The sequence below is a fragment of the Pholis gunnellus genome, assembly GCF_910591455.1.
Source record: "Pholis gunnellus genome assembly, chromosome: 12".
Taxonomy (NCBI): Eukaryota; Metazoa; Chordata; class Actinopteri; order Perciformes; family Pholidae; genus Pholis; species Pholis gunnellus.
Genome location: NC_136539.1, coordinates 6,477,885 through 6,622,063, shown reverse-complemented (window position 1 = coordinate 6,622,063; position 144,179 = coordinate 6,477,885). Strand labels below are relative to the sequence as shown.

The 144,179-nt window shown below is 43.8% G+C and overlaps 2 protein-coding genes across 4 annotated transcripts in view; one reads left to right on the top strand and one right to left on the bottom strand.

The window, feature by feature from the left end:
- LOC306703750 (lactase/phlorizin hydrolase-like) overlaps window positions 1–7,619 on the bottom strand; it is a 9,461-nt gene extending 1,842 nt beyond the window's left edge. The window contains exons 1-14 of the mRNA XM_079169815.1: window positions 7,610–7,619; window positions 6,838–6,915; window positions 6,659–6,752; window positions 5,610–5,694; window positions 4,835–5,513; window positions 4,096–4,744; window positions 2,332–3,885; window positions 1,958–2,226; window positions 1,560–1,850; window positions 1,272–1,470; window positions 829–1,031; window positions 600–706; window positions 370–501; window positions 17–240 (exon numbers count right to left, since the gene is read on the bottom strand). Coding sequence (XP_079025941.1) covers window positions 17–240; window positions 370–501; window positions 600–706; window positions 829–1,031; window positions 1,272–1,470; window positions 1,560–1,850; window positions 1,958–2,226; window positions 2,332–3,885; window positions 4,096–4,744; window positions 4,835–5,513; window positions 5,610–5,694; window positions 6,659–6,752; window positions 6,838–6,915 — 4,564 coding nt within the window. The 5' untranslated portion in view covers window positions 7,610–7,619. The remainder of the gene's footprint in view (window positions 1–16; window positions 241–369; window positions 502–599; window positions 707–828; window positions 1,032–1,271; window positions 1,471–1,559; window positions 1,851–1,957; window positions 2,227–2,331; window positions 3,886–4,095; window positions 4,745–4,834; window positions 5,514–5,609; window positions 5,695–6,658; window positions 6,753–6,837; window positions 6,916–7,609) is intronic.
- A 26,003-nt stretch (window positions 7,620–33,622) lies between these two features.
- Window positions 33,623–142,108, top strand: hdac4 (histone deacetylase 4). Of its 3 annotated transcripts, none has more exons than XM_079169897.1 (28): window positions 33,623–33,710; window positions 45,043–45,239; window positions 72,532–72,594; window positions 90,543–90,758; window positions 90,913–91,058; window positions 91,568–91,739; window positions 94,162–94,282; window positions 95,638–95,756; window positions 100,966–101,094; window positions 101,408–101,514; window positions 101,806–101,925; window positions 102,196–102,403; window positions 103,180–103,391; window positions 107,892–108,149; window positions 109,585–109,768; window positions 110,258–110,391; window positions 111,161–111,263; window positions 112,791–112,837; window positions 115,648–115,755; window positions 117,787–117,842; window positions 118,167–118,254; window positions 119,065–119,184; window positions 119,284–119,381; window positions 126,295–126,413; window positions 127,158–127,291; window positions 136,284–136,368; window positions 136,615–136,756; window positions 137,115–142,108. In XM_079169897.1, the coding sequence occupies exons 2-28, from the start codon at window positions 45,218–45,220 to the stop codon at window positions 137,152–137,154; spliced, it is 3,351 nt and encodes a 1,116-aa protein (XP_079026023.1). In that variant the 5' UTR covers window positions 33,623–33,710; window positions 45,043–45,217; the 3' UTR covers window positions 137,155–142,108. The 3 variants fall into 3 exon arrangements, with proteins under 3 accessions (XP_079026023.1, XP_079026022.1, XP_079026024.1); XM_079169896.1 differs by having other exon boundaries at window positions 109,582–109,768; XM_079169898.1 differs by lacking the exons at window positions 33,623–33,710; window positions 45,043–45,239; window positions 72,532–72,594 and adding an exon at window positions 84,222–84,335 and having other exon boundaries at window positions 109,582–109,768.
- The last annotated feature ends 2,071 nt before the right edge of the window (window positions 142,109–144,179 follow it).

The window sequence follows — 144,179 nt, the reverse complement described above, 5'->3', positions numbered from 1 at the left end:
AGTTGTGATTTGATACCTTTCAGCAACTGGTTGATGTACTTTTCATAGTAGTAGCTCCTATGAATATCGTTTAGGTCAATCGGCCCTCGCTCTGACATGCCATTTTCTGTGATGATAATAGGTGGATTTCCATACTCCTCCTTAATGAAGTTCAATATCCTGCGGAATCCAAACGGTGAGACCTTCAGCCAAGATGAGCCTGAATCCAGCCAGGTACGATCAGCAATCGTTCCTGCACCCCTGGGAACATTAATCAGTTAAATGGTTTTATTTCACAAAAATTAAGGTCCATCTTTAGCTCATCACCATGTGATTGTGTTAACTTGCTTCTCCGACTTGGTTCCTGTAGGTATGTTTGTACTTGCTTACCTATCGGCATCATAGTGCTGAAGGTTTCTGTAGTTCACAGGGAACGCCAGGACAGTGGTGTAATGGTTGAACCCAAAATAATCATAGGTACCCTTAATCCTCTTAATCTCCTCAGGAGTGAACTCAGGCAGCCTGGAGAGATTAAATCAAACTAATTAAATGTACCTGATGAATGTAAAACAATTTTCCATTAGTTCTCTTTCTTGCTCTAATGTTGTTTTTTACAATACCGAGACTTTAGCAGACCAGCAGCTAGGCTTCGCTCTCGAACAATTGTCTTCATCATGTTGCTGTAGTCTCCGTTAAATACGGGATGTGCAAACCAGCCAATGTAGAACTGCACAAGGAGACACACAACAGACCTTAACTGCAACTTTCATGTCTATTGTAAAATGTTAAAGAAATGTGCATGCAAAAAAAAGAGTCTGCAAACAGTAACAACAGTAAGTATTTCAGCACCTGCACCACACGTCTTGCAGCATCAATGTCCTCCTGCTTATAGGGATTTCTGGGCTCTGACCAGTCAGAGTTGATGGTGATGGAGATAATTCCTTTCTGTTTGGCCCGGTACTTGTCATTGTAGAGATGCCAGGCCTCAGCATGTGCTTTAAGCAGGCTGTGACCCACAATGTAGGGTAGAGTGCCTGGTCGGAAACTGATCCCTGGACACATACACAAGGAGCAACAGATACATGTTCTAGTTTCTTTAGCTATATAGTATATGCTTCTCACTGTCATTGTTGTTTAGAAAGGTCAAAACTAAGAATTGCTTTCCAGAAAAAACACTCCATGACCATGCAATACTGTTTTGATAAATTGTCACTTTTCAACCTGTATTTCACACCAATGAAGTGAGCATATGATGTAGAGTGTCAGATGAAGAGCAGTACGGAAAAGCATACCTGGAGCAGCCGCCCCATAGCCATGGCCCACATTGGCTATATTGTACGGTTCATTAATGGTGATCCAAAATTTCACTTTGTGGCCAAGACGGCTAAAGATGAGGTCAGCGTAATCCCTGAATTTGACAATAATAGTCTCATTCTCCCAGCCCCCAATGTCCTGCAGAGCTTGTGGAAGGTCCCAGTGGTAAAGAGTAATCTGACAACAAAGGGAAAGCCAGGTTTACAAAGTTAACCAACCCTCCATTGCAAATGCATCATTTCCTGAGAAGCAAGAATTACACATACATGAGGTTGGATGTTTGCAGCAAGCAGTGCATCCACCAGTTTGTGGTAGTAGTTTAGTCCAGCCTCATTGATGTGCTTGGTGGTGCCATCAGGAAGTACCCTCGGCCAGGATATGGAGAAACGATAATGGGTCACCTTAAGTTGCTTCAATATAGCAACATCCTCTTCTACTTTATTGTAACTGTTGCAGGCTATATCGCCATTGTCATCATTGAACACTCGAAGAGGAGTGTGAGCAAACTTGTCCCAGATGCTGAGACCTTTTCCATCCGCTCTCCATCCCCCTTCAATCTTGAGATAAGAAATGCAAAACAGAGTTTTAATTAGGAAAGAGCAGTGTAAGGAATATGCAAATCCCTGATCCAGCATTAATGAAAGGGGCTTCATCAAAAACGTACCTGGTATGATGCCGTTGCAGTACTCCAAATAAAATCTTTGCGGAAATGTCCATGAATAAGCTTCTCATCATCTGGTGTAGGGAAACCATTGTCCTTTATAACTTGGTAGTAGAAATGGGCTGAGTACTTGGGTGTTCTTGGCCGGTTTGGGTTAGTGAAGTCCACATGGTGCAGCCCAAATCCAACTTTGTACCCATTAAGCCACTCAAAAGAGTCCATGAGCGATGTTGCTATGTATCCTTTCACCTTCACCCCATCAAGGTCATAGGCTGTTATTAAAACATACACACACAAATAAATGATCAAGACTAAAAATCTGAACAGTCGTGATAATCATATAATTTATCTTCACAAATGTATTTACATCGGTGTACCTTTCAGAGCCTCGTCAATGTAGGTCTTGTAATAAAACACTCTGGCAGAGTCATCCCAAGTTGTCTTTGATTCTGTAGCTACTCCATTCTCAGTAATGTAAACCTCTGGTTCTCCATACTCCTCTTTGATCCAGTTGAGGAGTCTTCTCAAGCCCCATGCTACAGCTCTCTGGTTACTGATGGCAGTAGTTGGTGAATCATTTTCCTCTGCTTCTGACAAGTCCCGGTCATATTCATAGGATTGAGGGGAAAGCCTCAAAGTAGCATGGCGTGCAATCTTTGTAGTGTAATGATTTACACAGAACATGTCAGCAGTTCCTTTGATGAGGGTCTTTTCTTCTTCAGTGAAGGAAGGTAGTCTTGTCTCTGAAAGGCCTTGGAGTTCACTCTTGTTTCCAACTTGCCACTTCATTGCATCTGGATAGTCGCCATTCTTGAAAATGGGGTGTGCAAACCAACCTAGTTGGAACTGCAGAGCGCGGTCAGCAGCCACCACCTCACGAGGAACATTAACATCTTTAGGTTCGATCCAATCAGCATTGAGGACTATGGATACTCGACCACTTTGGGATTTGCGATGCTTATCGTCATATGTGTGGTAAGCCTTGGCGTGTGCCTTTATAAGGTTGTGTGCAACTGTGTATGGTGCAATTCCTGGATTCTTAACATTTGGTGGGATCTGTCCAAGGCCATATCCTAACCACGCAATTGTGTGAGGCTGGTTAAAGGTCATCCAAAATTTCACTCTGTCTCCAAAGGTGGCAAAGCAGAAGTCACAAAAGTCATCAAAAATGTTAATCATCTCTACATTTTCCCAGCCACCAAGGTCTTGCAAAGCTTGAGGAAGGTCCCAGTGGTAGAGAGTCACCATGGGAGTGATGTTATATGCTAAGAGACCATCAATTAGTCTATTGTAGTAGTCAACACCTTTCTGGTTTTGGGAGGTAAGCCGACCATCGGGAAAGATCCTGGACCAGGACAAAGAGAATCTGTATGAATTCACCCTTAGAGCTCGCAGCATGTAGAAGTCTTCTTCAAGTCTGTGGTAGCTGTCACAAGCCACATCCCCATTTGCATTTGCAGGAATACTGCCAGGTTTGTGGGTGAATGCATCCCAGACGCTGGGCCCCTTCCCATCAGCATTCCAGCCACCTTCAATCTGGTAAGATGAAGATGATACTCCCCAACTGAAGCCTTGTGGGAAAGTGCCATAGTGGTAGAGTTTTCTCTGAAAATTGGTTTGGTTGGAGAATTTCCTCCAAACTTTCCTGGCTTGGGATGGGACGGTTGAAGGCGGGATAGGGGAATTTTTATTCGACTCTTTGTTTTTCAGTTCCGGTACATTAAAGAAGAGTTTGTTGGGAGCAAAACCGTTTTTCTCAATAACTTTGGAGTAAAAGTAGGCTGACTGCTTTGGAGTCCTGGGCCTGTCAGGCAGGTCAAAGTTGACATGGTGTAGTCCAAAACGTTCACTGAAGCCTTGTGGACCTTCAAAGCCATCCATGAGTGACTGGACCGTAAACTGCTGCACATTTACTGCATCCAAATGTATAGCTGTTGAGAGAATAATGACTCTCAGTGACTAAAACACTTTTATGTCAAGTTCGAAAAAGTTAAGACTAGAAAAGAAATGCATAACCAAGTATTTAAAAAGTTTAAGCCACAACAACATACACAAGTTAACAAATAATGGCTGAAGGAATATTACCAATGTTTGGGGGAAAATATGTAATTACAAATGTGCAACTATTTTCAACAACCTACCCTTCAGGGCTTCGTTGATGTAACTCTTCATGTACTCTATTCTACCGGTGTCATTGAGAGTGTCCCCAGAGTGCTCAGTAGGCATACCATTCCCAGTTATGTGGATAGGCACTTTGGTAACATTCAAATATTCTATGGAAATGTAGTTAAGAAGTCTTCTGAGACCCCAAGGTGTAGAATAGATCCATTCAGAAGCTGTAGAAGACCATGAAGGGTCCACATGTGCCTGGAAGTTACCCACCCCCTCAGGACCAGGGGTACAGCCACCAACACTGTTGTTGACCAACCGGGAGGTATAGTGGTTTAATCCCAAGAAGTCAGCTGTTCCATGTATCCTCTGGCTCTCTTCAACAGTGAAAACTGGAAGTCTTGCAGGCTCAGATAGGGGACACTCATTTCTTTTCTGTTCAATCTGAGTCTTGAGTGTTGGAGGATAATCTCCATTTACAAATATAGGATGTGCAAACCAGCCTAGCATGAACTGCAGGTAGCGATCTGCAGCTGCTATTTCTTCAGGTCTGGAGGGGTCCATGGGCTCAGCCCAGTCAGAGTTCAATGCAATGCCCACTTTCCCTCCTTGTGCCTTCCTGTACTTGTCATTGTAGACATGCCAAGCCTCAGCATGAGACTTGAGCATATTGTGAGTGGCCTGTGAAGGCAAAATAAATAGTGATGTAAATGTATAAGAATACAAATTAATTTGTGAATATTTATATTATCATTAGACCATTGCCCTCACCTGATAGGAGGCAACCACATAGTCTTTGACTGCAGGGGGATGCTCACCAGTGCCATACCCAGCATGGCTCACCACCCAGGGGCTACTGAATGTGTTCCATGTCTTGACCCTGTCTCCAAACCTGGAGAAGCAGAAGTCTGCGTAGTCCTTGAAGGCTTCAACAATGGAAGCGTTGGTCCATCCACCATAGTCCTGGAGTGTCTGGGGCAGATCCCAGTGGTAGAGAGTGACAACAGGTTGTATGCCAGACTCAATGAGAGCGTTAATCAGCTTGTCATAGTAGAGAGCCCCTTTCTCAAATCGGCTTCCCCGGTGGCCTGAGGGGAAAATACGTGCCCAGGAGATGGAAAACTGGTAGGTGTTGACATGAAGACCTCGCAGGAGGTAGACATCATAATCCACCTTGTGGTAACTGTCACTAGCTAGATCAGCTGTCTGATTGGCAAATGCTAGGCCGTCATGACCAAAACGGTCCCAAATGGTCTCTCCCTTCCCACCTTCTGACCAGCCTCCCTCAACCTTGAAGGACTCACTGGAAGTAGCCCATTGGAAGCCTGACGGGAATGATTCATTGAGGAAAAGGTCTCGTTCTCTTATGGTCTGGGCCCCAAACTTATTCCACACATTCTGATAACTGTTATTAAATATTTTAATTCTATTGTAGTACGAAATACCATGACTGTTGGAAAAGAGGACATAAAACAGTGTAAACATATGAGAAACAGGTTTTGTCAGTATATATGAAACTGTATATATCACCAAGAAAAACTGTTACCTGGTTGGGACGTCCTCCATGTCCAGCTTACCCAACATATCCATCATGTCACATCCCACAATATTCAGGTTATTGTTCAATAAGGCTGTGATGAATGCAAGACAAAGTTACTAACAGTTATATGATCAACATTAATAAAATATGTAGAATTACAGCTAATTAGCTAAACTCAAAGTACAGCTGAGGCTGCAGGGAATGTCATTAGCTTGGCAGGTATTTGGTTTTAAGTCAAAGTATTGGAAAAAGTGATATTCCTACTTGAAGATAAAAAGTTAGAGAATCACTTTTTTAAAAGATTTTATCCTGAGGGGGAAATGCATGTCTGTACCAAATGTAATTTAGGCATCTGCTTTAAACTCTGCATCAAACCAATTTAGTTGCCACATTACAGTGGGAAACAATAGGTATTGCCTGCTAAACACATTGTGTTGTGTTTTATGCATTAACTTATAAAGAGCAAAGGAAGTCCTCCGGCTGTGCTCCACCATGAATGTGATTTTCCTTGTAAAACTTTACCGGACCATAACAAGAAGAATTTACACTCGTCAATGACATATGATAACACTCCCATGTTTATTGTATTGTAAAAGTTAATGATAATGCAATTTACAACAGGCTAGCCTTGATCTGTTTGATCAGTAAAAACAGATTATGTTGATTATTATGCTACAAATTTTCAACTTTATGCACAATGCACTTACTGTAGCCAGAACTCAACACAAAATAACAGAACACGAAGGTAACATAATATTGATTCATATTTGAACAGCGCTGCCTAGTTTGATCTGAGTTCCCAACCTATGTGAGCAGTGATTGGCAGCTGCGTCAGAGACTTCTCGACTCTGATTGTTTGTTTTCCTTGGTTGATTCTTGCAAATTGCAAAAATCACTAAGAGGACGCAAAGGAACCTGATTGTTTTACAGATTATCCATCTCATGTACTAAGGAAATAGTGACAGGTTCAGCAAATATGACAAAAATAACCTTTACGGTTATATGAACAATACTGTATAACAGAATCATATTAAGTAAGCTATAATGAAATTTACCTTGCAAGAAATTGCCAAGAAGCTGGTATTGACTGTCGGGACAACCATGAAGAGTCACCTCGTATATCAGGATAGGCAGGTCCCCGCTTGACATCTACAACATAACATGCATGTGGCTGCAGTGTGAAACAAAATATGAAATGCAATGTGAAAAGAAACACCTTTTATTGTTTTCTTACCTGTAAACTGCTCAGCTCTTTTGCAAAGTTTGATGCAGAGGCACAGTTGTATTCAATGTGCACTGACAAGAAATCCATCTGTTCAAAATAGCAGACGCAGCACTGTATGTTATCCCACTCATGTATGTTAATGAAAAAAAGGTGCTTGTTTAATTTGTATTGCCATGAGTTCCGCTTTGACATACCATTGCATAAGACACCAGCCGGCCAATTTGTGAAATAGCTGTATACCAGTTATTTTGCGATGAATGTGTGTAAGAGTGCAGATACAAGCATGGGCAACAAGTTGCTGACACGGAATCTTTGAGCATTAATTACCAAAGAGTTAAGATAAGAAGAGATATAAAAAACAAGTTGAAATGCTCATAATACACTTTGGAATATGCTGAAACAAATACAGAAAATAAGACACGAACAAGACCATACCAAGATGATACCATCACTTCTTGATGGAGGAAGAGTGACAGGAAAGATACAAGAAGGTCGAAATAACTGTAAGTCTTTTGTTGCAGTCCGTCCCTTTCATACACACAACCACTAATATACTCGTTTTTACATTTTAGGTTCACAGGGAGATGTGACAAAATGTAAGCTTCAAATAAATGAGCAAACATAATATTAAGGTGAATATGACGAACCACTTCTTTTGATATTGATTTACTATTCTCAAATGGTTTTCATTTAGAGCCTTATAGCAATAGCACTTGAAGTAAATTATATAGAGAAAGAATATGTTTAAAAGATACATAAGAGAACAAACAATGCATCTTACTGGAGATGAACCTTTGATCTGGGGAAGAATTGGAGCATCACTAGCTCTCAGTCCGATTGACAGACGTCTCCCTGTAAAAATTGAAGCATAAAGGCACTCTGAACACAATGTATTCCAAGGACCCTCGGCCCTCTTTCAATGAGGATATTTTGACAAAGCACAAATACATTTCACAGCTGTGCAGTGAAATGCATGCTTAGATTATTGTATTGATCTCACCTGCATTGAGATATGCATGGCAATCTACACATATAATCTGTGTCATAAATAATGGGGTAAAGTGTAAGGATTATCAGTTTGTCGTAAAGTACTCCTTTTTACATTTCTCAAAACCCATTGAAAAGACAATACCTCATAATATATTAGTGATTACATTATATATGAAATTGTTATGCTTGACAAAAAATAATTCATGCTCTTGTTTTGTATCAAAAGATTGTAACAAATAACCAATCCTGTAAAAAAGGACATAAATAAATCAACCAAATCTCTCCTCCTTCTCTATTACCTTTGTCAGGAAACTGTTGATGGTAGATCTGGTAAATGTTCTTGTTGAGCTGGAGGATATTTTGCAGAGCAGGCTGCCCGTCATGCCAAACATCACCCAAGTCACTCAGTGTCACCCATGAGTGTGCTAGTGCTCCAAACTCCCCAAAGGCAAACTCTGCATACCGCTGAAACATCTCTACCAGCTCCTGGCTCTCCCAGCCTCCATACCTTGATCTAAGAGTGTCTGGCACTGTGGATCCATGAAGGACGACCAGAGGCTGAAGGCCCACCTCCAGCAGCTGTTTCAGCAGGGTCTGGTAACAGGTAACCACAACCTGCTGCGGTTGGCTGGGAAGGCCGGTAGGTAGGAGTTGAGCCCATGACAGAGGCACTTTGAAGTGGGTCACCCCTCTGTTCTTGAGGTACTCAAAGTTCTGTTTAAAGCCTGGAGGTATGGGATGACTGCAGTCAAACGCATCCTTCCCCGTATTGCCTGAGCTTCTCACCAGCTGCTTTGCCAGAGGGCCTGCAACAAGCAGGAAGTCCTCTTGTCCAGTCTCCTCACTGCTCCGGCAACCATACAGACAAAAAACGAACAGAAATGCAACCCTCAATAGGTACTTCATTCTGGCTTCAAAAGGATGGACTCATATTATCCACTGATTTCCAAGTGCTTTAAAGCTATTCTGTTAACTTCTTATTGCATTGTTACACAATTAAGAGATGGATATCACAGCCAAGTGGTGCATATTACGGTGTTTTATTGCAGCACTGTGATACGGTCAGGAAGACTCTGGACTCGCACATGTCAAGTGATAAGTGCATCCCTCTCTTGTGCTCATGTTTGAGGACCGTGAAATATGTTGTAACAACATGCTTTGTGAAAATGTAAATTTCTATGCCAGCATGCAGAGTCTGAGAGAGAACATAACATATTTTAGATTGGAACCGACATAAGTAGGAAATACATCTTGGGAGCCAAAATAAAGGAACCTACATTTGCAATGGAATCTGTCACACCAGCTAATCGTGTTAGTTATAGACCAACTCAAACATGTGACAGCTATTACAGTATCCATCATAAACTCTTATCAGCAATGTTTTTGCTGATAAGAAAAAGTGTTAAATAATCTGAGAACACGTACTAGACTCCATATCATTTTGATAGAATAACACAAATGCACAGAAGGCCATCATGCCTTTTCATATGCTGTTTGAGTCTTGCGTGATTCCAAACCACTTTGGAAATGTAAAGCACATCTGCACAAACTATACATGGATCACTGTGGTCGACTGAAAGGGGAACAATGACCCCCATAGAGCAGTGAGTTTTCTCTCTGTTTTGATGTAATTCTGCAATATGATATTAATTACATTGTAATTATGTGTTTTCCTTGATGCCCTCTGTATTTTTCAGAAAATTAATTGGATGTTACAAATGATGCACTGATGTTTTTTAATGCTGTTGTGAAACACTTTGTAACATTGTTAAGAAAAGTGATATCCAAATAAACAAAATAAATATTATATATTAACATTATATTTTATTATTATATTAATGTCTGTATTGAATCCATAAAATCTTACAGTGATAAAAACACTTTTTTTAATCCATAATATATTGAATTTGATGGCCATGAAAGTTCAAAATTCCAGCAATATTCTAGCAATATGAAAATGAGTTGGTTAATTGTGACAAAAATAAAAAGGGATATTATACCACACTGTTTGACATCATAATACAAGTCAAAAACACAACAAGTGATGCACACAAACGCAATTAAAATGCACAATACGTAGTTTAACGGACAGCAGTGGTTTAGCAAATTTACAACAATTAAAATTGAACACATATATTACATACTATAAACAGTCTCTCTATAGACATTTAAAGGTGCAATGTGTAGTACCTGGCCACCTGCTCCAAACAAATCTGCTCAGAAATTCACCTCTACTACTGCTGAAACTCCAAGAGCCAGTCAAAATAACACCGCTATCTCATGTGTATCATATCTTCATGTGTGGCGTCGGCATATAGTTTACGTCAGCCATCTAAGTATACTGTCCCCTTGTCCTTGGGTTTGCACTGGCTGAATTCAAGCTTTATCTTTTTCGGGAATTTCATCCTTGACCTCTACACATTTTCTTCTGTTTTTTTTTTAAACCTTTTATCAAAGATCTCTTCTGCCTCTTGTTTGACCCTTTGTTTTATTTATCAGGATCATTCAAGGCTGTGACCACTCTTACCAAACACGTCATAAAGTATCACAGCAGTTTGGACCCCTGCATACAGTAGTGTCAATGAGGAAACTCTGGTCTGACTGAAAGTTCAAGCTCGTAAACAGCGGCGCTATAAAGGTTTAGCCATCCAATGGTTCATTCAGTCCCCATGCACTCAGACAATATGGTGTCACTGGGGAAACTTCTCTCCCTGTTTGTGATCACTGTGTATGGCTGCATGTGCCATAAACATGATCAGCATCACCAGGCCATGTTTCTTGCAGGTCCTGTGACCGATGAACAGATGAGGGGCCTGTATGACTGCAGTCATCCCATACCTCCAGGCTCTAAACAGAACATTGAGCACCTCCAGAACAGAGGGGTGACCCACTTCAAAGTGCTGCTTTCATGGGCTTACCTCCTACCTACAGGCTTCCCCAACCGACCGCAGCAGGCTGTGGTTACCTCTTACAAGACACTGCTGAAACAGCTGCTGGAGGTGGGCCTTCAGCCTCTGATCGTCCTTCATGGATCCACAGGACCAGACACTCTTAGATCAAGGTATGGAGGCTGGGAGAGCCAGGAGCTGGTAGAGATGTTTCAGCTGTATGCAGAGTTTGCGTTTGGAGAGTTTGGGGGGATGGCAGACTCCTGGGTGACACTGAGCAGCTTGGAAGAGCTGAGGGGTGTTGAGCTGCAAAATGCTCTTGATGCACACACCGCAGCCTACCGCCGTTACCACCAACTGTTTCCTGGCAGAGGTAGGAGATCAATTGTATTGCATAATGCATCGAGCTTGGATAATATAAGTGGAGAGCTGAAGATTGTTGTGTAAAGTATTACGTTTTTAGAAAAATTTAGAAATATCTGGTCAATCATTTTGCATGTATGGTATTATCTTTTATTTTTCCTTACAAGTTTCCCAATTAAGTAGCCTGAAGTAAGAAAAGATAATCCACACTGTATGATGCACATGTTTTCTCCATAAAATTATTGAAGCTTTACAAATGCTGCACCAGAACATCAAATAGAGATGTCTTGCACAAGATTTTATACACATTTACTTGATGTATTTGTAGTTCTTTAAAACATATACACCAATAATGTCCTGTCAGTTTCCTTTGTGTAATTTATTACAGTATGTACAATATAATCATCATGACCAAGTAGAGTTACTTTGGCATGTCATCTTATTTTGGAAGTGTTTTATCTTATCTTCTGTTGTAGATGGCAGAGCTTGATATGATAATGCTTTCCATATCTGTTCACCACACCAAAGGTCATGATAAGGAAATGGATTAAAACTTAACTAACTTGTCATGTGTTTCAGATGGAGGAGTATCAGTTGGGGTAAAGGCCAGTGAAGTCTCAATCCTCAGTGACACTCAACGACTGGTGAGATCACATTGTCAAACAGAACATAGGCACATTATTTAAAGAATAAATGCAATGCAATATGTTAGTATAACTATGACATAACTTCTATAATTACATAAAGCTGTACGACAACATTCATTTCATTGTAATGTCTTTTTTTTACATCCAGCCCCACTTAAACATGTGTTTGTGTGTCAGCAATATTCAGATTTCCTTTCTATCAAAATTCAATATGACTGCACTGCTGGACAAAACCTGACTGAGGAACTGAAACGTGTTTTGGTAGGTACAGTCTTCAGCTGTATAGATAACAAATTGCAACCCTTATACTATCATATTCTGGGAATTCTGTTACATGCTCTTGTGTTGAACATCAAAGTTTTCTTGTAGGGAAGGTTTGGAGACAAACCCATTCGTCAACTGTTCTCATCTGTTCCTGTCCCAAATCTTTAAAAAGACAAGTGAGATACTTATGCCTTTCCTGTCAAAAATACAATTGATTAATTTGTGATCACAGTAATGTTGTCACATTGAGTCCTTTATGTATATGCTTTATATGATAAATTACATTTATGATACATTGTTATAATTTTACAGTGCTGAGCCATGAAGAGCAAAATAATGGTTCCTATGTAGTGCTGTATTTGAAAATGTGGGACATTGATAGCTTCTAGTTGTAGTATCAAATTCATCAAGAAAAGATATTTTCACCATGACTATACAATTTGCCCCCAAATGGTAAAAAAAATCACCTGTCGGAAATATATGTTGAACAAATTTCCTCTCCTCGGTTTCTCAGGTGATCCTGTACCACTGGGACCTCCCCCTCGCTCTACATAAAGAAGGAGGTTGGGAGAATGAAACAATTGTCCAGAAATTCAGAGGTTATGCTGATGTTTTATTCAGCCGACTTGGAAGCAGGGTGAAGTTCTGGATCACTCTAAATGAACCCTACATTGTAGCCAACCTTGGCTATGGATATGGTACCTTTGCTCCAGGTAATCAAGCAAGTTTCTCTTGAGATACGTTCAATATTAACACACTTTTATATAAATCCGCACTGCTGATGTTTTTAAATCTATAGAAATGACATACATTCCCATTTTTGAGTCATATCATTTGTAACTCATCATTGCATGTGAGAAACATTTACAAAGATAACCAAAGATCTCATTTTAAACCATAAAAAAAAAAAAACATTGGTTACTAATGGTTTTAAATGTCCTTTATTGGAAATCTTTACAATGTACAATGACGAATTACTTGAATCTTAATAAAGTCTCAAATGTTTCAGGCATTGTAGTAAGCAGTATATTGCAGCTCACAACCTGATCAAAGCCCATGCTGAGGCCTGGCACCTCTACAATGACAAGTACCGCTCACAACAGGGTGGCATCATCTCCATCACCATCAATTCTGATTGGGTGGAGCCAAAGAACCCATATAAGCAGGAGGATGTGGATGCAGCCGAGCGCTACTTGCAGGTAGACGAACAAATGTTGACACCAGAACTGGGTCATCCACTTTATACAGGTTTTCCCACCCTAATGCACCTCATTAATCACATATCATGTCTGATATATTATCTCTGCAGTTCTTCATTGGCTGGTTTGCCCATCCAATCTTCAATGGCGATTATCCTGACTTAATGAAAGCAATCGTTCGGAAAAGAAGCCTTGCTGCAGGTCTCCCTAAATCACGGTAAATTATAAATATTGACTACATAACTGGGGTCGAAGCCTACATCAATAAATGCATTCTGTCATACTCAATCTCCATTTCAACCACTAATTTTCTTTATTTGTTTGAGAAATTGCTTTAAAAAGTATGCACTCTACGTAACAGATGGATATTAGAGTAAACCTTTAATGTTTATGGAGAAATGCTTGATTGGGTTTTGAAAAGATTCTTGTTTCAATTAAGGCTTCCTGAGTTCACGCCTGACGAAATCAAGAGGATCAAAGGGACCCACGATTACTTTGGCTTCAACCACTACACCACAGTTCTTTCATACCCAGTTGATTTGGGAAATCAACAGGATTATGAAGGTGATCGGTGGGTTGGAATTTTAAATATGACTTTCTTTGTACCTCACAGTACCTGAGCAGAAGATTGGTGACACACGAGCAGTACATTCCATACTCAGTTTAGCTGCTTGTATAAATGAGAACACAAAGTAATAATGTCCATTCCATTATCCAGGGGTACGGGAACCACCCATGACCGCACCTGGATTGACTCTGGCTCCTTCTGGCTAAAGATCACTCCACTTGGATTTAGGAAAATACTCAAGTTCATCAAGGATGAGTATGGAAACCCACCTGTCTATGTCACAGAGAATGGGATCTCAGAACGAGGAGAAGTGAACTTGAATGACATCCACAGAAAGCACTACTACGAAAAATACATTAACCAGGCCCTGAAAGGTACCACGTATTTGATGGATTTATGGGAATTTCATCAATCAACTTATTTTGCATACCTTACGTTCAAATCGTATGTGTTTAAAGTCTATAAGAGATCTTATTTAGCCATTTTTAAAAGTTTATGTACGCATTTTAAACCTAGCCATTACTGTTGATCTTTCAGCCCATGTTCTGGATGGAGTTGACCTGAGAGGCTATACAGCCTGGTCATTAATGGACAACTTTGAGTGGGCCGCTGGCTATTCCGAGCGATTTGGGCTTTTCTACGTGAACCGCTCTGACCCCACCTTTCCTCGCTTCCCTAAAAACTCTGCTTCTCGCTACGCCTCCATCATCACCTGCAATGGCTTCCCAGACCCGGCCCATGAGTGTCTGAACCCTGAACCTGAAGGTAACGTGATTCTAAGTTCACAGATTCAAAAACAATGGAATCGTTGTTTCTTTCCGTAGATTGTGGACACACTCAAGCATGGAAAATATTAGATTACATGAATAAATCATTACATTTCCCTTGTGCCCCCACTGCGACCACACACAAGAACACTGTACAGACAACTGTCCCTATTCTCCCCCTGGACATGGTGGATTTCTTGGGTCTGGAGCTTTCCCCTCATGATGCTGAAGTTGCACTTTATGTCACCTTTGTAATTCTTCTTGTAAGTGTACTTGGTGTCATCTTTATCGTACATGGTCTCCTGAAAACAAGAAGGAAGTTGAAGAGAGCAGCGGTGGAATCCGTTAAGATGGAGAGAATGTGAGGAGAGTTTTGGAAAGAAGGTAAAAATCTCCTTAAACAGGCACATTTTTTTTGGCAGCTTTTCTGGGTCCAGATTATGCACAACTGGCTTGTTGATACATGAATGAACTATTTTGGTGCTGGATGAATGAAACTCAATATATTTTCTTTTCCGATTCTTACAATCAATCTACCGCTATTTTAATAGTATTTATCTTATTGGTACACCTTAAGATAATGGCATCATTTTAAGAGTATACAAAAATGTGTAAATAAATATACCCCAAAAGATTTTAAGTTAGTGAAATAAAACAACTTAAAGGCCGTGGACTCTAATTTAATAGACAAAATCAAGCAGATCGGTGCCTTTACTTCTTGCCATACAAAAATAATTTTGGATTATGGGGTATGTCACCTAGTTTTTCAATGTAATGTTGTAATCATTGCTGCTTTTGTGTTTCCAATATTTGTCAATATAAATAAAGACTATACCTGTGAGGTTTGCGTCACTGTCAATGAATGACCTCTGGGTGGCGCCAGTAAATCATTTTCTATGTGGACACTTGACTTGACGCTGCTGGTGCTAAAATACAGTTTAATATTTGTAAAATGTATATTTAACTGACGCTAAGCCTAAATAAGGGTATGAATTAAAGAAGGTAAACTAAGAAAATAAATGTCATGCTATTTAGCAGGGTGTACATTCACTATGAGCAACTTATTCTGTTGTATTTTGCATACATACATTTTGTTCTTTTTCTGGATCAAAGTACAGTGTTTTAGATCCTGATAAAGGATGCATTTAATTGGAGGGTTTGCTGAGCTCTGAAACTATAACCTGCCTGATGCAATGCTTGCACAATTTCCCAATGGGACTAATAAAGCACTTAATTGATCTATTTCATAGCTTGCGTGTTCATCCTGAGCCCTAAACTGCTGTGCAATCAGTAGCTCCAAGTGCCTTGCTCGAGGGCACCTCAATGGGAGTTCTTAAAGAGGAGGTATTTTCTTTTGTTAACTTAAACTTTTGTGCCCTATCTCATCTGGGGATTTGAGCCATCAACTCCCAGAACACAAGCCCGTACCTCAGGGCTTTTGGTTCCCACTGTGCCACCAATAGCCTCTGGTTGGAAAACCTTCGCAACCTGGCGTAGACAGTCAGACATGCTCCTGGCTTCTTCCACTCAATAACATGATCCACACAAACAATTCCTCCCTGACAAGAGGCTCGCAGGGTGATTACGCATCTTCTCTGCACTCCTGCTAGGGTACCTACGTCTGGTCTCCAGGGCGACCCGTCTTCTCAACAGGATGTACGCATTAGAGCGCGGTGGGTGTCTGTTCTGCGCGCTCTGCCCTGCTTGCGCCTCAACAGCTCCGATCAACAAGGGGTCTGTCCAATATCTGAAACCCCAGAGTCTGTCAGGATGGGGGGATGAGTCAGACTGGAGGAAAACATATTGGCTCTTAGTTTCATGAAATGTTTTTTAGGCCAAGTTGATTAATTTGCATAAAAGTTTGATGACTTGCACATGTATGAGGGCCTGCTGATCTGTGCGTTAGACACACCTGTAAAAGATACTGTGAAGCATAAGTGAGAGTGACCGTAATGAAAAATCATGACGAAATGGTGCCACTTGTTACTCGTGTTGTTGAAGAGGCCGTTGGCTATAGACCTCGAGCCCTCCTCGGTTCCTGGAGATGTGTGTTTAGTTTTCTGTGAACGAAAAAGCTGTGGCCAAAACCGCATCATTTGGTCTGGGTGAGTGTTGTGGCGCACTTCCACTAAAACACGTTTGTCAAAAATATGTAGAGCGATTCAAAAATAGAAATAAATGGCCACACTTATTGCTGAAAATTTGAATAACTACCAGGCATTTTCTTAAACAGTCTTTCAGTTCTTTTTTACGTAATGTGTCAGCTACATTTTTAAATGTGCCATTGAAATGGAAGCAAGGCAAAATACCTTTTCCAACTAGAAAGGTGCACTCAGTAGAGTGCAGCCAGGTGTGTGATAAAACACAGTTCAACTCAAAAACAAGTGACGAGGTATGCAGACAATCAGCTTTACAGCCGTCATGTAAGACATATCTTACAATCTTGACAAAAACAAAATCAAACTCAGCAAGCTGTCTGCCTGCATAGCAGCGGCTGAGTGGCGACAACGTGCTCAGCAAGTTCCCTTAGCTGCTAGCTGTTCGCCAAACACATCGTCTCAAACAATAAAAGTGAGCCGCAGAGCAGCGACTTAAAGATAATCAGCAGTTTGTGTACTGGTAGTTCCGTTGGCTGGTAGCTGTTAGTGGCTAGGGGTCGGCAATGCAGTCATAATTCGTGATGAATTGCTTTCATTATTGAAAACTTGAAAAGTCAGAGTCAACCATGGTGTGGAAAATACCTAAGAGCTGAACACATTACATTACATTACGGTCATTTAGCAGACACTTTTATCCAGAGCGACTTACAATTCAGATTCTATCACACCCCCAGAGTCAAGCTCATATGTTTTCAATCTGCTCAAATACATCTGACAAAAGACACAGTACAACATATTATTAAATGTATTAAATATACGTGTAGAGACAGCATATTGTTATTGTGTCTTAATGTGAATGATAACCATCGTCATTTTTAAGTATAGTTTCTCTGTCCTTCGTGATTTTTCGCGAAAACACTCCTAGCTTCCCTCCGAAAACAACTTATTTTCGTTACAATTACATCTTATATCACAATGGAAGTGACATTATATCCATTGGCCCCTCAAGACACTTGGTCGTCATCTGTGTCCATGACAACCTCATGCTGCGCAGACTAACAAACATAAGCGGTATTCTGCACATCTGCTGCCTCTCCGAGCGTGGCATTGGCACAAAGATGAGACTTGATGTTCTGTTGTGGTTTTAATCAACTGCTTGCTGCGTGGAAGTCTCCCCTTTGTGTCATGGAGGCAGAGTGATGATGATTGCAAACTGCTGGATGCCCTAGTAGGCCCTGATGGAACAGTTATTCTAGTCGAGTTTTGTTAAAGCAAAAAAAAGAAACGTAGAACTTTGCTCTAAAGGGACAGTTTATTATTGCAACACATTCTGGCTGTAGATGACACGTGCTTAAAGTTTACATTTTGATTTTGAGCTTTTTTCTGATATTCTAATCCAGTCTGACATACGATGAGTGCTTAAATTACACTTTACAAAAGCGTAAGCTTTTACTTTTCTTTTTACAAAGAGGAAATGTTTTCCACTCTTGCTCTCTTTCCAGGAAAGAGGCTGAAATCTTCCGTGTTGAAATGCTAGACCAGGAAAACATTATTGTTAAAGAATCGTGTGGGATGGGACGCGGAATTGGAGCCTACCAAAATGGAGGGGAACTATTTTCATTCCAGTAATAGCAATGTGATACTTTAAGAATGTTTCCAACTGAGCCAAGGCTTTTGGAGCCAGCACAGCAGATTTTAAGGGTATACCAGGTGTCAATCTTTTCAAGTACATTTACAGTAAAACGCAGCGATGTTAAACAATCAGAAACGTTCAACTATTGTACGTCACACAAAAAAGCTCCGTTAATTCTACCTGCGCTTCTGTGAATCAAAACATAAACCAAGTCTGTCCGATACGCGCGATTTACTGCTTCGCACCAAGGTGTCACTGTGAGTATGTCTCCAATCACTGCATTGCATTGCATAATTTCAGTTGTGACAAAGAGTCCAAACATCTGTTAAGGATTAGAGCTATAAATGGGTGTTGGGTGTTGTTGTGTCTGCTTCCCGTGGCAACCTTAGAAGTGGAAATCCAGGTTGGTGAACATTGCTGTGTGTTACATTTATGAGTCCAATTAGTGAAACACATGCTCTCTCTCTCTCTCTCTCTCTCTCTCTCTCTCTCACACACACACACATGAGCACACCGCCTAATAGTAAAAGACGTTTCGGCCTTGTGTGTTGTCTTTTTTTAAAAATTGTATCACTAATTCGGCCGACCTAATAAAGTGGCTGATATCAGCTTATCACAAGAACTGTATATTTTAACCTGCATTAACTAACCATTTGTTGTCCAGTTAGGGGCAGTGGAAACAAATGTTGAACATAACATTGACATTTCATCAACTTTGAAGTTAATATGGCGAGCTTGTTCGCTAACGGTTGCCTGTTTACACATCCAGCAGTTACAAAGGAGCATTAGAATTCATTTGGAGTCGTGTTTCTGGCCACCTGATGAATGTACGTCCAATGTGGAATCTCCTTTTAGCTCTGCTTTTGGTCTCCACCATCTTCTGAAGGAAATATCTGGATATCTAGCTCTGTAGCTGCTAAATGCTCCATGATGTTCACCAGCTAGACGCTAAATGTGTCTGTCTGCTGTTTGGTGCTGAGCAGGTAGTGAACAGTGGGTTTATCAGAGCCATTTCTCAGGAAACAGCTGCCGTCTAACAGACATGTTCAAGGCCTCGCTGACAGTACAGACACAAATCATTAGATACAGCCTAAGAAAACGAAATACAATCAATTTAAGGCGCAAATACATCTGCCACCCACATGAGAATTTCTTGGCTGTTAAATTGCTAAAAAGTATGTCCTTCAACTCTACTTAACTCAGGCCTGATGTCAAACTACTAAAGACAATCTTTTAGTTTGGATAAGGAAATAAAATACACATCAGGTAACACGCTGGTATTAAGTTTAAAGTGTACAGCGCTTGTTTTAAAGCCAGTTAGAGACCACTGCTGTGTTAGGGGTAAGAACTCCTGAGGGAATCCTGCTAACCCTGTTTGAAATCACCCTATGCTATTATTGAGATCATTATCACAAATATTGCCTCTGACAGAATCAATTTCCCTGTTTTGTGCTCCGTGGTGCTATATCGCTAAATGTTGCATTCTTCCTTTCGCGATTCCCACTTCACAGGTCCCCGCACGAAATAAAGCAGGAATGGAAACTGGAGCAGGAAATTGAAAAGAGGGGTCCTGTTGTGGAGACCGCTGTGCCTACTGCTATTTCCTCTGAACATGCCAGTCTCATACACTCACCAGATGCACGTGTGCCCTGTTGAATAATCCTCGCAGTCGTTGAGGGGAAAATTCTATCCATAACACTGTCTCAAAGATAGATCAGTTTCTATTGCTAGGGCACTGACATGGCGGTAGTATGCTATCTGGCATCCTCGGCCCGCCTTGGCTCATTCTTCATGCAGCCTGGTTGGCTGTGGCACTTCAAAGGACATGCGGCGGGATGGCACACAACAGCTGGCATACAGCTTGGCGTGTCTCTGCGGTTTACAGGCTGCTCACCAACATTTACTGACTGCCAAAGTCGGTTTAGAATCCCTGCAGATTATAAGACTTCATTTTCAGAGGTGAAAAGAGAAATAGGAGAAACCGCAGTCTGATTTTAATACTACCTCTTTTTCTGTATGCAGAGGATGACAGACATAATGTGAGGACAGGCCAGACGAGACACTAACAAGTCACACATTTTCACTCCCGACTCCTCCAAACCGACGCCTGGTCAGTGGATACGCTCTGGATACCCCACTAGTGGCAGTTTTGTAATAGCATGTTTGTTGTCTGTATGATTTGATTTGTTGGCTAATGAGTTTCCTTACTTGGGATTAATAAAGCTTTTTAATCTAATCTCATCTATTTAGGATCCGCATGTCAGTTTCCACTCGTTACATGCTTAGTATTTTTTCAAAATAAATTTCTGTCTTCACAGGAAGTTAGTTTTAGGCAACAAAACCACTTATTTGGGTTTAGGAAAAGGGCGTGGTTGACGTAAACTTGACTGACTGGTGACTCACGTCACAATCATGTCTCTAGCAATCTCAACCATTACTTTTAGTTTCGCACGAGAAACAAACTGCGGCCAAAAATCCACCTTCCCTCCCATCCCTTTGTGGACTATCTTGCACTTCCTAACACATCAGATCCTCTGAGCATCTATTATCGATGCGGGTGGGTTTACATTTGAGTAAGTTGAAAACCACAGTGTGTATCAGACCCCGAGGGGCACTGACTAACCGTTGGTATTCCAAGAAAACAAACACTTTCTTTAAAGTTTGTTATGTCTCATCTAAAGCTCAAAAACTGAACACGACAACAAATTCTGTTTCAACAGCCCAGGCTTCACTGTGAGGCCATTGTGTAACAGTATGTGACATTTATTCGTGCATGACTGTACAGTCCTCACAAGATCATTGCAAAGTCATCGCGTGCATCCGCTCACAGAATGGCTTCGAACAACCTCGTCTGGCAGGTTGGATTGTTTGAAACCCCTAATTAGGTCTGGCTGTCTGGTGTGCTACCGGTCTCTGGGAAACAATTAGCAAACAGCCCCACCGTGACAGGATGGAGTCCGCCATTCCTCTGCTGGGCTCGCTCACCCCGCTGAGTGGAACCAACCTGTGCTACTGACTCCTCACTGGAAAACAAACAAACAAACAAACAAACAGTGAGGAACTCTTCAGGATCATCAGCTAGAGGAGTGGTTTAATTAGTTCAACGAGACTGTGGTGACTGTGGAGAAGTGGATAGCAGGGCCGTCCTTCAATCAGAGCAGCGGCGGTTTGATCCCTGACTCAGGCTCCACTAGTTGCATGATGATGTGTCCAAGACACTTAACCCCAACAATTGCTCCTATGGTGGAGAATTGTCCCTTTAGATAAAAGCATCTGCTAAATGACTGTAATGTCATGAAGGCATGTGCTGTTGCAAATCCTGTGTGTTTATTTTATCGTCTAATCTGAAAATGGATCTTGGAAAATACTGGTTTAGTCAAACAAACATGTAGATAATACAGTATTTTGTTGTTTTTATCATAATTTTGTTTTTTTAATACTCTTTATTTGTTGAAATGTGACCCCTTAAAGTAGTTACACACAAAGAAAAAGATCAGTATCACACAATACATACTGCATATCCCTCCCACCCTATCTCAAGAAAGAAATCAAATAAAAAGGTAATGATAATACAAAAAGAAAATAAAAAGGTACAAATCAGTATATTTAAGATATAACGTATGAACAACAATTGCTTGTGTATAAGTGCATTTAGAATTTGACTGTTTTTCAGTCAGAGACACTCATCACGTATAGTGACATGGTCAAACAGGACTAACCAGAATGATTTGACAGAAACGGTTTGGCTCTTTGCTCTCAAATATTCTGCCAGGAAAACTAATCCCCCATAATATACAAATACTGTACAAGGACATCTTAGCAGAGTTAACAAAAGCTTAACACAAAAGGTAGGAGATTGGGAGGGAACTGTGGCAGCACACGGTGTTGATATGGCAGTATGTGTCCAGTTATAAGGCTTTGTACACCTCTATCAACACGATTTGGACGTCAGCTGCTTGCCCAACAGCTTTTGAATAATGCCTTAATGATTATGTAAAAAGTCCACTATAGATGTGATTGTCAAGTTGTCTCATCAGCGCTTCTTTCTGATTCTTCTGCATTGGGCACTGTCACATACACATTAAACCACATCTAAGCTGGTGACCTTTGTCACATGCATTCTCCCTTTGTCTCTCTCTCTCTCCCTCTCTCTCTCCTTCACTCTCGCTCTCTCTCCCTCACTCTCTCTCTCTGCATTTTTCCTTTACTCTTTCACTAAAAATGGAATAAGTGAAACAACATTTCAGTTTTTGTTTTTTTGTTTTTTTAAAAAGGAAAAAAAAAAAAACAACAGTTGAATCCAAATGAGTCACTGTATGACTCATATGCCATTCACAGCCTCCACTGCTGCACCTGAGTGAGACAGAGTCAAATGGAGTTAAACTGATTTAACTGCTGGATTCAAACACAATACAGGACGGGTTTACATTTTGAATATTGAAACCTGGGTATTTCCCTGAACTTTACCCAAGGTGGTGCATAGCCCAATCCCATGTGGGACACTGTACACGACATGTGCTTAAAGTTTACGTTCTGATTTTGATTCTGATGTTCGAATCCAGTCTGACATACAAATGACACTTTACAAAAGCGAAAGCCGTTTCTGTTTTTCTTTCTGGATAAACGGTAGTCAAAGAAAATAGGTTTTTGATTTTGTTTTAAATTCGTGCCCTAAATTAGAAAAATTGTCAATTTAGAAGATAATTTAAAAGTAGCATTTTGTCATAAAACTGTTGAAGTATAAGATTGAAAAAACGTAATTAGAAAGAGTAGAAGCGACGATGCCTGTGGGTTTTGTACCAGCATGTACGCACACAAATAACGGGTCTTATTTGTTCTTTCGCTTACTGGCTGAGAAAAAAATGTTGCTGGATAAAACACATCAGGTAAGATAATGTTACATTTGTGAGTGGAACATAGCAAAGTCACTTAGCTATAGCCAGCAAGCCAAGGTAACGACCGTGTTGGTGTCGCTGATGAACGTTGGCCGAGACAAGAGATGTCGTTCACTGAGCGGTTTCACACTAAAACTAAATAGTACTATGGCAAAATGTGACTTTCTTGACTTGCTAAATTATAACATCCGGGACTTTGCTCTGCATCGCAGTGCCCGAGTACAGTCTCACGAAGTTGCTACCATGGCTGTAGACCCGTAGTCGTGTTTCTACGGTGAGCAATAGGAAACATCGTGATGGTTCCAACGCATGGTTCCGTGAGCAGCAGGATTGACGGTGAACTAGCCCCTCAGCTGTGGTAATGATACCACAGTGCTAACTAGATCAGCAGCACGTGTCTGGCAAACAGATGGCTGAAATGAAACTTCCTGTTGTAGCATGGGGTTCAACCCCGCTGTCAATACCACTTCTCCACTTAATTGCTATAGTCTTGATTTGAAAACACAGTCAAAATGTTTCAAGGCGCTCTACATTAAAAGTGCTATCAGGGAAGAAAAGGAACAAAATGAGTTTAAATTTCACTGGGACCATCGGAGTTAGGAGTGAGGGGTACACTGTTGACTGGAGTGCTCGGTAAAATTCTCTATAGGTGTTGGCTGTTTGGCTCCATCTGTATACTGAGGTGAGCACAACATGGTTCATAAACAAGTCCTATATGATTACGTCTGTAAATATTGCCCATGTGCATTTTATGTAAAGATTAACTTCATTCAATTCCTAGCATCTTTGTATCCGATGAGAGTTCCTTTCCAACACACATGCTTTGTCAACAGACTATATAGTGGCACTTGCATTGAGCTAGTGTAACTGTAATGATGTTTCTCCTTTGTGTGTATAGGGGAGCATAAATACCTGTACTTATGTGTGTTAAACGTGTGCCCGAGTTTATTTGCGATCGTCTTATGTGATTAGCTGTGGAGGTGAAGCATGCAGGCCATATAGCTTTTGATTACATGAGTGGCTCTTAAATGCAAATGTCACCCTCTGAGACAATCAGGCACTGATTTACAGTAACAGGGTGAAGGCGTTGCCGGTTTTGACTTTTATGAAACAGTTCTAGCTTCACAATTAGAGAACACTCTGAACATTCCTGTTTGTACTAATGTGACTACATCTGCGACAGCATACGAAGAAACTCAGTTTCTAGTTCTGTATAGTGCAGTAATAAGAAAAAAAAGTATTCCTCATTGCGAGAGGTTACTTAAGAAACATCGTAAATAAATGAAGACTGTATATATATTCTGAATATTTGAGGATCCATGTACTGTTTAAGTAGCAAGACAATGCAAATGTTTTTCCTTTTTTTTATACCACTCTTGTCTTTCAAGGGTTAAGGCTACATGGTTAATGACATGATGCCATCAGAGACGCTTTATTTTGACTGTATTTTATTTTGAAGGATCTGTCTAAATAGTTATTAGGATAAGATGAGATAAGCCTTTATTAATCTTAATTAATTATTAATAAAGTGTCTTAAAACTTGATTTATTCCCTCAGTAAACATTGTAAACATGAGTTTATGGTCTCAATCTCCAGTTTCAAGTCTTCTTCAATACAGCATGATGTTCATTTAGTAAATTATGGCTTTAGGGCGGGCTTACTGTGATTGACAGGTCGCTGCCGCCACCAGTCTCTACATCTACGTCTCTACGTCAGTCGTCCGCATTCCAAACATGGTAACATTCGTTCACTGGTTGCAAAAAGTCAAGATGGCGACGGACAAATCGTCGAACTTGAGGCTTCATAACGGCAGTCCAGAAACCAATAGGTGACGTCACGATGACTACCTGCACTTCTTATACACAGTCTATGATCAATCTACAGTAGGGAGATTGGGCACAAAGACAGAGAAAAGTACAGAGAAGTAGAAAAGTTAAAAGGAATTAATGACAAAGTTACGAGGTAACGTAAATACATGGATCATTGCAGTTGAAAAAAATCAGTGAAGGCACAACAAGTGTGTGTATTAGCTACAAATATTCACTAATGGCTTTGTTATTCAAATGATCTATCAGCGTAATGTAGCAGAAACTGTGCTGCCTATAAGCCAGCAACATAACCAGCACAATGTGACTCCTTATCCAGTGGTTTTAAGTGCACAGCCCCAGTTAAGAAACGGATGCGCTGCTCCCAACTGGCATTGCGATTGCACTCTGGGGAAAGTCAGAACCAAAGCGCCTTCCCCACCTTGCTCTCCTTCCTCAAGAAGAAACAGATCCCGTGCACTAATGTGTTGGTGGATTACCGCTGCATGTTCATCACACTGACAGAGGACTGTGACTCCACTGGAAGTGTTCTCCACACCTCTTAGTCCCCTTCCGGCATTATTGTGCACGCAGTCTGGAACATATTCTGTGCGACTGCATCACTTGTTTCAGGTCCTGCGTAGGTTTTCAGAACCCGCTGTGACAAAACAAGGGATTTCTTTGACTCCAGAAACAAGTAATCCACTGAAATAACACATTTTGTCTTCTCGTGTTGAACTCTTAAGCCAATTCTAATGAAAAACACAGGATAAAGAACTGAGTGAAAAGGGAGAAGCTAACTGTTCCGGCTTTTGCTGAAGGATTATTTTTGCTACATGGACGTGCTATGAATACAGCATCTGTGTGGCCGGCAAAGGCAGGATGGAAGTAATAGTCCAGTGAGTGATGTATCATTATCACAGGGGCGGGGGATGGGGGGGGGGCAGCAGCATTAGTGGTCTGGAAGAGGGATCGGGTATGACTTGGGATTGTAGGATGGACTGCTTTGCGAAGCTTGCACACATGACTAAAGACTAAACTGTTATAATTTGGCTGAAATGATTCAAGTGCATCTTAGTTAGTCACCAAATGCATCCAGACACATGAAATGGCATATCCAAAGAAAAACAGATAACGGAGGACTGTTGGTGTAGAAACAAAGCACGAAGAAAAAGAAAGACATAAAATACGTACGTGCCCACGGTCCTGCCAATGTATCCTCGTCAACTTCACTGAAAAAAAATTGAAACAGAGAGAAAGACAAAGTCAAAGAATGAAAAGGCAGAGAGAGAAACACACGGGGGAACATGCACTGGGGAGACGGAGCGTACGCAGGCAGGGGCGATAAGAGTCATCTGAGGGATCGTCAGTGTCAGGAGACCCACGAGGGATCGCCGAAGCCATACACATCTGAACTGAAGCCACCACGCCTGGCTTGGCTTAACAGGATTGGCTGCTGTGTTGTGGCTTGGATACATTAATCCCCCTTATCCACTTGCTGCACCTTAAACTGTGGAGGAAGGATACATAGACTGCTGTTGCTATCTCCTGTTGGTTATCCCCTCTTTACACCTGCGGCACAGGAAAACCTTCATGCTCTTCAAAACCACTTATGTGTGGCCTTGTAGGGTTTTGAATGACATGCCATTGCTCTTTGTCATTTATTTTTTTGCATTGCATTCTATTCTATTCTGTTTTAATCCTGCATTGTAACAATTTATTATGTCAAAATATGGAAATGCAAGCGGCTCTTAAAGGAGCCACTAGTTTACTTCCGCAGTTAATAACGGAAAGAAGACATCCTGTGTGTCTCGGGAGTGTATAGTATTAATACATCATGTGTTTAGGTCCTTGTTATATTAATTCCCTGATAGGATGTATTCTGTCTTATTTAAAGGAACTGTGTGTAGGATTTATTTGCGTTTGCATTAGTGTATAATCTGTATCGTTGTGTTTTCTTGACTTTAAAATTATCCGTTTATATATCTTCATAGGGAGCGGGTCCTCTTCACTGAGTCCGCCATGTTGCACCGCCATGTTTGTGGCGAGAGCCCTTTCTCTTTTTTAAGTTACCTGAAGGCAACCGTAGTTTTCTGACATGCTCGGAAAGAAAGAGGTGAGTGGAGGGGGATTCCGTTAGATGCAATGCTGAAACGACAGAATAACAGATTGCAGCCTGCAGGCCTGTTTGCCACTCCCACACTGTCAATTGACTTATAGCATTCATGCAGATCTTGCATACCGTGGCCTCCATCTTCGAGTAAGAAATCTGCCTTTTCACCATCTTGGATGAAAAAAATAAAAAGTAAGTTGTCTTTGTGCTGGACCACTTGGCCAAATCAATGAGCTGAGCATTCATGACAGAAAGGACTAAAACCCTGGGCCTTAATTGAGTTAGCTGGATGCACCAACACACGCCCTGTTAGCCTTTTCCCTTCTTCTGTGGGTGGCTAAAATCTTGAAATTAAATAAGATAATGGAAGAGAGAAACATTATTAGATTACTCCAAAAGGGTTACAAGAAAAACTCTGTTCCTCGCACAGCAGTTTATCACAGTACCAGCAACTTCCCCGGTTTATCGTTCAACATTTGCATCCACCCTCCGCCCCTCCGTCCCACTTTGAATTGCATTAACCTGCAGCGGCGTGCGAATGTGCCAACGTTAGCTTATCTCCTAAAAGATAACGCCGTGCTCTCTGGAGAATGCTCAGCTATCGTGGGGTTCGGTAGGATTGATCTTCCCGTCAAAACGTGCAGGAAATCCATCCACTGCTGTCAAAGCAATATTACAATAAAGGCACGCAGTGTGTATTTCTTGCAGATCTTGGATGACTCGGGAGCTCAGATAGAATTACCAGTCGTGTTTGGAAGAAAAGCAGCGAGATTTGATGAAGCAGGTGTTTGAAAAGGCCCGTATTGGCAATTTTGGAGAGTTGTTTGGGTGTACAAGCTGCTTCTGTTAGTAGAGAGGAATTAGTCATGGCTTATTATAATATTGGTGCAATGAAGACAAAATGCACATAGCTGACAAAACTAGAATTAAGCCATTGGATTTTATTGTATTTAAAAAGGAATTATATTCGGGTCCATCTGCCACAGAATTAAGATCAATCTCTGTGTGGATTACAGTTACTATTATATGCTTCTCAGAGTAATGTTATAACCCTAAAAGTGTGCAGGATCCCTTGTTTAACTCCACAGGTAGAGCACAGCAGAAACACTGACTGGCTATGGGCTAATAAATCACCGAATTATCATTTCATTTTAAATGTCCATGTGCTTCTTTATTCCCTCATAAAACAAGTCTTATGACCCTTTGCTGTGACTCATTTACCATGGCATACAGTAATAGGTACATTCAGTATGGAGGGCTTTGTCTGGGACTTGTTGCCGTGATCTGATGCCATCTGTGCCAACAGTCTTTTTTAATTTACCAGAACACACTGTAATCTTTCAGTATTTTCAAACAATATTTAGAAGTTTTATGCTTAAATTGTAAGTTAACCATTTGCAATATTTTGTTGCTCTCTCCCCTGAAAAACGTTTTAATTAGCCTTTAAGTTTTGGCTGAATTTGACGTCACTCTGCAAATTGTCCCATATTATCAAGTGTGTCTGTTCAGAAACATTGAAGAGTCGAGTCATAAATAGCCTAAAATGCATTAGTTCCTTGTTTTGATGAGGATAACATTCACCATTAGTAACACAATTGCGAAAGCAAAGCCAATAAATATACATGACAGAGTAAGTCATTAAATTGAACCCATCTCAAGCTATTTTCAGAGACATTCTCCTCTCACTATAAACCATCCAGCCACAAGCGTTGAGCTGACAGGTGACTGACAACTTGGAGGGAATCCGTCCTGCTATAGAGTTCATCACAATTTTCTGAGACATGTGAGACACACATTTTGCATTGGCAGTGCTGTGACTCATTGAAATTGATGTCGACATCACTTTGCTGAATTAAAAACGAAATGTCAAACTATACAGCATAGCTGCAGGGTCTCTACCAACGACGGCATTCAGGTTTGTCAGAGTACTTAGGTTTCTCTTTTGTCTCCAATTCCGTGGAGCTGAACTTTCCAATAAAAGACTCTATTTTTGTCGCTCTTTTTTTCCCAAGCCCAGGCGGGTGTCACAGATTCCGACAAGGCTGATGAGACAAGTGTCAACACAGGTGACAAAAGTCTCCCTTGCCACATTTTCTTGTCATTCAAAATATCACTTTCGTTACTTGTCTATGTCAGACGTCGCCACTCTGACACTTTATGAAATGCTTTGTAAAAACCTCGACAAAGGTGTTGAGGTTGGTTTCTTTTTATTCGGACTACAGCCACGCTGTGGCAAGTACATTGTTTACAACCTTCACCATCTTAGTTTAGCATGTGAGCATGCTAGCATTTGATCACGAGCATTAAACGCAAAGGACAACTGTGACTGAAAGGAAGGCCATTTGTTTTGCAGGTAATTGGTCATAAATCAAAGTATTGGATACATTGATATTTTGATCAGATGATGGCACCAAATGGGCGGTCAGGAGGTCAGATTCATTTCATACCGTGGGGATCATGGTTATCGGCACCACATTTCACGGCAATCAAACCAATAGTTAAAATAGGCTACAAATGTGCACCATTGTGTCGCAGAAATCCCTTTTCTTTCCTTTGCAGTCATGTAAATCATCTCTTAATCCCTCACAATTGTCCCACGACTCTTGTGTAACAACATTTCTTATGTGCTAGGGGGTCCTGACCCCCAGTTGGGAACCAAAGTCCATTGGTTTTTACTGCTGAAGCCCTGAATATAAATTTGACACACTTTTCTGTCCGTTATCAGCTGTACCAGTTTAATTTAAAGAACAGATTACTTCTAAACTCAAAGCATACGTTCTGCCAAATGCAATTATCATATCCCTTATCTGGTAAATACATTGTTTTATCATGTTTTGGGGCCTTTTTGCCTTCACGGGATAGACAGATATTAGACAGGAAAGGGTGAGATTGGGGATGACGTGCAGCAAAGGGCAGTATAGGTTGGATTTGAACTCAGCCTGGGGTAGTAGTTATTAGTACTCCAAATGTTTTTAAATCTAAATCTATTTTTTCAATAGTCTCAGGTTATGTATTTACAATGCACTTGTTTAACGTACTGATTGTGTAAATGAATACAATCTGAATTAAGTGTGAATGAAAAGTGAAGTGGAACCCACACATTTTGTTTCAAACACTCAAGCATCCTTCTTTTGTGGCGGCGCTACTTCCCCAACAGAAGCAGCGCTCTGGCGGATTGGTATTTTCTTCACCATGAAATGTGTGTTGCCCTCCGTGAGGTACTCTGGTGCCCAGCGCAGAGCCGCGCAGGTGGGCGGTGAGTGGGAGGTTCATGAGGCAACATGAACAGCAAATTTATGGTATTTTGGTGGGAAATGGTCTTGAAAAAGAGAATAGACGTCTCAGCAGGACATCTGTGTCTGGTGCAAAGTCACTCTGCTGCGGCAAATAGACAAAGTAGTGAAATAAACACCTAAATGTGTATTATGGATGTTTTCTCACCACTAGTCTGAAACAAGACATCTCAAAATTGACCAGTACATGAAAAATACGTTTCGCCTGCAATGTCCCCCATTAATACCTCAATATCTCTTTGACAACTCTATTAATATATTTTCCATTGATTGCAAACGAAGAAGCGCACCGAGAGTTTCATTGTACAGAAAAACATTTTGAATCCTTGTATGTAACACATTAGTAGCATTAGATATCCGTCGTGTGCTGCAGTGGGAACGGTTTGCTGGACAAGAAAATGGCCCTAATAAAATCTTCTGTAGTTGCCCCGGGTGCTGATGGTATATCATATTGCATCGTGTGTGAGCCATATCTGCCTCCATTATAGCAGATAAACTCTGGATGCCTCCCACTTCACGCTGCCACGGACGAGTTTCACAGAACACTTATTATGTTGTCAGTGGTATCCTTTTAGAGGCGAGCGCGGGGCCGGGTTGACTCGTCCCATCTATGTCCAAATCAGCTCGCTGTACTTGCTGCCGCGGACAGGCCCGTTTGAGTGGATACTTATTATGCTGTCAGTGTTTTCTTTGGAGAGCGGCTCCACTGGGTTGAGTTGTTCTGCACTGCTTTTCGGATGAGCCCCCGCTCTTAAAGATAGGGTGCCAGTGTTTACTTTGTTTGTGGAAGCATCAGGTGTCCTTTTCGAGCCCGGCATTAATATAGCCCACTGTTATTGCGGTATTGCATCAGCGCTGTGGATCACTGTGAGCACCTACACTGCTGGGTGTCAGTGGTTTAAGGACACGGTTACCGCATAACTGCAATTCATCCCATTTCTTTGTCACTCTGTGGATATTAGTCCCCATCTTCTCTCCCTTTTGCTTTCGCTCTCTTTTCTTTACAGCTTTTACGAGGAAGATGGCTTCACAGGTTCTGCTTTGATCTGGGGGGAAAAAAAGAAGAAGAAGCATTTACTATCTCCTGTCCAGTCCCCATAATCATCTCCAGAAAGTGTGTAGATGAGAGAGTGTTTCAAACGGAGGAAGAGAAGAAATTCACAACTCGGTTTTTCTATTTCATCCACCTAATTAAAATTGTTTTCCCGGAGCGCATTGTTTGTTTATTTCACTGATATTGTGTCATTTTTATTTTTAAGGCAACGCCTGTCAGTTATGTCTACTCTACTTGTTTAAACTGCAAGATATGCGTTGCCCCTACGCAGGCAGCAGTTTATAAAAAGTTGGGGGAAGACGTGACTCGATGATTAAAGGCAATCCTCAGTGGCGGTACGGTGAAAAAATAATTTTGTTCTAAAACCCACTGTTTTAAAGTTATACATGATTGAGGAAACAAATAATGGTATTTATTTAAATAATAATGTATTGATATTAGATGGAATCTTCAAGTCTGGTTTTGATATACTGCGTACAACTCTATGCTGGTGCCAAGACCCATGATTGTGCTCACAATATAGGCGAAGATTTCTGTTCAGCTTCCAACTCAAACTGTTGAATATTCAACGTAAAAATCAGGAAACAGCAACGTGTGTTTACTTTTCTTTCAGCATCACATAATGAGCTCGAGCCAGCTATTGTGCAATGTGACTGTTGGGAAGGCTTGCCCACATCAAAGACCTGCTCCAGTTTGGTGGAGGAAGTTCACACTTAAGTTTATCTTCTTCGTAAGAATTAAAAAAAAAACGTTTTGGGGTTTGTGTGATTTACAGTGTGCTGAAAACCTGACACAAATATATTCCTCTACAGAGGAAATGTGTGGTAGCGAAAGCAAACAATAAAGGTGATCAAAAGCACCAGCACCAGATAACGCTTCAGTGAAACAAGACAGTTCGAGCCGTATATGAGAAGCTGGTGGCGAAAAATCCTGCATTTCCGTGTGCACTGCACCATTCTTGTATGAAATCTATTATAAAATCAGGTTTTAGAGGAGAGCTCTTTTCCAGTAAGCCTATTGCTGTGACCTGAAACAACAGTGACGCAAAGCATGTTGTGCTTCACATGACAAATGTAAAAAGTTCTTCTCTCAACTGGAAAATCTACTGTTGGTCTGCGTCTACCCACGTAAGTATTAATAAACCAACTGCTGAATACGACAAGTTGACACATGCATGTTGTGGAAAGTCATTCTCGAAAAAGGCTTCCTGGAAATCACCAAGTGAAATAGAAGGTGAGGCAGACTGAGGCTACACAAGGAGGAAAATGACAATATTCACTCACAAGGAGTGCACTGAGCGTTGCAGATTTGGGATGAAAAAGCTCTGGTTTGTATTACAACTTGTGTTGGGTGTGTCAAGCTGAGAGTCTGCCTTGGTCTTTATGCTTGCATAGGTTTAAGGACCTATGCTTTTATGGAATTTATTTAACCCTACATCTACCCTATATATTCAATTAAAGGCACTGGAAACATATGGTCTCAATCAGCTTCTGAGGTAGTGTTGGTTTACCAATATTGCAACAGTTTTGGTTGTTCAAAGGTGCTAAATTAGAAATTCAGAGCACATCGCCTCCACGCGGCTCTCGCAGCTAACAGCGCAAACCGCGCTAACAGTGCCAACGACGGAAAACAAGGGCGAGAGTGCTGGCAGAGCTGTAGTGTCTAGGGGGGAACCGTAAGGGCTTCCACAACAACGCCAACAGTCGGGACAACTTCATTAGCTGTAACTGTTAAAAGATTTAATAAATAATAGCTCAGGGTGTATTTTTCTGAACTTTGATGGTTACTTGAGGAAATTGTAAGATGACAAAGAAATGCAACATAAAGTCATCAGTGATAACAACATAGGTGATAAAATGACGAGTACTGCAGTCCCACAAAACAAGAAAAAAAAGAATGATTGTGGTGAAGCAACATCACATAAACCACAAACACAGACAAACCCACACTGATGAAACATTTCTAAGAGGCTCAGTGTGACCTCATGCTGACCAGGAGGAAGGAGACTGTAGCGACACACACCTGTGTGTCCCATTGCCTGCCTCAACAACATGCAATGCACAAAGACAGACTTCATTCAGGTCTCTCCTCACACTGTCATAATTTTCCTCTTAGCTGTCGGTCATCCCGTCCTGCGGACCCCGCCTCCTACGGAAACACAGGAGGTTGTCCGACACGTGATTAATTCAGTATGGCGGAACTGTTGACCGTGTGAGTTTTTACGGTACCGACGGGTCCTAAAACCCTGCACCGTGGATGCTCCTGGAGACCAGACATTTGCGCCAAAGGGTGCTCTCAACTCAGGTAGCGTTTATTTTCTGTCTTTAAAAAACAAAACACACACACACACACACGCACAAGAACACAGTCGTCTCTTTGGCTCGAACGTGTAGAGAGAACTATGGCTCATAAAGTATGTTTATGTTGTAGGCTAACGTCAGTGGGTCTCTGCGCTTTTCCTCCTCGGAGTCGAGCGGAGTTGCAGTTATTCTGCTACACTTGACTTGTTTTTTTTCCCGTTTGTATCGTATCTGCTGGTCAACGGAAGGAAAGTGAAAGTGTTGCGCAACACATGGTTCAGAATCACCAGTTTGGAGTGGACTTAAAACAAACTGTCGACCATACGTGTTGTGCAACGTTGTTACTGTAGCTGCTCGATATAAGTGGGACTTCTAATGCCTCTGTGAAGCTAGCGACATTGTTTGAAACTGTCTAAAAACAGGCTGTCATGTCGGAAAAGTTACATTTATGGACAGCGCACGAGTAATACTTGCACATTTTCAAACGTATGGTCCTTTATGTGAGTTGTGCTGCAGCACAGCGCCGTGTACGTTTTTTTTCCATCGTGCGTTCCCTCCCAAGTGTGAGGTTAGTGTAAACAGTTAACAGATGTAGCGGAGGATTTGGTCACCTTGTAACAATTGTTTATCAGCACGGTGACCGACGTCACGCGTTAACAGGGAACATTCTAGTGCAGAAGACGTTTGTCTCCTCTCTATGACGATAGCTCTGCTCAAAACTATACTCTGCACACATTTCTATAAATACCACAGGCTGTAGGGTGTGTGTGTGTGTGTGTGTGTGTGTGTGTGTGTGTGTGTGTGTGTGTGTGTGTGTGTGTGTGTGTGTGTGTGTGTGTGTGTGTGTGTGTGTGTGTGTGTGTGTGTGTGTGTTGGAGGTTTCTGCTGAGGTTGAACTGCCGCTGCCACAGCTTTGGGTGTAAACTTGTGTCTTCATGAATTGTAAACACAAGAGAGCAGCAACAGCACGACGACGCTGAAGTTAGTGTCGGCAGTTTAGGGGAAAGCTATTTTTGTTACATATTAATTATTGTCGTGAAAGTTTTCTATGCATCATAGTTAAAGCTGTTTAAAACCTACCGATTTTCTTAATTTTTTTTAAATGTTCTTAATGAAAGCTAAATTAAAAGCTGTCCAGCAGGAAGCGATGGATAGAACCCCCATTCATTTACACTTGTCAAACCTGGACTAGTTAACAAGTAGGTTTCTGTAACCGTTTAAAACAGAAAGCTTTATTTTATCCTATTACATTTGACAAGTCTGAGAAAAAATCTTTTGTTCTAGACCTTGTCTGACTTTTTTTTCACCAATGGAATAAAGTTTCACAAATCAGTTTCTGGAACCTACTTGTTAATGAAGCCCAAGAGTGACAGGTGTATACGTATGTCTTTTTTTAAAGCTAAACCTGATCTATTATTGTCTGGCTCAGGGGTCGGCTGCTGCGGCTCCCTGAGGCTACATCCACACTAATACGTTTAATACGAGTTTTAACAAACAAAAACTATTTCCGTCCACACGGAGTTTCACCATTGTTTTCGAGATCCAGACTAAAACGCGTGAAAACTAATATCACGTGACTATTCACGTGCACTGGGCATGCAGTGGGTGCCGGTGTTACGTCCTACTGGTTTTCAAACCTACTGGTTTCTCTTCCGTGCGTGTGTTGTGTTCGCGTAACAGCAGCAGCTGTTTTCTGCCTCTGTTGCCAGATTCGTCAAACATTCACAAACATATTGCTGGAGATCTAAAAGCCTCATATCTCATATACATTGCGGGGATTACGATTGTATAAGTGAGCACTACATCACAGCCACGTATGAAGAAATACATTGAAGAAAATATATTTATGGAAAGATCGCATCAACCTGGATTCGAACCGTGTCGAGCAAAATGGTAATATATTCAAAAAGGTCCGCGCTACGCGATCCGCCACTTGCATGTTACGTTGTAAGGCGCTTTTCCTTGTATTTGGCTGATCATGACTTGCAGACGTCCGCCCTCGGTAAACTATCACTGGATAATCCAAAAGAAGAAAAGTCACGGAGGAAAATGGAGAGTTTAATTATGCGTGGATGTATTAATTTGCTTTCACTGCCAACGATGCTGGCTTACCTGTATGCTTGATATGTGGCGAGACATTTGACATCAAATAGCTTTTGCGGCTCCAGACGAATTTTATTTGGAGGAAAATAGGGCAAAATGTCTCTTTGGATAGTAAAGGTTGCCGACCCCTGGTCTGGCTGAAGAACAGAAAGTGGAATCAAAATCTTTTGCTTTAAAAAAAACAAACAAAACAAATGTTTTACAAACCTGAAAGCGGGTTTTAAACAGTGTTCTGGCTTTCATTTTGTTTGTCTGACACCCATTCTCTGATTCAACAAGCGTTTAAAAACAACAACTGAGAATCGGTCGCTTGATATTATTCTCTAAACTTTCCCCTTAACATTTACAAACCGGAAGCTAACTCCTGACAGCTGGGGGCTGTGCCTCTGAACCGCTAAGACTCCCTTTAAGCCTCCACTAGTGGAAACCTTTCCCTCAGCGTTACGAGCTCTGGAGGACCGCTGTTTGGCGCTCGTAAACTCCGGGGCCCCACAGGAACACGGTTGCTGCAGCCTTCTGAAAAACATCTTGACTCAGCGTGCTCCTCTTTAAAGGATGACTCTGCTGAGAGCGAGGTCCTGATTGGAGCAGAAGTAAAACAGGATCTTCTTTGTCGCCAGATATTCCTCTTTTCATGTCAGCTGAGCATCTCTTTGCACAAACGACGGTCCATAAGTGGCTGAAGACGTCTATGTTTTAGCCCGTTTTTAAATGGCTGATGATATACCAAGTCAGTGAGTGAGAAGGAGTGGCTAGAAATGTATTCCGACAAATAAGCGCTATACCGAAGGGACTACCACTCGTCCCTGCACAGTATTAAAAATGTTGCGTTGTAAGTACTAAGGGGTGAAAGTATTATACAGTTAAATTCTACAGTGATGTGAAGGATTCAGGATAAATCAGTCCTTTTAAAGTCAAAAGAGCTCTGATTGGTATGTGACTGAAATGTTTCTTTTTACGGTAAATCATCCATAATATTATTTTACATTATTCACCAGTTAGTGGGACAAACCAGTGGGGGGCTTAGTGGCAATCGGAGTCCTCCTACACAAAGAGGAAGCTCTCAAAGCGTGGTGTGTGTGTGATGTTTATTCCAGGAGTTGTTTTGTTATTAATATGTTGTAAATCACCTTTCTGTTGTCTGGCTGGTGATCGTGCTGTGTGTAGAATGTGCAACATGTCTCATGGCTGTACTGCATTGTGGTCTTTTATAGGCTACTGATGGTGGAAAGATAATTACTTCTGCCTGTTTTAATTGATTTCTCTTTGCGTTATTGTTGAGTATTTGTGCAAAATTGATTGTAGAAAGAAGCTCTTCCACTTGGACTGTGAGGAACTGAGAGTAAACACCTGGCATTTAAATTTCATATTTTAAACAGTCGGAAAGATGTCACCCACTCAAACTGCGCACACACACACCTTATTTGTGCTAAAATGACACTGATAAACAACTAAATGGATTTGGGGATCAAAGGTACACAGAGAGTTTTTTTAATCACTGTTAATGCATTTCAGTTAGTGAGTGTCTCCTTCAAAGAAACCCTCTTTGTGAATGAAACACCTGCAGTAAATTGAAGTCACCGCCTCACATTTGAAGTTTGTGTGTGTGCACATTAGTGACACTAAAGTGTCTACTAATTATGTACTGTGGGATTTCTGATGCACAAACGTAAAAGAATACAGTCAATGGATGACTGCAGTGTCTAAAGCCAGTTTCACACAGCCGAGTAGAAAGTTATTCAGAATAAAGGTGATAAGCAGATTCTTTTCGGTCTAAGGAGACTAAGAACATCTTTTCCCTAACATTTTGAAATCTTTAGAAAGCCACTTACATATTGCTATTAATATAATTATTGATTTTTTTCTTTTATTGTGATTTTACTACTTCTTTGCTTATGATATATGATATTCCTTTGGTAAAAAAGCTCATTCTAATTATTTTACTTTCCAGTAATTCCAGCCCATTACTGATCGGCTCATGGGCCAACTTTCACATCCTTACCAACGTTTTGGAGTACTTCATTCTTGTTCTTTACTTGCCCCCTACATTTGCCTCTTGTTCTCTCATTAATAAGGCCATTTAGCGCCATTCCATTGTGCTTCGTCAGGACCCGGACCTGGCTTTCCAGCTTCCTCCCATCAGTTATCTGGCACTGGGGAAGCCTGCTTGTTTGTGGACATTTTGTGGATGTTGTCACGCTAATAGATACTAATGGGATCTATTAATGCCACCGTTGTTCTTGGGGACAGATAAGGTGACAGGACCAGAAATGTGTGCACTGTTGGCAGGGTCTTCCCTTCAGCCCAATTGCCATCCAGCATATTAAAGTGTCTTTGTCCTCGGTCTCTCCATTACATGCATTGTTTGAGATGCCACTAATGAAACTCGAGGGAATCCGTTGTTTCACCACAGTCTTTGAGCAGACACTTTTTTTTTTCACTGCCATTCATCTAAACCCACCGTTTCCACCTTTTTGTATTTATTGTCTTCATTTTTGGAGTAAACAGAAAACACCAAGGTCAATGGAATCAATCATTACACAGTTACTTCATCTTTTCTCATTAGGCTTACTGTTGCGCAACTTAATAAAAGAAAAGGAAGTTGGATATCGGCCAGAGAAGCAGTAAAAGTAGACAAGAGGAAGATTCAAGGCAGTAAAAGGGACACCGAGCGTTTAATGGGCAGCTATACAGAAGCTCTCAGCCTCAACTGATGTGATTTGAGGCTTGATGAATCCTTGTGGTTACCCAATGAGTTCATGGCTGCAAAACATTCTCCCAGATTCAGTCTCTTCCTGCCCTGTTGTGCCTCCCCAATAATACACCCGTTTTTAGCTCCTTTGTGCTCCACTGGGACTTTGTCCTGACTTTGAACCAATCCGAGCTCGGTTAGCAAGTGTTGGAAGGGTTGGCAGTTGGGAAAGGCATCCTTGTTTGTGGACATGTTGTGGATGTCACGCTAATGGTTACTAATTGAGTCTATTAATGGCATCGCGGTGTTTGATACGAGCTTGGTGACGGGATCCTGTGGTGCACAGGCACACTCAAACCAGCAGGACTGTGCAAACTGTCCCACCACCCTGCCCCCTACTCGCATAGTCATCCCACCCAATCAGGGGCCTCAATGAGCCGCTGCCATGTTGCGTTATAATGATCAATATAAAATTAGCCACAGGTTGACAGTTTATCTTTATTTTTGTCTTTCACAGATTTTAACCTGTGTACGTAAGGCCTGCAGGGCAGTTTGTAAATTGCCGATCGATATTGCATACATGTTTTTTTTTAGACTCGGTTATTTGTGATTGTGTACAAACTAGATCCATTTAACTGCAGGCAACTGATTACGTAAAGATAGGGAAGGTGGATTCACTTTTACAGTCCATTTTCTTTTAGGTATTACTTCTTACTGTGAAACTTCTGGATAGGTCTTCCCGACTTGCATGATTCTCCCAGTGATCACAGAACCGCTTGAAAGATGAAGTGATTGGTCGATGTTATACATCTCCGAGACGAACATTGCCAGCAGGAGTTGACATCACAGTTGCTGTTTTTGCTAATCCATCTGGGCAAAGTGATTTTGTTGTTTTTTGATTGCGATACCTGTCGGTCCTAAAAACTGGACGCAAAGTCCCAAAGCAAACGTTGCTTCTCAACCACCTTCTAAAGGAGCTTAAAAACGACAAAAGTCAAGCAGTGCTTTCATCGCCCGGTCAGGCGGTGAGTCCAAATGAGAGGAGCTAAATGGTCAAAGTCAAAGTTCTAAGAATCTGAACTTTGGCTCAGTGCTTTTCTTGAGATGTTGAGTGTGAAGCCATGCAGTTCCTTTGGGTCAGGCTTCAGTGCTCCCCGAGTTAAAAATAAATAAATAAAGGGATTTACTCAGTTGTCTGATCATGTGAAAGCAGCTTCACACATTGGCTCACACTGTGGTTCTACGAAACTCTCTCTCATCCAAAAAAAAGAGTGCAGTAAATGCCTGCTGTCATTTAGAAGAAAAGAAAAATGGGAAAAAATAAGTTCTTAGTGCAGGATCAGAGATTACTAAAGGTTGACGTGGATAATTAATAACGGAGACGCTGAGAGAAAGTTAAATACACGGGCTAAAGAGTGAGAGTGACATTGAGAGAGTGCTAGTAATAAAGAAAGGGAAGTTGAGTGGGCTTTTGCCATTCACAGTTCTTGGCAAGCTGCTCGGAAAGATGCTACTTCCTGCTTTTTATTGGACTCAGAATAGTTGGCCTTTTGTTGCCAGGGTAACAATGCACGGGTGTTTGGTTTTCCATTAACAACATACTTGTGTTTGCGTGTGTATTACCAGCGTGTCCTTGTTATTACCGCGGGGCAGTTGACAGCATGTCAAATGACACGACCGCTCCAATCTAGAACATGCCATACAATCATCTTCACGTTTGTCTGTGTCGCCATGTTGTAAAGTAAGATTCCACAGCTCACATTTATATAACCTCAGACAGGGCTGGTCCATATGCTTCATCGTGATGTGCCGTTATATTTCATGCCAACAATTTTAATCCCCCAACCCAACATTTCTCTCCAGGTTTCACAGGAATTCTCGCTCTCTCACACACACACACACGCACACGCACGCACGCGCACATGCAGGGAAACATGGCACACCAGCATTTTTCCCTAACCTAAAAGTTAAAACATACCTATAGAGTTTCAGCTGTCTGGGTTTGAGCGAGCCAACCTGAAGTTCGCGTGACTCCCCATTGTCTTTTGATTCTCCTCTGATTCTCGTCTACTTGTTTCACTTTGAGATGCAGACAATAGAAGCTGCATTATGTTATTGGTGTGAGGGGTAGTTTTTGGTTAGCCACAGCTACAGTCATTCATTTTAAGAAGGACTTTTGTCTCGTTTTACAAATGAACTCTTAATTCATTTCAGCTTGTCTTCTGCCAGTGACTACAGATGATGCAGAGTACATTTCAGGCATATTGCCAGTGTACAATACATATAATCCATTGTGTATCTACGTAAAGCTTCATTGACATTTAACTGCATTTCACAGTGTTGCCAAACATGAAACAGAGGCTAACCACCCTATTCAGCTTTGAATGTTCACTGGTCGTTGGCTCCCCAAAGCTTTAAAATGCAAAAGAAGCGTTGGGCAGATCCCTGTATTACAAGTGTATTTTAAAGTGACTTCATTTGTAAGAATTTTATTTGGCCTTACAAGCATTTGTGCACAACTCAAGTGACAGGTCATACGTATGGCATAGCCCTCTCATCCTCATGTTTAAATGCTCTAAGTTCTGTCAGTCATCTTGCATATATAAAAAGTTAATTTACAGGAGAATGCAGCACAGCAGAATAGCTCATGTTCAGACAGATTGGAGAGTGATGGTATCAGATGTTCGGGGGGCCTGCAGGTGGATGCTGGCTATGTTGAACGTCTACGTTTGTGATCTAAAAATACGTTCCATAAATATGGTTCATACCAACCTCGTATCATGCTTGTAGAAACAACAACAATGTGAAATGATTGGTTAGGTTTAGGCAACAAAACTACTTTAAAGTTAGAACAAATATCATGTTTTTTTGTCCAAGTAATGATAATAATAACAATATAACGTAACAACATAACTAGTGTAAATAGATAACCGCCCTTTTGAGGACTTTCCTATGTAATGTTAAATGTGACATAACAAGTGTTAAATCACTGTTGGTTTCAGAAGGGACACGAACAGCGGCTTCCTAGGTGAAAGTCTTCTGGTTTAGACTCCTCCCATCAGCCTGTGGTGGACTTTCTTTCTTCTTTATGCTCGTTATTGTACAATGTAGCTTTCAACGACAGTCGCTCGATACACTTCCTACCTTGCTCTTACGCGCTGCTCGTTTTCCCCGCCTTTTGCTGTGACCGAATGCAAAAACGTCCCCATGAAATGTATCTGTGGTTTGCTAAAAAGTCCATACTTTAACTGGCCAGGCTTTCAGAGCCCCGTACCGAGGAAGACGATCCCCTGGTGCTCGTCTTGTCCCCGTTCAGCTGATTGACGTGATGTCCTGCGGTTGTCGCTGGGCCCAGTTCACTTGCAAACACCAACAAGCAGCAGAGAGTGTCACATTACTGCTTCACTGTCACTTTGTCTCCTCAAACGTGTGCTCACTCACTCACTCTCCTCCTCCTCCCCCTGCCCCGCTTCTCCTCCACCTCTTTTTTACTCCCACGTCACCTCGGACTTTAAGCCTCCGTCCTTCTAAAGGACGAAGGGTTGAGTTTGACACAGTCATGCCCTCGATCAAAAACATTCTGACCCTGCCCTGTCAGCAGTGAAATGCAATGATTTAAAAAAAATAATGTTTTAAAGGCTACACTTCCAACTATTTTTGCCGACAACAAAGAAAAATCAGGAACACGTCACTAATAGCATACTGCCGGTGCTGCTAATCTCACTCGTCCGCTGAATTATTCATAGTCAATTAGGGCTGAGAGGCTGAAGCTGTCTTCATGGCTCAAGTGCATTTTCAATGATTCATTTCACGAGCCACGCAAGGGGTCTCTTAATTGTTGTTTACTGCTCGCTATACCCGACCACATGTTATTTTTATGCCGTCGTGATTACTCCCGGCAGCGCTTCGGAGTGCTTGGGAAATGAAGTCCATTACGGTGGGGGGTGGGGTGTGTGTGTGTGTGTGTGTGGGGGGGGGGGGGGGGGGTCCTGAGAGCTGTTTTCCTGTTGAACGCCGTGGAACGTTTTCCAGGGTTCCAAAACTTTTGCTGCACGAGAACAAGAAACCCCCATCCCATGTGGAGCGTCAGTCGGTGGAAACGAGACCCGTGAAGAGATGCCGGCGGTGCATTTTATGGTTCTGCAGTGCCGTAAAAATACCTGCAGCGTTATACACGGATTCATTTTTAATAGGATCCCCGAAGAACAGTTGAAATTGCAGAAAAAGTGAAATCATATGGAAGGAACATTAAAAAAGAAAAAAAAAAAACCTACGGCAAACTACAGTTTGATGGCGTCAGAAAAGGAGCAGGTTTGCTGGCACTATTTTTAGTTTTTTAGTTTTATTTGTTTGCGTGTGAGAGAACTAAATGCCCGAGGTCATAGATGACATAGTATGACAAGCTGTAAAAGCACAGTCTGAATTCTTCTGTGGCAGACATATCTTTGAGGGGAAAAAAAAAGGTGGCTGCCCTCCAGTCGACACCTCACACCTCAGCAAATCCTCTTGTGAGTATTCCTGCTGTCAATCAAAGTATTGTCCACATACTATCAAATCCATCCACAAACACACGTCTAAACCTCTGGTCATTTTGCCCCTGGCCTGAAGGATGAGGTGCTTTTATTTCTTCACATTTAAAGGTGCTGAATTAGTAATTCAAAGCATATCTATTGCCTCCACGCGGCTCTCACAATGGCGACGCTTGATCCGGCGGCTTGCAGCTAACGGTGCTGGAAGCGCTAACTGTGGAAACAGAGCTATACGGTGTTTACCTGAGGGGGAAGCAGCAGGTTGAGCGCTGTACGATTCCTCAGCTGTAGCCGCCGCATGATTCCGGCTGTGACCTAGCAGGTGGGGCGCTCTCACGTGGCTACAATTATCAGACAACCATACGAATGTAATAGAGACCCTTCGATGCTAATGAACGAGCTGTTTTTCTTCTGCGATAGTTCCTGATGAGTGAAGTAAGACCCCGGAGAATCCTGGCAGTAACGTTGTTTCCATGAGATTTTATTTGGCCACGCAGTGCTCGCACCTTCTTTCCACTGAACTCCTTCGTTTGAGAGTAATTCAGGTCAACAGCTTTCGAGTTACGGCAACTCTCTCTCTGTGTGTGTGTGTGTGTGTGTGTGTGTGTGTGTGTGTGTGTGTGTGTGTGTGTGTGTGTGTGTGTGTGTGTGTGTGTGTGTGTGTGTGTGTGTGTGTGTGTGTGTGTGTGTGTGTGTGTGTGTGTGTGTGTCTTTATCTTGGCCTCTGGTATTTGTAGTGACCGACTGCAGCTCTCATCGCCAGTCGTTTGTGTTCTGCTCTGTTGACACCTGATGTGACAGAGGTGAGCGGTAGCTTCTGCCTGTAAGGGTTGAATAGCCAGAGGCTTCCCTGGGTGTGAGTGTGTGTGTGTGTGTGTGTGTGTGTATTTACATGCTCCTTGAAGTTGTGATTGCACAACACACACACACACAGACCAGACGGTATGAGTAGTTTTCTTCCTCTTTCTCTTCCGCTGTTGACTCTTGAGGTAAGTCCAGGTCCTCGTGTTTGCATTGGATTCAGAGGGAGGAGGCTTTCTATCGAGACGCTGACTCCCACAGCTGACCATTGCAAGCTGTGGGAGTGAAGATATAGTCATGTCACATTTTATTAATTGTGTTTGTAGCTTAGCCACAATGAGACTGTTTTCTCAGGAACATTGGCGTACATGTTTGCAGCGTTTTTTTATTTATCTCTGTTAGAAGACATTCGGAAAGCTTCGCCTGGCTGGGTGTGGTGACAGCACTGACAGTGACTTGCTGTTACATTTTAGATTATGTAAACATGCAATTATTTTAGTAAATCCAGATGGTCCAAGTGAAACCATATTTATTTGATAAAAGAAAACCTCACTTGGAGGAAGCCGAGAGCTGTTTTACATCACTTCTTCTTTACTTTTCTCCACAACAACAGAATTTTATGTTTTTAATTCACAACAGAGTTCATATTTGTAATGGTTTATTTGGTCCAGCATCAAACATTGGCCAAGCGTTTTCTTTCCCGAGGAGTTGTTTTAATTCCATTTCTCTTTTATAGCAACAACGAGAACGACTTTCACCGCAGTTAAATTCCCGATTTTCTCCGTCGTTGTTGTTGGCTGTGACTCCTCCGTGGCTGGTAGTCTGACTTTGGCAGCTCACCGCTGACCACGCATATTAAACACTTAACTCACACGGCAAGTGGCATATATGGCACCAATTCCTGAACGTCACTGGAAAAAAAACGGCTTAAAAGGGATATATTATGCGTGTGAGGGTCACTGATCAGGGGCCGCGGGTTTCTTTAGAAAGTTGGTAACCTGCAGGTCTTTGTTCCTCTCTGGCCCGTAGTGGCACCACACGTGACCTCAGGTAAACTCACAGGACTTTTGGCTCAATAAAAAGTGGACAGGACACCTGCTTTGATTTAGAATATGTCCTGCATGTTTGTTTTAAGTTGTTATACGAGCATTTATCTGGAATTCCACATGCATATTAAAGCACTATTTCTCTTTTTGGCGTCCACCTCTCAGAGCCTAACTGGAAGGAATCGTGCCCCGTCTCCACCTGTGGCTCCGGTGTGATGAAGCTTTGAGGAACAACCGCCCTCTGTCCCGTCCTGGGTCCGGCGCCTCCACCCGGCTGGCACCGCCGACTTGGCCGGGGAAAACTCATGGTGCCCGTCAAGTCTGCCTGGCAACGGCAACGATGAGCTCTCACAGTCGCTCAGGTAAGACGTGAAAAAAAGTTTCGAGAAGGATTGCACAAGAGGAGCTCTTGTGCTTATCTTCCCACGTGTGGTGGCTTCTTTTGTGTTGAAAAATGTGTTTATGTTCTGTCCATAGTGTGTTGAGGTGTATTTGAACACTTCTGGATTATTTATTCTCACGGTTGTGCTACATGTTTCATTATTGAAAATGGTCAGAAAACCACTGAGTTACTGAACAACAAAGCACTTTATCAGGCTTATTTTGTGCAAAACAATGTTTGAGGCATTTCGTGTTTGTGGCGTAACTTACATATAATGAACAGTTTCAATCCGAGTACATGTATGTATGCATTTTGAGAACCAGAAGACTTGTAAGGAATGGTAAGTGAAACCCTGCTTGTGACGACATTCTTTTCTTTTGATGAGCTAAGTTGTTACAGGTTAACTAAGAGCTATCGACCTTTTTTGATTTGATTGCACCTTGGCGAATGGACCAAAACCCGTTTTTGATTACTACAAGGGCTCTTCAATTTGGTTGAGTGATTGTTGAGTTGACGACTCCCTCACAGCATGTTGCATTGTTTTAAATCGCAGTTACACAGTGGTGTCTATAGGTGTTCGTCCATTTATGTATTTTGTGATCAAATGTCAAGATGCATCCACTATATTTATTTGAAACAGCCTAGTGTCAGTGCTATTTATAATAGTGGCGTTTAAATGAAATACTACAGATGTATCTGTTAGTTTAGCTCTATAGAACAGTAGTAATATGCTTTTGGTGTCAACAGCCAGGCTACTGCTCGCGCAACGATAGCGCGGCTCTTCCGCGTCCAGTAACCGGCCATCATTCAATCATGGATTATATTTCACAGCAGGTTTCTCTTTGCGTCCTCAAAAATGGATTCCCTGGTCTTTTCTGACCTTGACCAATTTGGCCTACTAACCCCCTCCCCCCCCCCTCTCTTTATTCCCCTTAAATCACAGCCATGGTGCAGATCTGGCTCTTCCTCTTTCCTCAACTGCAGACAAAAGTGGACAAAAGGCCAATTGTGTGTCCTCCCTTTACCCATCACGCTTTGGCTGTCTAGGTCGTATTCAACTTAATGATGTCAGAGCCATTGAGTGATTGTTGCGGTGCTACTGCTCCTGTGTGTGTGGCACCATGTGGGCCGCTGGCATCGGCTTCTTTTCTGCGGAACTGCGAGCAGAGACATGTTGTTGTCCCAGCCAAAAGGGTTTGCGTCAGAATGGATGTTTCAGGCCATCCGGATAGCTGTGAACTCTGGCACAGGCCAAAGATATGTGGGATTTATTTTCTTAAATACATCGTGTTATGTAAGAGGAACCTTGCAGTTGGACACATTTCCTTTCTTTCTTTTCCTCCTACTCAGATCATTTCCATGCTCCTTCAATTCTCAGTCCTCACAAGTTTTGTTTTTCATCAAAACCATCAAATAGTAATACCAGTGTAAAAATGCTTCTTAATTTCCCTTTTCATCATCTGACCTGCTTGTGTTTCTGTGGCCAGTAATCCTCGTTTAGAGCAATTACAAAAAAAAAAAGAAATGGCCCCAACCTGAATCCACAGTTGTCAGTCTGTAATCACAACACATCTCATTTGGACTATTTCAATAAGGAAAGGAGCCTCTTGTATGCATTCACAATGTGCCAGCTGATGGATGAACATAATTCCACTTTTGTAGAAAATGTGTTATGATTCATAACGACGCCAAACTCACAATATACACAAACACCAAAAATAGCCGAGGTGAAGTTCTGTTGAAGTTCTGCACTGAGCCAAAACATTCCAACAGCCAGACTTCTCCCCACCCTGAGGAGCTCCCGATGTTTAGAATGGAGCTTTCCTCCATTTCGCCTCCTGTTAGCGGTTCCTTTCCCCCTTGTCGCCCTCCTGTCTGTGTGCAGCATGGCTAAGCCCTTTTCCATGTATGACAGATCATCGTTTCCCATTCTGAAAAACTGACCATTTCAGAGCACTGAAGGCCCCTTTTGTCCGCCTTTAAACCTGGGTGGCGAAGAGGCTGGCATGTTGACATGCTGCTTGGCATTTTGAAGCTAGGTTTACGGCCTCGGAGCCCGAGCTGGAACACACACACAGACAAACTCTCTCATCCCGGCGAGACCCTCCCCTCCTCCGGCTCTCCGGCGGCAGTAATCGGTGGCAGGTCCTGGCTGGGGGGGGGGGGGGGGGGAGGCTCTTGCGTCAATAAATCGTCACGCGGCTGCAACTCCCCCTGCCTGGAACGCAAACAGAGGCCCGGGGGCCGTCTGCTGCTGGAGGCCTTGTGTAGCTTGTTAAAACCCCCTCTGAGGCCCGGTACAGTCTGACCCAAAAGAAGGCTCATGCTGGGCTCAGTAGTGTTTAGTATTGTTTACCAGTCTCACTTGGCATTTTAACTTCCTGGAGGGATCCCAACCTCTTCTTCCTGTGTTATTCACAACGATGCGGGCTGATGGTGCCGCTTAAGAAGCCTGTAGAGAATCAAGGATCCAACAGAACCAAGAGAGCCGTGAGGGTGTGGACGAAAGGAGACGCGTTACCTTAACACTTCTTTTTAGAGCAGTGTGGGGAGAGGAAGGGAGGGCGGTCGTCTTTTTTTTCGTGTCGGGGTACGGGGGGGGGGGGGGGGGGGGGGGGGGCTGCGAGGAGTTGGTTTTTAAAATAAACACACAGAGTCGCACCTCCTCACTTTTCAGAGTCTTATTCACACCGCTGAGCCACGGCAGATGGTTGTGAATTATTCATGTCAAGTTTTCTTTTGGGACGAGCACGGCCATGCGTAGATTTTTATCCCAGAGATTATTCAGTATCGGAGGGGAGGAGTGATTGAGAGGGCTGACAGCACAATGGGTGCTTTACAAAAGATGGTGGAGTGTAAACAGCTAATGCCAGATAAGACTGTTATTTCCCCCCCCCTCTCTATTGTGATCGATGGAACGCTGCTACGTCATTAAACAGGATTAAAGTCTTCTTTCTTCTTTTACAGCTGTAACAGTCAAAATGTAGTTTTCACAGTTTTGCAGCCGTGTCTTACTGTAGCATCTTTTAGGTGCTTTGAAGATCTAAAAATGCAGGGATGTGATTTTTAAGCTTTTCCGGTGACACTTTCTTCCTGTCTTGGGTCAGGTTTTCCCTTTTTAAAATACATTTTAAACATATTAGTTAGACCCAAGCTGGAGTACTGTACGAGTGTTTGTATTGAGTAACCACATTCCACCTCCAGCATTAAACTCGGAGGTAATCAAAGTCGGCTGCTACTGAAATAGGAGCCGTTTTTTAATTCTCTCAATTGCCCTTCCTTCTCTGCTGTCACTCTAATTTCCTATCTCCCCCCCCCTCCCTCTCTCTCTCTCTCAGTTTTAATCAGTAACTGTAATAAGGGCTCGCAGTGGGAGCTATCAAAAGCCTGCAGTGGTGGATTAGAAGAGAGTGGCTAGTGTCTGGGCCGGGCCACTGGAAAGTGAAGCGTAATCTTCAAAAAGGGAGATTAACCCCCGCTGGCCCACGCCGGCGATTCCCCATTTACAGGAGCCATCGTCACAGGGGAGGAAAAAAAGCTCTTGGGGGGGGTTTAATTGATATGTTTTAGTCCCGAATGTGAAGAAAGTTGCTTTAAAGATGACTGGAGTCAACTGAAGCAGGAGGCAAAGTTAAGTAGGGCTTACTCCTCAGAAGTTCTTTCAGAAGTTTCTTTTAGGGAGTAGCGATGCTGCTCGTCTTCGTGCGCCTGCAGCCGCTTTTCACAGCCGCCGCTGCCGTCTAGTGATTGTCCCAAAGAGCCAACAGGGACACAATAGCGCTCCCCTCCTATCTGCGTTTGATGCATTTGAGTGCTGCAGAACTGTTATTGTTCTCATTTATCCTTGGCTCTGCAAATTTTTTATTTTTTTTTCCTCAATGGAAAGACGGATGGGACTGAGAGTTGAACCAGACTAAACAGAGGCCCTTTTTTAAGAGAACAATGGAAGCTGCTGTGGAGAAATGAGATTACTGCCTCATTATTGTCTTTCTCCACCACAGTTTTCCAGAATATTCCATTCGAGTAATCTCATTGCCGGATGAAACAAGTGTGCAATTTAGCCCTTCGGAAGAATTTATTAAGCGTTCAAAGCTTCGCCTCTGCCGGAAGAGGAGCTCGGAATTGAATTATGTTTTTTGTTCTCAAACTGCTGCGCACTGTTCTTTCAAATAAACAAAGATCTTCCTTTTTTTTGTTCTTTCATTATTGATTATTCAACGACTTCACGGCTGATTTGTTAGCTAAATTAGGCAACTGCCATTGAATTCTTGCGTTTCTTACCTTTTGTGTCAAGTTTCTCTGACTGGCTCTTAGCAGGCATGTCAGTGAAACCAGTTGCCTTGAAGCTGCTTTGCAGGAAAGACATGTAATTACAACTCAGTGGTTTTTTTTACAGCAGGAGGAAAAGTACCATTAGAACTGAGGCCTGAGACACGCAGGTCATAGTATTTGTGTTTGAGCCGACGGCACACAAAGACACGGCCATCGACTGCTGACGGTACGCAGCGCTCAGAATAGCCCAGATGTCCAATCCATGATAGATAAAGAGATTAAGAAGATGCAAGACCTTGACGCTTAACCCGTAAGGATCCACATCTGCTGCTACGGTACGAGTGAAATGCTAGATGTCACATTCACTCTCTATCTTATATTGTCTTGAGTCCTCCCGAGCAGCGAGCCGCTCCGTTCCGCTATAAGACGGAGAATCTGGCCGGGAGGCACGATCCGCCGCATGGGTTCAACAGGGGACAGCCAAGAACCGGGAGGCGGGTCAGGTGGGTCTCTGAGGATGTAATCCTCCTGCTTCTCTGAACAAAACAAAATCAAAAGTTCCCAGCAGTTACACAATCCCTGTTAGGAAGGGCTCAGTGCACCCTGGGTCTCCCAGGGCAGAATGAACTTTTCCAGGCACTAATCCGAGGATAAGCTCCCGATAACAGAGGCCTGCAAACTCCGCCGTGTGCTGCGGTGTTCTGAAAATGCACAAAACGCCCCACGGAGCTGTTGTGTTTCGCTACTATTGGCATCGCCCCGCAGATCCGTACCGACGGTGCTGATGTGGCGATGTAAAGGTTCGGGTCAGGCCTTTCAGGAAAGTTGTTTAAAAACAGAGAAGAAAGTTGTCTTTCAGCTTTAATATTCTCAAAAAAACTGTTGTACACCATTCAAACTTCCTCATAGGATTGGGTGATCGTTTCTATTTTCATGTCATCCAATTGTGGTTATTTAAAATATTTAAACAGACATTTTAAAAGTCTGGGTGTCTGTGCCTGGTGTGACTATATCACAGTGTCGGTGTCCTTTTTAATCTTAAATATCACAGCCAGAACAGTAGCTACTCTAATGGAGCGCAGAGCAACGTGTTGGTGAGTTTTTGTAATGAAGGATTAAAAATTCACTTGTCACTGATTGACGGGGCTCATTGGTCAGACATCTCTAAATGTACAGTAGGACACATTTCTTATTTCTGATATTTGTTAGAATCTCAATAATACCGACGTAGGGGGGAAAATAAATCATGGATCATCCCTTCAAACTACGTTATATGACCTGATCCAGACTCTCCGAGCTCGGTTCTATGCAGGTTGTGTACTGCTGGGATTTCACGAGCAAGCGTTTCAGATAGAGACTGTAGTTAATTGATGTCACTGAAGGTTAAATGGAATTGAACTGACTCATCAATGAGAGCAGAAGTAGAGATAGATAGCGAGAGTAAACATGGTGGGGAGAGAAGAACTTCTGCAAACGTAACTCTGTTGTTGAGAAGTAAAGCTTGTGGATATGCCGCCGCATTCGCAAGTCTTTGACAACAAGAGATGGATTTGTGCGAGCGGTCTCATAGTAACCAATCGGATGCTGCAGGAAGCGCGTCCAGTGGATCGGCCAATGAGCACCTTCGTTATTAGAATTAATGTTCACACAAGGGAATGTGTTTTAGACGTAATTAGCTGTCACAAACTTCTCTTTCTTCATCATCACTCTCAGCAGCATAGTCAAATGAGCTCATTGACTTCTGTAGGACATAATATCAAAGTGTGACATTATGACTAAATATTTCTATATTTCTCATGACAAAGAGCTATTCAGCCGTCAAACATAGGTGACTCACTTTAACACAGGCCTACTCTATGATAAGTGTGCTATGCACTACTAAATGTAGAAAAAGTATAACTTGACTACATTAGTGAGAAAATCGCCAACCATCACTTGTTGTGGTCGACTGCTGTTTATTTGTTTGCATCGTAGTTTATTATTATTGTGTTTACGTGCCATGTGTGGTTTTCAGACAATGTTTTAATGGAGTGCAATACGGTGTTTTTGACCTCAAATGCACTGGATAAAGGATCAAATACCAACTGGTCAAAAGATTGATCCAGCAGGTCAGCTGGAGACATCCAGTCAATACAGTGACTTAAATCAACCCCCAAAGGCCAATTGAATAGTTCCCTGGCATGTGTGTGAAAGAGAATATCTGATGGCCGTGTTGTAGTGGCATCAATGCACCTGGAGCCGTGTCCATCTCCGTTTTCAGCTGCAGGGCTCAGACCCGGTTGGGGCGGCTCACTTCATGCTTTTCCCTCTCATCGTACATTCTGAACTCCTGACAGTTCCTAATGTTCTCAAACTCTGTGAAACCTCAAGAGCTTTCATAGAGGTTTGCTGACATCAGGGTGGCCGTCTGCAGCACTGAGTGACCGTCGTCTTGTTCAAAGACTCGGACCTCCTCTCGTCTCATGACCAGCAGGGTGCTATGGACCGACTCCAGAACGGGTCTCTGATCCTGGGTCACTCAGACCTTGCTATCGTGGACACTGACTTTAACAAATAAACAGAGCTACACCACAAGGTCTGCAAATTCACTGTTGAAATTCAGTCCGTAGCAAGAGACTCGTCCTAATTCGCCCCAAGCGGCGTACAACTAGTTTGCCTCGAGGTGGAGGAAGAGGATTTCAAACCAGGAGTTTTCTGGAGCTATAACTCCGATCAGCTGGGGAAATCAGGGCTGTTAGAGTGAATGTATTATGTTCAGAGCCTTGGACCCAGCAAGCCTTTTGAACTCCTACTGCTCCTCTGGAGCTGCTCCGCTGCCAGCGGTAGACTCCTGCGGTTGCACTTGGCAGCTTGCATGTGCGAATGTGTGTAAATTGAAGGTCTTTCTTTCTTCTTCTTTTTTCAAAATGCATTCCTGCTTAATAAACATCCCTTAGATAAATAGCATCCCTTCTCACAGAATTTCTACCTTTTTTATGGCAATAAAAACCAGCTGTGATCCTCAAAAGTTGTAAAACTATCAAAGATTTTCTTTTTCCAGGTTTCTGTGACTATTATTTTTTTTGTCTACATGTTAGTAAGGACCTACAGTCCACTGAGCCACACTACCGGGACATGATCACGATGTTTTGGCTAAACATGCTTGCTATTTTGGATGTGGAGTAACAGATGACTTGATGATTTGCAAAATGTCAGGTTTATGTTTCAGGTATATTTAGCTTCTCAGAGTGACCTATAAAGACAAAGTCAGATGAAGAAATAAACTCCTCGGGTAGGAGAGAGGCGTTACACTCCTATCTTTTCTGAAAACCCTGTTGCGAAAGAGGGGAAGACGGAGCCGGGGGAGGCGGGGGGGGGGGGGAGCACAGGGGGATAATAAGCTCCGTCCATTTCAGAGCAGGAGATAAAACTGCTCCGCTCTCTTGGGCCGCAGTGGTTCCTTGAAATTAGAATGAAATTAAAGACATCCAGTTTTCTCATATTTGATTGACCACATTTGTTTTTGATTTTACTAAAAAAATAAATTGACATTTTGTCAACTGTAGCTAATTAAGTTTAATTCAGTTGTTCCAGAGGACAGAATGATACTGCTCTCACTCACTCTGGTTCTGGTACTTTTTATAGTTTTATTTATATATATATAAACACATAGTTTTTAGAAACATTCACCACTATCTGATTCTGTCAGTCTGCAGCCAATGACACACAGCTGGTGGATAATGAGCAGTGCTTAGCTGTGAAGCAGCTCTCTCATCTCCAGTGTAGCTGTCATCAACAGTGTCATCAACAGTCTCATATTATGAGGTTCAACATCGTCGGATGTGACCTGCTGATGAATCGTTATCGACTCCATTAGATAAAATGCCACTTTTGAACTTATTGGTGTGAGATGTTCAGTATAGCATTACTGTTAAATAAACTCTCATTTGGTGGCTTTCCAAGTGTGTTTGAAATCTATTTGTTGTATAAATAAATACGGTCTTCATTGACAGTCGTATTGGCTCTTCACAGATTTAATTAAACTCTCACGAATATGGAATGAATCACCCTTTAATATACATATATATACATCATACATTATCATCCAGTATAGCCAGTGTGCCTTAAGAAAGTCTTACTGTTCCACCATCCCCAGCAGTCTGCATGGAGACTCTACAGCGGCGCACCCAGAAATTCCTGCTGTAGGAACCCATGCAAGATCACCGAGTTCAGCGGCGCTCGTCAGTCATCAGTCAAATAGCACGGAACCGAGGTTCCTCGTCCTCCCACATTTGTAATTTACCAGGCTTCCCCCCCCCCCCTACCATTAGCATAACATAGCAAACTCATTACTTCAGCTTTCAGGAGCAGCGGCCTATTAGATGAATGGGACAGCGAGGGTGTGCTGTAGATTTGCCGTTGGCTGGATAAATGAGCTGGTGGGAACGCGCTAGTTGAATAAACGTATCGCTCGCCGTGACCTCTGGTGGTGTTAGTTGTCGGGAGATGTCGGCGTCTCGGTGGCTTTGTTCTTCCTCTCTCTGCGTGATTACTGTTGGTTTTGGTGCCGTGGTAGTGGAGCAGAGGAGATGTCGCGTAAACAGTGTGGAACTGGGCAAAGTTTTGTGAGAAGGTAGATGTTAGAATTACGTGACACATTTCCTTTTCTTTCCTCCTCCTCATGCAGCTCTCTGAAACCTCAGCGGTGGTCATCCGACGTCTGAAACCGCGTCTCCCCTTTTGTCGCCCTGACTCTGATTTTGTCTTTGTGGCCACGTCTGTCAGGCTCACTGTCATTTGCACACGATTGCACCGGGAGCTAACACCCTAATGAGCATCCGTGCGGCGACAGGGCCACAAGGCAAGCGTTTCACTCGCATGGAAAGTCCAAACGGGAGATGCTGACACAACATGGAGCACACGCAAACGCCGGTCCGTCCATGGGAATCTTTATTTGGCTTGAGTACGCTCTCTCGTCGAGGGGTGTGGAGCAATTATATAGTTTGTAGCAAGCACGCTGGGCGCGGAAAGCAACACTTTCTTTTAATGGATGTTATCTAATCACATGAACCAAATGGCCCGTGTTTCTCACGTCTCATGCAGTGAGACTGTTTTTTCTTCTGTTCAAATGATTTCACCTTTATCATATTTTTTTAACACTGTTGGCACTGTTTTTTTTAATTTTTACAGTCAGTTACTGTCTTGTGAACATCTTAGGACTGATTTAAAAATATTATAAAAATAATATAGTGTGAATCAAAGTTAGTAAATGGTGTAGTAGTGAAGAAAACAATAATGCTATAAGTTTATTAATGTGCAAATGTAATCATGGTTTATTTGGTTCGCATCTGACTAGAAATGATTTATTTTTTGTCTTTCTCCATTTCAACTCCGTTGTAGAGTTTTGAATGAATACATAAATCTTTAATTTTTTTTCTGTCTGCTAGTAATATCAACATCTGTCAAGGTATATCAGAACCACATTTTTAGCAGAAATACTGCAATGTTATAAAAGTTTGATGGTAATAGATATTTAGATGATGTGATTCACGTGTCCTTTTGCTGTCATCGATATTGTTCAACTCGTCATCGTTTTGCGCTGTCGGCTGAACACCAACACTCCATTCGAGAGCCATGTGTAGCAGTTGAGCGTGTCAAAATGAGAAGTAAACTGCCTTCATTTTCGACATTTTCACATTTCAGACGCTGTTGTTTTTCTTTTTGTAATGACAAATCGGCAGCGTTTCCACAGAAGCCAGCACACACAAAGGAATCTGTATGGAAGGTAATGCAGTGTGCGGTAAGGGTTGTTAGTGACTGGACAGAGGGAAGGGGAAGATAGCTACGCTTTTTTTGATCTATTTATAGACACTATTAATAGACACAAGTTGTCCACCCCCCTCCCCCCAAATGTTTTCCTCTCACAAATGTATTCACACATTCATATTGAGAACAGAGGGCATTTTGTTGCAAGCACGGATCTAATGGGGCCCCTACCCCCTTTTGTCTGCACCAGACACACAGCAAGCCTCATGCCAAAACACAAACAAACCACATCAGAGGGCGAACTCGGCAGAGAGCACGCTCGTGATGAAGGTTCTCTAGGTATTTAATTGCATTATACTTGCTATATAGGGGATTTTCATGCTTCGAGTAATTTCGTGCTTCAAATGAAAAACAGCAGCGCTCCGGGACGTTTTTGACCGCTGCATAGCAACAAGACCCCCAGGTCATTATTTATGACTATGATTATAGAGGATTTTCTTCTCTTTTTTTTTTTTTACCAGCCTGGACTATTGCTTTAAGCTCCCCATGGACTGTTAGTTTCATCATAGGTCTGCCCAGTGATGTTATGACCGGGGTTTTACATCCACAGAGGATCACAAGCCTGTTACGTGACCCAATGAAGCAAAGACCCTGTAATACGATCGACAGCGATCTAAAAGAGGTCCTCGATCACACTGCCTGGATGATATCATCACCCGGACTTCAGTGCCCTATGTAATGTCACTTAATATGCCGTTCATAATTTTTTACAATTATCCTCCACAGATTAAAAACAGAGCGTCTTGTATAACTGAAGCATGTTTCCATGTTTGTACACACTGCGGTGAAGTGTGACACCAGTGCAGCGTAACAACCTCAGTGGTCGTGTGACAGGCACAGCATCTGATCCCACAGAGCCCATAAACACTGGAGCTCTCAGCGTGGTCCGTGCAGAGCCGTATGTGACAGTGACTTCCTGGTTAAAAATGTCTGTTGTGTGACCAGCTGTATGTTTCTGAAGGAGACAGGAGAGGTAATGATTGGTGATTTGGTGATGCCTGACATCTCGTCTACCGCCATCAGCAACATTATTGAGTGAAAGACCTCCAACTACTTGATGGACTGCAATGAAATGTTACAATTTACATTTGCGTTGCCGGCAGGATGCGCTGTAATAACATTCCAACTGCTGAACAGCAGCATGTGTACATTATAAACTTGAACATGTCTCCATGTAAATATTTACTTATGTTCCTCCGAACAGATTTGCTAGTCCTACTGTAGCCTCTAAGGCCCTGCTAACTGCTTCATTTGAGTAAATCACAAGTAATCACGAGTAAGTAAATTAAACGATTAAAAAACACAAACCGGTTAAAAACAACAGCGCATTTGCAAACGGGAAATGATGTACGTGTTGATTTGCATCTAGAGCGGAGTGAGACCTGAACATAAGTGGTCACTCGGGACGCATGCGGAGATGCATTCTGACATCCTAAGAGCGGTCCACTTGGGACTGGATCACCCCTGACGCGCACGTTCAAGAGCGTGAAATGTCGACATTGCAGGTATTGCGGGGGCACAGCAACCCTTGGGGTGGTGTGGGGGGGTCGCCTATAGAGAGAGCTATTCCCATTACAATTGCCTAAGCAACTCATTTGACTGATAAAAAAAGGCCTATATGTACACTTAATGGTGTGTGTGAGTGTATGTTAATGAGGTCTGAAGAGGGCCTTATTGTTTCCTTGTAAATGCCTGAGCCGGAGAGAAATAAAAATACACACTTATTTGCTTAACGAAACATCAAGCAAAGCAAATGGAAACCATAACGGCTAACAGCCAAGGCATTTCTATTAGCGGGGACGTGTACACAAGTAAATACACTGGTGGGAATGATTTGAAGGCCATCAATAGTTGGATAGGGACACTTTATCGTAGAGGCTTTTAGTGCTGAGTCGGTTAGACATGACATGTTGAGGGGGTCTGCAGTGTGCGTCTGTGAAAGAGGCTTGTTCAGGGCCTGTAGAGGGCACTTCATTTTCATGCTCTGGGGTTTGAACCAAGAACCTTTTAGCTCCTAGATAGCATGCGGAGCCAATCTGCTAATAGTCTGGCCCGGAGAAAGAGACGGGCCTCCGTCTCCACCGGCAAAGGTCAGGCCGGACACAGGCCCCCCTGTTACCGAAGGCCCTTTTGTCAACACCACCACAATAAACAAGTGAGCCATTCTCAGCTCTGCTCTAGTTATGCTGCATGAAAACAAGCGTGACTTTTTTAATTGTAATTAGAGGGAGAAAAAATTGGTGTAGGGACAGAGCCAATCATAGCGAGTGGATGACTGCGTGTGTGTGTGTGTGTGTGTGTGTGTGTGTGTGTGTGTGTGTGTGTGTGTGTGTGTGTGTGTGTGTGTGTGTGTGTGTGTGTGTGTGTGTGTGTGTGTGTGTGTTAGTGGGACGCAGATATGGTCCTTGTATAGCTGTCCGGGGCGAGCACAGGCCCTTATTCATTTCTCCCTTTCATGTGAATAGCGAAGCTGCCACGACTGACACTTCATGAAGTGGCGCTTTTTAAAACGCAGCAGTCAAAGGCCGTAATTGTATCGCGTTTAGTCACACCGTTAATACATCGGTTAGTGGGAGAGCGTTCCAGAGGGGTTCGTTCTACCTTTTATTCAGTCCATGCTTCATTAGTATGACTCACATCCTGACATTTCATTGCCTGTGTGTCATCTCGCTGTCATCTCGGCCACTTAAAAAAAGCTCGGCGAGGCTTTCAGCAGTGTTCGCACCGATGTTTCCTGAGGCCAGCGTGTGAAAACTTTAGGAAACACAACCAATTAGATTGCTCCTCTTACTGCGTTCCCCCCCACCCACAAGAAGTAATCCTGTTAAGTGGTCTGTATTGGTCAAAATGGCAGTGATAGCAGCTGGTGAGATCAGACTGGATGTATTTGGAAGAACTATTTGTGCTGTACTATAATGGACGACAAGAAGTGCACAGAAACAACAATGGAAGTGTGTGCAGGTCAACCAGCACAGCTGATACTGTAAGCTTTGTTTTGGAAAAGGTCAATGAGAGTCTACAGCCACGCTGGAAGCTCTAAGCCGTACTAAATGTCAATGTCAGCATACAAGAGGATGTTTATCAGGTTTAATGTTTCACATTAGCTTAGCATGTTAGCATGCTGACATGATAATGAGCAGTAAACACAAAGTACAACTGCTGATAGGTATTTGGAAATAAGGCAAAGTGTTAGAACATTTTCAGTTATAGATGACAATAAATGTTATCTTTAATGGGCTCTGTGTGTGTATTTGTACCAAACTTAATGTCAATCCACTTAGTAGTTAAGATATTTCAGTCTGGACCAAAGTAGTGGATCGACCAGCTGACATTATGATGATAAACGTAGGTGCAGAAATGGCAACAGACAGTCCAAGTGTGACACGAGCCGTTTTGGAGCCACAGCACAATGTTGAAACACTAGCCGTGCTGTGGATGTGTAATCACATCTTGGGAAATTGTGAGGAATTATAAATAAATATATACTATTGGGCTTGAGGCAATAAAGTAGAAATCCCACATGATAGGCACTTATAAGTTTAACTCGAGGAACGGTGTTCCACAATAATCAAGACACTTTATAGCTGTAAAATAATACTATGATAGATTTATGTTTGAAGTTGGTAAATAGACTAGATTAGAAAATCAATTATGACCCGTTAGACTTCCTAACACTAGCTTATAATACATTATTAAAAGTATTTATGCCAAGTTAAAAAAAAAACAACATTGTTATTATAAATGAAAATACAATCATTTATTTACTTAGGTTTTCTGTAAATAATCTCTATAGATAATAACAAAGATAGCATTTAGAGGGTTTACATTGACTTTGTGATGGACATTTTAGGAAAAACAAATATACCATGATATATACCGTTACGTCTATAATTTAAAACTAGACAGCGGTATAAATTTGAGGCCATACCGCCCAGCCCCACCCCACAATACAAATCTGTCGTTAAGACCTCGAAAGCTTCCAGCTCATGTTTGCGAGGGATGCTGGATTCTCCCCCCACCACAGGCAAAGTCTGATCTTATACCCAACCCCCCCCCACACACACACATTTGCTTCAGTCAAACGATTTATGTCTAATTACCGGTTCTGAGCCCTGCACTTCCTCTGACAGGCTCCATATTAGAAACCAAATCTTATAATTAACCCATCCTCTCACATGAAAGTAATGGCAGTGCTCTGCCTCGTCAGAGGCCCATGTTGACAGTTCTGTCATCTCAGCCCAGCCCCCCCAGCCCCCCCCCCCCCCACTGCCTCTCCAAATATCCCAGCGGTTTAAGGGAAGATGAGCCGGCTAATGGACTGCTTACTAGTGGAGGAGTGAAGAGATTGACCTTGAGGTTTCTGGTTAAGTCGTCTGAACAGAGAAAGCCTCCACCGAACCGGACAGTAAGGGATCGAGTGACAGAACATTTACATTTAGTTTTATAAAGTCAAATAAACCACACACATGGAAGTTATAATGTTGTCTCATAAATGCGTAAAATATTATATTTTATTATTTAATTAGTAGTGTCAATCGGAAGAGATTAATTTTCTAACTGAGGAGCACCAACAGGACTTTACAATTTCAATCAAACTACATTAACAGAAAATCATCAAATATCACAGTTTTGCCAAAAGTGTTCAAATGTTAATCTTGTTGCCATGGATACAGGTATAGGCCAAAATAGGCAGCAGACAGCACAGCATTACTCTTTTGATGCCTGTCAAATATTACCTTTAAAATATTTTTCTGTTTTGCTCAGCTTTGTGTCAGTTTAAAAAGTGACGGGCAGTGCAGTCTGTTAGGCGGCGACATTGTTTTATGAGGTGATTTCTCGCGTTTTTTAAACGCCGCATTTGTGCGAAACTGGGCTCTCCTTCAAATCGCTGCCACTGCTGACTGATCTGGGGGAGTCTTGGGAGTGGATTAGTGTTGCTGAAGGAGCTTGTTGACATCAGATGGCATGGGAACTATGAATCCACACACAGGGCTCAGCGAAGGAGCTCAGGCAAACTTGCAGCGGGCACGCAGACAGGGGGAAAAACAAATAAACTAAGCCCAAAGCAAGTATCCCCACAGTTTGCATGTTCCCATAGACATTTGAGAGAGAGAGAGAGAGGTTGGATGGATACAAGAACATTCTGCTGACCAAAAAAAAAGGACCTATTGGTGTTCTCTCGCAGTCGTTAGTAGCGGTCAAAAATATTCGACGTGTGTCACAGTGTGAATGGTAAGTATGATCACGGCACAACAATATACAAACGATCCCCTGCCTGTCCTTGTTTCAGGTACAAAACGTTGTTTGTGTAATTCCAGTTTAGTGTCCTGTTCCTGTTGTATGCTTGTGCAAACAGGACCCTTGGGTAAAATAAATCTGCAGTATAAATCACAGAGCCCACTATAATGGATAATAATAATAATCACAATGACGGCACAATCCACTCAGCATCAGATTGTTCGTTAATCCCACTGTAAACTCTCGCTAAAACCTGAGTGAGTCAGTATTATTACAGATAATCCCCCTGGTCTGGTTGATGTGACGTGCTGGTGAACGCAGGCCTAAACCACACACACACACACACACACACACACACACACACACACACACACACACACACACACACACACACACACACACACACACACACACACACACACACACACACACACACACACACACACACACACACACACACACACACACACACACACACACACCAAACTGATTGCCTTTCAGCTCTCAGTTTCAGCAGCCGCACGGATCATAGTACAAAGCAGATGGTTGCTGCGTATAATGTCACTAGGAGAGTTTTATCTCATTGATGCAGTGCCTACTGAACGCTGCCAAAGGGCCGTCATCGGCTAAATGTATGGCCCGGTGTTTGCGTGTTTTCTTTTTAAGAACATCAGAATAGAGCTCGTTCAACGTCGAAAGGGGCCAGCTGATGTGGTTTTGGCAACTTGTCAGGATGCCTCCCGGGCGCCACCCTATAGAGGTTTTCCAGACACGTCCAACTGCAGTAGGAGGCCCCGGGGTAGACCCAGAACACCACGAAGGGATTTTACATCTCGTCTGGCCGGGTAACGCCTCGGGGTTCCCCAGGAAGAGCTGCAAAATGTTGCTCCGCTTAGCCCGCTGCCCCTGTGACCCGGCTCCGGATAAGTGGGAGGTACCGATGGGTGGATGAGATGCTAACATGCTTAGCTAAGATGATGAACACAGTCTCAACTCAACACATGTTGGCATTGTAGTTGTCAGTATGCGGACATTAGCGTTTAGCTCATAGCACAGCCTCACATTGCCGCTGGCATGGCGGTAGACTCTTAGTCTACAAAAGTAACAAAAGATGGGCACCAGGGGATTTTGATAGAGATATGACTTTCTTTAGTTTTTCTTAATAAACTTTGATAACGCATTTCACTTCAAAGTACAGTTATTTTTCAAAAACCTGAAAGTTTCTTACTGAGAAAGCAAGATGTTCACCTGAAGTCTACAGACCTGCCCAATGGTCATTGCGGATCACTTTGTTAGCGGATCGCCAACACTGCACTCCACAATGAGTCTCCCTGATTTGTAAGCACTTTAATGTAAATATCTCAAGTGTTTTAAATCCTCTGAGCAGTTGCCAACGCGGTGCAGAATCCCAGAACTTGAACTGAGGTTGCCGTGCTCATCCTTGCTCGCTCTTTAAACAAGCAAAGAACCCCCCCCCCCCCCCCCCCCCCCCCCCCCCCCCCCCCCCCCCCCCCCCCCCCCCCCCCCTAAGCCTCTCCTAGCACCCGAGTCCAGGAGCTTTGCCAAAAGCAGCCTAACGCTAAACATTCACAGCGCCGGGGAAGAGAAAGCAAACTCTGGGAAGGTACAGGATTGACGTCAGAGAGAGCCACATGTAAGACATTCCTTCCTAATTACGGGGGAATGCGCTGGCTGTATTGTATGAAAAAAAAATGCTCTGGTTCATATTCGTTTTTTTAAAGGTGTGTGTTTGTTTTATAGATCGTGCTACCTTTCAGGATTAATTCTCTCTGTTCTTCCACTTTAGCCAGCCCTATTATTTACATCCTACTTATCCTTATTTTTCTTTCTTTTTTTTCACATTGCAGTTCCAATTTCCTCCTCCTCCTCCTCCTCCTCCTCCTCCTCCCTTTCAACCCTCCTTCTTCCTCCTCCTCCTCCTCGGCTTCCTCCCTTCCTCTTCCTCCCCAACTTTGTGGCAGATCATCTAAAATCGCCAACTGACACCTATGCCCAGTCCTGCTGGATGTGTTTCTTGTGTTCAGTAAGGCTGATGTGATGATTTCTGCTGAGCTGTTATTCCTCTTTCCAGGAATGTACGAGCTGTTCCTGACTGGTACACATTGCCTAGTTTTCACAACACTTTTAAACTGGATTTAACTAGTCTTTGTCATTGTGGCTCAACTTTCCCTTTCTTCTTTTTTTTTACATAGGGAGTTTTGCAAAACTGTAATGCTTTATAGTTTCAATGAAATGACTGTTTAATTTCATTCTTTTCTGTTGATCTTCAGGAATCATAGAATCTAACAGAGAAGACAGACTAAGTTTGTCACTAACAATTATATTAGATTGAAGGAAGCAAGGCAGATTTCTCTAAAAATCAATGCTTGTTGTATATTATATATTATTGTTGTATATAATCATGGTGGATTAGGGTTTTACACAAAAAAATGTGAAATTCTTAAAATCAAATCTGCCTTGTTGAAAAATCCAGAATCTACGAATATGTAAATATTGTTCATTTCGGACATTTAACTTCTCTGAAAAGTCCATTCTGAATGTATGTACAGTGGAGGTTTCAAGTCATCACCTCAGTGAGTTTATGGTCTCAATCTCTAGTTTCAAGTCTTCTTCAACACAGCACGATGTTCATTTAGTCAATTATGGTCCATCTAGATTAAAATAAACCATACAGCAGGGTATGCTTCAGGGCGGGGCTGCCTTTTGATTGAGAGTTCGCTATCATGGCGTTGTTCTGTCTGGAAGTTGTCTGTGTTTTCATCTTAGAACTCAGAATCTCAGACCATGAATGTTTATTGCAACATTTTGGTTTCCACAAAACACTGGTTTGAAGTCACAGACGACGTCCACTTCCTATGTAAAGTCTTTGGGTGAGCACATTGAGACATTCCCATGTCAGCAGATGAATATGGAAAACAATTCTTTGGTGTCAAACCAGTCTGCACATGTATAATTCTGCACGGTGGAACTCAAACATCCCAGTGGAGCACACAGTTTGGACTGGAGGGGTACTTTAAATAAGCTGCTGACAACATAGAGATTAGTATGCCGAGATAATACACCTGTGATAAATACCAATTGTGTTCTCAGCGAGATGTGTCATTAGGATGCTTTGATACAGGTGCTGTCTCCCAACATCCACTGTTGTCTGTTTTGAGATTCACGTGTTGGTCTGATATTATTCACTGCCAATATGACAGATTGTCGAATGTGAGATTGTTACTTTGATGAAAATACACCTTTTTAAATTACAAACTGAATAAAATTAAGATGGAATTTAGTGAAAAACACAAATCCTAGAAGTGGATGGTACTGTGTGTATGGAAATCTTTAACCACTGTCTTCCATTAAATCCTAAAACTTTTAAAGATTGCGCAATCCAGTCTCCTAGAAATTTGGGAAAAAATGTTGGGAAGTGACAACTGCTAGCAAAGCTAAAATTAGAACAGGGTGTCTCTGAAACCATTTTTTAAGGTCTTATTTAAAGATATGGTGCTTTAGTGGAAGAGACAGGGGCTGACATTAGTGTGATGGTGAGGTGTGAGGGGGTTTCTCACTCACTCACACACACACACACACACACACACACACACAGAGGGAGTATTTGTGCTGAAAATGGAGACAGGAGGGCACCTGGGGATTTGCTGAGGCTCCCATATCAACTGCAGGAATGCCTTTGAAGCCCTTTCTTCCTCCCTCTGGATGCATTTTATTAGTAGGGGACAGCTACTGATCGGACACATCCCGGCTGATGCGAAGAGAGATGTTGGAAACAAAACAGAGAATGGCAGTCAAGGTGATGGAGGCCATCAGCTGGTGAACTAAAAATGATGTTTTTTAGCTCCATCGCACGGGCGCTCTGCTTCGGCGCCGAATTAGAATCGTCTTCACGGTACGGTTGAGTCTCAGCCGCTCTCATGAACACCACAGAGGCATTCATTTTCATCCGTGGGGGTCTGATGAACCGAATAATGTACAATACCCGTTTAACACCAAACTATAGCAGGACGTTCTTAAACTCCAGACCAGAGATAAGGAGATAACGTTATGATCAAAGAATACATCAGGACTGCATCTGTTCAACATATCCTCATACAACTGTACATATGTCTAGCAACAGTATTGCAATTTTTACACGCATGCAGTCTTTTCAAAATAAACTTCTTTCTTTAAAGGAAACAATTTAGTTAGGTTTAGGTAAAGATCATGGTTTGGCTAAAAATAACTTCTTGGTTAGGTTTAGGCAACAAAGCTACTTGGTTTAGAAAAAAGATTATAGTTTGGGTTAGTGACTTTATTTCAGTGTCGAAGTTAGGTGACAAATAAGTCAACGTTGACTTCTGGTTACACACGGGACACGAACAGCAGTCTCCTGGGTGAAAGTCCTGTCCTTTTGCTTGCTGGTTCACAATTACGTGGATTACATAAAATTGATTTTGTGGGATACATATGAATTACTGTACATTACTTTTCGTAGGTATAGCTACGAACAGTGGAAGAGAAGAGCCTGGTCTGTTGGCTTATTTCGTGGTCATCCTGCCCCTATTGGCCACAAAAGGAATCTCTGCAGCTTTAAATAACGTGAAGAAAATAACGTGAAGAAAATAACGTGACGCTTCTGGAGTAACGCTCTATCACAGCACGACTCCACAAAGAGGCATTGACGTGCTCCAGCTTTTACCTTTTGTCTGTTCACCCACACATGTGCACTCACAAAGACAAACTAATCACAGGCCTCCAACACAAACACGCTGTGATCCTCCAAGCTGGTGGCTGCAACACACACTTAACAGGTTACGACGTGACCGGACACGTTGGGAATCACACCCATATTCCAGGCACCGACGCACGGTGCCAACTTTAGTTTGTTGCATACATTCCGTGGAGCAGCCGTGACGCCGGTGGTACGGCGTGTTCTGGGTTAAATCTGATAGTCACAGATACTTTGCAGATGTGCTCACATCCCAAAGACACTGTACTATGCCCGAGTGACCTTAATGTGAGGTAGACCTGCTGTGCGTGTATATAACAATATTTGTGACCTATTGTGTAACCAGTAAGTGGAATCTTCCATCTGATGTCCACATGTGTAATGCTCTTACAAACAGAAAGGCCCTTCTCTCTATTCAGTGACCCCTCCACTCCTCTACAGATGTCCGTGTTGCTGTTAGTACCCTAACACACACACACACACACACACACACACACACACACACACACACACACACACACACACACACACACACACACACACACACACACACACACACACACACACAGACACACAGACACACACAGACACACACACACACACACACACGCAGAGCACTCGTCTTTGGTATCACAGGGATCTCCTGTCTCTCTATGGACTTAGCTCTTGGTGCCCGCCTGCTGCCGGACCACATGGCCTCTCTTTCTGAAAAGTTTCTTTTCTGTTATGGTGGAGCTCAGTGGGCTGGACCAAATTACCTCAAATTCACATCTAACTTGATAAAAAGTGTAACAATATCAACAATATATTTGTATGTACATCACAAATTGTTATGATTGATGTTTTTTCTCGTTGGCTTACTTCTAATATATAAATCCTTAATTACAGTACTGTGAGCGGATTGGTTAGATGTCACGTAGCTATTCTCAGATGAATTATAATTAATTCAGACACTTAATTAATTTAAATTTAAGAGTACATTTTAAGTTTGTTTTTCCACCCCAAAGGATTGTTCATCTATGATGTTGATGATGTGTGTATGAATGTACCCACCCTAAATGCATACATGATGAACTAGATACAGTCTTTGTCCGCTTCATAACTACTGAGTCATACACACGTACATGAACACACACACACACACACACACACACACACACACACACACACACACACACACACACACACACACACACACACACACACACACACACACACACACACACACACACACACACACACACATTTGTACACACAGACGGGGCGCTCAAACCCAAATTGGTCCAGCAGTAAAAATAAAGTCAAAGGCTGTGGTTCGTCTTGTAGGTTGAAAATGCCCAAAGGAAGTGCTGAGTAGTTGGTAAACATGGCCGCAACACCAACAAGTGGTTTTCAGCAGGGCGGTGGTGAGGAGTTGGACATGGGTTCATTCCTGCACACAGACAAATTCAATTCTAAGTAATGGAATAAGTTAGAAAAGCATCACAGTTGCTGCTCTGTATTTCATTTATTTTACTTTTCAACCATTGTCAACAAATTATTTGTACATAGAACAAAGATAGGATTTTATTTTTATTTTTTATTTTTCATTTTTTTACACAATACGCATTACAAACAATAATCCTTGAAAGTGATCGCTTAGATTTATTTATTTTTACCCCAACAACCGACGATTGCAGATATATTCGTTCAGGTGTGTGCGGTGCTAATAATGGGATAAAAGTTATGCAAAAAATCATTCCAAAACACAAACTGGCAATGTACTCAGCCAATCACTGAAAGCCAATATATTCCAATATATAGGGAGTGGTCCTCTTCTAGAATTGTGTTCTTCAGGTTTTGTCGAGCTCAGAGTTGAGTTGAGTTTATTTTATATGTTGCTTATAAACGGCAATCATCATGTAATTAAATTATTTCAAAAGACCTACTTAGATGACACTTAATAAGTCTCCAAGAGGAATCTGCCAGGTTGAGAGAACGCATCCAATTTTGATAATGCCATAGTGAACTTGCATATTAACACGTAAAAAACAAAAAAGTAGTTAATTCAGCTTTCAATCGCATGACGGATCTCTCATTTTGGAGCGACCCCCCCCTCGTATGGCGGCTCCGCGGCAGGTTGTCTTGCGGTGTAGAGTGACTGGGACAGGTTGGCACGGCTGGCACGCGCTCAGACTGGCTCCGAGTTTGGTTGTAGCAGAAGGGCAATTTTGGTGGAGCCTCGGCAGACAGGATGGCATAGTTGGCAGAGTGGAGGGGTGGCAGAGCTCTGGGGCTGATATCGAGGGGCTCAGAATACACCAGGCTGCAGTTGTAGCGGACCGGACAGGTGGACTGAGGCTGGCGAACTCTTGTGGGGACTGGAAGTCAGACAGCGGTAAAGGTGACTTGGCACCTTCCCGGTCTCCAGGAGGAAAGTTGTGTGCCTGTGCATAAATTCAACAGCTCCATGTGCACAAATGCGTTTTAATGACAATGTTCATGCTCCGTGGGTTTTTTTTTCCTTCTTTCCTTGCATCACGGAGGGATTCTCCTCCTCATTGTGCACCGGGTGTGTATCCACTGAAGCGGGCACTCCTGCTTCCTGCGAGCCTCCGAGCCAACTTGTCCCCGTGCCAGGCGTCGGTAACTTGGCACTCCGTCTCTTCCTTTTCCATGCGGCGATCACGTATGTCTGTCCGCACGGAAGTCTGTCGGCACATCGAGGCCTTTGAAAAAAAAAATCACATCCCTACCTCGGCTTGGAGGCATGCGTGTACTTTTTCCTCGGCGTGTATGTATTTTTACTCTCCACATGTCCGTATATTCCTACACGTCACTGGGGGAGATAGAGTATGCTTAACTGTTGCTGAGGGGCATGCATATGGCACGGGTCACCATAGGTCAATACATTAAAGTATCCGTCAGTGTGCACATGACTCTCGGAGTAACGGTGTCCGGCATTGTGCTGTGCTATACACACTCCTACGCACAGCAATAACACCCGGCAGGACATCGCTTTATTACATAATAAACATATCGCTGCGTGCATGATGCACAACAAATATGTTCTAATCAGTGTAAAAAAATAGAGCTCCTGTTGTGGTTTGATTTCCCGCTTAAAGTGCATGCCATTTCCCGCTTCTAACCAGTCTGCAACAGCAGGAGCACAGCTGAAGGTCGCACCACAGAACAAGCGGTCTCATCTCACTTGAACTTTATCCGTTTGTTGCCGCTGTAACAGCAGATAATGGCTGTGCTGCAGAGAACTATTCAATCCAGCTCTGAGGCAGCAGTGACGTGGTTTAGACAGGATGGATAAGTACCTTGTTTGGACCGGACAAGAGTAATTTGCAGGCAAATGTGAGGCTCCATATACACACTGCGTCTGCTGCAGAGTGGACAGTGCACACAGGCACCCTATCCATCACGGCTGGCCTGGGAAGACCATAAATCAGGAGTGAGGCAGGGGAAACCAGACCAGTGGTTACACGTTACTATCACCAACGTGGTTGTCCAGATGCGTTCCATGGATTAACCAATGAACCTTCGTGGATTTGTATCCATGGCATGGCTCTGGGCATGGCAGTGTTGTTCGGTCAGTCCACCACTTTGGTCCAGACGGAAATATCTTAACAACTGCCGAATGGATCGCCATTTCATTCGCCATACGTTCACACGTCCCAGACGACACCGTGAGGTCAACATTTTAATTTGCCCAGTACTTTGGTTCATGACCAAATATCCACAAAACTAATATCACACAATATTCTTTAAAGAGTAGGGGGGGGGGGGGGGGGCCTTCTCAATAATAAAATAACTGGACATTTTAACCGACCAGATTGAGATACAGAATTACTCAGTGAATTGTCAGAATAATAATCATTTTTAGATTATTTTTAGAAAAATACCCTTGTATCCCCATGTCATGTTTACACTGTTCATATATTAGCTTTTCAACTAGGCTACTGGAGTTGTTCACCAGGGACCCTTCGGCATTCATTTGACTCCTTTCAAGTAGGAAAGTATATGTACAACATTGTACACATGCGGGCTCTTAAGGTGTAGTGCTGGTATTCATAATGGCACCACAAGCTTTAGAAAGGCACTGTTCCTCGCTCTCTTTTTCTCTCTGCATATTTGTTTCTTGTGGTTTCCATGGTGATTTTCCCTAGTCACCACGTGTTAAGGCGGAGAGCTCTTGACCTCTCTTCCTCCCCAGGCGTCAGAGGTCAGCGTCTGCTCAGTCGCTGCTGGACGACCTATAAACCTGCCTGGTTTCCATGCGACACTCTTCCTGTACACATAGAGATACAGTACATATACACCTTTATCACATATACACATCTACAACTTTCCCCTCACGCTTTCTCTCTCTGTTTGTCTGTCGCTCTCTGCATTTATCACGACGCATGCCCTTCCTCGTGGTTTTTAGTGAATGAGACGGTAAGGGTGGAAGCCATTATTAAGTGCGACAGAATGAAGATGCAAAACACTCACTTACACTTTCAACTCTCCCTTCGCCTTGGCCTGTCTCTCGCCCATCGAGCTCTGGTGTCGTCTTTCTGCCATCTGCCACCCTGCAGACACACACACACACACACACACACACACGCATATAGTGAGCCTTCATGTAATACTCGGTCATCACAAAATGATGTTTCCTTTCTTCTAGAGATGTCTTTTACACGGTTAGGTCTCCCCTCGCCGTCCATCAGACATGTTTTGTTAGTTAGCATCTAATATTTGATAATAGCAGATAAATAGAAACAAAAGAAAGCAGGCTTGTTTCCCCCCCAGAACGTGAAACTCCAGAATGCGCGTTTGTGTGTAAGATATGAATATTTAATCCAGCCTCCTCCCTCCGTCATGTATTAATCATGGAGCCAGTCTGCTTGGGCTGAAAATAGCGCCTAGCAACCCAGAAAAACAAAAATTCACAGTGTTGTGGGTATGTCATGCGCTGCTGCTCGTTCATGTGTGACACAGCACATGGTCTGCTCTCACATTTTCCTTTCTGCCACGCTAACCCCCCCCCCCCCCCCCCCCCCCCCCACGTCTGCCAGCACTGGTTCCGGGGCGATGGAGATTTCTCACGTTCGCGCCAGAGAGACACACTCGTGGTCGTTGCTTACTTTTCATTTTGAAAGCGTTGCTGTCTTCCAGAAAGTTGCTTGTCTGCTCCAGACTCTGACAATATTTGCTTGTCTAGCGCACACTCTTTAACTGAAGTCAGCCTGCTGTGTCTGCGCCGACACCCACGTTGGTACAGGCGAAGTTTGAAATATGTGACTGTAAGAAAGTCTGCTTGGTAAACGCAGTGATAATGGCGCGATTACTGACCCCCCCCCACCATCCGTACCAGCTGCCAATCATAAGGATAAACCGGTGTCGGCTGCTGTTACATCATTTCTTTTCCAGCCGAGCTGTTTGCAGGTGTGAGCAGAACTGTGGCAGCGAGTTGGTGTGAGCGGGGCACGAGGACGGTGGCTCGTGAAACCCGAGCCAAAGACCGTCTGCCGCCTGGCAGTGACACACAAAAGCCACAGTTTGCCACATGATGGTATCCTGGGAAACGCTCTCAAATTCATGTAAGCGGGCTGCTCGCAATTCAGACCGACGGGCTAATAATAGTCTGGTCTGTGTGTACAGTGGAGTCAGGGAGTATTAGGACATTGATATGTTTTTCATCGTGTTGGCTGCACTAAAAACGAGAACAATGAGGCGCTGACTTTCAGCTTTGAGCACGTTTTAAAGGTGTCATCGGCCCTCATCTCTCTATTCAATTTGACTTGATTCCTGATGAGTCAGTTTTATTAGATAAATAACACGCTGCTCAGAATTTCTCCTATGAACTTAATTTTCTTCTACGAGCGAGTAACGCTGTAGTTAGATTGTGTAAAGTGCACGTTGAACGCTGAGTTGTAAACACTTTTTCCTGTTTATGAAACTGTGGACAAAGGATTTTGACTAAAACATGAGACATCTATTGTTGTTTTTTCTGCAACGGTTAGAATAATAGAAGTTAGAATAATAGAATAGAAAGAATAATAAAAGACCAGCAACATGCAAGGGCAGTATCTTGTCCCAACTCCCAACACTATCCATCTGATGTGGATAGAAACGCCCTTAGATTAAGTCATTTCATTTTTTCTGTTCAAAATCCAATATGCATGAGTACAGAGCACACACACACACACACACACACACAATAAAAACTGTCCTTACATCTCTGTGACCACATCACTCCCAGGTTAGACCCAGCCATGAATACAGTATATCATAATCATTTGTGTAGAGGAGTGGGGATAGATGAGAAGACAAGACAACATGTAACTGCACTTATTCATAAGAGCAACTATCTTCATTTTTAAGTCGATACGTTTCTGAGACATCTGTTCATCGCTGAAGCCAGATCAGCTTTGTTGGTACATCATTGTAAAAAAACAGAAATGCCTGTGAAATCCACAGTAATCTACTGTGTTTGTGTACATGACAGCGCTGTAAACCATTTCACAGTGGAATACTGTGTATTCTATTGAAAATGACAGTAATCAAGGAGTTACTTTGAGTGCACCGTAAGGAAGTCGCTGCTGTATAAAACGACAGTAACCAACAAGGTATGGCCTGAGGATCACTTTAAGTAAAGTAAATAGTTTTTTACCTCAGATTTTAACATTATGGGAATTGTGTAGTTCATCAGCATCCTGAACGCAAAGACTCACTAATGTGGCGTAACAAAGATGGTTGAAATTGATCTAATCCAATATTGACTATAGACATAACTGAGTGTTTATGAGATGTGTTTCAGTAAGACACTTTTCAAGACTGAAATGATTTCAAACGGAGCCCCCCTGGTTGGATTTGATACCTTGTAATATGTGAGCGCTCGGTCTGCTCTGCTGTTCTCTCTCTCTCTCTCTCTCTGTCTGTCTGTCTGTCTGTCTGTCTGTCTGTCTGTCTGTCTGTCTGTCTGTCTGTCTGTCTCTCTGTCTCTGTCTCACACTACGATGAAGAGATACCTCATAACTGTACACATCTGCCTCCTTCTTGCCACTTTCTATTTCCTTGTTTTCCCTCGTCCCCTTGGCTTCTCCACACCCCCACCCAGTCCTCTTTGCCTCCCTTTGCTGGGAGCCGTGGACAGATGTTGATGGCTTGACTCTACACAGCTGCTGATTTTGTTACCATACTGAGCACCACATCTAAGCCCTCCTGTTTTCCTTTTTTCCCTACTCTCTGACAGGTGGCTTCACCAGCAACGAGCAGCCCGTGGAACTTCTCAAACCAGCTGCACTCAACCATTTCGGTAGGGTGTGTGTGTGTGTGTGTGTGTGTGTGTGTGTGTGTGTGTGTGTGTGTGTGTGTGTGTGTGTGAACTTAATTTGGACTGTGTCAAAGACTTTTCACTTGGAAACAGATTTGGATCAGTTACTTCACTACTCCTACTACTACTTCTTCTTCTGCAGAAATCCACTCACTTAGAGTGGAGTGACTGATGCAGTCATGTCCTTTGGGTTTGCTGTTGTGCGAAGCACCACATGTGATTACAGAGCATCAGCGCTCAGCCGGGGATTTGATGACATCGCGGTGGCCTCGGCTGGCTGATGCACGGCTCAAGAATACACTCCGTCAGTGTCTGTTTCTGAGGGAACTTGTCATTTACTCCCGAGCGCGTAATCCCTTTTCCACCGGCTGACATCATGCGTCGTTTTTAGCACATGGCAGTGTGTTATTCAGCGACGCACACGCGTGCGTGTACGAGAGAGCGCACGAGAAACGAGGACAATTTTGTTGGAACTTCGCGCTCTTGTTGACAGGAACGTGGGGTGATCGCGCCACTCCAGCATGTCATCAGCCTACGAGCGGTATGTCACCGATACGGATGCCAAGCCCCGGAGCCCTTAGCCTGATAATAGCATGTTACGTTGCTTGCAACAGTGACACACGCAACTGCATCAATACAGGCGTACACATGACACTTACAAGCATATAAAGGATGTGTAATGGGCTTTGAAGTATGTGAGCTCTATGTGATTTGTTCAAATTAAATTCTATGCTACTTCATCTTTTTAGGGTTTCATTGTTGTTTAACTTTACACAAATGTGGCGAAAAAGCACAATAACTTAATTTGATGACCACGTTTTTGTAATAACAATAACCTTGAAATTCCTCTCGAAAGCTGTGATACACAGATAGCATAGCATTGTACTGCCGGTTGGGCATTTAAAGAAAACATAATGCACGTACACTCACACTCTTATACCCCATTTAGACCTGTGTTAACAGCGGGGGGGGACGTCTGCCTAGACATCTCATTTAACTGATTCCCTTTTGACAGATGGCGATATATTGAGAATGTGTCAGCGAGTGAAACTGAAACTTAACTGACAGCATGAATGGGACAAATGTGGGTTCAAGGATCATCCAGTAGACCCTCGTCATTCCCACGTCACCTGTATGAAGGGGTCATTTGCATTTCAGAAACACATTTACTAAAGACATAGGACTAGTCAGTGATGTATGCCGTGGTCTGAGGCATTCTGCTTTCAGGGTTCATCCCATTCTCGTCAACACCTAGAGGGAATTTCTTCAAATTTGGTACAAACGTTCACCCAAACTCAAGGATGAACTGGTCAGATTTCGGTGGTCAAAGGTCACTGTGACCTCACAAAACATGTTTTTGGCCATTAGTCAAGAATTGAAATGCTAATTATGACAATTTCGCACCAATGAATTCAGGATAGGATGAAACGAGGACATGATGACATTTTGGACGGACATCTTGACTGGTTGGTTGGACTGAGCTGCTGAATTAAATTAGACTTAAAAAAAAACAATCTGCGTTTGGCACAGCCCTAATAATAACTAAATGTTTAAATGCCTGCCAAAAAAAGGACAACAGCATTTTATTGGAATAAGAACAGTACAATGCTCTATTAGCACGTTGATGAGATGTGTTAGAATTAATTAACTGGGTGCCAAGAGCAACAGTAACACTGTGTGTGTGTGTGTGTGTGTGTGTGTGTGTGTGTGTGTGTGTGTGTGTGTGTGTGTGTGTGTGTGTGTGTGTGTGTGTGTGTGTGTGTGTGTGTGTGTGTGTGTGTGTGTGTGTGTGTCCTATGCTGTGATGTCCATTTCAACACAGAACCTAGTGAGGCAGCAGTCGGCGCTGGTAACCTTAAAGGAATATATTTCACCCTCAAGATTACTATTTGTATGTGAAACCTTTTTTTTCCAATCATGCCTCCACGGTGAGCGGAGTATCCGTAAAAACAGAATAAAGCCTGTAATGAATTGATCGAATATGAGGCCGCGTATAACAACAGCAAACCTATATCAAAACACCCCGTTTACAAACTAGCTCGCAATCCGTGCGGTACAATCCAGGTCTCATTTCCCAAAACGCACGCGTTTTCACCAAAACCTCACGATTAAAACACGTCCTCCACTACCGCCTCGTGCACGGACTCGCAGCGCGCAAGCACGAGACGCTAGTGGCGGGAAGTGTTTACCGCGGAGGTGTGCGAGAAACACTATGTTTTTTTTTGTCCAAGAACTCAAGGTAACACACAAAATGGTCATTATGAAGGTGTGTGTGTGCGTTTTGTGCATTTTTTGTTCCAGATAAATTTGGGATCTAAAGTAAGAACTAGCTGGTCAAAGAGTGACTGACTCATTTGAAAAGATTTGATGATGATGGTGATGGAGACAGCTTTGGGTGCATATCAAGCAGGATGAGTAAATAGTGCCCAGGAGGAGGTACTGGAAGAGGAACAGAAGGCAGCACCTTTCAGAGTCACTTCCACACGTCGACGTCAACGTGGGTTTGAGCATCTGCTTGTATCTGCGAATGCACATGTGACATCGGGGAGAGGGAGAGGAAATCAAAGACGAGACAACCGCGTATTGATTTTTTTTTAAGTGTGTGCGTGCATGCCGCGTCTGTCCGTCCAAACCCGTGCACAAAGCCTAAACTAGGCTCTTTTCTTCCCAAAGCCAAAACAGCTTTCTCCCACTCTGCACAAATTAGCAGCAGCCCACGCTCCACTCACACTTAACTGTCAGAGCACAGACACTGCAGGGAGTGAGGAGGAGGGAGGGGAAGGTGAGAGAAGTGACGAGGAAGAAGAAGGAGGAGGAGGGGGGAGAAATTGGGAAAAGAGGACGGGAAAATAGAGGCTCACAGAAGTGACAGATAATGTAGACCAGAAGTGGTTCTGTAGCTCACAGAAGGGCTTTGGTATGGCTCCTTTCGGTGGGTTGGTAATCATCAAGAAACATGACGGTTGTCTTTTTTTTTTTAGTCTTAATGCTTTGCGCACATGTCCACCACTCTGTCTGCACAACACTGATATTATGGCTTAGCAGAATGTGAGGTGGCGAGGAAGTGTAGGAAGAGGGACAAAGAGCTGTTCGCACAGGAAGTGGCAGACCTGTTGGCCGGCTTCAGTTTTCTGACTGAACAGCGTATCTTTATGAAATGAATGGCTGGTGGTGGGAGGGGGGGGTGAGACGTGAGAGAGACAGACAGACATAGAGAGAGAGAGAGAGAGACATGGGAGCAGAAAAGCAATTTGAGGAGAAGAGAGCCTGGATGAGTAGAAGTAGAGGGATGAGGGAAGGCACATTATGCAAATACCAGCAGACTCATTACCATTTCAAAACTCTGGGAAGGAAGTCGCAAAAAGTGGAGAGCAACATATTTTTGGACGACGCCAAATTCATTCTCACTCCCTGCATCTCCATTTCTCTGACTCTCTTTCTCACTCTTAACACACATCGCCAACCCTCTCAACTCCAGTCTCCTCTCTCCTTTCTCTGCATGTGATTTCTATTTCTGGGCTCGCTTTTTCGAGACCCGGGCCGTACTGCTCGGCCCGCCGGAGGGAAGGGAGGCACCGGAGAACCGGGACCCAGGACTGCGTGGAGCAGACTGTCGGACCCTGTCGCAGTAAAATGAGAGACCATCTAAAGGGACTCTGGTGCTCGGAAACACTACCGCTTTTGTCCACAAGGACTCCCAAAAATAACCATGACATTTCTTTGTAGTAGCTTTAAATTAAGGAGCAGTCGCACCAATGCTGACCCAGAGTCAAAATAATGTAACCTGCACCGTAACCCTACGTCTTCGCTGTCCATCTGCATGTTTGGTATTTTAGGCACTTTTTTTTGTGACTTTCCAAGCAACAAAGTAAGCAGCGTTTTATATCATGACTCCGAGATCTTCATCTTGTGGTTCTGAAGAAAGTGTTTGAACAGTCAACACCTTTTGAGAAGACAGAACTGTGATGACTCTCCCTGATTTACTTCACTTCTATGTCCCATTTGCTTCAGGATCTCCCTCTGTGTTGATTTGGTGAATGAAAAGCATGCATTTGTAGAAAACGGATGGAAATGTACGCGAAGAGAAGGTAGCGGAAAGCGTTGAAAGGGGACAGGCTTAGTAATGAGGGGCCAGAGATGTGTTCCAGAGGACGCCCCGTCTGTAGGTCACCATGACCGCGCAGAGATACTTGTCCACCGGCCAGACCCCCGCTGCCTTCCTCCCCGCTCACTGGAACATGGGGTTTTGCAGGCCTGTGTGTGTTACTGAATGCTTGACCTTAATCCTGACGCTGTAAGTCTGTGTGCTTGCTCTGTTACTGTAAAGTAACATGCCCCTACACAGAGATTTGGGAGTTTTGGCAGCTTGTGATCTGCTTCTCTTCATTTTCTCTTTTTTTTCCGTGCCCAATCTCAACACTGCTAATTTAGCTTTTGCTGCAGCTCAAAATCTCATGGGAAAGAGAGACTCAAGATTCAAATCACTAACCTTGTGTACCTTGTGTACCTTGTACACCCCAACAACAACAACAGCAACAGCAGCAGCAGACACGTTCAGCACCTGCTCAACTTGCCACCTCTCCTAATGGAAGGCAACCTGTTTTATACACGCATGCTCACCAGGGAGCCCACACAGCCCTCAGGCCCTGGTGCCAGTTCCCCCAGATGGGCCCCCAAAGCCCCCCTACCAACACACACACACACACACAGAGACACACACACTCCCTGACCTGGCATGGATTGCCCTGCCCGGTGCCAGTTTGGTGTCGGCAGGAGTCGGTGGGCAGCTGCTTCTTTTCTGCGCAGCCACTATCAGGCTGGTGCGCTAACAACCATGTCAAGCCTTCGCCCGAGGGATGTTTCCAAATGGTTTCCTTGAACTTCTGATGAACTGAAATATAATCTGCAGCACTTTGCTTCATCTCATCTCCTCGTCATATTTAAAAAAAAAAATGTTCCCCTCTTTTTATTTCACCCAACAGTTCCGGAATAATTTACCTCCGTTTCTGAATAAAAATGGAAACTGAAAATCGCCCGACGTACAACGCACTGAAATTGTAGTTTTAAGGCAGCACGCCGAAGCTTTCAGAGAGCAGAGGTGAGATCAGGTTAGATGCTGAGAGAAAGATTGGGGTTGGTTGGAGCACCTAATTATATCTACAGACGTAGCCTGAGGTTGTGGCCTTCATGTCAACCCGGTTAAAGGGAGACACGCACACACACACGCACTCGTATGCACACTCTTCACATCCGCGTTTAAGAAATTACGGCAGAGCGCTCAGAGCCAGACTTGTTTTTGTCTTCCAGCAGAACAGGCAATGCCTTAACCTACTTTGTCTGCATCAGTGCCATTATCCTGACAGCTATAGCTTGTGTGTGTGTGTGTGTGTGTGTGTGTGTGTGTGTGTGTGTGTGTGTGTGTGTGTGTGTGTGTGTGTGTGTGTGTGTGTGTGTGAGAAAGAGTTTATGTGGATGTTGCAGAGGGAAAATATTTTACCATGTTGCCATGTCATGAATTTTGCATACGGCCTGGTGTGTTTTGCTTTGTTGACTGACTGCCTCGTCTTACCAAGACCTAGATGTCTGCAGAGTGAGTGTGTGTCAGTTGAAAAGGATTGTTGTTGGTTTTTTTTACAGGTGGAGAGACAAAGAATGGAGACGGATAAGGAATGAATGCGCTTTACAAACAATGTTGTCATTTGTCTGAATTTGTCTTTGTTCATCCATCTATCAAGCTTCAGCCATTGTTGTCACTCCAAGTAATCGATATGGGTTGAATGTTAGCAATCGTCTGCTGCAGAAACTAGTGGAAAGCAACCCCAAAAATACTACGAATGGTTTAAATATAACACCAAATAGTCCCAGTTTAGTCCCTACGAGCCTGGTCACACATTTATTCTCTCGTTCTCAGGAAATGGGTGGGGCTCAAAGCTTGTTAACATAACACGGTTAATTCAAATGAATGCATTTGTGCTAACCACTCCTGTAACCAATTGGATGGTGCAACACAGTTAATGTGATAGCTTCCTCCATTTTGGACTCTCCGGGTCAAAGGTCACCACCGTCCAGGCGCTTTGCAACTATTGTACATTTGCATAAGTTGAAACGGGAAAGCTCCGCACGGACAAACTTCCCTTTAGCAAGTGGATCAACTGATTGTTTTTATTGCTTAATTTCAGTCGAAGTTTCAGTCCAAAGTGTCCAAACAGTGCTAAAATGAACCAGTTGCCGTAACCAACAAGCGTATTTCTTTAAAGCTAGGTATCCGTAAGTTGTACAATTTGTAAATTCCCAGTGTTGTGTCTGTTTCTGTGCAGATAGTAAAGATAGGACTGATGGATCTTATGTTGATTTGACTCCGGCCACGCTTTTGCCCTTTCACTTCCTCTTAAACGTGCTTGTTAATGCAGAGGTCTGTTTTGTAAAGGCTTTTAAAAGCCCGAGGACCAAATGAATCCAAAGGAGTCCTCTGGAAGCTATCTATTATGGATGACCACTCCGGGGTCCAGACCTTTGGCGTTGCGCTCGCAGGATGGTTTGCTAGCTCCTGGCCAACAACACCACCGTGACCAGAGGTTGGACCTTCCCTGTCCGGGAAGGGGAGTTCATTACAGCCTAATGGCTGCAACATGGCCGTCAGCGATAAGACTGCATTTAAACCACAAACTTGTTTAAGACAAGAAATAGACCTTTGGTTCGTTGTCTGCAGTCGTTTTGACTCGTTTTCTAAGTGGGATGAACTTGCAAGAAGACTTTGAGAAGAGACTTGTGCATTTGCACAACTGGAACCTTAAGTTCAAGAATAGAAAGTTCTCACAATAAACAAGCCTCCACAGGTAGACATGAAACGCAGACCGTTGCCTAATAACATTAATTGGACCGTAATCTTTTTTTCTGTCGTGACTTACACTGAACTCGTCTTTCTCCGTCTGTACCTGAGTGCTTTCCAACCTGCATGCTTCAATCCGCACTGGACATGAGGAGTTTGTGGGTCTATATGCTTTAGTGCACCGGGGCGTTCCTGTGACCCATGTGATTTAAAGTGCACGGGCAGCGGGGCGGGAAGCTGACATCTCTCATAAGTTGAGCTTAGCGCGGCCGACAGCTAATGGCTCTCCGTCTGCTGCAAACTCAGACTGAGAAGGCATTACCATTGAGACGGAAGGAGAGGGCGTAAAATATGAATGAACGGAGCTCCCCGCTGCAGCCACATCTTCTTACCTTGTCTGGCTTTTTGAGCAGCTGTTTTGATGCTTTGATGCTTTGATGTGCTGAGGTCTTTCCTCAGAGCAGCACGGAGCTTTTGTTATGGGTATTATTGTAGCACTTCACCTCAACTAGAGTGGCAGCTTGAGGTAAACTTGATCTGAGGATTGTGTGAAGTCTTTTGTTTGTTTGTTTGTTTGTTTGTTTGTTTGTTTGTGTGTGTGTGTGTGTGCACTTGTAGGTTTGTACAACAGAATTCAGCACCACATAAGCAATATATGCATAAGCAAGATCAGGACGGATGGGGCTTTCTAACCTACACTTTGTTTGTTCTGGTCTGAATCGGGGGATGAGTTGGTAAACTTGTCGTGTCTTCCCTCTTGGTTTGTTTTGTTTACACAAGGACAAAAATTCCAGCGGACAAAAATGCATCACCAAAAGCCAAGTGAGACTGATCACTCTGCTCATTGGTTAGATGTGCATGAGGTGGGCGGGAGAAGGTAAACCGAAGAAGGAGGTCCTGAAGAACAAACAAAGAGTCTACAGCCCAGTGAGATGTCAGTTACGTATTGTAACTCTGGATTCTATGAGTATAGGCGGACTACAACAAGGGCATGCACGGTTGTGAAGATTTTTTTTTAACACCTGTGTTTTCAAAGATTAAAAATAAAAACATAAGTGGTGTGTGCATATGTTTTGCTATGAAGCCCCGATATAAGATCTGGTGCTGTGAGTTCCCTTCACACCGTCACATAATGATAATAACTACAAAACCTGCAAAGAGAGGACCAATACTCCCGACAGGCAAGGAGGACATCAATCGGAGAGCAAAGATAATATAGAGGATATTAAGAGTTCTGCTTTATTACCTATTTATTTTCAATCTGCTCCGCCTGCACTTCTTCTTTTTTTCATTATTTTACTGTTGACATATTGAAAAGGATTTGAAAGCATTTGTTATCAGCGCAAGAAGCAGGCCGATGACAGCTGAAAACAGTGACCGATAGCACGGCTGAAAGCCCAGGAAGCTCTACTTGTGCTGATCCGTTAGGCCTTTTCAAATATTTTTTCACAACCTCCAGTCCGTTGCCATGCGTTTGGCTAACCAAGAGACGTGGCACAATCTGCGAGGGAGAGAGAGTGCAACATTTTGGCACCCGATACTGTAATAGTTCCTTTACACTTCAGCTGTGTTTTCTAGCAGCATCACATGAAGACAGTAAATGAAACGGTGGGCTCTCACATCCTGTGTCAACGGAGCGTGTTCTGATGGTCTTTAGAAATCCGCTGCGTTCCTAAAATCTGTTTTGATTGGACAAAGAATAGGTATTGGAAAAGGATTATTTCAGCAAGAGTAATGAGTACTTTTTAAAATAGATTTCAGATTTAGTGTCTGTATTTTGAGAATCCCAGAGATACTAATGAGTGAGACAGCGAGGCAGAGAGAGAGAGAGAGAGAGAGAGGGGGGGGGGGGGGGGGGTTGCAGAGAGAGTGTGTATTATAAATAACCTAAATCAATAATAAACGACACAGTATCTCACATATTTGGAGTCGGGTCTGGGGTTCTCAGGGGAGACGGATGAAAAAAGCAACCCATAGACGAGCATAAGAGGATACAAAAATAAGAGCTTCTATTTTTTTCCTCTCTCTCCTTAGCGTGAACCAGCTTGTGGTTATGGTGCGTGCGTGTGTGTGTGTGTGTGTGCGTGTGTGCGTGTGTGCGTGTGCGTGTGTGTGTGTGTGTGTGTATGTGTGTGTGTGTGTGTGTGTGTGCGTGCACACGTGTGTACATTACGAGGCGGACGCTGTCCATTACTTATTCATCAGGCCTGTCTGCCTGGCTGCCACAACTGTGTATTTCAGCATGCCTTGCAATCATCGTGCCACATGCATTATTTAACGCGCACGCCCGACTCTGATGCAGATAGCTACACGATGATCTATTTATCACGGGTATGCTCACTTATCGCCTCGTCTGGTTCCCTTCACAGGCCGTAGCAAAATAACTGTACAAGCCCACGTCTTTCCACGTAGACGTCCACTGCCTTATCTGTGTGTCTCGCACACCGCTCCGCCCGCAGCGCTTCATGCACACGCTTCCATTAAATACATGCTGTTTTCATACACGGTGCACACACGCCCTGCTCATTAAGGCCCTTAATACAGTATGCATACGTGGACATTTTGTAAATAAAGACATTCATTACAGAGTACACTATCAGGAGCTTGACATTTTTTTTTTTTTAGGGTCTTTTTTTGTCTCGAAAATATTTTATTTGTTGGAAATGTCAGCGTGGATCACATTCATGCATCTTGCGGCCCACTGTACTTAAAAACTGTGGTTGCTTGCCTAATATGCAGTTCCTATGAACAGGCTCCCGTGCCTATTTCCACTACCAGACTTCAACAAGTTTTTGTTTTTTTGTTTGCCAGGCTGCCAGCTCACCGCCACTGATCTCTGTCCACGTTGCCCTCCATCTAACCTAATGTCCAGGCATTGATTTTTACCACTAAGTTCATGCGGCGTTCTTCTGCTCAGTTTCAGTCTGGTCACTGCCCTCCCTGATATGTGACTCTACCAGTTCTAAAAATGAAATGTTGTTTGTATGCGTGTGTGTGTGTGTGTGTGTGTGTGTGTGTGTGTGTGTGTGTGTGTGTGTGTGTGTGTGTGTGTGTGTGTGTGTGTGTGTGTGTGTGTGTGTGTGTGTGTGTGTGTGTGTGTGTGTGTGTGTGTGTGTGTGTGAGCTGCTGCTCTGGTTTGGGCTGGGTAGCGTTTGCTGTCATCAGTGTCATGGCTGCGTGAAGCTTAGCTAAGCCTTTTGACGTCAGCGGCTACACAACAAGCTGATAACGCACAATGTTATCTCAGCCAGGTGTGTGTGTGTGTGTGTGTGTGTGTGTGTGTGTTGTCTCATCAAACAAAACTAGGCTTTCTGGATTCTACACTGAACTTCCAAAATAGCTCCTGCGAACAGACACGCACCTGCATGCGCACACGAATTAGATGAGATGTGTGCAAAGATCCATGCGTTGACATGAACTTAGATGTTGTGAACATTGCTGGGTTTCTGAAGTTATGTTATTTTAAAAAAAAGGGAAGCCTAACTGTTTCCTCCACATGGCTTTAACGTGGGGATGACTGAGGCGGCGGCTAGAAGCTAAAGTTGCTAACAGTGCAAACAACGGCAACAGTGCTGACGGAGCCAACAGTGTTGACATGGGTGGCTCATAGATTGCCGGTTACATGATTGGGTTGCGTTCCTCCAAAAGTTGATTATTTTTGTCACAGGCTGCTGTTGTGTTGTTGTTGTTGTTTTTACAGCATCCCCTGTGGCTCCCACTGGCAAATTTACTACCCACATTTAAATGAATCGGAGATCTGGCGTTTTCGCGCAACGCTTGATTTGGTGTGAATTCAGCCACTCATTCTGAAGTCTCTTCCCTTTCCTGAGCCTGTAGCTTTTTTTGGTTATGTTCGGTGTTGAGCACACCATTTACATACTCCAATCAGATCGTCTGGGTTCATTCAGACAAATAGCTCGATAAAGTTTTATAGTGGCGAATCAAGGAGATAATTTTTAATTTAATGACTTAATGACTTCATTTTGTTCAGAGCCTCTAGCACAGTGGAGAGGAGTAGAAAACAACTTTCAAGCGCGGTTGGTTGTCACTCCTGCGTTTGAGAGGACTTTTGGGTAAAATGTAACTTGCAACATCAGCCAAACACCATCAAGTCACTTCTCCAGTCCAAAAAATCAAGTTTTGCTTTTATATTTTTGATTTTCTAAATATTAAGTTCCCTAGATATTTATTTTATGATCACGTCATTCCCAGCTTTTTCCCCTCGAGCACGAGCCGTGTCCTCAGTGATCGTAAAGTGTTCCGGTTGCTGTTTCAAGCAGCAGCAGCAGCAGCAGCAGCAGCAGCAGCAGCAGCAGCAGCAGCCATTATCATCAAGTCAACCTGTCTGTTCTGTCGCTGTGTAGGAGGGTTTTACGTGGAGACGATCCAGAAATGTGTGAGAGTGTGAGCAACAAGTGACACACATCGAGAAATGTGAGCAACAACAGCATTGAGCTTCTGTTCAGTTTCATAAAAAGAAAAAAGAAAATGCAGAGGTGGTTCATAAAAGCACAGTTTGTCTAGTCAAATGAGAATGTGATCACAATCTGACGCCCTCTCTCTCTCTCTCTCTCTCTCTCTCTCTCTCCGCTGGTCTATCAGTTTGGCAGAGAGAGAGAGAGAGAGAGAGAGAGACTCTCTCATAAAATGCTCAACATGCCTGAGACTGCCCTCTGATGTCACTGGGAGAGCTAGAGGGGGAGAGAGAGAGTGGGAGGGGACCAGAGGAGCCGAGGGAGGGAGAGAGAGTGAGTGAGAGAGAGAGAGTGGCAGCCGGAGGGCAGAGCGAAGAACATCAGCGAGAGCAAACGCAGAGAAGCGATAGAGTGGGAGACGGAGGGTGTGAACAGACAGGGGAAGGGAGAGAGGTCCGTTCTCGCTACAGAAATTCCAGGTTGGTCTGCTGTATTCTCGCGCTGTTCAGTGGACTTTACTGCTCCGTTCAGAGGAGCCCTTTTGGCTACAAACACACACTTTCTCTCTCTCTCTCTCTCTCTCTCTCTCTCTCTCTCTCTCTCTCTCTCTCTCTCAAAATACTGTACACCACACACACACACACACACCCTCGCACAAACCCACAACAACCGGACAGCACGGCACAACCGATGGGTAAGAGAGCTCTTGTTGTTGTGCATGGGTCACTGTTTGTTTAGGATAGAGTGTGTGGTTCTTTGACATTTAGTTTACTCAGGTTTTTTAATATCAGTGTGTATTTGTTTTTTTGGTGTGTAAAGAGTTTATTTAGTGTTCATGTGGGTGCTGATTAATCGTACATTTACAATTGTTGTATTATGTTTAGTTGGTGTGTGTGTGCCGAGACGTGCATGTGTTTATATAAACTCATTTAGCCCGTGTTGGCGTGCGTGTGTGTGTGTGTGTGTGTGTGTGTGTGTGTGTGTGTGTGTGTGTTTCTCTGTGTCTGTGTGCTCACTTGAGGAGAAGAGCGTATGTCTGTGCGTTGGTTCGCTGCGTGGGCGTGCAGCTTTGAGTAGTGGCAGTGTTTATTGAATGGTAGTGATGTATGGAGAGTCCTGCTCAGCACCACTCAGCGCTGCCTTTAAGTGAATGGAGCAGATGGCGGTGGCTGTTCCTCCCCAAAGCCCATTGTGCACATGCATGTGTTTGTGTTTATGCCTCTGTCTGTCTCTCTGTCTCTCTTTCTCTCTGTCTCTCTTTCCCTCTGTCTCTCTTTCTCTCTGTGGTGTGTGTGTGTGTGTGTGTGTGTGTGTGTGTGTGTGTGTGTGAAATTATGCATGAAAGTTTGTGGTTTGTGGTTCAATACAAAAATCAGTTTTGCGGAACATATTTCATTAGTCTATTGCTCAGCTCTTGGAGGAATGCAAAATGACTTGAAATGATATAAACCAGTTGTATCTTCTGATCAAAAGTGGATTATATTTCCGTGCTGGATTACATTTTCTTTTTCTCGCATCATTTGATAACAAGAGTCTTGTTTGCAGTTTTGGTTCTTGGCCAGTGCGCATGCAGTGCGACCATGTGGCCCCTTGTCCCTCTGTCCTGTATGTCTGTTCACATCACAGTGCTAGTCAGCACTAGAGCTAGTGTGCAGGCTACTTGATCAATGCCGGTTAAGGTGTTGTTTATCCCCTTCTCTCTTTAAAATGACTTGATTAGTTGCTTTCGATCGCTCCCGCCCAGTGGAGTCGGTCCTTGAGCGCCGTCCTCAGAGGAAGAGGGATGAAGAAAACAAAGAGGCGGTGACATACACAACACAACAAGCTGTACAGCGCTCCAGGGACATGCGATGACATACATCAACATGCGCGCACACCCATCCCGGACTCGACGGTGAAGTGCTGAGTTGCACGCGCAGACCATGCGTTTAAATCGGTCTCCCACCACCATTGGTCCTCCCTCCATCTACCGCCCCACCCCCTCGTCCCCCTGTCCAGCCAACCGCCGGCCACAATCCCACCGGTCGCCATGGCGTTTGCCTCCCTGTGTGCGGGGGGGGGGGGGGGGGGGGCTCTCGGCCAGGGCCACACTATATCAGCGATTACTATTCATTCTTAATCTGCAAGCGTTACGCTGCTGTAAATTGTGTGTATTTTTGTGCATGTTTTTTACATTTTTTTTTAAATCACACACACTGTCTCGACTACTTTTGAATCTTACATGAGCACATGCACTCAGTTCCTCGTGAACTGTGACTAAACATGCATGAGTCTTTTTTCTTTTTTGTCTGAGTGCATAGATGCCCGGTGGGGCGAGGAGCTCCCTTGGGAATCCTGCTCTATAAATAGCTCCCTCTGTGTGATCCGTGATCTTAGCCTGATCGCGGAGGGGGGGGGGGAGGGAGGGAGGGAGGGAGGGAGGGGCAGAGTCAGAGATAGACGGGCACAGAGAGTGATGGATGAACAGTTCAGGGGACGGAGAAGAGGAGGCACAGGCTGACATTTCACCAGCCGTGTGTTTTGGGGCCGTTTTTTTCCTTTTTGTGGTGGGTTCAGCCAGATTTCACATCACCGTGCCTGCAGCGGGGAAACCTCACAACTCCGTGGGATTTCACAAAGTAAACACAATTTCCCGTCTGTAAATCAACAGCGTTTATCTCACTTCCGCCCCTCATCTTTAATGGTCCCTCATAGCTTCTACGGTCCTTTCGCTGCTGCACATTTAGAGCCTATAATGCATACTCTTAAAAATCCACTTGTCGGAGAAAAATACGATTCCTATTTACTGACATTTTAAGTTTTCATGTGAAGAAGTGTACCTTGACACATATTGTATTGATTTACTTCACTTAAAATGCCTCCTCCTCCCGTTTGGCTCAGCACCATTACCTCATGCCACAATCACAGAGTGCCGTCCGTGTAAGCCGGGCTAATTACTTCACAGGTGCCCGCGTCCTGCTGGGTGCCGCGTGTCGCCCTGTTCGTCCGCCGCCGCTCACGGAGCTCTGCTTATTGTAAACATTGCCTCCTTGAGGACTGGTATTCGGCGAGCTGCTGTGGTTTCTGTCGCACCACGAGATCACTGTGATCCCGGGGAGCCACGTCAGCTGTCAGAAGTGACACAGGCGTGTTTCCTAATGTGCCATCAAACAGCCTTTAAATTACCAGAGGCTGAATTGGGTAACATATCAGTTCAGTGGAAAACACAGTTAAGTTTAAAAAACGATCACAGCAGCAGGTTTTGATGAATGTTTGTCGTATACACTCCGCATCTCGTAGCATGCACCAGTTTTACTGTCTGAAACAACTCTACAAGCCTTTGAGCCAATGGTTTCCCAGTTTTGCCCCATAATGTCTTATAAAAGTAGCCGGAAGGATGAAACTATAGAAGTAAAACATTCACTCCGGCCATTAAAATGACTTAGAATAGAACACAAGTGATTCCACCACCTCCATCTCCCGCTCCATCTCTGTCCCTCTGTGGCCCTCAGCGCTTGATCACTGGTCTGTATGTGACCAGTGATCAAGCGCTGAGGGCCACAGAGGGGAAAAAAACACGTGTACATCATTCTGCACATGGAAACACAATATGGCACAATACAAAAGTACACAACAAAACTTTTTTTGTAAACGCAGTTCCATTTCCCTTAAGCGCGGGTCTACTTTGTCTGTTTGTTGTGCCCATTTCACAAATTCAACTCCAGTCAGAACTGCTTGCATCTAGGTGGGTGTAGTGGAGCAGCTTAGGTTGGTTATTCAAATCAGGTGACACCGTTTTGGTAACCTTTTTTGGCACGAGCGCTCAGTGCACCTCGTATCACAGACGGTGCTCAGTTTTACCTCCGACCTGCTTGTCTCATGAATCATGATCCTACACATCACCCTCTTTGTGAGTGTTTGATATCTTTATATTAGCTAGTAGTAAAACCCATCATAGATTACTTCATGCGCATTTGCCATCCATTTTCCCCCCAAAACGAACTGCTTGGATTCTGTTCTGTGTGAAGGCGTAGAAGCCGAACGTGCGCATCTTGTATGTTGCCGTTTTAGGGGTGTGTGAAAACAAACTGCCTTTTGTTAATGCCTGTGGCATGCTTACAGAGGAAGGCGCCTGGGGGAACCCGCACACCAATAGCACGTGGGTCCAGAGTGTGTGTGTGTGTGAGGCCAAGTCCGGGGGCCTCCCGGAGCAGATCTGTCAGTCCACCACCGCCACCCCGGCGTGAGTCCGCATGGGAAAATGTACAGTAGAAAAGGCGTTAATTGAGGCGATGCTCCATGCATGTCTGATGCTGGGATAGCTGGCGCCCAATGGGCCCAAATAATGCAGAGTGGCACCCCGTTTAAAGTGCACCGACCCAACACAGGGTGTTGTTTGTTTGGCCTGGAGGCCTACCGCTTATTAAATGTGTGGCCAAACAGTTGACAGGCATGTGTGTGTGTGTGTGTGTGTGTGTGTGTACATGTATGCATGTATGCAGAGGTGGGGAAAGGCTTTTATTGGGACAACACGGATGATCGGCACAGACCGCTCTGTGAAACAGAGGCATCTTCTAATGAGCCGATCTTTCTATACGCTTGTTTGTTTTGCAGGTCAGAGGTCCAGGGATCATTTTAATACACACATGTACACACAGCTTCACTCATGTACACACAGCTTCCTCATCAGTACATGCCTGACATTCACCCTTGATTATTTTATTTTTTAAAGAAATGGATAAAACTGCATAATAAATGTTTATAAAAGGAGCTTTTATGAACATCATGAACAGTGTATGGTCAGATTATCAGCACATGAGCTGCATTCTTCTGGACTCTTCAAATCAAACCCTCATTCTCTCATTCTCAAACAAAAAGTAGTTCCTTCTAATGTCCAGCCTTCAAACAAGTCCTCACAAGTATAGCGACACAATTACACACACACACACACACGCACATGCACAAGTGTAGCACCAGCATGTCTGGCCCGGGCCACACCCTTCCCTCTCTCCCCCGCTGTCCCGTTGGGCGGTGTTGAATTTCCTCCCGCACGCAAAAAACCTGCCCGGTACCAAAGATGTCATTGGCTATCTCAGCAAGTAACTGCCACTCCATCGCCACCTCATTGGTCACTGGAGATGCCAGGGGCATCCGTGATAGGCCGGAATCGCTCTCCACTGTTTTTGTTGGTGGGGGGGGGTATTGATGACTGGCAGAGGGCTCGGTGTGGTGCAAGGTGGTTCTCCGTGCGGAGCAGACATCGACCCGAGAAGACAGAACGATGCACCAGAGGTTTTGATCTTCAGCTCAGATATCAAGCACAAATTGAGAATTTATTTTGGAAATTTTTTTGTATTTTATAGATAAATATAACAACTAAAAGAGCACTGGTTTACCTTACTTTAGCTGGTTTATCTTTCTGAAGCAGACACATAGAAAACCTCATCTCTAATTGCGAGTCCAGTTTACATACAGTTCCATATTCCACACAGGAAAAGATTTAGTTAGCGTTTTTCTTGTTTCCCTGATCTCATGTTGTCAAGGCTTACTACTGTTAGTGTGTAAGCTGGTGTGTTGTTGTTGTTTGGAGAAATAATCTGACTGCTCATGTTCTCGTTTTTCGCATGTCAACCACGTCGATGCAAAATCGCAGCATTTAGCTTTTCCCGCGCTCGCTCCCGGTATCCATGTTTCAAAAGCAGAACTCATGTTGCAGATTGAATGTAACAGTAGGGCTGCGACACAAACAGTTTATATTTCTGTATCAGGCAGGTGTTGTGCAAGAGGGCTTTCAATGATATTTTACATTTGTCGGGCTCGTACCTGTGACCTTTTTGTTTGTCTATACCCACTGTGACAAATACAGAGCGTTATCGGTATCCTCTCACACATCGCTGTCTCTGTAGAAGATGCACAAACTTGCAGCACACTGTCAGCAGTGCACTTACAGTAAGCAAAATGTAGCGTCACCGCTTACTCCGCACACACACACACACACACACACACACACACACACACACACACACACACACACACACACACACACACGGTAAGTCTGCATGCGTGTCAGCAAATCCCTGCGGCAAAACTCATGTTGCAGGGGGATTGTTTTTGCTCTGCTGCCATGTTTCATCATTCGACCCGTGTGTGTGTGTGTGTGTGTGTGTGTCGGGAGTATTTGATGTAGGCTTCCACAGCTCAGGCTGTCACTGTGGTTTGAATCACAGACGCAGTTTGTGTGTGTTCTTTTTTTTTTTTTTTGTGTTTTGCTAATGCTCTTACCCAATGTGTACAAGTCAACTTAAGTCCCCAGTTTGCGAACAACCAATACAAAGTGTAATTCCGAGTGCAAGGCTGCGGTGCCCAGACAGCTGATGTAACAAGTGTTCATGAGTCTTATTTGGAGCAGAAAGGACATGAGGATTTGGCTGCTATCAAACGTTTTGGACCTTGAATTACCAGATATTCTGAGAAAAGAAATTACATGAATTTTCTTTAATAACTCCCTCAAAATAATGCATGTGTGTTATTTTTGTGGTTTGGTTTCATACTGTGATTTGCAACCAAGTCTAGAAAATCTGCATTGTAAGTACTAAACATCTTCTAAACAAACCTCATCTTCATGTGCTTGTTTCCTCCATCTCCTCCTCCTCCTCCTCCTCCTCCTCCTCCTCCTCCTCCTCCTCCTCCTCCTCCTCCTCCAACAGTGGACGTGAGCTCGGCAGCGCTGCCCATGCAGGTGCCCCCCACCACCACAGCCATCCTTCCAATGGACCTGCGCGTAATGGACCACCCCCACCACCATCACCACCGCCATCACCACCAGCAGCCCCCCTTCGGCCTGGGTCCCCAACACCACCCTACGCCGGCGGTCTCTGCCGCCTGCCCCGTGTCCTCCGAGCAGGGCCGCGGGCCAGTCATTAGTAAGTGGGCGTTATCTCTGGTTGTCATGTCTGGTGGTTAAAAGTTGTACTCTGGCTATTCAATACAGAATCAGCTTTAATGGTCGAACAAAGAGGAACGTGAACGTATAGCTCTGCCTCCAGAGGCCCTAACGTCTTGGAAAATCTCCCACAGATCAGCCAGAGCAGCAGCTGCAGCAGGAGCTGGTAACCCTCAAACACAAGCAGCAGCTCCAGCGGCAGCTCCTGATCGCCGAGTTCCAGAGGCAGCACGAGCAGCTATCGCGACAACACGAAGTCCAGCTGCAGGAGCATGTCAAGGTGAGTGGTTGAGGAGGGAGTCCCGCCTTGGACACAGCTACCCGTAGGACTGCGCTCAGCAGAAACGCACCATCGTGAAGGACAAGGGAGGGAAGCATGTGCATGTTGTACACTAGAGCGATGCGAGTGCAATCTGATCTGGTGGCAGTATTTTGGCTGCTTAGTCATCCCCATGGGAAACCTTGGCCCCAATAAACCTTGTAGTGTGTGTGACTTTTGGACGCGATTCACTTTGCTAAAAAAGTCAGCCAAATGAGGACGATCAATCGGGTACGAAAATAACTGATGTGTATTCTCCAGTCTGCTCAGTCTGCTGGTTAGCGTTTAGTGTATTGGACTCTGCGTGGTGATGTCATGGCCTTGTTAGAATAGCTTTTCAGATCGTTGATTCTGTACAGTTAGGCCGTGGCTACACCTTGTCAAAGACAATGTCTTCTGAGTTTGCTCATCCTCTGTAGTGTCCTTTACCCACTCTTCTCTGTCTCCTTGTACTTTTCTTCCTCCTTTAGTCTTGTGTCTCTCTCCACCAGCACCAACAGGACTTGCTGGCGCTCAAGCACCAACAGGAGCTGTTGGAGCACCAGAGGAAGATGGAGCAGCAGCGTCTTGAGCAGGAGATGGAGAAGCAGCAGCGGGAGCACAAACTCCTACAGCTCAAAAACAAGGAGAGGGGCCAGGAGAGTAAGTAGCGACTTCAAAGCCTTATACCTTCGTTACACAAGGCATCCGAACATCGTAGTAGTGACCTGAAGGAGATCGGTTATGAGTGTTAGTGGATTGGCATCCCCGGGGTTCAATAGTGTCACGAACGAGCTTTTAATAAAGCTGTCATGTTTGATCATATAGTCCCTTTCCATCTCCTGAATGCGGCCAACCGTGCCGAAGCACCGTGTCATATTATCACGGCAGGTGTCAGAGAGACTTGGCCCCTCTGTCACAGCACCTGTCCTCATGGCCCCGTGGTCAGAACAGCCTGACCTGGCACATTCACCACACGGGGGGGGATATCGGAATAAGAGGCACAAGATGAGGCGAGAGGAGGAAGACATTGAAGTGGCACACATGCCTTCTTCTTCTTTACATTTGTTCTCCTTCCCTAGAGTCATATTGTTTGAGGAACCAAATGACAGCGATGTGGTTACACCAGTAAATTAGCTGTACCCTGACATCATCCATTCATTTTTGTTTCTTAATAAAGGATCATTTGGTTTATTTATCCTTCATGATAACATTGTACTCACCGAACCGCCCAATGAGATCATGGAACACGATGACGTTTCTACAACAAAGTCAGAAACACGAGCTGTCATCTGATCCGACTGGTTGTCAACAAGCCAACAGCCAGATTATCTGAACCACTTTATTCAGCCATTAAATCAAATGCGTGCCAGGAATGTTGGTAATAATCCCTCATTGCATAGGAAAACTGTGTGTGCGCAACCATTACCAATAGGGGGAGGTCATAGATGGATTAGGGAGATCTGAAAACGGTGATGGTCAATCCATTGTGATCATTTTACAGTTCCCTTTTTGTTTTCCTAATGACTTCTGCTATGCTGCTGGGGATTGCTATAAAATCTATTCCATCATCGGACAAAATTTCAATATTGCCAAAATTCCCAGATCTCAGCAATTAATTTGGTGTGTAAAAACACTAGTGGCCAAAACCAAAGTCATTCTTTGTTGTTCATCGTTGGGAGCACTGATGGTACCTTTACTGTCGTGGGTGATGCTGGTCCTGCTGCAAAGTGACAAGTAAAAATGTCCGAGCATTAATACTCAAATGAGCTTTGACACAATTGCATTTTTTTTTTCTGGCAGGAGGAAGTGTGTGTGGCTGTTCTTTGAGCTAATTGCTTTTCTCGTTCCTGTAATTGTTTTATACTGCATACACAGAAGGCGAGATGAAAGACTCAAGACGCCACGTTCAGCACTTTGAATTGCCTTGCATTTGAGGGGTGCAAATTATAGGAACTTGCCTCACTACATATGTTACTCAGTGTTCGTATCCACATAAAACACAACTTGAAGGGATCTAAAAATGTGTTAAAGGTGATTTTTAAATTGGAAATGGCTGCTAATGAGGAGAAAATAACTCTCTTAAACCCTTAATCCGATGCTTCTAGTTTCAAAGTTCCCATTAGTTGATGACTGATTAACTGAGGAAAGTTAATCAGTCATCAAAACTGTGTTTTTTATTATGATCATTGTTAGTATGACTGTAAAATGCTGTGATGTGTTTTTTATGGTCAGGCTACGATGTGGTATTTCAACAAGCATTTCGGCACAAATCCATTCCAATATTCTTAACGGTGGACGCACATGTAGAAGCATGATTTCTTTCTGTCAGTGAAGCCCATTTCACCAACTATTCTCTGCTGGGCAATAGCCTCCAGACGTCTGTGGAAAGAGCATTGGGTTCGTAAACAGAGGAAGCTTTGTTAAGTACTGCAATAAATCGCATAGAAGGCAGTCTCATAAAAGCCAATTTCCTTCAGTGGCAATGTGAACATATTGGGATGTCAGCACTTCCAGCTGCACCGTGATTTAGTGAGCATATATTAGCTGTTGTCACGTTCACATACTGTATTTACCACTTTCTCTCTTGAGCTCGACACGTCACCGGCTATCACTCCCACTGTCTTTACTGGGTTTTCTTGTATTCTCAAAACACCTATTTCTGCCCCCCCCCCCCCCCATGCCTTTATTGCTCTCACTTCGTTCCCCGGTCTCTCTCCCTCACTCACTCATCCACCTCTCCCTCCCTGGACAATTTGTTTGCAGCTGTGAAACGAGGGCGGTAATTGAGGAGAGACCGGGAGCTGAATGAAACTTGCATGAGTTACAGAGCACTACTGTCGCCTCTGTGGAATTCCTAGTGAAACTCTGATGCAAGACCACGCTCTTCGCATGCAGGTTACGAACCCATTATCGGATGGATGTTGTGATAATCTTCACGTTACGTGTCACAGGTTGAACAGGAGGCGCAGTGCAGCAGAGGCAGAAATGCAGCGCTGAAGGAAGTGGCGATACATTTAAAAGTGTGCATTCCTTTTGGTCACTGAGTCTCACACGTCTCTCTGCATCTCTCTGTCTCCGCCAGGTGCAGTCGCCAGTACCGAGGTTAAGATGCGACTTCAGGAGTTTGTCCTGAACAAGAAGAAAGCGCTGGCTCAGCGGAGCCTTAACCACTGTCTGCCCAGCGACCCGCGCTTTTGGTATGGGTGAGTGTCGCAGCCCGCCGCTACAGAAGCACTCATGAGGTTGGGATGTAACCGGTTGGGAATGGAGAATTTATGCCATATTAGGTCAAAATTCAGGTTTATTTCAGGTGAGAGTTCCGATTTACGCCCGGAATTACAGATGTGCATCCTTCCCGTAGAGAGCATCGTTGTCAAATTTAAAAATTCTTTTTTTGAAACTTTTTTTTAGAAAGCCTGATCAACAAATCATGAGCTCGGCTTTGTAAATTGAGTTCATATCTTTATAATATACTTCAAATATTAAAGAAAAGCTGCATTTTAAAGGAAATTATGCACAATATCCTAGTTTCTCTTTAATAGTAACCTTTTAATGAACTTGAAATACTACTTTATGTTTTTTTGCTTTAAAAGAAGAAACATTCTACACAGATGAAAACTTTCATTATCAGCCTGTATTGTTTTCTCGTAGTTTTATAAGCCTTTTAGTTGTTGCTCTTTCTTATCTCAGCAAAAAACAAATATCCACACTCCAAACAAAAAAGACATAAAAGGCCGTCATCATTGTGGCTTTTGCAGTCGAGGCAGCCCTTCCGGTGTTGTGTGGGTATCCCTGGTCCCCCTGCAGTAAGAAGTTGCCAGCATCAACATTTGCGTCTCTCTGAGTCCTCGCCCGTTGCCTTGAAACTGCAGAGGAAACGCTGAAGGAACGTGCCTTTTATGTCTGCCGATGTTTGTAGTGGGTGATTGACAGCTGGCTCTCTTTGAGGCGTGTGTGTGCGCGTGTGTGTGTGTGTGTGTGTGTGTGTTTGAAGTGGGCTGAGAGAAAAGACAATGGCACCTCTCATGCGCTTTAAATATTTGAAGAGGCTTTAAGCAGTCAGACATTTCTGCCGAGGCAGAAGATGATAAAACGATCCAAAGAGTGTGTGAGGAAAACGGTTTGCCTTCACTGTCACCACCATCCCCATTTCTCCCGTTTCTTTACTCCCCCACCTGTTTGCTTCCTCCTCAGTTCTTCCCTCTTTGAGCCTCATCTCTCCTCTCGCTCTGCATTTCTAACCCTTCTCCATCCCTGTCTGTGTGCATTTTTCACCCACCTCTCAGAAGGAAACTAGGCCTCGGCCTCTTTGCTGTCTTGTGGTGACAGAGACGAGCAGAGGATGCTTTCAGCTCACAGTCTCGGTCCCCTCTCTCTACTCTTTGTCTCTTTCTCCGCTCCACCCACATTGTTGTCTTCTCTGCTGCGTCTTTTAAAGTGTTGACCTTGCGGAGGTCTATGGAAAATCAAGTAAGATACAGTGGGAACAGCGAGATTGGCAAAACAAATACATGAATACTGATGTATTAAATATATATATTTCTTTTCTTTTTTGTAGAAAAACCCAGCACAGCTCTCTGGACCAGAGCTCTCCTCCCCAAACGGCATTGTCAGCGTACACCCACCCGATGCTGGGCACATACGACTCAAAAGACGACTTCCCTCTCCGCAAAACAGGTACAGACTCAGGCCATGGTTTCGCTGAGGTATTGCTACCTCCTGATATCCATATTCCTCCGCCTCTTAAAACCACTGCAGGTCTTGAAGGGAGCCCTAATCTCCCTTTCTCCTTTTGCATTAGCAATGGAAATGGCTTATTGGGTTTCAAAGTCAGGCACATGAACCAGGAGTCAGCCGCTGGGGGTTTAAAAGGAGCCCCTAAAATAGTCTGCAGAAGTTGTTTAATGAGGTCCTTTCAACCATTCGTATGTAAATGAGGGCAGGTGGATGGAGAGTGGAACTCTAAATTAGAACATTAGAACAGAAGAGTTAGGTGGAAGATTTTTTTACCACTACTTGTCTTTGTGATAAATAAGTTGCTGGAAGCAGCAGCCTCTTAGCTTAGCTTAGCTTAGCTTAGCTTAGCATAAAGACTGGAAGCAGGAAAACACATCTAGCCTGGCTCAGCTCAAAGGTAACAAAATCAGCCTCCCAGCACCTCTAAAGCACGGCTGTCAGGCAAGAAGCGGACTCCAGGAAGCTACCGGTTGCAGTCAAGACATTGTTTTTCTTTGATTCAAGGTCTTACAGTGAGTCAATGTGGACATGTTAAATGATTTGAGTCTGAAAATGATGTCCACACTTCTATTCAGCCCTGTGCTTCATCATCAGATGTAGAATTGTTGGTAAAAAAAAAATAGATTTTGAAAAGCCAGCCGGCTATTCTCCTGTTTTAGATATTAGCTCATTCAGGGACACTGCTCCACAGACGTCATAGATCCTACCGTTTAACAAAGCAACCATTCACTACTCTGAGAACTGTCATAAGAAGCGCTGAAAAAAACAGCAGTTCCTGCCTTTTGAATGCGTCAGACTCCGTCCCTCTGTCCAAGTCAAGCCCCGCCAAGCAGTGATTGTTCACTTAGCGTCGGCAGCTGCCTCGGCAGTATCGCTGCCTGCTGTCACAGCTGGAGGCCAGGCTCTGTGTACTCTGCACTCCTGCCCACCCGCTGTGAGCTGGAGGCAGAGGAGGATTTGTCCTGGCACACAACCTCAAGACAGCAAGTTTCAACTTTCAGGGCCAGTCGGATGTAATTTTGTGGGTTTCTCTGTGTGCCAGAGGTGCTGAGAAATATTCACAACTGTTCATAGTGACACAAAGTACAACAGGCACTGTGGCACAAACATATCACAGTGCACATATCAAGAAACTTTCAGGAGAGGATTTGGAGGCATTGCTCTTTGTTGTGAGGAGAAGCAGAGAGGGAAACTGACAAGTGCTCACACAGGCTACTGCACAGCTGTTGAGGAACTGTTGTGTCAACAGTGGGCCGACACGCTGGAGATCAGATTAGATGGGCAGACAGAGATGAACTGTGCTCAGGAAGGAAGTGACAGTGGTCGCCACAGTTGTGCGCCGCGCTGACGACTGGCGACATGACGTTTTCTCTCACGTATGCGTGTAAATCCTAAATGTACGTTGGGAAGGCGAGGCCAGGCGTACAGTTCCAACAGGGGTTCCTTGTCTTGAGTCTGAGAGGCTCTGTGATAATGGAGAACACAGAGGGCCACTTTGAATGCTGTGGCAGGAAGTCTGCAAGGCCTTCATGACAGACACAGACTTGTCATGCTGACCCCCTTTGTCACCCACTCTTTCACACACTGTCTCACACACACATACACATTCCCATACCACAGTGTGCACTGAACATTTAAACCCTGCAGCATAGCCACATACAGATTGCATCCAATCCTCGCCTTCCACTCTCAACATGGTGACGGCTGAGCCGGCGGCTTCCAGCTAACGGTGCAAACAACGGCAACTTTATCTTTACATTGTAAATAATTGTTTGCTGCCATAGTAATGCTCTGAATTTCGAATTTAGTACCTTAAACTAAACCAAACTCGCAGTTAAATGCCTGGTATTTCATACATAATCTCAAACCCATTGGCTTTGAACTTCACACTTTTTTGTTGACACTTCGGTGACACAACAACCAATGAGAAAGCGCCATTAGTTGTAACTGTCAGCGGGAAAATGCCAGCCAGCTCTTTGGTAACACTATGCTTATATTTCCTTCATACTTTATAAATATATATATATGATATGCTATTTGAAGACAAAGGTATTTTGTGAGAAGATCTTAATGTTTGATCAATAATTTTGGTTGTAAAGAGATTTACAAACAGACCTGTCCATCTGTGTGTCTGTTTACCTACGGTCTGTCGGTCCTCAAACCTATCCATCTAATGTATCATCAATAGATATTTCTGGGAAGCTCCACTGATGAGTTTCAGCAAACTGCTCTATTGATTTCTATACATCTCCCTCCACTCTCTTCCCTTCCTTGAAAGAGCAGCACGGCTTCCCCCAGCACGAAGGCCGGGACTCCCGTCGGTCAAAGCAGACGAACAACTGATCAATATGTTTTGTATCAGGGAACCAGTTTCCTCCTCCATTGAAATACTGAGCACCACTTATAGAGACGTTTAATCTGGTATTGATAATGATATGTCATCAGATGGGTAGAGATATAGGGACTTCACTTTAGAGTGTTAATGTCTATCTTGAAGTGTGAGAATGCATCAGAGAGGAACATTGGAAGTTATTTTTTGTCTTGTGTAATAGGAGATAACGTGTAGAGGCGAAGTGCGCTTAGAGAAATCAGCGATACAGCACTTTCTTTTTATGAAAAGAGACATTTGAGGCCCACGTGTCCTATCATTTTGGGCACATAATACATAGCATATAAAGTGAGTATGAAATTCTACTTTGGATTCGGGAGTCTTGTGTGTCATTACACTTCCTCGCCTCAAAAGCCAATTTGGCCACCCATGGCTAGTGTGGAAATCTCTTTTTAAAGTGTACCTTTTATATTGCCAGGACTGTGGGTTGCAGCAGCCCAGGTGATTTTCTACTTTTCTTGTTGCCTGATAAGAGAGGATGTAAAGTTACAATAGTCGGAATGTGGCAGGATGGCTGAATAACTTGTGTAAAAATGCTGTTGTGGCAGTTTAGAAATGCTGTTTTCTGGGCCGTCAACAGCGGAAAATAGGACGGTGAGGTATGCAGTAACGAGGCAGCACGTACACCTATGCCAACGGTTGCTTCTGATGTGCACGTTTGCGTGGAACAAAAACTAGGGAGAGTGGCTCAACAACGAAGGAGAGAGGGAGTTATGCCAGGGGAGAGAGAGAAGTGGGGATTTACAGGGAGGGGGGGGAGGGGGGGGGGGGGGGGGGGGAGACAGAGACAGAGGGAGGAGGGGATGGATGGAAGAAAGGGCTACAGTAAAGTGCCAGCATCAGCAGTAAAGCCAGTCTGGGCCCTCTGCAGCGAGTGTGTTCGCACGTGTGCACACTGGTGTGCTTTTGCCCAGTCGGCATTAACACCCTTCAAAGTCACTGCGTCCTGAGGTGAACACCCCGTAGCGACCGGTGCCCGGCAAACACACACCCCTACTTCACCCTCCTTCTCTCTCTCTCCTTCACTGTCCTCCTAACCTTCCATTCGTCCTTCTATCTGTCCTCTCTCTCTCTCTCTCCACTCCTCCTTTTAGCCGTCCATTTCTTAATGACTCAGGACGCACAAACGCAACCTTGACCATCCTCTGCTCCATCATTCTTGTGTTCTTTTTCTTTCCTCCCCTGGCACCAGATAGACCACCGTTTCTGTCACCGTCGCAGCCGGTCTCCTGTCCCACCTGTGTAATATTTCTTTAAGCGTGGCTTTGTTTATTATTTAGCATAGCAAGAGATGATTGTGGCAATGTCAAAATGTCAGACTACGACAGTCCCCTGTGCAATAGACTCCAATTGAACCTTGAGCACTACGCTCCTCCTGCTCCTAACAGTTCAGCTAATGCATAGCAGTTCATCCCGACCCACTCCATCGCTCTTAACAAAGACTTTGGAAGAGTGCCCTCCACTTAGAAGAAGAAGAAGCTCTTTTTTAAATAATTGAGTTTCATAAGTTCAGGCACGTGTCCCCCTTTAAAATTGAAAGTGCATTTGAAAAAGTGCTTAGACATTATAAATTCCCAATTGGTCATCTTATCCTCACCGACCAGGAGGTATATTGAGTGCTTGTACCTCTTTGAAGTACATTAAAACTCTGCGTAGCCTCATCCTACCTCATTCAAGGCCACAGGAAGCGAGGGGCCAAAGGGGTGGCAGTGACCCCGAATACATCTTCTGACAATAAGCCGCCACAGTACACAAAGAGGAATCAACTGCTTCCACTCGGCTGTACCAAAAAGTCCCAGCTCCCTCTCTCTGAGGCTAATGAACTTAGCGTGGTCTGTTTGATACAAGGTTGCGGACCGAGCAGAAGGTCGACCGTTGGTCAACCCGCTCAGCTTCAACTAATTGAACGGAAGGAAGCCAGTGGAGGAGGGAATAAAGCTGCCCGTGTCTGGGGTAGTCTGGCAGAGACAGACACCAAAGCAAGATTGTCCAGAAAAGGTCAGGTCCTATCCCTGACCTGAGGAGATTCCCAGAATAAACTCAATGATTGCGTCTTCTCCGTCCTGTCCTTCACTTCGCCAACACGTCTTCCGTCGCAAATCCAGAGCGACAGGCAAGAGCCACAAGAGAGATGGAGAGCCCGGCCGCGCGAACACACGTGACGACAGACAGTGGCTGTGTTTTTGTAATTGAAAGTGTCTGGAAACGAGTTTGCTGGCAGAGCGTGGAGGCAGCATCATTAGGCGTGGGGTCAAGAGAGCTGACAGTTGGCTGCCTCCTTTCTTGTTGCGGCGCTTCCCACTGTCACATGACGCCGGCTAACCTTCGACTCCGCAATCTGTCGTGCCAACACATACAGTGTGGTCCTATAGGAACGGGCTCATTAGGCCCCACTACATGGCCCAGAACAAGCCCCTGCTTGTGTGGCCCCGGCAATCTACTGCGGCGCTGATTGCCGGAGCGACACTTCACAGGGAATCTGTAATTTTCAGTCTTTTACAGGGCACATTTGGGGTGTAACACTTTGATATTTTTAGAATGGATGGCAGTCAAACACTTAACCTTGCCATTGCTTAGCTCCGTCTGCTACATATTTGGTAAATGGGATGGAATAAGCCTCATTTGTCGACAACAAAGTTTCATCAAATGTAAAAGAAGGCTCTGAATTACTTTTGAGTTTTGTCGTAATATAGACTGAAACTTCTCCAGCTTTTGACTACATCCTCCGTCATGTCCCTGTTCCCCTCTCTGTCTCGCCAGCCTCGGAGCCCAACCTGAAGCTTCGCTCCCGACTAAAGCAGAAGGTGACGGAGCGCCGCAGCAGCCCTCTTCTCCGGAGGAAAGATGGCCCCATCACTTCCGCCAAGAAGCGTTCCCTAGACTTGGCTGGTGAGCACTCTTGTTGCTGGATTTCGTCCTTTGGTTCACGATGAAGAATCTGATTTCCCCTGTACTTTGATAGACAAGTAAAAGAGATTAAAATATCCCCATTCTACTCCAACATCGATGACTGGAGTTTGCCTAGCAACATGTTTTTTGATGGCTTGAATACAGTCAAACACTATCATCATTCATTTTAAGTGAGGAAACAAAATACCTTATAATATGAACACACACCAGAAGGACTATCACAAAACAGAATATTTCATCTTAGAAAGCTCAGCATCTCAGAAGCATCTAATGTCTGCGTTGTGTATCATAGAGTCCGCATGCAACAGCGCACCAGGCTCAGGTCCCAGCTCCCCCAACAACAGCTCCTGTAACATCCCCAGTGAGAACGGGGTCACCATCTCCAGCAGCCCAGGAGAGGTAACCGACGTCACCGCCAGCCTCTGCATTTGCATTACCGAACATGCACGTGTGTGTCTTCTGCTGTTTGTGTGTAGTGGGGGAAGACGGGTGACCAGACGACTCCAGGAAGAGATTGGCATTGTCTGTTTTGTGTGTGTGTGTGTGTGTGTGTGTGTGTGTGTGTGTGTGTGTGTGTGTGTGTGTGTGTGTGTGTGTGTGAAATAGTAATGCACTGTATGTAACACTGTCTACTTTGTGACTGTACTCTGCGAGTATTTACTGTAATGTTGTGTGTTTGTGTGTGTTCAGGCCTCCCTGCTTCACAGGTTGGCTGCAAGGGAGGGTTCAGTCAGCCAGCTGTCTCTCTACACCTCCCCTTCTCTGCCCAACATCACCCTGGGACTGCCAGCCACAGGGCCGGCCAGCGCTGTGAGTACAGTCAATGCTCGGTGTTATGAATCTTTAATGCAGCATGACTCATTACAGCAAAGAATATTTAGTTTGCAAAACCGCTCTTATCAATTATTTTTTTGGCGTGATGGTGCCTAACATGTGTGCCTCTCTTTCTCCATCTCACTCCCATTCTGTCTCATTTTGACCCGGCTTTGTCTCCGTCCATCTGCCTCTCTCTGTCTCCGCCTGCCTCCCTCCTTCTCCCTCCTTGTGTCTCAATATCTCTCTCCCTCTCGTTCTCTGTAGGTGGTGTCAGGACACCAAGATGGTGAGAGTCGCCTGACGTTGACCGCCCTACAGCAGGGGATTCCTCTGACCCCTCCGTTCCTGCCCACGGCCCACCTGCCCTCCTACTTGGCGTCTTCAGCTCTGGAGGGGGCCGGAGGGGGCGCAGCGGGTCACAACCCCCTCCTCCAACACATGGTGCTGCTGGAGCAGAGCCACAATCCAATGGGTCAGTAGTCACCGCATACATGTATGTAAGACATTTGTAGGAATTGATCTTAGTATATAACTTAGAGTATATTTTATGCTTCATTGGCTCAATGTTTTATATGACTGTAAAACCTTTTAAATCAGTGACTTGCAACGCTAATTTTCTTTTTTTAAGTAACGTGTACATTTTGTAGACAACAGCTTTGCTCTTGGATGTAATGTCCCATGGGCCTTGTCTACATCTTCTCTTAAAGGAGAGTAGTTTTTTTTATGTGACCTGGGACTCATTTTTATCATTTTTGCAATCCCGTTTGCATTTCACTCAACAGCTTGAATAGCAGTAATTTCAGGACACTCGCACACAGCTACATGTCACAGAGTCTGCTCTACAGGGCATCACAGTCATGCATCAGACAACTTTTATGCCTCCGCGCCAGCGACAGCCACGGCCTCGTGAATGTGATATCTCACACACATCCTCAGGAAATGTCTCCAAATTTGGCACAAACGTCCACTTGGTCTCAAGGATGAACTGATTAGAATTCAGGGGACAGAGCTCACTGGGACCTCACAAAAGATATTTTCGGGCATAACTCAAGAATTCATTTGACAATTATGACAATTTAACAAAAAAGCCTAAGTGGAGAAAAGGAAGTGATTACATTTTGGACAGACATGGGTGTAAACTGCAAACCTGTGGCGCATTAAATATATTCAAAAGCAATGATTGTCAAACTACATAAATAAGCTTGTTGAAAATGCCATTCTCCTGTGACCGCTCTGTGTTCACCACAGTTGGTCTGGCCGGCCTCCCGCTGCCATCGCCCTCTGTCTCCAAACTTGCTCGGGGCCACCGTCCCCTGGGGAGAACCCAGTCGGCCCCTCTGCCCCAGCAGCAGTGTGGACAGGCCCAGGCCCTGCAGCAGCTGGTGGTCCAGCAGCAACACCAGCAGTTCCTGGAGAAACACAAACAACAGTTCCAACAGCAGCAGCACATCATCAACAAGGTAGCTCGATATGTGTGTACGTGTGCATGTGTGCGTGTGTTGGTTGCCATCCATGCATGTGTGTTTTTGCGCATGTGTCAAGATTGGTATCTGAGGCAACATTTGAACAGCTGTGGTGGAGCAGCCAGCTATATATGTTTGTGTGTGTGTGTGTGTGTGTGTGTGTGTGTGTGGGGAAGAGTTTTTCCTCCATCTACACAACTTTGATTTGTTTAATGTCTATGAATCGTGTCTCTGCTCCAAGAGCAGGATGAATCAGCCTGCAATCAGCAAGTCTTCTAGCAAGTCTCTCTTGTCCGTGTTCATGTATCCCTACTTCTCTCTGTCACCCTGGCAACTGTGCTCGAGAGGAAGCTGCCTCCATATATGGTCACCCAGGAAGTGTGGCTCAGTGCATCATTGTGTGTGTGTGTGTGTGTGCATGCACACAAGGTGATTTGCAGCGTTTATATGGTCATTGTAGAGAGGGAGATGGTTGTTTGTGTGCAGATATTCCCGCAGGAGTAAGTCCCATTATCTTGTGTCGTCGGGGTTGTTAGTGACTCCCTCTCGTTTAAAACGCCAGGTTGTTGTGACTCCTGCTAATTAAGTCCAGCTTATGTGGAAAACCAGGTTATTTTCACGTCACATTCATTTGTGTTAATGCTCTTTTCCAGGCCACTTAAAAATTAGAATTGCGCCTAGTGAGTATTAAAATTGAAAAAAAAACACAACTATTTCTCAGTTGGAGTGCACTAAACACTGTTAATCATTGAGGCATATATTAGAAATCGTAAAAGGGTAGCTAATTATTATGGGCATGTTCTGGCCCCTTGCTTTAAATTCATGGTGCATGTGTGAAACAGGATTCCTTTCCTAATTCCCCGAGTGTACCAAATCACAGAGCACTCACTGTGGACCCGTGTTATTTAAGACATTTTCAGCAGGCTTTGCCATTTGAATAATAAGCACTTCGTCAGTGCACAGTAGAAATCTACAGTAGCTAATGAAACACAGTGCGTTTAAGTGTGTCAATATTTTTGGTTAAGTTGACTTCAACATTAAAAAAGAAAAGCTGGCTGCCATGGTGGCTCATTGGGAAGCCTCACAGGAATCAGGGACCACGTTTGGAGGCGACAGCTGGCAGGCCTCTCTGTGTAGAGTTTGCACGTTCCCCCCTGTGTTAGCATGGTTTCCTCTAGCTGCTCTGGTTTCCTCCCAGATTGGCTTTGTTAATACCGTATGTTTGTCTATACAGTGTGTAAGCCCTTTGATAGGCTGGCAACCACTGCATGTAGGCAAACAGCATTCACTTTGATGCACAAGTTGGAATTATCACCATTTTCCACACCTTTCACTGTTAATTCACTTCAGTGACAAGTTGAAGTTGTTGCTGCGGGGAGACAGAGAGGATGGCGGTTATTTAGTTAGCTGGGGCCTCACGGCTTTCTGTGTAGAATAGAAAAGTTCAATCAGCTGATCTGCCACCATTTCACAGTAACTATTTCAAGTGTGGAGATCACACTCCAAATGTCACCTGGAACACCTATACGGAACTTATTTAAGTGATAGCCAGAGCTGGTGCAACAAACTAGAAGTGTGCATCAAGAAAACACCTTGTCATGTGATACCATTCCATTCAGTGCTTTGCCAGCGTTAATCCAAACCTTTGTATTCCTTTATGACATGTAGAAGTTGGTGATTAAGCAAGAATAGACTTGACTGAGTGAGTTGGCAGACAGTACTGGCATCATATCCAACTCAAATGAATGCTGCTATTTATGGGATCACCAACGGTAAACGGTAAAATCGACGATAGCTGCAAAACAGGACAGTGGCATCTACAGATACCGAAAACCAGCCATCTAAACTACTAAATACTGGTCCCTTTAATCCCCACTGTGGCAAAAATCCAGGCAGCAACCTTGAGTTATCTCTAATGGCCAATTTTGCAAATTATGTTTGCAAAAAATAGTCTGATTGTATAGAAGTCTATGAGAAAATGACTGTACTTTTCACTTAATCTATTCCCTCAGTAAACATTGTAAACATGAGTTTAAGATCGTAGCGTGGCTACGTTGTGATTGACAGGTTACTACTTTTTAACCCCTTCACCTTGTCTTTTCAGTGTATGAACGTTAATTGTAACCGTTTTGGTCGCCTTTGGTTGGTTGTACTTAGCTCCACCCCGTCGTGTCGTTTCTGGTTGCAGAAATATTTTATTCTACTCTGTAACTTGCTGCTGCTACAAACAAATTTCCCCCTGGGGATGAATAAAGTTTACATCTATCTATCTATCTATCTAAAACATGATGGTGACAGCCAAAATGGCGAACTCGCTTCAAAACCGCAGTCCACCAACCAATGGGTGATGGCTTTGACATATGGCTGCTCTGGCTAAAATATTCAATTTTTAAATGCATTGTGTTTCTTCCTAATATAATGTTACAGTTCCAAAGCCTTGTATACCCAGTAGTCCCATTCATACCAAATGTAAATAAAGCTAGTCATTGGCTCTGTTTTGTCTCTGTACTGCCTCTCAAATAACATAGCACAATGGAAAATGTAGAAGTACCCCCAAGATATACTATTGCTTGCTGCATAATAATAATAAAGTTGGGTTTTAAAAAATAACACACTTTCCATTTAACGTGAGGAAATGCAGCACAGCGGCATGTCTCTGCAGAATGATTTTAATAGTGTTGTTTTAAATTCTACAGAGAAGGACCATCGTGGCTGCCATTAAATTTGATAATTACAATATGCACGAGTTCAGTATCTCAAACTATCCTTGCAAATGTCCCAGTGGTATGGTATGTTTTAGTTTTATTGATCACGACTGGACAGCCACCACTTTGTAAAACCTGAATCTTCCTTTCCTTGATCACTTTTTTTTTCAAGTCAAGTCAGCAAGGAAAAGAAGCCCTTCTTGCTACCTTACATTTTGTCTTTCACTGTCGGACATGTTGGCAGCGAAGAAAGAAAAATAAAAGAATCTTGAAACGGTTCCAGCTCGAGCCTGCTGCTTCCTCGTTGGTTACCTGAGACGGCTACGGGCGATACTGAGGTGTACTCTTACGTGATGTTGTTGTGATAGTGTGTGAGGAAAGCCGACAGACGGTGACAACTAGTGTCAAGCGTTTGTGCGTACGATCACCTTCTCCACCTCCCGCTCTCTCTCTCTCTCTCTCTCTCTCTCTCTCCTCGAACTGATTCAACAGGCTTATGTAGTGCCTGTCCCCCTTACGGTTCATATCCCAGCAACTATTCCCTCTGTTTAAAAGGAGGGCTGAGAGAGCGAGAATCAGTGCAGCAGGAGTGAATGAGTGTTTTGAGTTTGTTTGGAGAGGAGGGACTGGGATGAGGCAAGAGCCTGCTCTCTGACGTCAATGGACTGTTCCCTGGGCAATATGCCAGCCAAGTGTGTTTGTGTTTCTGTGTGTGCGTGTGTGTGTGTGTGTGTGTGTGTGTTCCACGCAGTGGTTCACTCCAATCATGACCTACACATCAAGGTTGAGGTCTTTGACTACAGGGACGGGGACAGCTGCCACAACAAGATTCCTACAACGACCCCTCTACGATTCTTCCTCTCTTTCTCCCTCATGTCCTCTTCTCTGTGTTCTCCTCTCGTACGGGCCCAGGCATAGTTGAGTTCACTACCTGTGTATGAATTTCAAATATAGTTATGGAGATCTCTAAGTAAATACATAACAAAGAGTTCAGAGAACCGGTCTGGTGTGTACAGAAAGTACAAGTGCCTGGCTAATTTTAGCTTTTGTTTGAGTAACCTTAAGGTCTTTCACGTTGTTGTTTTGTACTCGAGTCGAGCAGTCAGCTATTTTTGGAATGAACAACACCAGTACTTGATGAAGTGGTGCAGGTTGTGCGGCACGGCACATTGCTTTCTCTGGTGTTCTCTCAGGCGTGACGGCAAGTCCTCCTTCCCCTCTTTTCTCATGTTGTTGAAGCTCGACTTCTCCTCTAAAACATTATGTCTTAACAAAGGATTCATTTAATGTAAACAGCAAAACTATCCCGATTTAAAATAAGCAGAGCTCTGTTGAACAATCAAATCAACAGATCAATCCGTGTTTAGTTAATCCAGATTTCAACCGAAATGAAATATTTGAGTGCGTAGTTATTTTAGAATAGTGTTCGAGTTTAATCAATATGGAGATGCTTGTTTACCTAAATTAAAATAAATGAATAAACCAATGTGTGTGCTGTCAGGACCTATAAGTAGGTTATAAAAGAGGGGGGGGGGGGACAGTTGAGTTTCAGGTGCGTTGTATTCCTTTACAAAAAGTTCCATTGTTTGCTTGTTAGCGAGCTAAAAAGTCAGTTTGTTAGCCTCATGATGACTCCACAGAGAAGCTCTTGTAGGCCAAATGAATGGAGCAAAATGGCCAAATCATAGATGGAAAAAAAAGTAGAAAAGGGAAACTGTTTTGGTGCAACAGAATAAACTGAATTCTCTTCTAAAAAGACTCTCATCTGACCTTTTCTCTTTCCGTCCTCTAGATCATGTCCAAGCCCGGTGATCAGGTCTCGGCTGCGAGCTCCAGCGCCTCGGGGCCGGCCAGGCAGCACCAGAGTCACCCAGAGGAGACGGAAGAGGAACTGAGGGAGCACCAGGGACTCTCCCTTTCATCCCCGTCGTCCTCCTCAACATCCGCGCAGGAGACGGGGCCTCTGCGAGGGCTAGTCATCAAGCAGGAGCCCCCAGACCCCCAGGAGCACCAGCAGGAGGAGAGAGAGATGGACTTCCTGTTCCGACAGGTGAGGACGCGGGGCGGGAAGAGGAGGGCAGGTGGGAGTGGGAGGAGAAGACGATGCGAGGTGGGAACAGTGGGAAGAGGAAAAAAAGATAGGCGTGTAAAAAAGTCTGGGTAAAAAGAAAAGGATGAGGAAAGTGAGACAAAGAGTGAATGATGGGGATTGTTGAATTAGAGTCAGTTAAAATGCAGATTAAGAGTCAAAATAGAAAGAAGCAAGATGAAGCTCATTTTAATATTGGCATCAAATCCCTCCTCTCTAACATTGTCTCATCATGTGTATGTATTACCGCAATAATTACTTTTTTGTCACTGGTTGCCTAAATGTTATTTTTTAAAGAAAATGAATGATCTTACAACAGTGACAGATGGAGCTATTTACTAACTGAAACATTCAACCCTCTTCACTGTCCATATTCTGAGTTTCAGTAGAGCACAGGTTGTACTTCCACACATGCTAACGCAGAGTCGTGTGTGTTTTTATATTTTTATGAATGGCTTAGGGCTTGTGAGCCTCCTCCACGCTACTCCCGAGCACAACTCCACATGGACAATCACATTCACTTGCTTTCAAAATTCATGCATAATGTTCTCCACACAGAAACCCTCACTCAGTTTTGCATTCCTCTTGCACAGACATTGATTTACTCTACATATCTGTATTACGCACACACACACACACATACACACACACACACGTGCAGCCATACCCAGTCAGGACACCATGTCCTCATCGGTCCAGCCCATCCCTGCCGCCCTTTCAGCCAAATTCAATCAGGCACTCCCCTTACTGTCGCCATGGCGCCCAATGTAAGCAGACGCGCCCATCGTAATTTAACAACGGCATTGCTTGGTGTCAGACACATAACCCAGGTGCACAGGGCACATACTTGGGTAAAGTTTCCGAGTTCTTACATGAGACACTTTTCAAATGAAATCATCAATAAGTTCATGTCCCAAAAAATCTGCCTGTCACTTTGCTGCACTTTGTTGAAGGCAGTTTGACGGCTCCGTATTAGATCGTTGTTTGTCTTTTTCAGCCGATATCATATTTGACAGATTTCCCTGCATTGCTACCATATTTGTGTGGTTGTCATGCGATACACTGCACAGAAGAGAAAACCCCATATGTCCCTTTGTAAGTTCAACTCTTATGCCTGCAGCATGTATTGTGTAGCACAGCAGCTTGGTATTTGCAAGAATCTAGTGCCACCTACTGGAAGGGAAAACACATTGCAGTCCAGCAGTCATCCAGTACATGTCCCTCTCTCTCTCTCTCTCGCTCTCTCTCTGTGTGTGTGTGTGTGTGTGTGTGTGTGTGTGTGTGTGTGTGTGTGTGTGTGTGTGTGTGTGTGTGTGTGTGTGTGTGTGTGTGTGTGTGTGTGTGTGTGTGTGTGTGTGTGTGTGTGCGCGTGCGCGTGCGTGTGCGCAAGTAGCAGGCTCTGCTGTTGGAGCAGCAGCGGATCCACCAGCTGAGGAACTACCAAGCCTCCATGGAAGCAGCCGGGTTGTCGATCAGCTTCGCCGGACACCGTCCCCTCTCCAGGGCTCAGTCGTCCCCAGCCTCCGCCTCCTTCCCCATGGTGGTTCAGGAGCCGCCGGCCAAGCCTCGATTTACAACAGGTCTGTAGGAAAATATTAATAATGATATGGGTCTAACGCATTAAACACACTGCAGCATATATTGTGCTTTTTATTGTTGTGTGTGTGTGTGTGAGTGTTGCTCTCACACAGAGGTCCGTCGTAAAGTAGAGCGACAAACAACAATCTATCAAAACACACTCTAATCCTGCTGATTGCAGGTTAGAGGAGAACCACACAGCATGATGAGCACACTGTGGCTGTATATACACTCAAGGCTGTTGCTAGGTATTCTGAGCCTTGTGACGACATGCACCACAACAAGTGTAATTTACTCCACGGAGTCATCTCATCTCTCTGGACGCTCTCAGCGTTTGTTTACGGTGAAGCCGGTGCAATATATAATCAAATCATGGGACTTTTAACGGCGTGATTATAGGAATCCTGTTGCCACAACTGTTTCTGCCCTCGTTGTCAAAGGTATACAACTAAATACACGGTGTGTGTGTGTGTGTGTGTGTATTGTTCCAGGTCTGGTATATGACTCTTTGATGCAGAAGCACCAGTGTATGTGCGGCAACACCACCAGCCATCCAGAGCACGCCGGACGCATCCAGAGTATCTGGTCCCGACTACAGGAAACCGGCCTCAGGGCTCACTGCGAGGTAAGGCCACAGTTACACTTGACCTCAATAGATTTTAAAGAGTATAATCTCCACCTGCTCTGTATAAGTGTCCTGCGATAACATATGTTTGGTGCTGTATAGATATAATTGACTTGACATTATGAAACTTTAGAGTTGCATGTATTCAATATTTAATTGTCCTGTCCTGGAGCTACAGTGAGTCAAGTATGAAAAAAGTATTTTATCCTCCCCCTCATCTCAGTTACTGAGTCCTGACAAAACTGAATACTTATTTCGAGGTTAGCACATAAAGTAACTGTCGTGGTTTTTATACATTTGACACACAACTATTTAGGCCTCCTTACTCTGCACGAAAAGACATGTTTTTAACATGTCAGTGGGTTTTTCCTCTTCTTCTCGGTGTAAACCTGTTGTGATCTTAAGAAGTTAATAGTATAAAACCTGCCAGTATTCAACTCTGAAATGCAGGTTGCTTTAATGACCAGAAGGGGGCAGTGTTTAGCTATTTTCTCTTGTCACCAGGCTTTACCAATGAAAACTAAACATTTTCCGCTTATGGCAATAAAATGAACCACTTTCACCTCCTAAACTCCCTTTACTGTACACATGCAGACACCACTCTGCCTCCATATATGCCGTACCTCTTCATGAGTGCGGGACACAAACTTCAAACAATGTAACTCCATCCTTGCCGTCTTCTGTGGTGACTATGGCAGTTTGGATGGTGAGCAAGTCGTTTTGACCAAATCCTTAATTTGTCCCTCTTTGTCTCCTCCTCTGTGACCAGTGTATCCGCGGTAGGAAGGCCTCGCTGGAGGAGTTACAGACGGTCCATTCCGAAGCCCACGTCCTGCTCTACGGAACCAACCCGCTGCGGCAGAAACTGGACTGTAAGGCATACAATGACGCATCGATACACGCACACAAATGCATAAACACATTCAGGGTAAATTTGAACTAATCTAGCAGCAACAGTATCGAATACAAGGCAATCTTGACTGCCAGCCATGCTGCGGTCTTAACTAGTCTGCTCGGCTATCAATGAGTGTTGAGATAAATAGTGTTGCTCAAGAGTTTCACAGTACTTTACACACAGGCTACATGCAGACAGCACACTGCACACATCAGTCTGCATGCATACATGCAACATTAAGTGTTGAGCTGTCCATTTGAGCAGACTAAATCTCAGACTAAGTCCTCCTCTTAAATGCCACAAACCTGCAGCGTCTGTGAAAGGAATCTGCTTTAATGCTTAAACCGTGTCATAACAAAAGGTCCGATCTAATAAAGTCCTGGAGGTGTTACGATAAGGTGAGGAACTGCTGAAGCTTGTTAACTGGAAGTCGCACAGGCTGCTTTGTCACTTATGTCTGGCCTTTGTGGCTTAAAGCGCAGGTGTAGCCTAGGCATTCTCGGTGTGTGTGTGTGCGTGTGTGTGTGTGTGTGTGTGTGTGTGTGTGTGTTTGTGTGTGTGTGCGCAGAAAGCTAAGGGGCAAACCCCAGTGGTCATCTTAGCTTTCATTCCAGTGGAGACATAAATTCCCCTCATTATTACTGCTTACACAGGAGAATTACCAGATAATCCTGTGTAAGGTTCAGCACAGCCGGGTTTGCACAGACACAAAAATGAAAATGGAGAAGAAGAAAGTGGAAATGCAAACGAGTGAAACAAATAAAACGAGTGGCAACTAGTCCGCGATTAAACTAGTCCTAGACTCTGTATTTAATATCTGGTTAGGGGTTGTTTGTTGTTGTCAGAGACTGTTGATGGATTTTTAACAAATTAGCGAGCGTCTGACTGAGATTCGGACCCCTGTGTGAGGGCCACGCTCTGCCCCTTGAGCTTCAGAGGGCTGAAACTTTACACTAGTCCAGTTGTTAACACGGGATTGAGATTAGTTTAATGTTTTGATAATCCGGGCAGTTTAGTTTCTACATGCTGCTTTAAAAACCTATTAACAGGGTAAACACTCAGTTAGATCAAATTTAAAGGCAATTACAAGTTGTTTGGAGAATAAGAAATAAATAAATTGCCATTTAGAGGAAATTCTAACCAACTAGTTTTCTGTTTATGTTCTGACCTAACAGAAAGTCAAAGGTTCACTCATTTCCATTTTCTATGGCCGAACGGATCTCTCTCTGGCCTAAAATCTTGATTCCCACTGAAGAACAGGGAGAGGGTTTAATTATCAGGGCAATGAGATACTTGTTTCCCCTTCACCTCGCCCAATTAAGGCCTGCCCTTGTATACTCTCGCTCTTAGATTAGGTCAAAGGGTCAAATGCTCAGTTTCTAGGGGGTCATGCACCCGTTTGTGCATGTGAGTCCAGAAAGTTACCTCCTTACCTGGTCGCTCTCTCTTTTCTCCATTTCCATATTTCGGTTTCTAATTCCACATTTCTGTCTCTCTGCCTCAGGTTCAGTGAGTCCCATGTTTGTGAGGTTACCGTGCGGAGGCATAGGGGTAAGTCACTTCCATTCGCTTCTTGAAATCACTTGAGTCATCTAACAAATATTCACTGGGTGATGAAGTATTGGTAATTTGTGCGCCTGCTATAACTTGGAAATATCAAGTGTTAGTCACACTTGTTCAGTGGGAAATTGTTGTAATAGACCGTTGTTTTTTTTACAACACGGTGCTAATCGAATCAATACCCAACCTGCACTGCTCCGTCTCACTCTGTAATGAAACAAACAAGCATAGTTTCAGCACCATCAAACAGCAGTATACTAACTGTGTTCCCCTTCGCCCACTCTCTCTCTCTCTCTCTGCCCCCTGCCTAAATAATGGTCCCATTTGTTCTTGTTCCACCAAACACACACACACACACACACACACATGCCCCTCAAGGACCAGAGGCAACAAAAGCTGTTGCTTGCTTTCCGCAGTGTTTGTAATTATAACCAGATGTTTTCAGCATACAAGCTGTGTGTGTGTGTGTGTGTGTGTGTGTGTGTGTGTGTGCGTGCGTGCGCCTTGGTATGGTTGGGGGTGTGTATGTTTTTGTTTGTGTGCGTAGCAGTGTGTTCGGGGATGTATGTGTGCTAAGGCAATGATTTAGGTGGCTGCTCTGAGTTGGAAGTGCTGTCTTTTGAAATGGATCTGTCCGGGCAGTCTCACACCTGTGTGTGTGTGTGTGTGTGTTGCTGTTGACTCCTTCACAAGGTTGAGGATTTCCAAAGGCCAAGCCACCTACAGCTCCATATGCCTTTTACATAACAATTCTGCATCTCCGAAGCTTTTGCTTGTCATCCATAGCGCGCGCTCTTTCTCTCTCTCTCTCCCCCCTTATTCCCTCCCTCGGGGGTTACTGCTGCTGTGGTGGGAACAAGAAGAGCCCAAGCTCCTTGCTGCTCTGCTCTTTATAATGGCAAATGGGGCTAAATTGTTGTCTTCCTGTCATGCACACACATACAAGTCCCACACACACACACACATATTTACAGAGGAAGGGGGCTGAAATTAGGCTGTCAGCCTGTGGGGAACCATCATTCAGTCATACCAGCACTCTCCCGCTCTTTTCTACCTCTGACACACACAAATGCACGCACACACACACACACACACACAAACGCCCACCTTCCCTTTCACTTTTCCCTGCCTAGCTTGCGTCCCACTCCTGGCTTGAGGCAAAGAACTAACATCAACACGGCAAATAATAAAACCACCCAGTCTCCGCATGCTGCTTCAGAGCAGCATCTGTTTGTGCTCATTAACCTGACTTGTATATACGATTCAGTTTCCCATTCACTCACTCACTGGGCTCTTCAGTGACTCGGTGTCTTCCACTCGCGCCGGTTTCTGTCTCTTCACATTCTGCTCCCCGAGTCACTCATCAACGATGCGCTCCATACCTCCTCACTCCCTCCTTTTTTTCGTCTACAGCAAACGCACCACAGTTTTTATTCCATGGTCTTTCTTGGCACGGCTTAAAAAGAGCCTTTTTCCTCCCTCTGTGGATGTTATTATGGGGTTTCTCCTCCAGCCTCAGGCCCGTCGCTGGAGACGAGAGGAAAGTAAAGTGGGCCCGCTGGCTCAAAAAAAGCTGTTGAGTCGCTGAACACACTGGCTGGTTGAAAGGGCCTGCGGGTCCGACTGGGGTGACTGTGACTGTCGGCCAGCTGACTGACCGAAAGGCCGTCGGCGGGGATGAAGCGCGACAGAGCGGGTGACTGGCAGGTTAAGGTTAACACATTCAAAGTGGGAGAGCCGCAGGTTTTACATCGGAGAGCCTCGTCCGGAGCTCTGGCGTCGGTCCGCGCCGCACATGTGTGTACAGTTCAAACACATCGACACACGGACCTTCCTTTTCTTCTTTTCATCTGCCAGCTTCTTCTCTGTGTGTTTATCACGTGCTCCATCTGCCTGCAGTATCTGCCATGCCTGATGGAGGGTGTGTATATTATCCTGTGCGCGGCCCTGCTTACACTCAATCATATAGGCTATTGTGGTCCATTTGGTGTGTGTGTGTGTGTGTGTGTGTATGTGTGTGGATGTACTGTTGTGATTGGGGCTGAGCGTGCCTCAGCATTAATCAGGCTTGACCACTGAATGGTGGCCCCCATGTCTGAACTTACTCAAACACACAAACACTCGTAAAATGTGTAAATAAATGCAGAACAGCTCAACTTCTCGTGGCTTACCTTCATTTCCAGTTTGTTTGTACACGTTGTATTTAAAATGTTTAATCCAGGACTTCATATCTGAAGTTCTTAGCAGATTTTATTGATATTGATTATATTTAGCAATTGATTCGTCGACATGTTGGCAAAGTTAAGTTTCAAAACTGCCGTACCCTTCACCTTAAAATTGTCACATGAAATTATAATAAATGCCAGAATGAGTAATAAATAATTGACGTAATAATTTATGTTTTTAGCTTTCATGTATTGATCACAGTTCTGCTCCTAAGAGTGTGCTATAATAATGTTCAGAGCGTATGATTAAGCTTCTAAATGTGTTACTGCCTCACAGATTCTCTCTTGGTTTCGGTCCACGTCCGTGAAAACATTCCAGCTGTCCCTAAACTGCCATTTTCAAAGACTAACTTTGATGTGAAATGACATAAGCTAATTGATTTCAAATGTCCTCACAGTTTAACAATCGCTGTCACGCTAAATTACTGTAAACCACGCCATCAGATGTCCCTAAATGAATGAAAAACAGCATGAAGTTGCATGTTTTTTGCCAACTTTAAAAATGTGATAAACAACACATGCCTGCATGTGTGTGTGTGTGTGTGTGTGTGTGTGTGTGTGTGTGTGTGTTTGCAGGTGGACAGCGACACCATTTGGAACGAGGTCCATTCATCCAGTGCTGCTCGTCTGGCCGTCGGCTCGGTGGTGGAGCTGGTCTTCAAAGTAGCGTCGGGTGAACTGAAGGTTAGTTCGGATACTTTGAGTCAAATGAGCAGTACAGTCGTGGCTGTTTGCTGGTCTTTATTAGGGACTAAAGGCCATTTAATAACAACACCAATAAGATGGCGCCAACACGAAACAAAGCCCAGATGGATCCCACCAAGATAAATCCATGACTAGCACTGGGAAGGCCATTATTTTAGTCACTAATGGATTACTTAAACCCTTGTTACGGAGCCTCATAGCGCTGTACCACCCATTCACGCCTCCAAAGACCTCAAGAGAAGAAAGGAGAAACCTCCTGCCAGAACCATCCACCACAAAGTCTCGTTAGCACCTCCCAGACAGACATCCCCACCCCCGTCATGCTTTGCCCCACCAGCCAGCCTTCCTGTGTCTGTGGCGATGGCTGCTCACTGTTTGAACCCAGCAGGGAGGCCCCGCTTACGGGCACTGCAAATGCCAGCAGTCCCCACTAACAGGCCCGCTTTATTGGCATTACACCACAGCCACCTGCAGAGCAGCCATCGCACTTAGCGTTAGCTTAGCACCAGCATGCCACAGACTAATGACATTCCTCTCAGAGACAGTAGCACGTCATATTTTTGACTATATGTGCTTGCATTCAGTACTTTTTCTACATATGGGCAGGATTACTATGAAGAAATAAGGGTCTACAATGTCTAGAACAATGTCTGATTGGTATTATCAAGGCATAAGAGGCAAAGGAAAAACACTCAATTTAACTGAAACATGAATAATCAACCCGGTCTAAACACACACGCGCTATTATTAGACACAACAAACATAGTATTAAGAGCAGGTGGGTCAAACAAACGCAGGACTTTTCTTCCAGGAGACCGCTGCGAAACTAAAAGTAGACACCTCTAGTCACTTGATAGTTACACGAGTCTTGAGTCAGTCAAGTTAACGTCAACCACGCTCGGTTTCCTGAACCTCACAAAGCGGTTTTGTTGCCTCAACCTAACCTCCTGTGAAGACAGAAGTTCATTTTGAAAAGACGCCATGTGTGTAGCAAGTGGAAGCTGACACGCCGTCCCTGCCGCGTTCAAAACTGCTGCTGGAGGGGAAACCTTGAGCGTCATCGTTTGAAGCGTACGATCAAGCTTCAGTATTTGACGTGCTGGGAGTGAGAATGTGTTGGAATAATATAGGGTTAAAGTTCACATGTATTGACTTGCCCTCAGCTTAACCTGATCTTAAGACATGCACATGTGTACGCACATTCACACACACACACACAAACACACACAGATGGTCTTCTGAAGATCCTCCTCAGCCAAACTCCACAGAATGACATGACTCTACACAACGCACACACTCACACATGTCTGTCTCTCTATCTGGTGCTCTCTATTCCTCCACCCATGTCTATTTTAATCCCTAGATATTTTTCCTCTTCATAGAGACATGATCCACCTTCCCCTTGTCTCTCCTACACCTACGTACATACTGTAGCATGCGGTGTGTCTTCAAACCAGCTGAGGCAGTTGTCTCTACAGTAAACTCCCCGCTGGCTGCTAATCCACAGCAGCTGACTCAACATCATTAGTCGGGCTTGCCTCGCTCTACATCAGCCCAAACATCTATCTAATGTCCCCACATAGCAGTGGCAGCCCCCAAAAACAGTTGCCGGGAGTCCCGCAGGTCCCTGCCTTAACAAAGCTTCCCTTAACTGACCCGATGTAAGCATCTGTTTCTCTGTGTGCGCACACTTTTCAATGACTGACTGAGAGAAACTTGTTTTAAATCTTGAACTAAGGCAGTGGGGTATTTTTTTTTTTTTTGTTTAAGAATGTAAGAGGATTGGTTTAGACCGACACACATTGTAGACGTGAGGTCACAGGATTAAATATATTTTTGCTTTAATTGATGTATTTGTGATGTCATTTTCTGACCTCTCAGTCTCTCAGAGAGAACGTGAAAGTGTCATTAGATTAGAGTGAGCAGCTTTAGGGTCAGACAAAATCAACTTTCGTGGACGATGATTAAATAGTGTGTGTGTGTGTGTGACTTTTGTTTCCCCCCCGACAGAATGGTTTCGCTGTAGTTCGACCACCTGGACACCACGCTGAGGAGAGCACGCCTATGTAAGTAAATGCAAAAATTGACGAAGAGAAAGATCAGCTCTGGCCTGTTTCACAGCATTTTTTTCAACAAATTCTTCATGACTTTACTTGTTTCCTCCTCCTCCCTCGCTTCCCTTGAGGAGCTTTGTTCAGCTCGTCCTTCTAGACAACTTGCGTTCCATGTCGTAACCGTCCTGTCATATCAAAGCTTCTACTTAATTTCTGCACAGCAGACGTCAGTGTGTTGTTCTCAAAGAGAGATGTACTTTGTCGTGACAACGTTGTAAAATCTACTGTGATTTCAGAAAAGTTAATAAGCGCTGTCTTCTTACTGTCCACTTTCAGGGGCTTCTGCTACTTCAACTCAGTCGCCATAGCAGCCAAGCTGCTGCAGCAGAGACTCAATGTCAGTAAAGTCCTCATCGTGGACTGGGTGAGTTCCTCGTGCAGTGCAATGGGTTGCTTGTTACATAACCATCTACTGAGGGAATGGACACCAGTGTTGTCGGTGTGGCAGTAAAAACATGACATTGTTTTTTCATATAACTTGTTAAATACACCACATTGAAACAGTTCAAAACTATAGCTGCATTGTTAATACAGCACAACAGCAACAAACTGTGTGCTGGACTTGTTATGCTTAATATATATGCTGTAATGTTATTTAGGTCAGACGCTGTACAAAGTATTTTTTCATGAGAAGGTAGGACAAAGCCTTCGCCGTGTCTAGGAGCTCTGCTCTTCAGCGGCGTCCCTTGCTGGTCATGGCCATTCCCAAAAGCCTTTGAAGGGCCTTTTCATTTCCTCTCCGTCTGTCGCAGGGCGACTTTTAGTGCAGCGAGTAAACTCGTTGTCATACCGCTGCAGCCAACAGCGACATTTTTAGGATCAGCATATTAAAGCATTCTCAGGATGTAGACAATGTGGATGTTTGCGAAAGTGAATGCCTTTTTGAAGTTGAGGGTTTTATTGAATCCTGCTGACCATCCCTTCTTGACATCACAGCAGGCTGAGATACAGACTCGACTGTCTGGCAGTATATTGCAGATGTATAGTCTGAGTGTCCTTCAGCTGGTCTCAGTGCAGGTGCAGGAGTTGATAACCCCGTCTAATGTGAAACTTACTCATTTTCAAAATGACCTGAGGTCCTTTTGGTGACAAGACAGCTATGTCCCTTTGTCCCTCCACACCACACTGTAAGGTTTCGCCCTAACCAGTCCCTTTCTTACCTCCATGTTTCCAGGATGTTCACCATGGCAATGGCACCCAGCAGGCCTTCTACGCAGACCCCAGCATCCTCTACCTGTCGCTGCATCGCTACGACGATGGGAACTTCTTCCCCGGCAGTGGAGCACCTGACGAGGTGGGAAGTAGCGCCAGTCTGTCTCTCTGCCGGCCTGCCACTCCTGTCGCACAAAGTAACCGAGTCATGTTGGTGTGTGTGTGTGTGTGTGTTTTGCAGGTGGGCAGTGGAGCAGGTGAGGGCTTCAATGTGAACATGGCCTTTACTGGAGGACTGGAACCTCCCATGAGTGATGCAGAGTACCTGGCTGCGTTTAGGTGAGACACTGACTGCTACTTTAGAGACACATTGCGACTGAGCGGCTGATATCGTGGCGCTATCTGCCCCGAAAGTGACTTGGAGGGAAAGCTCCACAGCAAATAGCTTTGACAAATGATCCATTGAGGGCTGTTGAGTAGGTAGGGAGCTCCTCCCAATGCCAGGCCTGATTTCTATTAGGTCCACTTTCTGGAGCTATTTATAACCTCACACACACACACACATGCAGATCATAGACACACTACAACCGTGTACTCACCACAGACTCTTTGAAGATGAGTCCGTGTTTGTGACTGTGTCTATCTGGCCCCGAGCCAAACGCATCAAACCGACAGGCCGCTGTCTTCTCGCAGCTTTCGGCACGCAAGCCCCCGGAAGCACACCGTGGCCCCGTTAATGCACCCCAGACCCCTGTGTGCTCTCACTCTCCCGCTCCTCACTTTTTATTGTCTCTTCTCCCTTCATCCTCCTCATTCTACCCATGTGTGCCTAATGTATCGATGACAACCGCCTATTAAACGTATATCATTCTGCCGATATTATTTATAATCCATCACTGAAGCCAGTAGCCAGAGCGGTGTGCTTCACACAGATGTTCTTTACTTCTATATTGATACACAAAGCAGACACAATATGCACACACGTATATGTATAGAAATGAAAATGAAGATGTCCCTTTTGAATTTTAAGGATTGGTAATGTCTACTACAGCGCTAAAACACACAGTGTTGCTGGTTTGCCAGTTTACACTTAAACGTTTATTTTAAATTTGTGGATAATAACAGATTCATACTTGCTATTTTGAAAATGGTACTCAAGCCTTTTTAGTTTGCACTTCCATGAAGTTGGTTGACTCGACGCAGACAAATTGAAAAATTGAAAAAAAAGCTGAGTAATCCAGACTTTTAGTGCCCATGTAGATCCCACTACAAGAAAACACTTGATCCTGCTGTAATTCCCATAATGCAACTCGTAGTATCTTTCAAACAGACATACTCTGGCTCCTAAATGCACACCTCATCTCCAGTTTGTTATGCAGGCTTTTGGTTAAAACATTTAAGTCTCAAACCCAAAATGAGATTACGGTGATGCCGGGTTATTTCTTTAGAAACTTTGGAAAGCCAGAGCCTTTGACTTTGTGTAACTGCTTTCACAGGCTGCGTAGTACTCCTTGTGATATAAAGACTGTATTTTCTGCTTAAAATTGGTGGAGTACCCCTGTAACTCTCATAAGGGCATTGCTGGAGATGTTCCATCTGTATTTGAGTCGTTCAATGTGTATTTAAGTTGACCAGTTACGCACTGCGCTTTGGTTTCACCAGCCCACTCTCTAAACATCAAACTAACCACCTAAAACGTAAAACAGTAGTTTTGGTATGCGTGTGTTTGTTCAGGACTGCATGCATCCATATACTATATACATGTTGAGAGGCTTGTACTGCGTTTGTGTGTTCTGTTTATGTAATTTTGGGTTATTAAATGAAACATGATGGAAAAGATCCAAAGTGAAAGAGAACGTATGTTGTGGGCGTGTTATCACCTCAGGCCCTGGCACTATTAATCCCCCGAGGCTATAGCAGGTTTGGACAATTCATAGGCCCCGCAGGACAGCAGCAAACCTGTCTCACAGCTCATAGATCTACCACACGCAGCACAAAACATGGTTACAGATACTGGATAGTCGTGTGTTTATACAAATACACATGCAGCCCACAAGCTCAGAAATGTAGAAAGCCCCGATTTAAGCTTCCATGAAGATGCATGAAAATGCACAAAAACACAGAGAAACAAATGCTCACACATGCAGCTTTTACATCAGTGTGCGTACACATTTACAATCACATGCACGCATGGACACCTGATACACACAGCCTCTCTCTCTCTCTCTTTCCCTCTTTCAATCTCTGTGTTTATCTGTGTGTTGTGGTCCTCTCCTTCCTCCCCCTCCGTCTTCGGGAGGGGATGCGTGCCGTGCAGCCGTCACCTTCCCATTCTTTCGCTGGCCTGTGCCACGTTGCATTTGCAGGGGATCACGTCTGAGCCTCCAGAAAAGCACAGAGAAAAAAGATAAGAAAATTGGCCCTAATGAAAACCAGAAGCACCATCTCTCTCTCTCTCTCGCTCTCTCTCTCTCTCTCTTTATTTTTCTCTCTCTCTCTCTCTCCCCCCTCCCTCTCTCCTCATCCTCCTCCTTTCACTCCCTCTTCTGCCATGAACTTGGAAAGACGAGAGAGGAGGAGAATTAAACTTAATTCAAACCAGCTCTCCGCAGCACCAGATGACAGGGCTTTGAAGTGTAAGTGTGCGTGTGTGAGTTTTGTGCTCTCTTATTCTCCCTCTCCCGCTCTCCTCTACTTCTTTTTTCTTCTTTTTTTTATGAACGGTGGAGGAAAGCCTTGAAACTCTGCAGTTTAACCTTTTCTTGACTGGTATGATGAACACTACTCCCTCTAAAGGACAGAGATTATATTTTGTTCTAAAACACCTGGCTCTTTACTCGAACCTTTCCAATGATGACTGCTCAAGCCCTAGAAATAAGATGGTAATGGTAATTATCTCTAGTAAATATTAGAAGATTTTCAGAATGATGATATATCTGTTTGGCAGAAATGAATAGAATATTAGATGATTAGATAATTAGTTTATTCTACTATATATTGACAAACCTAAGGAATTTATACATGTTAGAAGCCTGGAGTACATTGGACCAGAAGGCATAATCAAGATGTGGAAAAGGATAAATTAAGTACCGGAGCAATTACACCAATACGAGTAGACTCTAGAGAGGAAGTTTTCCTTGGCTCAAAAAATTAACACTACGCCTTAAGACCTACTGCTGTATTAACCTGTTGCACTTGAAATCATGTTGGATGACGATTTCCAAAAACCGAATGTGCTCATCACAACCAGAAGAGGAATAATTAGTCGGAGTGGTCTATAAAAACACAGTCGATGCTAAAAGGGCAATGGGATATAGAGATGGTGGTCATTTCCTTTTTGGAAGTGAGAATGACGTTTAACCTGTCTGTGTTTGTCACACAGATTCAAGTTAGATGAGTCTCATCCTAATTAGTCTCTCATCATAGATTTATTATTTGGAAGTCCTTTTTTACTGAGGTTTCTAAAGTCTGAGAGAATAACCCTGATGATGTCAGGCTTGCATTGATTTCGACCACTCTTTTTAATCAGTCTCAAGACCGACATTCCCATAAACTGATACTGTGACACATGCAGCCTGTTGCTAGGTGAACTAAACAAAGGTTTGCACTACATGCTTACCCAAGTAATTCCACTCCTATTAAGATCTGGCTGAGGGAGAGCCGGCAGTGGTTTAGATCACAACCTGTTTACTCAGGATGCCCACGTAGCTCGTAAACTCTCCCCTCCCTTAATTAACAGAGAAGCTTTTTCATCTCCACATACATAGTCTCTGATTCACACATAATTAGTCTCCCCTAAAACCACTGGCTTCCCTTCATGCCAGTCTGCTAATTGATTACTGTGGGTTTCTATTTCCCTTAAATGTCAGGATATTGTTCCAGAGCGGTGGGCCTGGAACTGATGACACCAACAGTTTTCACCGTGACCCAAACTGTCTGTTGTCTGTGTTCAAGGTTGGAGGAGGGGCGTGGGGGAGCCCTCAGTGCTTCAAGTATCCTTGGAGGTCAAGGTTTCCCCCTGCGCCGCGTGTCAGCCCACATGCGCGCCTGTGGTCAACTCCTTTTTAATGTGGGGTCTTTTATGGCCCAAATGTTAATGGGACAAAGCTGTGTGTGCGTATGTAAGTTTGTAAGTAGGCGGACACACACGTGCGATGAAATCTGAAACTGGAGCTGAAAAATATTTACTTCCCTCAGCAGCGTGGTTGTTCATTTCACATAATTGTCATAAAGGTCTGATTCAAACAAAGGATCATGTTCCCTTTGTAGACACATTTGTACCTGCCGTAATGCTAACGGAACAATTTTCAATCTCTATTTATTCATGTCCTTACTCACTCGGTCAAATCCATGTTTTCTTCCTCGACTCCTCCCCTACAGGTTAAGGCCATGCCCATTTTCTTGCCCTGTATATCTTTAACTCACTCACTCAAGCTTTTTTTCTTTGTCCTATTCCTTCATCTTCCTCACATGACGTTTTCCTCTGAAATATTGCCAGATGCACGCTAAGACACAGTGACGCACGCACTCAGTGTATCCTTTCTGTCTGGGACTACCAATAAGCTCGGAATACTGCCCTCCCGCCTCTCCCTCAGACAGCTGTGTGTACGTATGGGTGTTGTGGTGTGGTGGGGTGTGTGTGGTGTGCGCAGTTTAGGGTTATAATTTGGTGGTGAACAAGAGCTGGAAAAACCGGTGGCCTCCGGAGTTCAGGGCACGCTGCTCCCCCACAGCCAGCAAAACCAGCACCGTGTTCCTGAGGTCAGCAAAGTACAGAGGACCTGCGATGGAACCCTGTGGTACTCCGTCACTCGTAGACCTCACCAAAACACCGCTTGCCCGAATATCCCAGACCGCCAGAAAATTCCTCTGCAAATCTAAGAGAACCACTTGTTTTGCCATCTGGGGAGTCTATAACTATGTATCAACAGAGACCTAAACCAGATTACTATGACCTATTATACTTCTATACTATACGAAGTTGATAAAGCCTCTACGGTGCCAACTCTAGTTCAGTGATCAGTCAGTATCACTGATTCCTAATTAATAGATACCTTTACAGATACAGAAAACCACCAACAGAACACAATGCTGTTGTGTAAACGCTTTTAGAGCTATTTATTTACCTGATTTATATTTGGATACCTTTCCGTCCTTTAAAAAAGTTGTGTTCAGCCTCGTAAAAGAATGAAATGAAGCTGATAAATTCAAACTAGTCTATGTGATCTAATATAATCCTTCTGTGAAAAAAACACACATTTTTTCGAACCGGGTCACCATGAAAACCGGACTGGATTTTCCAGCCACAACGTGCAGTGAATCATTACACAGTACCCCGCTGTTGATTGGATTTATGTGCATGACACATTGCACACAAGCACTCCCTCCCTACCAGCTGTCTGTAAGAGGAAGGTTGTACACAAACAGCCCTCATTGACCACACCCATGCAGCGTTAGAATTACCCTGCATAATTAACACACATGATACGCACACATGCAATTATATCTGTCCTTCCGTTTCCCCTTTTTACTTGAGGATGTTCTAGTGTATCGCTGCCTCCAAACTTCTTTCTACTTCAAAAAGTGTATGCTGTAATTTTCTCTGCCACACACATGCTATACATACAAACTCATTAGGTGGATGTTTGCTTTGAAAACCATGAAAGGGAGGAAAAGCCATGAAATGACTTGAAAATACACCAACCGATATACAGCAATAGAGACAATAGCCACCACAATGTATTTAGCTTGCCTGTACCAAGACGATCATTCTTCTTGTATCACAATTTTTTGATTATTTTGCAGAAAAGAGGAATTGTGTAAAATATGTGTTATGGTATGTGTGTACTGCTGGTCCCTCTTGAATCTCTCTCGGTTTACTTTGACACAGTTAAATTGAATGGAAACATGGTAGATAGGGTTTAATTGTAAAAACTGTTCAGATTCACACAATAGGTCTCTTGAAATCTTGAAAACCTGGCTCATCGGGCTCTGTGCTTTTGATTTGACTTTTGAGTGGGTTGCATTCGCAATATATATTTAATGCATTTTGGAGCAGTTTGTGTTTGGTTGAAGCGCAGTCATCCTGTCATTCAGTCAGCCCATTAAATAGATGTTACTGTTGCAACTGCAAGAATCTCCGTTGATGAAGTGAGTTTTTGATATGCCTGCTTCAGAAAGATGGTACTCAACAGGGTAAATTGGTGTGGAGACTGCAGCCCAATCCCAATCTCCACACTCACGGACCCTCTGTCAAATCTTAGAGCGTGTGAGGGCTCTCTGGTAGACATTTTGAGCCCTTTATGAACACTTTCCGTAAGTTTGTATTTCTGCAGACTTTGCCCAAGGGAATTACCCACAATTCATAGCAATGTGACTAAACAGGGGGTTTCCAGTGGAAGCATGGAGGAGGTAAACAAAGAGGACGGCACATGGGTGTTCAGCCTGGAATATTACATTTACTCAGAAACATTACATATTAAAGATTGAGCATCAAAACATAAAGTCAGAAGAATGGAAGCAGAGACTATATTACACAGATTTATTCATCAAACATTTCATTTTGTCATTTAGGCTGTTTTCATAAAAATGAGTAAATCTCATCTTGTGAGGAAAGAGCCCGTAAGACGTTCAAATCGGGGAGTAAAAAGTTTAAATGAATACCCACAACTGTCCATAATATGTTTTTACATTGTCATGGTAACGTGATATGTTGCAGCATAGGGGGGGGGGCATTGGGATTGGGCCTGCACCTCACCAGGTGTGTGTTTTTGAGACACTGATGCTGCATTCCAAATGACATACTTTTTCTCTTTACTTTTAGTACATGCTGCAGCTGCGCTTACAAAGTGTTGCGTGCAGTATGCATTCAATTTGGACATACTACTTCGTCATAACATTGCACCTTGAACTTTGACCCTCTTCCTCATGTATCTTGCTGGCTTGCACACTACAACGTGTGACTGGGTACAGTAGGACATCCTGGTATTTTTTACATACTGCATTGGACATACTATTGGGACAAACTGAATGTTTTTTTGCCATCCTAAAATGTGCGGTAGTACGGGTACTGGAACGCACAGTGAATCTCTGCTTTCTGGCCTTCCTGAAAACCAAATTCATGCATCACTTGTTTTCAAACAACGTGTTCTATATACAGTAAAGCCACAATTATTGGATAGAGATAGGAGACTCTTATGCAGCCTCCACCGTAAATACATTATTTTTGTTGACGTTGTTTTTTTTTTCCTAGGACGGTGGTTATGCCTATTGCCAACGAGTTCGCCCCAGACGTGGTTCTGGTATCTTCGGGCTTTGATGCGGTAGACGGACATGCTCCACCCCTGGGAGGATACAAGCTGACAGCCAAATGTAAGTGCTGACCACGGTTACCCTGTTAATTATTCTTTTTTTTTTCAAAAGCCATAGATAAAAATTCTCTTCAGAACTTTAAAAGATGCACACACATTTGAATGCATGCCCTCCAGGTCCTCACTCATGATGTTCACATCCCCCTGCCTGTACAACGCAGCACAGTATAGAAGGACAGAGCGGCAGACGCGCACAAACACACGCCTCTGTGTTTATTTTGTGCCTCCGACTTGCGTATTCAGAACGAGACCTTGGCGTGCCAGGAAAGAGATTTTCTAAAACCATCCCGCAGATCTCAAATAAGACCAGGGGTCTTGGTGGTTAAGGGGGTGATATGGGTGGTTAGAGAGGATCGCAGGAAGAGGGGGATATGGGGAGAATTTAGGGGAGAAGAAAGTATGGCTGAATGCATATATTAAAACTCCCCTCATCCTGAGAGCAAAAGATCAAAGACTGTGACCGAGCCTAAACGCAAAGCCGTACTTATTAAAATTAAACCTGGCTCATATTATGGCTTGTTTTTTGGCCCCCAGTAAATCCACAGTGCGCTTTCTCTCCCTCCTCCTCCCTCTGATGCAGTCACCCCCTTTTTCTCATCCTCGCTCAAACCCCCTTTTTTCTCTGTTTTTTTTTCTTTGATCAATATCCAAAAAGGAAGTTAGAGCTTGAACAGCACTGCTCCCCCCGTCTCATTCCCCCCCCCCCCCCCTCCTCTTCTTCTGCTGTCATTTCCTTTGTGTCCAGGCTTTGGCTACCTGACCAGGCAGCTGATGGGTCTGGCAGGCGGTCGGTTGGTGCTTGCCCTGGAGGGAGGTCACGACCTCACGGCCATATGTGATGCCTCCGAAGCCTGCGTCTCTTCTCTGCTTGGCAATGAGGTAAGACGACAGCCAAGAGACTACGAGCAAAAATAACCTTGAGCGAGGTACTAAGACTGGACAAATACATTTGGAATTGTGGACTAAATCTATGGCTGGTGTGAGATTAAATAGGGACTGAGGTTTACGCGGGGAGTTATGTATACATACCACAAAAAGCCCGTTTAGAAATGATGACCTGGTTAGTCCCTGCAGCATAAATTGGCATATTACTGTCATGTTGGCTTTTTCCCTGAGACTGTAAGTTCACATTAATGCCAGCAATAAGGTATTCAAGGCAACCATGTTGATTCAGAAGTCTGTCCTAATGAATGCATTAATGAGCTTGATTAACGGCAACAAGAGTGTAGTGTTTAATTGCGTCGAAGTGAACATGTGGGGCACATGAAGAGCATCTGGTTTATTTGTGTTGTCAGCTTGACATTTTCAGAATGCAGTTGCACTCGTGTTGCTTGTCATTTTTATTCCTGGCTACATTTCCGGAAGCAAATCCTTTTGTCTGAGTTTGAAAGTCAACATGCTACAAATAAACATAAAATGTGTTTTGAGCTGCGGTTGTTTGAGATAGTTCTCCATAATCAGTTTATTGCCTGTGGGGCAGCAGCAAAACACCTGTCTTGTAGGTGTCTGAAATACTTGTTGCTGCTTCCCCCGTCCACATCAGTACATTGCTTTGCTCCCGTGCCCGTACTCTTGTCTGTCTCTCCAAACAAGAGGCGTGCCGACCGCCATCTACTGTAGGTAATACCCTGACTATGGATAAGTGCCTCATACAAACCCACTTCAAAACACCCAAACTATTCCTTTAAGCTAGAAACTTCCACCTCTTGCCTTTTAATATTGACATCCTTCGCATTCACATTGAGATTTTGTGTCCCCTGACTGGGTGACTCACAGGAAAGAATGACTTTAACTGCCAAACAGGTGCAGCATAACGATTTGATGGCCCGGTTACATAGATATATAGAGTTAAAAATACCGGACAAGCTTGCATGAAGAGGAGCCTCTGAGAACAGTACTCATTTATCTGGGCCAAAACCATCTTCTCTCCATGTTACGCTCTCCCGACGACTCAGAGAGGAAGTCTACGCCACACACACACACACACACACTCGCACACTCACACCACACGCACATACACGTTAGAGGGAGAGGATTTCCAGGCAGAAGGTTAATTGTGGGAGTGTGTAGGTTGGGCCGAGGAACTGAACAAACATCGGCTCTCGGTGATTCATGGCGCACAACAGAATAGCAACTCCTCACAGCCGCCCACTCTTTTCTTCCAGCTAATGGAGAGGCTGGAGTGCTTTTTTGGACGGGCTGCTCAGTCTCATTCCCCCCCCCCCCCCCCCCCGATTAGGCGTCCAAGATATCTCAGTGCATTTATTTTTAAATGACTACTGAATTGTCGTACTGAACGGAGATTATAGAGCTTTAGGGGAAGAGAAGGTGTGACTGTTTGTTTGCGCACATTCTTCTGCACAAACGGAGTACAAGCACACTTGTGTCTCTAAAGTCCACTAACTTGCTGTTTTGTTCACAATCCATTTAATCCCTGACCACTAATGAACAGGGCAAAAACTACGCATTTGCTTGTAGAGAGTGAGATGGATGTTTGATACTTCTATTTCGGGCACTTAAACCTTGCAGTTATTTTTCTTGAGTGTGTGTGTGCTTCTGTTTCTACACAAAGAAACACACAAAGCATCACGTGTTTACCAGAGATATCTTTAGAAGTTTCTTGGGAATAACTAATTCAGCATGAAAAAAAGCATAAAACAAGGATCGACGAAAGAAATCTTAGTTGACTTGGCCCAAAATGACAACGAGGGGGCAGCCCGAGTGTTTTATATACATTCCCAACTGTATTTAAGGAGGTCTATTTGTGATCCCACAAGACGTGTTTTTGAGTCATCGTGAGTGGAAGTCATGTTTCAATTCAAGACAATACAATGTGAACGCTGGATGCAAATTTCACATGTCTGTGAGCAAATTCACTCCTTAAATAATGAAGAAGTAAAGAGAGCAACTACTGTTCTACTTGGACCATATTTGAGTTAAGTTCATCAACACCAAGAATGCCAAGTAAGAAATCACCACACATCACGAATGAATATCTAGACAGACACTTTATTTTGAAAGAAATGGACCAAGTCTCAAGTGTTGTTGTTGCAGGCCAAGCCACGAGCACACCCTGAGTGTCAGTTGCATTGGAATGGCTACTGTACCTGCTAAAGCCATTATCGTCTGTCCAGTGAGACGTCCACAGCAGTTACACTAATGCACATGGGTCTACACTTCTCATGCGGTACATACAATACCTCACAGAGAATCAAGTGATGTTGTTGGACTGCATTGTGGACATCATAATATGGAGTAACAATTGGTGTGGAAACATGAAAGATGGTCAATTTCTTGGGACAATTAAAGATTGTTGCTCTTGCCATTGTCTTTGTTTTGAAACAGACTAACATCAGTGATCGTAAAGGTAATGCGACACTAATTCAGAAGTCAGCAAACAATTTATCCATTGGACAAAATACGTTTTATTTCCGTCTTGATTTTAAAACAAACCAAGCCTTTATAGATAGAAGTTATGGATTGGATATGTACTTCTATGTTTATCTCTGACTCTGTATCTGCCTTGTTGGAGGTGGTATCTGTACATTCCTCGGCCTCTTGTTCCAGCCCTGCAGACAGCTCGAGCTATAAATGAGTTCCTTGGAATCGTAAAAAAAAAACTGCATGGCCCAGTTCCATGTGGATCTTGGAGACAGAGCAAAACAAATAGAACAATAACATAAGAACACATTAATAACAACTCAGACACTGTGACCAACCAGCCCACTGTTGTGTGGAACATGAAGACACTGACCACTGCAGACAGATCAACCATGCAGGAACTTAAGAGTGACGCTGGTCATACTGGAACGCGAGGCAACGTTAATAACCCTTGAATGCGTCCTCTTAAGAGGAAAGCACTGCTACGTGCCAAAACCAGTCAGAGACAACTAGGTTTTGCGGGAAATACACAAAACTAATTACTTGTGTTTACCTGCACTGTGCCCACCAATGACTCAAAGTCATAGAGTAACACCGCCATTACAGCTGGTAAGGATTCGGGAATTCAAGGACACTTCAGCAGGGCGGATGCTTTTCGCTGTCACGGAGGTTCGTACTCAGGACTTCCAGTTTGAAGGACGCTCTCGTTACTCACAGCACCGCCCTGCTGCAAAAATAATGAATTGGATCGGGGGGTTTGCTTCTTGGGTTTCAGCCTGCAGAGCGCCGGCCTCAGCAGGGGTTTGGAGGAGGTCACTGGATGAGTGCCATAGGGAGCTGCAAATGTGAAAATAGGCAGGAGGCAGGGAGCGTCAATTGAATCAGCCCTGCAGGACGCCCCTCTCACCCGGGGCCCCCTCACTGGTACACATCTGAAAATGGTTACTCTCACACCTCTTCCAGCAGGGTCACCCTGGGCCTAGGGATCAGATAATAAAGGGAAATGGAGTAATCATTTGAAGTAGGAACTATTGTTATACAGCAGCTGCACAGAGAACGGTACCTATGCAGGTCTTCAAAGTCTGGAAAGGTATAAATTATTAATCATATACAGGTTTTTAGAAAACTTTGAGTGTTGTACATAGAGTATTTTACAAAAATCAGTCGGATATTATTACTGATATGCATCATATTATATTTAAATCTTTTTTAGAAAGTGACATATTTGTTCAGAAGATTTCATCTAGGAAACCGTGAATAGAAACATTCAGAGGTATCATGATGAAGGACCCTTACAGTAAGAGATGTGCAGCGTGCCCCATGAGCAGAAGATGGCTGCGATAAAGGGACGAACAAAGCAAATGTAGACGTTGTTGACTTGAAGTAAAGACACAGAGTTCTCATGACTTGCACCGGTTGGCTTTTTGGCAGCAAGTGATGTCAGCTGTTTGAACAAAGGCAGATCATTCAATTGTGTGGAGCTTTGATAACTGATAGCAAATGGAAAAAAAGAGAGGCTAAAATGTCCCCGATCAGATCAAAATGGCAGGAAGCAAGTGTTTTTATCATAATCTCAGCGAAGGTCTCTGTAATGGACTTGGAATGTAGCTGGAAAACGTCAGTGAGGGACTGAGCTGGAGGGAGATAAAAGGCCTGGTGCTTTTTTTTTCTTTTTTCTTTTTTTCTTTGCTAATAATGTCCGGCAATGGCCTCAGATGGCGACTAGAATCACAATAAGAAACAGAAGACTTCAAAAATAAATCAAATATGAGGTCTATGTAGCCTCCCCACCAGGTTGACCAACAAGGCAAATCTGGCCAACAGTCAAATGAATTTTGGACTTGTTTGAATGTGTCCACTGAGTGGGTTATTTCTAGAAGATATATTTGAGTTTGTGCGTGTGTGTGTGTGTGTGTTGGCCGACAGTGAATGGAGCGAATGAGTAGGCTCAGGCATGGGACCACAGCTGGATTAGCTGGTCAGCTGTGCTTTTGTTTATAAAGCATCAAAACCGCCCGAGGTTTTGTATCGTCTGGAACTGTCCAGAACCCAAGACGTCACCATAACTGCAGCAAATACTGTAGCATAAACCATTAAATGTAGCTTGAATGATACTGCCAGTAAGTCTTGCTGTTTTTTCTACCTGTTTGGACTAATGGATGCTATATTACAATAAGTACAGAAGGATTTAAAAATACATTTAGAATTGACATATTGCCACAAAGCCCACAGACAGTATCTTATATTCAGTAAAAGGCCTATATGGTTAAGAAATCATCACGTTTATTTTATAATTAATGCTCTTGTTGTTTGGCATTTTAAAGAGGCAGACTTTGGCAGCCTTTACACTGGCGCCACAACATCCTAAAGGTGTTCCTTATACCCTCTTCACCTCCTGTGTACTTCCAGTGTTTTACTGCGTGCTAGTGTGAGAGAGATATATGCGCTTTTATTGGTAAGTTAAGACAAGCTTTGCCATAATGAGCATTAGGTTTCCTTTGAAAGCAGCTCAAATTAGCTGGGAAAGAGAGGGATGGAAATTGCTGAATGGATTTTACAGGCTCTTTAATGCACCCCCACCACTGTAGTGCGTAATCGTGAAGTCTTTTTAGTTAAATAGCTCATGAATGATGCATTGGCAACTACACCAGTCAACTCTGAACTCGGGACTAATTGATGATTGCTCGCAAACAGATGTTGGCCCGGTTCGGGGCACGGTTGTTAGCAATTATTTGATAAACAACAGGCTAATATGCTAATTGCTACCAGCTGTCAATGAGGTTACTCGGTGTGTTTACACTCCAGTTACAGTAAGACGCTCGAGTTCACCTGTACCCCTCTAGGGCCTGAGCATTCACCACCACCCCCCCCCCGACTACGAGGCAAACGTACACCTCTTTTCCCGAAAAGGTCACCCGCTTTGCACAATGCACATCATTACCATGTTCAGTTAGCATAACATAATCAACCAGTTTTAGTGACTGCCAGCATATGCACATGGACACAACAGTAAACAATGGGTGCCTTGTGCACTTTTCTTTCGCTGAACAAGTGGATTTCCTCCTCTCCCCACTGTTTTGGTTAAAGCCTCCCTTCTGGAATGTTTTTACCGGGGCACATTCCTCAATCTTGGCTCATGGCTTTCCATGTTGGCCCACGTCTGGTGCGTTAGACGGCCGTGTCACACAGTGAAATAGACTTCCTCAGAAATAAATCAACACAGTGGCAGCAAACCATCGTTACTCTGTCCCGGTCTCAAAGACTGCAGCACGTCTGATGGTTCGAAGATGCAGAGGTCCAGGCACAGCCAGGACCTCAAACTCAAATAAACAGAAATGTCGCCATGGATGATGTGGCAGACAAATGTGTGCTTGTATATAGGGCACATGCATGTCTGTGTGTTTGCCATACCTGTCAGGTGGGGGCCCCTGGAGTACTCTGACAAGAGCCATTAAAGTTTATAAGCGTGAGGCCCAGCTGTCAATCAAGCTGACAGGCTGCCCCCCTCCAACCCTGCTCTGAAATGAACCCCACGAAACCCCAGAGAACCCCTGACCCTGCTCCGACAGGGAGCTGGGTTAGTATGGTCTGGGCGGGGCTGAGCTGGGAATGGCTCAGGTTATGGTGAAAAGTTGGCGGCTGTTGCCTAAAGGTTTGAGAAGATTTGACTGAAAGATTGACGATTTGAGTCCCCGGAGTGGCTGGGAAACGTTTGGGATGGGAGTGATAAATAAGTACTGCTGTCTCCCCCCCCCTCCCCCACAATCAAAATGATCTGGACGGACTGAACCTTGCAAGTTCTCTAGAAGATGATCTCCATAGCTGACAACTCTGAGCAGCTCCCAGGTGTACTTGAGTGTAGATCAGACCTGCGTCAAAAAAACTGGAGTGATGTGGGAGTGTTGCTTCACAATCGTGAGCTAGAAAGTTCATTGACACCATTCAATTGAGAAAGTAATGAATTGGGAGTGTGCGCTTGGTCTTTATCTTCTGGTAACTTTTGCTGGACCTTGACTTTGAGCTATCATGTCAACATGCAGTCACTAGCAGGTTGATGGTGCTTTGCCAGAAGCCGCTGTACTTTAGCCAGTCAGAACACAGCATGACACTAAAGAGTTGCTCCGGTTATATCAGAGTTGAAATGGACAGTTAAGCTTCCAGTGGTTTATAGAAAACATAGATTGTGCTATACAAAGCAAGTGCTTTGTCATATGATATCGAAGGGAATGCCCGAGCCAATGGAAACAGACTAATGGCTACCAGACAGGTGTCTTTATTGTTATCTGACCTGTCTTGTTTTGATAAATCCCACATGTTATAGCAAGAATACTCATTGTGTGTACCAACATACATCCACATTTTTGTTAATAGAACAGCAGGGCGGTTCCTTGAGGGCTGATTGTATCTGTTGCAATGTGAAAAGAATGAGGTTGTGTTTGAGTAATTGTATGCATAAACTATTGAACTACACAGCGAAGTCCCGCCTACGAACGCAGACTGGCCAATCGTAGCGTAACTTCAGAGCCAGCTTGGGAAAGCTCCAACCAGTCAGAAAATGGTTTCAGGGTAGACGTTATGGACTAGTGATAGTCGTTGACTGGAGAGGTTGGGTGGAGATATACGTTTCTAAAGCATTACGTTTCTACGTAAAAAAAAAAAAACAAGAGCAGAGTACGTTAGCACAACATTAACTAGCATTAGCACTTATATGCTACTGCTAGCTACAGTGAATAAAGACCTTTACAGGAACAGTATTGTTCCTTAATTTCATTGTTTTCTGTCTTGATCTCCAGGTGATGTGCTGGTTCACTTTGAATACACTGATCTGTAGGCTTTAGCTTCTGTCTTTATCTTTTTAACCTGTTTTTCACGGCTGAAACAGTTTGACATCCTGGATATTTCCTTCAAATTCATATTGTAGACCCGTCTGTCTGCTTCTCTCTGAAATAGCTTTTTTGTTTTTCCAAAATATTATATTTCTATAGGGAGTCCAGTTAGTGACGGTGTGGGCTCCATGGTAGCTCTGACAGCTTGATGGAGTAGCAGCGGGGGCGGGACTAAGCGAAGGCTCAATCAAGCCCACTCCCCAAATTTTTTCGTCAGTTGATTTAGATGAGAGTGTCAGCCAAAGAGCAAATAACCCAATGCAAATATACGTGTGTCTCTGTGCGCACGCACCTCTGTCCGCTCCTCTGTGCATTATGTAGCCTGTCGTGCCACAGCAGGATTAAAGTATCCCTCTCCCCAGACTGCCTCTTGCCTCCGCCCCCGCTGACCCCTCCCACACACTATTTGTTTTAATTAAAAGAAAACTTCCAGCCTTGGCCAAGCGAGACGTACCAACGATGGCTTTTTCCTATTCTCTCTGGCGCTCTGCTCCCAAATCTTTGGCCAAACTGTTTTTTCTTTTTCTTTTTCTCTATGTCTCTCTTTACATGTTTCTCAGTTGGTCCTTTATTCCGTTGGGCTTATGATTGAGCAGAAAAAGGGATGCTTGTCGTCTGTGTTGGAATGTAGAGCTGAATGGGCCCGTTTGACAAAATGGGATGAGAAAGTGTCGTATGTGCAATCGGCCAAAGGGGAAATTGAATCATTCCGGGTTGGGGAATAGCCCTGTTTCCTCTGAATTGTGGCTTGGACAGTTTCGTGGGCTTAGCTGTGCTCCCTGAGGTGTGTTTGTGTTTGAGTGTGTGCATGAGCTAGTATGTGTCCTAAGAGTGGGACACAGCACAAAGCACACATTGTAGTTTGTGTCAAAGAGTAGCGAAGCTCTCGGTGAGTGGGAGGTGGTGTGTGCATCTGCACTTCTATTTTCTATTGTGTCAGCAGCTCCAGCTCGCTCCCCACCTCTTGGGGGGATTCAACACCGGGCTGTGGTCCACATTCAAAAGTGATCCGTTTAAACCAGGAGGGAACCGCATTAGTTCAAGTGAGGTTTCTGCTGTGATTTGGAGCAGCGCTTCTGAACACCTGTCAGTCACGTTCATAGAAATACACATCCGGCCGTAATAACTAAATTGGAGGAAAAATAAATGCCACGATACATTTAATGCACTTCGCTTATGTTCCCAGTAGGCATAGGTACACTGCCAAGTGGTCTGTCCTGCAACAGTTACCTTTCAGCATAAGTGTCTTAAAGTAATCTCAAAGATGTGGTTAGTGGATACTGCAAATCGCTTTTGGTGGAAAATGTTAGAAGGGTAAAAAAATAAGTGTTTTCATGTTATTAGGCCTGGGCCGGTGACAGCCATGTTTTTGGGTTCTTCGTCTCTCTGGTCCGTTCTCGAGAGCGCTATATCTCAGGAACACCTTTTAGGGAATTTCTTCAAATTTGGCACAAATCTATCCATCCTTGAGTCCACCTGGGCTAATAACAATTTTACAGGAATGTCTAATGGGACAGAATGACGAAGTGATGACAATTTGGACATAGATGTAACACGGAGGCAACAACCGCGAGGTGGTAATTCTATTTCTTTTGTTTTTTCAGTTGGACCCCATTCCTGACGAGGTGCTGCAACAGATACCGAATGCCAACGCTGTCCACTCTATGGAGAAAGTTCTTGAAATACAGAGTGAGTGGATTGTTTACATCTATTTACAGAATCCATCAGATTTTATTTAATTTAATTTATCTTACTGAATGACCTATGATTTAGGTTTTGGTCTGATGTTTTTAGCATCTGTAGATATTACATTTGTTAACATTCCACATGCAAAACCTGTAGAGCCACACTCATTAAATCTCTCTGAAACGAAGCGGACCGGTGTACACAGCATCTGTTGTAATTCGGCTTTTACCGCGTCCTGGTCGTTTGTAGGTAAATACTGGCGCTCGCTGCAGCGCTCCGCCTCCACACTCGGTTGCTCGCTGAGCGAAGCCCTCCGGCGCGACGCAGAGGAGGCTGAGACCGTCTCCGCCATGGCCTCGTTGTCCGTCGCCAACAAGCTCGTTGGAAAAAGGTACACGACGTCATCTATGTGTAGTTGTTCTCAATGACCTTCATTTAAAGGAATAGTTAAACATTTTCGTGGAATATAACATTGGAGGGGATTGGTATCAATCTTCTCTTCTAACTCTTGTCAAGAAAGCAAATAAGCGTATTTCCCAAAATGTCAAACTGTTACGATAATAAGGCAAAAGTCTCTCATCGACCTCCTTTCCAGCTGCTGCAGATATTTTTGGTGGTTTTGATGGTGACACCCCACCACCTTTCTTTGGCACTGTGGTTACTGTAATTTGGTTGTGTGCAGTTCTAAATTGTGGCATGTACAGTCCTTTACAGTAGTCTTTTGTTTACGGTGTCATCGTTTCCCCCAGGGCTGAAGAGGAACCCATGGAGGAGGAAGCTACTATGTAAAGAAACATCATCTTCCGTCTTCATCTTTGACAGTGTCCTCCCCCAGTGGGTGTCAATTTAAATGCCACTCACCGCGTCTTCACCCCTGCCACACACACACATGGCATGTGATTGTGGGTGCGAACGAGCAGAGCGGACAAAAGTGGCGCTCGGAGGAAAACGGGAACACTGAAGGCGAAGCGACGCATTCACTGATCAGCGGTGCACAGACTGATCAGCATACATGTGTTGCATTGTCTCTACAAGACCTTGGATGTAAGAGGAACGACTCAACCCCACCACAATGACAACCTCGAGTGCCAGTGCTTTTAAAACACTAGACATGATGTACTTTTTTTGAATGCCAGTCGGAAACGATCCGTCGTCGTCCGCTTTTCTTATTGTTCTGTTCTTTCTGCGCTTTATCGTCACCTTCACACCTTTCATCAAAAACCACCAGAGCTATTGTGATTGTGACTCATCGTGGATGAATCATCCCTGCTTTTTTAAGACATCCGGACAAACGGAAGTGGTCGAATTTCTTGCTGTTTACCGAGGTGGTTGAAGATTACAGATGAGAAACGTCAGCAGGTGTTCTGATTCCAAAATGACTGACAGTGAAAGACTGTGCGTCCGTGCCTTTTTTTTTTTTTTTTTTTTTAACCTGGTGGATTTTCTGTTGCCTTGACTTGCCTTAAAAAACAGGTTTTGGAACGAGGCCTCTTCTCCCCAAACCCCTCAAACTTTTCTCTCCTGGCAAGACATTCAATGCCTGCATGTTGTTGGCACATAGACTGGAGTACCTTAGCATGTTAACCTAGAATTCCCTGCAAGCAGCCTGCTGTCTCTCCCTGTATCTCCATCTTTCCTTGTCTGCCCACATTTAAATAATCTTATTTTAGAAGGTATAGTTCCCAGCCACAGGTTGGAGGTGGTTCAGTTTCAAAGGAAGTTCCAGGTTCCATTAGTATTACTCAGTGGAACCATGTATCAGATCCGGTCCCGTAGCCAGAGGAAACGTCTTGGAGGACCGGCTGCACCTTAGATACATGTTGTGACGACCCCTCCTGTGTGTCACATCGGCCCGGCCACTTCATGTCAATGTTGCATCAACGGTGGTGAGTGCAAACTTTTCTCAGTGCTCACAATGAGTTTCCATTCCTTGAAGTGGATCAGGCAGTCGTTAATCAGTCTAATGTTGAGCGATTCAGTGGCACGTAATGGGCGGGCATTGGGGCCGCCATTGGCAACTGGCCCGACCAGACTGGGATCAGCTGTTCTCAAGAGAGCAGTTAAGTACCATACTCTGAAAAGGAGAATCCTATTTTTTACATTAGAATCAGTCTCGCTTCTTGCAGACTAATGAGGAATAGAGGGGAATAACTGTTAACTCACACGGGCCAACGTGTTGAACCAGCCCTCGCTTTAAGACAACTGTGTCTCTGTGGTAACAATGACTAAACCACCTGGGATATTCCACAGGGTTGTTCCAGGGCTGCACGGGCTCCCACAGCTGGTTTAACGTCCTTAGTCCCGACACATCTGCTCCCCAAATGTCAAGCGCTACGAGGCAGGTGTGTGTACGTCTGCTCATACACAGTGGAGCACAAGCTGCTCTTTATGAACATTCTTGTGTTGACCCATATTTTAATAGTTATTTTCTTTTTATTAATCTTCCGTTTCTCTTGACCAGTGACCGAGCCAGTGGGACAAACCCATGCAAAATGATTATCCGTGCAACTTTGAATAGCACATGTAGCTCAGATTCGGCTCTGGATGCCGAATCCTCCCGACATTTTATCAAATCTACAAACTATATCAATCTTTCTTTTTTTTGTCAGAGCATTTGATTTATTGATTGCTGTCGGCCTGTAAAGAGACTTTCAATAAATGTATCAAAACAAAATGTTAAGATACTGTACATTACCTACCTTTAACTTTAACTAAACTGGTTATCGCAGCCGAACCCTGCTAGCCACACAGCACACCAGCCACCAACCGAGCCAGGTAAAAAGCCATAATTACATGCTCTTCTTTTCCTTTTTAAAGAACACATGTACAGCTTAATGTTGATGAAACTGTCCCTGTGTGCAGAAGTTGACTGTAACCACCTCTCCAACTTGTGTTTGGCCTCTGGGCAACTACCTTTCGCTCACCTTTGTTTCCTCTACAAGCTAATCATGTGTAATGTGTTTTGTCGGTGACCAGGAAACAGAGTGCCGTGGTGTTTACTGTTGTTTACTGTACATAGGGCACCGATCTCCTGAGTATTCCTGCCACACACGTTTGTCAATGACTACTCTACTTTTTTTGTTTTTTTTCATGGTTTTGCTGCCCTTTCAGTGGACTCCAGTGTCTTCTTTTTGTACCTTTTTAATGTTGCTTTGTTCACGTTCTGCTTTCTCGCTGTCTCTCTGTTACATTGTAAAGCTGACATACTTCACAACCGGTGAGGGTCCAGATCCTGTTTTTATGGACATTACGTGACTTTGTTTTCTGGGTTCAGGGTTTTTGTGGGAGGGTTGGGATGCAAATGTTTCTACTTTGTATAATGATGGACAATTGTGTACTTACTGTCTGTTCATAGTAGATTTATATATGAAAAGAAATGAGTATATATATATATATATATATCTATACATAATGAAATACTATGATCTTGTTTTTGAAGTTGGTTTTGAAAAATGATACTTTTGATGGGCCTTTTGTACAGTCGTCCCTCTTTAGGGTGTTACTGAAGACACTATTTACTGTGCTTGGCTACAGTCGGTTGCGTGTTTAGTGGCATTTTACCGGTTGTCCTTTTGTCTTTCAACACTGATGACTAGTTTTTGGCTTTATCCATCCCGTTGGTACCATAACACTGTTACAGCAGGCGTGCCATTGCCCTCTGCCCACACATTTAGGCACATATTCCCATTATTCCACTTTTTTTAGTGTTTTTTTTAGTTTGTGTAGATATATTATTTGTACAAAAACACATTCTGCCACCTATAAAGTTTCAGTATTTTTAATAAATGTGAGACTGAATTTGAAAATATGCATTCTACACATCGCAAAAGTGTCCAAAGGCGGGTTCTTACTCTTTCCTCAAGGTTTACAAGTTCAACCTCCAGCCCAAGAAAAATGGGATGGGTGTATTTGAATTGGAACATGGCCATGCCGTTAAATCACTCTCATGGGCCTCACAAATGACTTCACATGATCATCACTTACTTCCTTATCTGGACAAATGTCCTTAAGTTTTAATTGAGCTCAACATTCCTTTAAATTCATCTAGTTCACACATATAATCTCATTCATCAGCTCAGTGATGCCTCAGGGTTTCAGGGTGGCCTGTCGTTTAGCATATCCAAAAGATCGCAGGTGTTCCGTCCCAGCAGCGGCCCACGTCTTTCTGCCCTCACAGAACACGACGACTCCTGTACAAGGACCAAACGTTTTAACAATAATCTACTATCTACTGCTATTTCACGCTCGTGTCATCGGCTATTTTGTAAATGTACAACAACAAGGGAAAAAAGGATGTGAATCGGTGCTTGCAGTAGATTGTTTGCCATAAAGCTGGTTAGAGATAATTATGGTCTAGGCATTTGTAGAGGGGCATTATTGTGCATCCCATTTTTATTCCGTATGGTTTAAACTCATAGCCATGTGAAAGGTACGTGATTCTTCTGTACATTCCTTTTCTATCACACACCTACACGAACATCAATCTCTTGTATTTTTTGTAATTTTATCTTCTGGACTCTAGTCACATTGTTGTGAGTATACTTCATGCTTATAAACATGTGTGTGTGGTCGAGCTATCCTGAATATCACCTTTACTTGGATACGCTGACACGTAAACACATTTGGTGAGATGCTTTTCGGTAACCCAGCCCCAGAACATTCCCAGAACCTCAGCGCAGCGGTGCCAGTCGTGGGGTTTCTACTGCTGAATGCTTGGGTTTCTCAACAGGAGCCAAAACTAGCACTGTCTGGCCGCCTGTCTTCACTGTTAGTCTTAACACAATGTCCAGTAACCAAAAAAAAAAAGCAACATTCCATTCTGTTATAATTTCCGTGTATTAAGAGGGGCTATATCTTCATCTTTTGGTTTTAACGCTCGTAGTTCGGTCCAGCCGGGTCCGAGAACTGTTGATTTAGGTGGCCTGGTCTGACTCCACTCCATTCCTCTTTTCTCTCTGCATGATCCGTATGTCTGCATGCACTGCCTTCCTACCTACCTGTCTGTCTGTCTGTCTGTCTGTCTGTCTGTCTGTCTGTCTGTCTGTCTGTCTGTCTGTCTGTCTGTCTGTCTGTCTGTCTGTCTGTCTGTCTGTCTGTCCCATACCACATATCAGCACAAGGGATCGAGCACTGAAGGACGTTAGTACTTTCACTGTATCCAAATTGTCTTGTCTCTTTTACTGCTTTTTTTGTTTCTGCTGGGGAGGAGTTTGGGTTATTTCCATGTTGTGCTTTTACCTTTTAGCATATGGAACCATCGAACCTGGAAGACCTTTGTTGAATATTTTCCAAAAAAAGTAATACAAAAAAAAAGTATCTAGCACTTGTAACACAAACAATAGATTTTATTGTATTTATGTAGAAAAACGAATTGTTTTAGGGGGACGCTTTGTAAACTGCTACAACAGAATGGACTTTTTTTTTTTTCTTTTTTTTACTATACCGGGCAAGATGTGACTTTGGTGGACTTCTGGGAAGACATCTTTGTTTTTTTTTTGTCACATCTGGACTTATCAAAGGACTCCATCCAGGTGCCTGGTCATTGTTACGGTTGTCCATTTCCACTAAATAAGCCAGTTATTGCTATGACCACTGTGGTTCAAAAACAATCAGTTCTAGGTTTACATTATGTATAAAATGCATATTCTTTTTTCTTTTCTTTTTTTTATCAGTTATGTTTTTGACTTGTTCCACCGTTGTTACAGAAATAGTACATTTTTCTCGGGAACCTTTGCTCTAACATGTTGTCTTTGACATCTACAGTATAAAGTATTGTTTTGGAAAAACTGCAATGTCTGTTTTTTTTATCTATCAACGTTGTTGGTTGCTGGTTTTTGATTGTAAAGAAAAAGGCTCATTCCCTGTCAGGCAAACATGTGTCCTACTGTCAGACATGAAGGGTGGTGACGAGGAAAATCGATGCAGCGGCACCAAAGATACCAACCAAAGAACATCCTTTATAAAACATGGAACATACATTACCCACAATGCACTGGTGATAGGTTGGTTGGCGATTTGGATTTGTCATACTTGTAGCAGCTAATGTAGAGGAGACCGGGGGTAATTCTATCAAGAGGCAAAGCATCTCAAATTGCACCAATCAGAAACGAGACGGAGCCATGAAGCTCGTTATGGTCTGTGAGGATCCCTCTCTACCTGCCAAAGGACAAAGTGACGTCCCGTCATGTTTCGTGTTCAATTTAAATGTCTCTGTATACGCTAAACACTATATATGTTGTGGCATAGTCCATTAGTTAAATCTTTAGTTCTGGGGACCTGGGTTCAATTTCCACCAACAGCCCATTTCAAATCCAGAATCTTCAGTGTCCATGAATCAGGATGTCTGAAATTGAAATACTAATCACCTCTGCATACGGGGACTGATGATAACATTTGACTTCTAGTGTTTCCGTCACTGTCTTTGACTGTTAACAAATAGAACACAGATACAAGTTCCCTATACATAAAACAACTATCCTAATAGTTCAAGAGGTTTTTGAGTACTGACATTAAAACCAAACCTGTTACAGTTGCCCCCGGGCTCCCCTAGCCTCAAGCCATTAGCCTGGAGGAGAAATAAGGAACGGCTACAGAGGTCTGGTAAACTCACTACTTTCTAACTCCACATCTACAAAGTGTTTTTCCTTCTTCAGATCCAACTTACGAGATATCACCTGAGGCAATATATCTTCGTGCAGCTCCATCTGGAGTTGCAAAAGGCTTTATATGACTTTTTTAGCATGCAGTAGTGCTCCCCGAGACCTGCAAACAGAGTTCTCCTTCAAATCCAGACGGAGGCAGCATTGCAGAAAACGGCAACAAGGGCCCCACAGTAGCTTTGGCTGGAATTAGCCCCCCTCATTTGGAAAGGTCAAAGGTCTGAGCCAGTGTCCAAATAAACAGCAGTGAATCCCTGATGGTGGTTGAACTAACGCTAAGACAACAGTCCGAAAGCAAACAAAACCAATCCCGCCTTGCCTCCCCTCAAATAAACACACATTCCACTTCTTTCCTGTCAAACTCTGAATTTAGAGAGTGACAGTGTAAATACTACCTCTGCCTCAGGCTTTGTACGCTGACACGATCTCTATAAATCACGGAGGCTTGAGATGCCACGCTGTGTCGGAGGCAAACGAAAAAGGAGCCCATCTCTGCTTCCTTGAAAGAATAAAGTTAAACAGAGACGCGAGGGACAATATTTACCATCATGCAGTTGCCGAAAAGAGCTCCAACGGCTCCCAGAAGTAAAAGGGGATGACATTAAAGCTGGGAATTCAACCTCTTTATGGTTCCTGGGTGGCTGGGGATGCGCTAACGACCGCGCTCGTGACACGCAGACTGCCCGTCTCACCTTTAGCTCACCGTAGGCGTCGACACGTTCGTCATCTCTGCTATGTAGCGACACACAACCCCTGTGACCCCTGGGTGAGGTCAGGTCAGAGGAAAGCGGGAGCCCTGAACTTTACCCCTCTCTGAAAGGCCAGCCCACAAGATGGCCGCTTCTCGCCCACAACAAAGGACTGAAATGTTAGGAAGGATTGAAATCTATTTTCCCTCTCGTTTCCACACAGTGACAGTCTGGTGTGCGGCAGCTTTCATGAATGCTTTGCCCCTCTTCTTGCAGCGTCGGCCGTTGTCAGCTAGCTCTGTCATTACCCAGCCACCCGTATGCGTAAAAAAAGACCTCATCCTCCCAGCTGTGCTCATCACCACTCTTTTTAATTGCAGGTTTGACTGACTCGAAATGGCGACGAGGCTTTGGCCAGCTGCTCAGATGACAAGTACAACTAATTACAGACGAGTCATTAGGATCA

Bases quoted from the DNA above. Each gene is read 5' to 3' on its own strand.
- hdac4 (XM_079169896.1), top strand. From the start codon at position 45,218: ATGAGCTCTCACAGTCGCTCAG. The intron at 95,757-100,965 runs GTACAGACTCAG...CTGTCTCGCCAG, and splicing joins CTTCCCTCTCCGCAAAACAG to CCTCGGAGCCCAACCTGAAG. The intron at 108,150-109,581 runs GTGAGGACGCGG...GTGCGCAAGTAG, and splicing joins TGGACTTCCTGTTCCGACAG to CAGGCTCTGCTGTTGGAGCA.